General features: G+C 40.4%; 4 protein-coding genes and 2 long non-coding RNA genes across 11 annotated transcripts; 2 read left to right on the forward strand and 4 right to left on the reverse strand.

Moving 5' to 3' along the window:
• Nucleotides 1–9085: 9085 nt before the first annotated feature.
• On the reverse strand, nucleotides 9086–12021 carry LOC309503322. The gene is made up of 7 exons (XR_014207611.1): nucleotides 11981–12021; nucleotides 11799–11899; nucleotides 10484–11728; nucleotides 10341–10402; nucleotides 10050–10123; nucleotides 9651–9944; nucleotides 9086–9518 (listed from the first exon to the last, which is right to left on the reverse strand). It is a non-coding gene; the product is annotated as an uncharacterized lncRNA (long non-coding RNA).
• Nucleotides 12022–16589: 4568 nt separating this feature from the next.
• On the reverse strand, nucleotides 16590–62900 carry LOC309500245 (uncharacterized protein). 2 transcript variants are annotated; one of them, XM_082171807.1, is made up of 3 exons: nucleotides 62766–62900; nucleotides 30815–32120; nucleotides 16590–16982 (listed from the first exon to the last, which is right to left on the reverse strand). In XM_082171807.1, the coding sequence occupies exons 1-3, from the start codon at nucleotides 62821–62823 to the stop codon at nucleotides 16916–16918; spliced, it is 1431 nt and encodes a 476-aa protein (XP_082027933.1). In that variant the 5' UTR covers nucleotides 62824–62900; the 3' UTR covers nucleotides 16590–16915. The 2 variants fall into 2 exon arrangements, with proteins under 2 accessions (XP_082027933.1, XP_082027934.1); XM_082171808.1 differs by lacking the exon at nucleotides 16590–16982 and adding an exon at nucleotides 25567–25848.
• LOC309513486 lies at nucleotides 53487–53893 on the forward strand. Its single transcript, XR_014211454.1, has 2 exons — nucleotides 53487–53593; nucleotides 53639–53893. It is a non-coding gene; the product is annotated as an uncharacterized lncRNA (long non-coding RNA).
• Nucleotides 62901–84004: 21104 nt separating the features above from the next.
• On the reverse strand, nucleotides 84005–138624 carry LOC309502044 (uncharacterized protein). 2 transcript variants are annotated; one of them, XM_082174361.1, is made up of 9 exons: nucleotides 138316–138624; nucleotides 136700–136768; nucleotides 113313–113390; nucleotides 112536–112723; nucleotides 97675–97953; nucleotides 97231–97587; nucleotides 86069–86131; nucleotides 85906–85980; nucleotides 84005–84407 (listed from the first exon to the last, which is right to left on the reverse strand). In XM_082174361.1, the coding sequence occupies exons 4-9, from the start codon at nucleotides 112594–112596 to the stop codon at nucleotides 84334–84336; spliced, it is 909 nt and encodes a 302-aa protein (XP_082030487.1). In that variant the 5' UTR covers nucleotides 112597–112723; nucleotides 113313–113390; nucleotides 136700–136768; nucleotides 138316–138624; the 3' UTR covers nucleotides 84005–84333. The 2 variants fall into 2 exon arrangements, with proteins under 2 accessions (XP_082030487.1, XP_082030486.1); XM_082174360.1 differs by lacking the exons at nucleotides 112536–112723; nucleotides 113313–113390; nucleotides 136700–136768; nucleotides 138316–138624 and adding an exon at nucleotides 110696–111526.
• On the reverse strand, nucleotides 122481–136008 carry LOC309512736 (uncharacterized protein). 3 transcript variants are annotated; one of them, XM_082188462.1, is made up of 6 exons: nucleotides 135666–136008; nucleotides 125353–125380; nucleotides 125013–125217; nucleotides 124687–124854; nucleotides 124386–124481; nucleotides 122481–123109 (listed from the first exon to the last, which is right to left on the reverse strand). In XM_082188462.1, the coding sequence occupies exons 3-6, from the start codon at nucleotides 125142–125144 to the stop codon at nucleotides 122996–122998; spliced, it is 510 nt and encodes a 169-aa protein (XP_082044588.1). In that variant the 5' UTR covers nucleotides 125145–125217; nucleotides 125353–125380; nucleotides 135666–136008; the 3' UTR covers nucleotides 122481–122995. The 3 variants fall into 3 exon arrangements, with proteins under 3 accessions (XP_082044588.1, XP_082044586.1, XP_082044587.1); XM_082188460.1 differs by having other exon boundaries at nucleotides 125013–125380; XM_082188461.1 differs by lacking the exon at nucleotides 135666–136008 and having other exon boundaries at nucleotides 125013–125409.
• Nucleotides 125950–134285, forward strand: LOC309505289 (uncharacterized protein). 2 transcript variants are annotated; one of them, XR_014208386.1, is made up of 10 exons: nucleotides 125950–126884; nucleotides 129795–129984; nucleotides 130133–130223; nucleotides 130318–130406; nucleotides 130875–131000; nucleotides 131569–131768; nucleotides 131872–132031; nucleotides 132270–132383; nucleotides 133528–133567; nucleotides 133778–134285. XR_014208386.1 is itself a non-coding variant. In XM_082178666.1 (10 exons), the coding sequence occupies exons 1-5, from the start codon at nucleotides 126792–126794 to the stop codon at nucleotides 130898–130900; spliced, it is 489 nt and encodes a 162-aa protein (XP_082034792.1). In that variant the 5' UTR covers nucleotides 125950–126791; the 3' UTR covers nucleotides 130901–131000; nucleotides 131569–131768; nucleotides 131872–132031; nucleotides 132270–132383; nucleotides 133523–133567; nucleotides 133778–134285. The 2 variants fall into 2 exon arrangements, 1 of the variants encoding a protein (XP_082034792.1); XM_082178666.1 differs by having other exon boundaries at nucleotides 133523–133567.
• Nucleotides 138625–144179: the final 5555 nt, after the last annotated feature.

The following is a 144179-nucleotide window of genomic DNA, read 5'->3' on the forward strand; positions in this document are numbered from 1 at the left end:
TACTCTTAATTAATTTGTAATGTACTTGTAATACAAAAAAAGTATGCTTTAATATAATCAAGCATGAAAATACGCATGTACTTAAAGTGTGCTAAGTATACTTGAAATTGTCTCAATTTAGCATCAAAAAGTACACTAAATACACTTAAAGTTATACTTTAGTATAATTTAATTATAACTAAAATACACTTAGTACAAAAAAAATTTATCCAAAATAGCACACTTCAAGTTAACTAATCATTAACACACTTGAAGTATACTGACAATTAGTCTGGGTGAAAGTATACTTAGCATACTTTTTTTTCACTAGGGTCCACATGAAACTTTGGTCTTCCGACCTTTTACCACCGGTACGTGTCGATTTATTTTGATTAATATGTGCGAGGGAGAGAGCAACACAGCGCCTAGTTTGGAGACGGTGAAGTCGTTTACACAGACAGTGCGCACGCGCGACCGGCTCTCTCTCTCTTTGGTCGTTCTTTCAGTTAAACATACGCCCTGTCACAAACGCAGCCGTTCATCTACATTACTCACCGATCAAATAAGACTTTGGCGGGACAAAAATTCACTTTGGCGGGCGCTAAAACAAGTTCAATGCAGGAAAATTCATGCGTGAGTTTCCATTAGACTCGCACGGTAGCCAGGCGTCTCATCAAATGGCGAGCTCAGTTGACGCTGTGTGTGTGCTTCAAGATTATGACGCAAGTGCTAAGATTCCAAATGGCCAAGAGAAAAAGTGTTAAGATTCCGATTGTCCCAGAGAAATGTCAATTATAAGAATTATCCAATAATGTTTCGCAATTCTAGCCTGCATGGCAGTTATCTCATCAAATGGCGAGCTCAGTTGACGCTGTGTGTGTGCTTCAAGATTATGACGCAAGTGCTAAGATTCCAATTGGCCAAGAGAAAAAGTGTTAAGATTCCGATTGTCCCAGAGAAATGTCAATTATAAGAATTAGAATGTCAATTATATGCGACAAGTTTGCAGGTCTGATAACGTGCAGTGAATAATCAATAGCCTATGCGTTGCCCATGAACCACATTTGTGTCCCTTTAATGTTTAATTTATTTAAATGAAAACGAAAAGAGGCAGAGTAGTGTTTTATAACATATTTCGTTTTATTGTTGCTTAAAATGTACATACAGAGTAACAGAGATAACCGGAGCAGAGCGATCTGAGTGACGCTTTTAAGAACGCGCTGTACCATTTGCATGTAGGAGTCGCACATATGGCAAGTACAATGCGTACTTGATATTGAGAAAAGCCTAATGTCGGCGCTTGTCTTCTTGTGACAAACATGTCGAGGAGCAAGAACAAGATCTGCTGTATGTTATCCATTGTAGTTTACTATGTTCTTCTTCGCGCGAAAATGACATCGATCGAAACACCACGCCTATCAAGTAAGGGTACTGTTGGCAGTGGAAACGCTAGCCAGATCATGGTTAACAGACCCGAACCGTACCGAACTGTCCCGTACCGTACTGCTCAGTGGAAACGTGCCATAACGTTACGTGCCAGGATGTCACACAAAACAAAATCCTACCTGTAGCCTAGTGTTGTCACGATACTAGAATTTCTAACTTCGATACGATACCTTGAAAAATATCGATATTCGATACCATTTTCGATACCACGGAGAAAAAAACTGCCACAATATTACGTTTTTATTTTTTTATTTAAAGCTAAATATAACAAGTCTAGAACATGACAATGAGGTATATTTTACATGAACAAAAATGTCCTGAGGTAGTGCACTGGTTCAAAAGCATTAATGCTGGTTAATACATTAACGTTTTTTGATGAACAGATTTAAATGCAAACGTGTGTGCATTACACGCGAAAACAATGCTATTGGTGCTTTTAACAATACAGATTGTGTCAAAGCACTTAACAGTATCAAATTGGAGGATAGAGTGTCAGTTAGACATGTGCCGGTATTCGGTAATGCGATAAATCGCGGTAATGAATATGCACGATATTGTTATCGCGGGCACTTCAAAATACCGTGAAAAATAATAGATCCGAATTTTGACTTTAGAACGCGCATTATAGCTTATTTTCCATCAACCGCTTAAACAAACACTGCGTATGCTGCGCGAAACACGTGCGCACTCTGATGTAAACAATCGCCACGTGTAAGCATGCGGCCGGTGCGCACTTCTAGTCTAATGTAAACAGTCCTCACATGGAGAAGCAGCATGGTGGAAGGAGGAACGCCACCGCCTACAGTCTATGGCCGCCGCCGATCTATCCGGATCCATCCCGCTTCTAAAAGCAGAGCTGCCAACTCGATGCATTCAGCGCGAGACTCTTCACACGCGACACATCCGTTTTCTCACGCAGAGAAAAATCGCGGAGCAAAGAGGACACGAAGACCGTCAAACAAGACAGAGCAGGTTACTTTTGATATGAAACAGGAGAACAATTGTGTCACAGAACGTTACATTTAAACCATTTAATGACCAGCAGCATGTTAGATGACTAAAACATATAGATAAAGAGTATTTTGCTGAATATGTGCACTGCACTTTTTTACATATTTATTATATTTTTTACGTGTGTCATTACATAATTGTTATTATAATGAAAACCACATTATATTTGATTTAATTAGTTATTTGTAACCTTTAATAATACCAGCTGATAGGGCTCTATATGGTTACATAGCATTATGTGAGATATTTTTTTTTTCATGAGAAAAAAATAACATGTGGGCTATCTACTGTAGCCTTCCTAATATTTATCCAAAATTAGTCAATATTGAATCAAGATTTAAATCAAATCCCAAGTATTGAATTGAAATCGTTAAATTTGTGTTAAGCAATACAAACAGTAGCCTACCAGTCATTGTACCATGTAATCATTGTAACATGTTGTCACTAAACTTAATAAAATTCAGTTTATTTACCAAATGTTTTGACAATCACAATTACACCTTGTGATGCAAGTTTTATTTTATTTTTTGCATCCCCCCCCCCCCCAATCCATTTGTTTCTCATGTGCAATTAAAATATCGTGATAATACCGTATACCGTGATAAAAGATCACTCAATTAATCGCAGCATGAAAATGTGATACCGGCACATGCCTAGTGTCAGTAATGTATAATAATAAGATAAAACATTACATTTTCAGTTAAAGGCATTGCATTATTGAATGAATTGAAGGTTTAGTTTAATTAGTATCTGTGTAATCAAATTGATGATAAGATATGAAGGCAAATTGCAGAGTTAAATACAAATTTTTGAATAAGCACAAGTTAATTTACATTTGACCACAGTTAAAATATTTAACGTTACTTGTCTAAGATTTCTCAGTCCGATTATATTAACTTTAAGAATTACGGTGTAAAAACGAGACAACACACACTCATATCAACAACAATACTAGGCCATCTTGGTTAATGTTTCAGAAATGTTAAAATGAGAAGAGTTACCAACCTCTCGAAATTATTTATATAGATCCCGGTGTCGGTCTTTCAGGTGCTTTGCCATATTAGGCCCCGATCACACTAACGCGTTTTTCAGGTTCGAAAACGCGAGGCACACAGCACTCATCACACAGAACGAGCAGTGCGCTGCGTTTGTTATGTTGCTCGGCAACCACTGAAACAGCTGTCCTGTCAGTCAAGTACACGTCAAATCAGCCTTTTATTAACTTTATTTACTTTCTGTTAACATTGTGGTAGTTACGGTTCGTGAAGTCGTTAAGCTCCTGGTAACCCGCGAGAGCACCACAAGTTTATCCTCCATCATCGCACTCTCCGGGCGTTCAAGCAACTAGCTTTCATCATTAAAACGGAAGACCTGCGAGGCGCAGCAGGCGAATAAACAGCGCGCAGAACGCTCGCTGGAAACCAGTTTAAAATAGGCGCCTCTCACTGCAAAAAACGCGTCAGGTGTGATCGGCCCCATTCACTTCACTTTTGCTATTTAATCAGAGCAAATGAGACGAGTGCGTGTGTGGTGTTTGTCAACGCGCCTTTGGAGAGAAGTGAAAGTGACTGCTCGGCTAGTATCGATACTTCAGGAAATGAGTATTGGTACCGTTCAGATATTTCAGTATCGATATTTATCGAAATATCGATATTTTTGACAACACTACTGTAGCCTTTCACCATCCACTTATTTAGCTGCTGTCACATCAATTGACATGCCATCTCATTTCCCCTCTTTCTTTTTCTATGTTTAGCCTCCGACAGCTTTTTTGCGTTATCCATCTTTTTCGACGACAACTCATTAACTTAACTTGTTCCTGCTCGCTCAGCGCTCACGCCCGCTCGCGATATTATCCCGCCCTCTGGCAACAACGCTGTCTGTATCTGACAGGACAGTTAACATTGTAAGCTAACTTACCTCAGGTTTGCTTTCCGACGTGCGGTTCTTTGTTCGGCAGTGTGTCCAGCAGCATGAGAAGACGTGCTCCGTTGTAGTCAGCGCTTGGTCGGTTAATTTTGGCATTTTCTAAGTAAGTTACCCTAATAGGCTAGTAATAAATGAACACATATACAAAAATGTCTTTCGTCCTGTAGGCATCCTGGAGAATATTTCTGTTCGTCCTAAACACATTTTCTATCGTCCCCAGGATAGGACGCCGTTATTCTCGACCCCTGCCTGATGACAAAAGCCTATAAAACTGCTTTAATGAAAGATATCTCACAATATAACATAAATCATTAATAATAAAACAAATAATTAAATAACCTCTTTTTATGAATAGGGATGGGTACCAAAACCCGGTATTAAACGGGCCCCGGTGCTGAATTTTGAAAGACCGCTGGATTGATAAACTCGGACGTTATCGGTTCTGCTGTCGGTACTGGAGAAATTATGAAAGTACACGTGCTATTTATTAATGCTATTAAGAAATTATTATCTTGCGAATTTAATCTCGCCAGCCACTTCTATATAGGCTACAATAATATTGAACCATTTGTCTGTGATGCATTTTCGCTAAAGAGAGAGAGAGTGAGTGAGAGTGTGTGTGTGTGTGTGTGTGTGTGTGTGTGTGTGTGAGTGAGAGAGAGCGGTCTTTCACGCAAAGCCACGGCGCGCACAACACAACAGCCCTGCTTAACGAGTGACGATGAGGACAGAACATTCAAAAGGTTACACTTTAGATCTTTGATAATAAACTAATTTTATTTTAGATTTATTTAGATTTAGGCTTCCAATGATTATAAAAAAGAAGATATTTGAGGTGTAACCATTAAAAACTAAAGCCGCATTCTCTCCAGCGCAACTTCCTTCCCTTCACAGAGCGGTGCGCTGTCATTTCTCCCTAAAACCCAAACGTAACGTCAGAATCTGCACGATCGGTGATTGTTGTAAAATGTAGTCTATACTGTTGCTAAACTGCGGGACACGTTGGATAATAAAAGGCTATTAAAAGTACCAAAATTTACGCAATAGACGCTGTTACAAATGCGGCGCACGCTCCGAAACACACCGCAACAAGACAACCAATGTATATTTTGGGCTTCATGTGCGCATCTAAACGATCAAATATACACACAAATGTGTCAAAATGGCCGTCTTGGAGATTCACTTAAACAGTTTATTCACTTAAATACAGTTTATGTCTTAAATGGGCGTAAATAGTTGGGAGAAAATATGAGGCGTAATAATGATTAGATCTGCATTTGGTCTTAAAGAGGCAGCAGTCTAATAAACCTGCTGACGATTGCTCCATTAATGTGAATCAAACAACAAAAGGCAAAGAGAAAATCAGTCACAGCTCTTGAATGATATAAGCTTTAATCTATCTATGATAAACTATGCAGTGTTATTTATTTACATCTGACTTCATCAGATGTCTTTTTAGCCCAAATTACTCCTGAACAGTAATGTCAGTAGACATTACTGTAATTAAAGCACTGGGTATGTAATTTGTATATTTGTTTTATTGTATACTTTTTTTTGTTTGTTTGACCATATGTTTGTATTTTGTTTTTGGCGTCCTGTCTGTCTATATAAAACACAAACCCTTCTGCATAACATACATGTTTTATTTGTTTTGTTAAAGCATTGCTTTTTTTGCTATAGATATTTATTTTACATTTCAAAATATAAATCAATATTAATTATGTTCTAAATTATTTTTTTCCCTTTTTTTGATTTAACAAAAAGAACCGATAAGAATACCGTTAAAGTACCAGATCGATAAGGAGTATCGGTAAGAGTAGTAATACCGTTAAAACCTTAACGATACCCATCCCTATTTATGAACCTCTTCAGGCAAATAACTACAACACCATGTGAATCTAAATATAGTTTGACTTTATAATAACTATTAATTGCAATAAAGTTATTCCATTAACATGTTAGGCTACATATGCGCATACAGAAACTGACAATGATCATACAACTCTTAAAAAGAAAATGTAACGTTTCCTGTGTCAAACATCATATCTATATTCCCATGCATGTATAGATTTGATATTTCCCACGATCATTACTCATACAGGGGCAATATAAAGTGTCTACATCAATTTTAACAAGTAAATGTAATCTGCCAAAGATAAATGTTGACAGATAAATAAAGGTAAACATGAAAACGGCAACAGAAACACTTGAGATCGATTCCCATCAATTCCCCTCAGAGATCTCAAACTTTAACTTGACATTCAGTAACAGTTCTCACTCCAAACATCGAGACAATCACACAAACGAACACAAAATCGCTCAGGTCTGAATGAACTCAACATATTCTCCTCATGCTCGCTGCTGCTGCACTAAATGTTTATTTCAGTAGGAAGACGCCAGATAAGACGCACAAGTATCGCTGTGATCGATGAAAACAATACAGAAATGAGTCTGTCGCTTAATCAAACTGTATAAAGTGTGTGTGATGGTTGTGTGAATATGAGAAATACCGTGAACTGCTCTCCTCTCCTCAGAAGACTCGACGCCGAAACTCTCAATGAGGGAAGAGACGGCGCGATCGAGCAAGAAGTCCTCGCTGCACAGCCTGTAACACGATGACGTAGGTGGATCAGATCCAATACGTAGTGAATGGAGGTGTGTTTTGGCGACGTCATAGACGTCATAGTCTTGAGTGACATGTATGCTCAATATTGAATTGAGATGTTGTAACATATGATTCTAACCTTTGTAGTAGTAGTACTGATAAATAGTAATGCATAATTATTGATGAATAATTATTTACATAAATGTGATTGTTATCCTAGTTTCTCTCGACATACATGCAAAATAGTTAATTTTACAACATTTTAAATCACGATTTTAAACCTAAATTTGATGGATTAATAACATGTCGTCACCACAAGTATTTTTTTTTAATGCGTGTATATAGAACATTTTAAAATGATTGTCTCTGTAATTTTAATCCTAAGCAATTTTATTTTATTCAGGTCATATTTGCTGTTTAGTGGAAGCAAAAATTATTGTCTCTGTAATTTTAATCCTAAAGCTACAATACAATATGGTCTGTAAACAACTTAACATACCAGTACACATTCAAGGGAAAAATGCAAAAAAAATAACAGCATTAAGAATTCTTTAAAGGGGTGGTTTACTGCTTTTTTTCTTTGCATGATTGTGTTTATGGGGTGCAATATAACATGTCTTCTGGGTTTTTTTTTTTTTTTTGTCTTATTTTTCATAAATTTCACCTTTATTGTAAGCTGCTTTCTCCTCTGTCACTTGAACGACCGGTTGACTTCCTGATTCTATGAAACCACTCCCTCAGAAACAGGCAATGGGCTCAGATTGGTTAGTTGGGCCGGTGTGTTGTAATTGGCTAAACTGCGTAGTGCATGTTGTCCGGAAACTTCACGCCCATTACCTTTACGGGCGAAAGTTGCATGTGCTCCGGTCAAATGTAAATAATGGTGTCAATACTGCCGTATCAGTTTGAGCCAGAATCAGACCCAGAAAGCGGCAACGAAGAGAGTCAAGCAACCTCCCCAAACACGGCTCTTACAAAACGTTTCTGAATGGTACATTTTTTATTACTATTATTCTATTCTATTCTATTCTAATCTACTATTATTATTTCGATACGCTGTTACTTGAAAATGCTACTGCTGCTTGTTAGCTTTTGAGATACGGTTTTCTCCTGATTAAACATTTAATATAACTGAATAAATGACTGAGTAATACCGTTTTTTAAAGTTATTGTTTTAACTTTAGCAGCTGAAGTTTGCTGTTGCGATTACATATATTTTTTTGAACTTTATACACGTTTGTCTTATACACACAAAATAGCATCGAACTAACTGGCTATAAACAAACAGCGTTGGCATTGGTTTACGTTCTTGATCAAATCGAAAAATTACGTCATAAAATATACATGGAAAATACATTTACAAAATTAGTACATAATTACAAATTCAGGTCCAAAATGTTTGTACGCGTTTGTACGTGTAAGTGGCTACTAAAGCCAGCGCTGGCATTTGTTTACGTCCTTGATAAAACTAAAACATTAACTTACGTCTGAAATTATACATGCAAACAATATTAAGTCTTACTTACAGGTTGTGGCCCAACAACTGCTGCCTCTGGTTTTAAAGTTGGAACTGCTTCATGTTTTAGTAACAGTTTCTTGTTGAATCCGGCATTGAATTCGTGGAGATTCTGGAAGCTGTCTTCCGTAAAATGCGCAGCACATGAGCTATTACGATTGAAATTTTCAGGAACATAATCAAACATAAATTTTAGCCATTGTTGACGAACTACAGCGTCCGTATATGAAGCCCGAACACAGAAGACCTGGCAGCTGGGTGAAAATAACACACTTTCGACGGCATGGCTACAGCTCTCCACTATAACTCTTCCTCTTCGACAAAGCCGCAGAAATATGGCCATGCCCCCTTTTTTGCATGGGTTAGTTACGTATAAAACCCGGGAAGTATCTCGTTGTAGTCCCATTCGAGTCGTTTTTGTAGGCATTAAACTTCCTGATTTTTAAAAGACGATATCTCTGCTTACGTTGAACTTTCAGCGCAGCAACTTTGCAGATACTGTTCATGCACCAACAGCAACATTACACACCATTTAAAATGAAAAAAGTGAAATCACAATCAACCACCCCTTTAATGGCTTCTTTTATGACTCATTTTTCCATATTGATATGTACATAAGGTTCCCCTTATTTGCTCTTCAGTGTTTGCAGGACATGTACGTACATTTAAAAAAGAAAAAAGAAAGAAAAGAAAAAAAAAAGAAGAAAAGAATTTTACTAAAATGTTAGTATTTTAGTAGTTTAATATACAGTATAATATAACAGTCAGATCAAGTAGTTGTCACTCAAGTTGTCACTCATTTGTCCTTGGGGCTATAGTGATTCCCATCACAGATGAAGCAGTCTGCTGAGCAGTAACCTTCAAAGTCTTTGGTTGAGTAAAACGCAAGAAGGATTCCTTTCCTTCCATCTCCAACATAGCCTGGCGGGAAGTCTTTAAATAAGTCCCCACAGCAAAGGCAACTCGTCACTTTATATGGCACTCGAAACCTCTCCTTGTACTCACTGGAGAATGCACTCCAGTTGACAACACCTATTGTAAGAAAGAGATTTAAAGTAATAAAAAATTCTGAGCAAAGCTTAAAATGCATTTGCAGTTTAAACGTAATGTGTAGAACTGTCTACTGGTAAAAAAAATAAATAAAAATAAAATGAAATAACTTACTGTGAGCCTCTTTTCTGAATGATGCCTCACTAACAACATCATGGAAAAGCCTGCATGTCAGAGACAGCCTGAAGAAAGACACATCTCCATCTTCTTTGACCACATTCATGAGGATATATCTCAGGATCTCAGCTGGCATCGGCTCAGCAATTTGTTTAATATTATTCAATATAAAATACTAGTCAAATAATAGCATACATTTAACATGTTAAAAATAAAAACATTTGGAATAGGGAAAACTCCTACCTTACTTATGTCCACCTCATCTGGCACCAGCTTCCATTTCCAATTATCCTAAAGAAATAAATTATATTCACACCAATACAATAATCATGAAATATTTATGGAAAATGGAACTTGAACATTTTATCATCAGTTGTCAGATTAGTTGTTGCAAACCTATTCAAGTTGAAGTTATACCCGTCTTCATTTCTTTGCGCCTTTTTCTGAGTAGCTTCCTTTCAGCATCTGATCTTAAATTGTAAAAAAAAAAAAAAAAAAAAAAAAAAACAACAAACAAGAGAACTACAGTTTGCCTAGCAAGTACTTACTCCACACAGGAAAAAAAAAAACACCGTAAAATACTGTACAAATTAACATTATTAAAAAACTGCTACTTCTACTCCTCCTTCACCTACTACTACTAATAAATATGTTTTATTTATTGGAAGTACTTGCAAATAGGCTTACTTCACAGGATAATTTGTTAGCAGAAGCAAGCACCACCATCTCCTTACTGCAGCCATGTCAGACTGGAAAATATGCTTAATGTAAATCACAAATCACCCTTTGAGAATATACTTTTTCCAAAATTATTAGTTTTGATAGCTCACCTCAGCAAAATCAAAGAGACCTCCCATTACAACATAGAGTGCGTACTGTAACATTAATAGTAAGTTACATCAAAACAGACATAAACAATAGTAATGAACTTTAATTAAATTGTTTTAGGAGATGACAGACAGCAATCTGACAAAGTTATCAAAAAAAATGCTTCTACAAAGCATTAAACCACAACAATTACAACAAAAATGGATAAAAATTAATAATAAAATGCTAATTAACAAACAAACTGGGGTGGAACAACCCCAAACAAATTTTTGACTCATTTATCATTGTTTAAACAATTTTATCTATGAACTATAAAATATAATTCCAGCGATTAGATAGATGTAAATAGTTTAAGCATCAATGAAAAATGAGCCATAAAACAAAAAAACAAATGCATGCAAATGGATGTATGGCACAAAAACAGAACTACCATAATCCTGAACTCTTAATATTTTTCTGAAAAAACCTGTAGGGACCAACGACAATTGCTGAAGTCAGTGCCGGACAGTGAATCAAGCAAATACATCTCTCTGCTTTTTGGTTTCATGATCTGTAAAACTGGTTCTTGGAAGACACAATTGTTAGTTATGTCAAAATATCTCTGTGTTACTTGCATTGAGGAGAACTGATCATTTAAACATAAAATACTTACACATACTGTATCATCCAATGGTTTGTAGCCCAGGAAGGCAGTAAGATGAAGTCACATCTTGCTATATGGTCCTAATACAGACAACAAACATTTTTAAACACCACCTAAAATGACCCTAGTTTATTTCTATTAAAATTTCAGTCATACTTACAGGTAAGTTAGCTGAAGGGTCTGCACAGAATGGTGGCAACCATGTCACTGTCACATATGAGCTAAAACAATGGACCTTTATGTTCTGTTAGATACCATTTAAAATTACAGTTAATTTGATTGCATATAAAGAATCACTTATGCACACTTTCCTAATAAAAAAAAAACAAACAAACAAAAAAAAGGTTCCACACAGCAGACAGGAAAAAAATACCTTTCAGTCAGCAATATCCCTGACAACTGAAAGGCAGGCGTTCAATTTTTTTTTTTTTTATATTCGCTCATCACAAAACAAAAGCATGATTGTGCATGTGATAAAACTCACAGTCCCTTCAACATCATTTGGATGGCCCAAGGTAATAAAATCTGATCTGTCCAGAATTGTTGCTCCTACTTGAGCCAAAAATTGTTGTTGCGATTCCTTTTCATTTAAAGCATTTTTTATCTAGAAAAACAAAAACAATTGTAAGTATGATTATATACTTTGCATGAAAATGCTAAATAATTCAACATACCATCTTAATTTGGTCACTGCTTTGTGGATGCATCCAGCATGCCCTGTTTGGCTGCACATTTCGTAGGGCTGTCAAGTCCATCACTGAACCCCGGCTGGGGTCTGAAAAGAGACAAAATATTATGACCCAACTGTACTAAGTGAAGTGAGATTTTATGCAGTGTTTATCATGACATTACTTACAGTGTATTGGGCCTATTTGTGTAATATCACATGAGAGTCTCTCACTATCATTTAAGGACTGTGGAGGCGTACCTTCACATACAGCACAAGAAAAAGCGATTTTACAATATGTGACAAAATTACTGGTCATTGTAAGTGATTCCCCACTGCATGACATCAAACAGGGATATTTTACATCATGTTGTTTTTACATTCCAGACTATAGTGACAGTATAACCAATATCATTGAGCACAAGAGAATGGCCGTAAAAGAACCACCCAGAAGTGACAACTCATGGTTTGAATGGTTCAACAACCTCTGGGGAATCCACCCGAGTGGATTGAGCAGGACGTCACTGAGCAGAGGAGGCAGATGTCAGATCTCATGACCCTGCAAAAGCAAGCAAGCGAACGTAACGACTTACGAGCTTTCGAGAGAGCGTGACCAGTCACTGCTGAATTGTCTGAGTCAAATCGAGGGCAAGAATGTAGTCTCTGCAGTCTGCAAGTATGCGTTTCCCCCAGTGAGCCTTCTTGCACAGGTCCTGTGTAAGATCAGGGAAGACAAGGAGCAGGTCCTTTTGGTTGCGCCTCACTGGCTCAACCGGACTTGGTTCTCCAAATTGGTGCTCCTCACGACAGCCCCTCCCTGGCCAATTCCTCTGAGGAAGGACCTCCATTCTCAGAGATGGGGCACCCTCTGTCACCCACGTCCCGATCTATGGAACCTGCATGTGTGGGTACCCTACCACCTCAGGTAGTGGCTACCATCACTTCCACTAGGGCCCTGTCTACAAGACACGCCTATGCGTTGAAGTGGAACCTCTTCGTCACCTGATGTTCTTCTCGCCGAGAAAATGCCTGATCGGGTCCGTGTTCTCCTTCCTCCAAGAAGGGTTGGAACGAAGGCTGTCTCCTTCCACCCTGAAGTTTACGTGGTTGCCATCTCTGCGCACCACAACCTTTTGCAGTCAAAAACGGTGGGACAGCATGACCTGCACGACGAAGCGTGCCTGGGATTCAGGCTGTGAACGTGATCTTGAGACCCTGCCCTGGATACGTGCCCAAGGTTCCCACCACTCCTTTCAGGGATCAGGTGGTGAACTTGCAAGTGCTGCCCTCTGAGGAGGCAGACCCAGCCTTGGCACTGCTCTGTCCAGTATGCACCCTCAGTGCTTATGTAGACAGAACGCAGTGTTTCAGGACCTCAGACCAGCTCTTTGTCTCTTAGAGTGGGAAGCTGAAGGGAGAGGCTTCCTGCAAGCAAAGGTTTGCCTACTGAATAGTGGACGCCATTGTCTTGGCTTACCAGACGCAAAGTCGGCCATGCCCCCTAGGGGTGAAGGCAGACTCCACCCGGAGTGTAGCTTCTTCCTGGGCTTTAGCGCATGGCACCTCGCTAACAGACATTTGTAGAGCTGCAGGCTGGGTGACACACATCACTTTCGCGAGATTCTATAATCTCCGGGTAGAGCCAGTGTCCTCTCATCTACTCACTTCCACTAGCCAGTAAGTAGGATCTGCTCTGTGTCATTGCTTGCTGTGCCATTCCACTCCATGGACTGGATACGTGCATTATTTCACTCAAATGAGTTCTCATTAGAAGACTGAGTTCCTCCTGCACTGTTGATGTCATCACCAGAGCGCATGCCTGCTCGGTCAGCCCTCGTGATTGGCTAGGTGCTCCATGTGCATGGTAACCCCTGTTGGGCAACCCCCACATGTGTATTGCCACGGTAAGTCTCCTCCGAGCACGTTTTCCCTCGACAAGACCCTTCTTGCCATCTTGAGGTTGAAACATTCCACCCTGTGCGCTGGATACCTCTGAGTTTTCCATATGCATCCCGCTCTCGGGTCATATGTGTTTTCTAAGTCTTCCCTATTCCACCTGGGATATGCCACCCAGTGTACCTTGATATTCCAGCATTAAGCATAGCCCTTCATCTGTGCTAGTCTCACGACAGGGAGCTCAGACTTGCGCAGGGCACTGGAAGACAGCCGTTGTTGCGTGATTGAATTGGGACACACATTTCATCATTCACTGACGTAACTCGTAGTGACTGAACGAAAGGGAACGTCTTGGTTACGTATGTAAGCCTCGTACCCTGGGGAGGGAACAGAGACGTAACATCCCTCTACCACAACTGCTGTACCGCTAGAAAGGCCTGGAGTTCAGTCTCGCCTCCTCAGCGGAAAACATGATGCGAGATTGTCAGCGTCCTTTTATACCCATGCAGTGTTTTGCTCCCTCATGTATTGAGTGATTACATTATTTTATTTTTTTCAGGGTTTGGATGAAGAATTTCACTTGGCCCACCCTCCATCTCAAAGCCGGGCCCGGTGTTGTTTAAAGTTAATAGTAATTGACTTCATGAAGCCTCATTGTGTGTGAAAGAAAATTCCAAATGACTAGAACAAACTCTTTGAAATGTATATATGATAATGAATATCAAGGGTGAAACGGTTAATAATGTAGACCGAAAGCAACCTGATTCAATGTCAGTCATGTGTGCAGTGCAGTGGCGTAGCCTCAGATTTGGCCTCAGATTTCTGATTGCTTAAAATAAAATAATAAAAATAATAAATTGTTGATGTGTTAGTCTAATTGATAGATTGACCAATCAAAATACTGCGCGGTAAAATGCGGCTATTTTCAAACTTGATTTGACGTGTTGTGCGTAACCTACGCTGTCATCTTCGTGGGAGAGTTCATGCGGTGAAAATGGCAGCGTTGTGCAAAGTACAATATTACGCATGAAAAGATGAGCGAGAAGGAGAAAATAAGCCATTTACGTCTGAGTTTGCTTCAGCTTACTACAAGACGACAGCGAGTGAAGCGCTAGGAGACAGAAACGCACATATTTCATCACAGCAATAGCGGTGAGACTTCGACTCAGATCAGCACAATGCGTAATGACTTGTTTGCAATTGATGAACCGCCTTCACAACCAGTGATGACCACATTTCCTGTATAGCCTATATCTGTTGTAGGCTATATGAAGAGTTTGGTTTCAAAACGCGATAAATATGATTATTTTGAGTAATAGGCTAATGTGTTTTCTTTACCAAGAGAGTGGAAAGATGAAAACCACTATTGTTTGTTTCAAACTTTCACATAGCATATTTAGGTTATAATAACATAAAAATTTCAAATCCAGATTTTGATTTTCAAATATTTATTATAAAAAAGGATTAGTTTCCCCCCAAAAGGCAATTAATTCATGACACTTTTTTTCCAAAATGCAATTAATCCATTGAACCAATATAAAAGTTATTTTTCATATTTTAACTGTTGAAAATACACAACAAAGTAAGTTGATCCACATATGACAGCCTCTGAACTTGGTCAATACTAATCTTATATAGCTTACAGGCACTGGACTAAAAATAGCCGACATTAAATCACCATCGCTAAGAAATACCTCCTGAACTTTTTTTACGGCAATCAGCTGTAAAATGTCTTGGTCCTGCTCGGTTTTCGTTGACTTTGAGTAAAACAATTTTTTCAAAGTTTTTCAAAAGATCCCCTGGGGTGAAAGTGTCACAAGTTTGATGCTGTCGTCGTTTGAGAACAAGCAATTGGCATTTTTCCTCCTCCCGCGTGCCTCATCTTCTTAATCTCCACAAGTAGCCTAAATGATTAGATTTCGATGGTTTACGTTTCTTCCCCACCGCAGAAACCACCACAGGGTTACCAATGGCGTCAAAATTATTATAAAAAAATAAATAAATTGTGGATCACAAAGTAGAAGGAAAATATGCCGGGTGTATTCAAAGCGCGCGCCGTTACGGTTTACAAAGCGTGGAATGGTGCGCTCACTGCGCTGTGATTAGTTGAGCGGATGTATCGCATTCTGCAGAGAAAGGGAAAAGGAAAGGGAGAAAACATGACAGAATAACACGGCGGATATCGCATTTTACGTAAAATTAAAAATGGACTTTTCAAAACCGACCAGATACAACACAGATTTTTGCGGGAATATATATATATGTTTAACGTTTGTCACGTTTTGGAACCAAACTCTTCATGTATTTGCTGAGTAAGATGACATCATTGACACTTTTTATAATCGCCCTCGTAGACTCATGTAAAAGTTAATAATCGCCGAGCTATGTCGTAGGCTGCTATAGCCTAGGTTATATATATATATATATATATATATTAGTTGCCCCCTCATTTTAAGATTGGCCCCCCCAAAAATAAAATTCTGGCTACGCCCCTGGTGCAGTGAAATATAATTTATTAGGCATTTAAAAACTCTATTGAGAAAATGAAAACTCAAAAAGCAATCATATCAGGATACTTCATGACTTTCAGAACTAAAATTATTCCTAATTAAAGCAGAATCAGCAGAAAATAAGAAAATGGACAATAACAATGAGATGTTGATAGAACGAGTAAAGAGTTTAATCAATAATTACATGAAGCAAATACAAACATTAGAGTTGAAAGCGAATGAGACAGATCTCTCTTTACGGGCTTATAAGAGCCAAAGCATCTCAAGAGAAGTAGAGAAGAAAAGTGTCCAGTTTCAAAGATACATGAAATTATATCTTGTGTTTGCATGGAAGAGTAGAAGTGGAAGAGTAGAAGTGGAAGATAAACTAGATGTTCTGATGAACTATGAAGAACGAGTTAAACATTTAAATCAGATTCATGTCTCTCTTAAAAGTGTTATGGCCTCTTCTTCAGCTCCTGAACTTTGCCTTCAAAATGTTTTTTTTTTCCAGTGTGAATTTTCTGGTGCTCTTTAAGTTCATCTTCTGTAGTAAAGGACTTCAGCACTGAAACACACCGGCGTGTCTTTTCTGCTCTAATATTACTAATGAATCTTCTCCTTTGTGTGAATCTTCAGGTGTTTCTTCAGGACTGACGCCCAATGAAACTGTTTACCGCACTGATCAGTTAAATGGTCGTTCTTCAGAATGAGAAGCAGAAGTGATGTGAAGCGTTTTTTACACTGAGGGCAGGAGACAGATTTTTTGGCTTCTGTTTTTCTTTTCTTGTTCACGTCCATCACGTCTAAAAGAAAAATTAAATCAAGTGAGTTTTAATGTACTATTTTATGCAAACAACTTGCTAATCATGTCTTATGTAGTTAAAGAAGTGATGGGCGTTTTCGAAGCACTGCTTCATGAAGCTCAGACAACTCTGAATCTTTTGTTTCAAATCAGTGGTTCAGAGCGTGTATCAAACTGCGAAATTCACGTGTTTTCAGTAAATGAGGCTTCGTTGCCTCATAACCGTTTCAAAATGTCAATAATCTCTCTGAACCCATCATGCGGTGAACCATTGAACAAGTGTAAATGGTTTGCAAAAGGTGTTATGATGCCATGCATAATATTCTATGAATTTATTTTTAAAAAAGAATACAGAAAATAAATGCTTAGACAGTTAAATATGTTCTCAGAACTGTACACTGATTGTTTATGTATAGGTTATGGAGTCAGTCACTCCAAAGTTTGTGTTTACGTCGCTCAAATTGCTTTAACGTCGCTTAGCCAGCTACAGAGACACTGGTAACCAGGCAACAGACAAGTGACCAATCCGATGTCACACACACATTCAACCATCACGGTTCGGCACGGTCAGCCAACTGTGCTGAGAGTTCAGGGCCGAGAATGGTTTGTAATTGTGCCGTGCCGTACCAAGCTCAAGTGGAAACACAACTGGAACCTTTTCTGAAGGTGGAAAAGCAGCTTTTGTTTCTCAGCACATAAAGATGAATTACTTACCATGATCTCAGACTGCAGTGATGTGGTTTCTCCACTGCATGGATCTTCATGTGTTGCTTCAGGTGAGTTTTAACAGAGAAACTCTTTCCACAATGATCACACGTTTGCAGATTCTCTCCAGTGTGGTTCATCTCATGTATTTTCAGACTTCTTGACTGACTGAATCTCTTGTCACAGTGTGAACACTTGTAAGGTTTTTCTCCAGTGTGGATCCTCTCATGTCTTTTCAGATTTGCTGGCTGATTGAATCTCTTGTCACAGTGTGAACACTTGTAAGGTTTTTCTCCAGTGTGGATCATCTCATGTGTTTTCAGATGTTCTGATCGACTGAATCTCTTGTCACAGTGTGAACACATGTAAGGTTTTTCTCCAGTGTGGATCCTCTGGTGCATCTTTAAGCAGTACGCTGTAAAAAAAGTCTTCTCACACTCAAAGCACATGTACTCTCTCACACCAGTGTGAATTTTCTGATGTGCATGTAAATATAGCAGCAGTGAAAAACTCTTTCCACACTCAGAACATGAATGCGGCTTCTCCTTCATATGAACTGCCAGGTGTGTCTTCAGGTCTGATGCCTTAGGAAATGGTTTTCCACACTGATCACATGTGTACGGCTTCTCTCCGGTGTGGATCCTCATGTGAATCTTAAGGGATGATGATCGACCGAAACTCTTCCCACATTGATGGCATACATGTGGCTTCTCTCCTGTATGAACTCTCATGTGAATCTTAAGAGATTGTTTGCATGTGAAACTCTTTCCACATTGAGTGCAGGAGAACGGCTTCTCTCCAGTATGAACTCTCACGTGAATCTGAAGACTAAAATTGGTTGTAAAACTCTTTCCACACTGAGTGCAGGTGAAAGATTTCTTGGCTTTTCTTTTCTTTAAAAATGTCTTTTTAGTCTTTGAGCGACTCAAAGGTTTTTCTCCAGGTTGGACATGATGTTCCTCCTCCACTTCACTCAGTTCTTCACTGTCCTCCTCCACTTCACGCAGTTCTTCACTCTCCTCGCTCTCTTCCATCAGGTCTGAAATTAAAGAAAAACTCGAATTTTCTAAACTTTACTGGTGGGATTCTCTCTGAAATTTGTCTGAGATCCTCCGGCCGTGATTAAAGCTTCTTCTTGGGGGAGATTCTCTGAGAACTGGTCGAGTACTCTCCCGGCCGTGATTTAAGCATTTAAAAGACATTGTCTAAAGTGTGTCGGTTATTATTGCTGTGCAGAAAGTTAGTTAGGGGAACAAGTTAGAGATAGGGGACGTCGACTGTAGTCGCGACCCATAGAAACTTTTGCAGCCATTTCACAGTTTAACTGTTTATCTAAAAGTGATTATTTCGAACATGAATGTTCTTCAGCATCATGAATGAATGAATGAATGAAGAATAACCACCAACCTCTTTGTTCTTCAGGATCTTCAGTGTGTTTCATTCTGCAGGGTTCTGGATCACTCATGTTCTCACTGTCCTCTTTAATAAACTCAGTCTTTGCAGATTTCAGCTCTTCCTGATGCTCTGATGCCCGTCTTCACTTGCAGCTGATGGGAATTTACATTTATTGGAGAATTGCTGTGGGAGGAGCTTCACTGATGATGTGAATGATGTGTGAGGAGTTGATCTACCAAAATAAAAAAAATATATAAGTTACTGAGTTTGTTTTATGTTCATGGATTACAGAATATAATAATGTCAATTTTCCCAAATATAAATAATGGTAAGAAAAACAGTTGAAAGCATAAACTGTGGTGGCAAGCAAATTTCTATTACTGAATAAGAGACAATCATGTATCAAATGACCGTGAGAGGAGGGCATCCTTCCTTCATTATTGTCCTGACTCCCCCAAGGTTATTTTTCTAGGATAAATGAAGATATGTCTCAGTTATAGCTAACACATTGTTACATAATTTATCATACATGCTACCTTTGAGTGGAGACCCTCTGTCTCGGTCATACATTACTTACACATTTATTTGCACGTATACAAAAGTCATACACATACATACATGCATAAGGGTTAATAACAGTTCACTGTTATATCCATGTAGCAGAGAATCATGGGACTTCACATGCAATCCCTGTGCATTTTATTACCATCATGTTTTCTAAGTTTCTATGAATATAAGAAAATGCAAACACATAGAACATATACAATTTCTACCACAACAGAAATAAACATAGGCAACATATAATAACCATCAAATACCCTCAGTCTGTTGACACCAATGAAATGAGCTTTAAGTGTCAATTCACAGGAGATCTGAAGACATCAGCATAATAAATTAGGTGAAAACAGGAACTATTGTCATGAAATAAAGAGTGTTTTCAGCAGATCTGTTAATATTGATGAGCCTCAGACTATCAACACTCATTCAACAAGCCATTCAGGATCATCAGCAGATCATCTCACTTTATTCTGAGTGTTTGCTGTTAGAAACACATTATTTGAGTCAGGAAACATGACAAAAGCCTGTTAAACTGCTCTATTGAAAGACATTACTGTTATTCCTCACAATATAGCCTAACATGGATAAATCATCAATAATAGAACAAAATAATTAATTAAATAACCTATCTTTGTGAACCTCTACAGGCAAATAACTACAACACTATAATATGTAAATTTAAAACTAGCTCAACTTTATAATAACTATTATTTGCAATAAAGTAATTCAATCATTAACATGTTACAGATTTGTATGTACAGAAACTGACAATGATCATAATACTCTTAAAAAATAAAAGAAAATGTAAAGTTTCCGGTGTCAAACTTCATTAAAATGTATCTATATTCCCATGGACGTATAGATTTGAAATTTCCCTCGTTCGTTACTCATACAGGGGCAATATAAAGTAAATTTTAATAAGTAAATGTAATCTTCCAAAGATAAATGTCGACAAAGAAATAAAGGTAAACATGAAAATGGCAACAGCAACACTTGGGATCGATTCCTATCAATTCCCCTTACATATCTCAAACTTGGCTTGACATACAGTAACAGTTCTCACTGCAAACATCGAGACAATCACACAAACGAACACAAAATCGCTCAGGTGGGTCAGGGTTAGGGTTAGGCTCAGATCATGCTCGCTGCTGCTGCTCTAAATGTTTATTTCAGTAGGAAGACGCCAGAAAAAAACGCACAAGTATCGCTGTGATCGATGAAAACAATACAAAAATGAGTCTGTCGCTTAATCAAACTGTATAAAGTGTGTGTGTGATGGTTGAGTATATATGAGAAATACCGTGACCTGCTCTCCTCACCTCAGAAGACTTGACACTGAAACTCAATGAGGGAAGAGATCGCGATTGGCCTCCAAAGCATCACAGGCGCGCACTGTTGAAGATTTTATTATTTCGAAAATAAGTAATTTAGCTATATATTTGTACACTATTATTTCCTTTCTGTGTGTGTCTTTGGGTTTTACTTTGGAAGCCTGAACGGCCAGAATGTTGATGCAACAGAGAATTCTATTTCAGTAATTTCACATGGTACAAAATATTTCTCAAAATATCTATAGAATGTATTACCATTTTTGGAAGGGATGTAGGTATATATGTGAGAAGCTGCCACTGAGCTGGAGTGCCTTTCTGCAGGACCTGTTCGGCTTTGTTTGTGAAATAAAATCTAATATTTCTGGAATCAAAGATCTCTGAGAAGTGATTTCCCGAAAAGATTGAAACCACAACAGCAGCCAACTGAAGAAGCCAGGTGATGTAGACACTCTAGTGTGTAATATTGAAATTAATGACTATTTAACGTTTTTTGGGTTATATTGCACTTTGCAGACGGTGCCTTCAGACTCTCTCAACCGCCTGCTCATAGAGATCAATTTATATTATAAAGCTCATTTTTTAGGAAATTTAGGTTGTAGCTCATTGTCTATGTTACTGTGATTGTAAATAACTGTAATTTATGTTTTATGAGTTATTGATCCGGCAAGTTCGAATATGTGAATTGACAACTTCACTGAACTCCTTGAACTGGGCAAAAAGTTCAAGGCTGACCAAGGAGGAGCCGGCTTAGGGGAACCATAACCATGAAACACAGAGGGTGGGATGGGAGAAATGGGAACTTGATTGGAGGCACTCTTGCACACAGGAACTGACCTAACTGGTCTGCACTTCCAACTGGGCTTGACAGACTTGGGGGCAAAGACAGAACTGAATCTGCCTCCGGCTCCTGCACCACTGCATTTGCCTCCAGCTCCTGCACCACTGAATTTGCCTCTGGCTCCTGCACCACTGCATTTGCCGCCAGCTCCTGCACCACTGAAGTTGCCTCTGGCTCCTGCACCACTGAATTTGCCTCAAGCTCCTGCACCACTGAATTTGCCTCCAGCTTCTGCACCCTTGAATTTGCCTCCGGCTCCTGCACCCCTGAATTTGCCTCCAGCTCCTGCACCCCTGCATGTGCCTCCGGCTCCTGCACCACTGCATTTGCCTCCGGCTCCCGCACCACAGAATTTGCCTCCAGGTCCTGCACCACTGAATTTGCCTCCGGCTCCTGCACCACTGAATTTGCCTCTAGCTCCTTCACCACTGAATTTGCCTCTGGATCCTGCACCACAGTATTTGTCTCCGGCTCCTGCACCACTGAATTTGCCTCTGGCTCCTGCACCACTGAATTTGCCTCAGCCTCCTGCACCCCTGCACCACAGTATTTGCCTCTGGCTCCTGCACCACTGAATTTGCCTCCAGCTCCTGCACCACTGAAGTTGGCTCCTGCACCTCTGAATTTGCCTCCAGCTCCTGCACCACTGCATTTGCCTCCAGCTCCTGCACCACTGAATTTGCCTCCGGCTCCCACACCACAGAATTTGCCTCCAGGTCCTGCACCACTGAATTTGCCTCTGGCTCCTGCGCCACTGAATTTGCCTCCGGCTCCTGCACCCCTGTATATGAGCTCCCATTAATGGTGCTAGGCCTACATAAGGGCACGAGAGCACATATAAAGAACATTTAGTTAGTGTGTATGTGTTATGTACATTTGTATTTAATGTTTAAATTAGTATATTTAGTGCTGATTGCTTGATTCACGGGTTTGGAGTAATGTAAATGTTGAAATGTTTAGTTCGGAAATGCGCGTGCTCAGGACTCCATTATAAGCCTATATAATATAATGGCGCGAAGCTCGAGTATGTTCTATATTTGTATTTAAGTTGTAATTCTGTTTATTTAGTGCAGATTTGTTGATTTGCTGTACAAAGGTGAATGTATTGAGCAAGAAAAGAAGAATTGAGAATTTCAGATGCATTTGCAGCTAAAATAACTAGCTGAAATAGTAAATTTACGTGCTTATGACTGATTTGCCATATAGTTAATATGCATTTATGATTAAAAAGAAAAAAAAGATTTAAAAAGAGTTGATTCTCAGGTAACTGTAAAATGCTTTAAATTCTTTATTGTATTTTTTGTATACTTTATAGTGTTATGGTTTTCAAATAGCCTATTATAAAGAAGTGTACTCATGTAATTAAATGTGTACGGTACAAATTGTTGAATGTATGTAAAGAAAGATGTCAATGAGGCTAATTTGAAAAAGAACTGTTTAATGTCAATTGTTACAAAAATTATTACACATAAAGTTCGCAGTGGAGAAACATCAAGCAAGATTTGTGATTAATCTTCTCCCCCTCTATTCAGGGGTACAACATATATCGTTTAATTTCATTCAAATAAAGGAACATACAGGGCCGTGATGTGAGTCACCTAAACGAGTCTTGCGTCTATCTTTTCACATGATGCCATGCATACAATTCTATGAATTTATTTTTTAAAAAATACAGAAAATAAATGCTTAGAAAGTTTAAATGTTATCAGAACTGTATTTGTTCTCAATAGTATCAATAGTTCTAAGAACTCTCAATAGTATGAGAACATCAGTCAAGTACAAATAACATCACAAGGATGTTCTAAAAACTTTGTTCTAAGAACGTTTTTCTCTCAACGTTACGAGAATGTATTTTAACTCTAAAAACATCATAAGATCGTTCCAGAAACATTATTTCAGGAAAGTTTTTTACTAACATTTACATAACGTTAGTGAAAGTTATGGGAACGTTTCCTGTTAGCTCCAGTGTGGGTCCTTTCATGTGTTTTCAGATGTTCTGATCGACTGAATCCCTTGTCACAGTGTGAACACTTGTAAGGTTTTTCTCCAGTGTGGATCCTCTCATGTGATTTCAGAGATGATGACTGACTGAATCTCTTGTCACAGTGTGAACACTTGTAAGGTTTTTCTCCAGTGTGGATCCTCTCATGTGATTTCAGATGTGGTGACTGACTGAATCTCTTGTCACAGTGTGAACACTTGTAAGGTTTCTCTCCAGTGTGGATCCTCTCATGTGTTTTCAGATCTGATGACTGACTGAATCTCTTGTCACAGTGTGAACACTTGTAAGGTTTTTCTCCAGTGTGAATCCTCATGTGTAGCTTCAGGTGACGAGTCATAGTGAAACTCTTTCCACACTGATCACATGTGTGTGGCTTCTCTCCAGTGTGGATCCTCTCATGTGTTCTCAGAGATGATAACACACTGAATCTCTTGTCACAGTGTGAACACTTGTAAGGTTTTTCTCCAGTGTGGATCCTCTCATGTTTTTTCAGAGATGATGGCACACTGAATCTCATGTCACAGTGTGAACACTTGTAAGGTTTTTCTCCAGTGTGAATTCTCTGGTGCATCTTTAAGCAGTTCGCTGTAATAAAAGTCTTCTCACACTCAAAGCACATGTACTCTCTCACACCAGTGTGTCTTTTCTGATGTATTTGTAAATGTTGCAGCTGTGAAAAACTCTTTCCACACTCAGAACATGAATGCGGCTTCTCCTTCGTATGAACTGTCAGGTGTGTCTTCAGGTGTGATGCCTTAGGAAATGGTTTTCCACACTGATCACATGTGTACGGCTTCTCTCCGGTGTGGATCCTCATGTGAACATTAAGGTGTGATGATTGACCGAAACTCTTCCCACATTGATGGCATACATGTGGCTTCTCTCCTGTATGAATTCTCATGTGAATCTTAAGAGATTGTTTGCATGTGAAACTCTTTCCACACTGAGTGCAGGTGAAAGATTTCTTGTCTTTTCTTTTCTTTAAAAATGTCTGTTTAGTCTTTGAGCGACTCAAAGGTTTTCCTCCAGGTTTGACATGATGTTCCTCCTCCACTTCACTCAGTTCTTCACTCTCCTCGCTCTCTTCCATCAGGTCTGAAATGAAAGAAAAACTCTCATTTTCAAATTTTCTAAAGTTTACTGGTGGGATTCTCTCTGAAATTTGTCTGAGATCCTCCGGCCGTGATTAAAGCTTCTTCTTGGGGGAGATTCTCTGAGAACTGGTCGAGTACTCTCCCGGCCGTGATTAAAGCATTTAAAATACATTGTCCGAAGTGTGTCGGTTATTATTGCTGCGCAGAAAGTTAGTTAGGGGAACAAGTTAGAGATAGGGGACGTCAACTGTAGTCGGGACCCATAGAAACTAACGTCGACTGAAGAAGTTTGGGGACGTCGATTGAAGACAAGACCCAGGTAGACTTAGGTCAGGTGCGAAATAGGGAATAAATCTACCACAGTATGCATGATTTGTAAAAAATACGCACAAAATTCAGGTCAAAATTCTAGTAACATTGTTACAAATTGTAAACCATATATAAAATAAATGTAAAATAAAACTGTTAAAATATTTAAACTTAGTTTGACCTGATGTTGACAATCAAAATGAAACCTTTTACTGACCATTTGTTAAAAAAAATCCAGAAACTTTTGCAGCTATTTCACAGTTTAACTGTTTATCTAAATGTGATGAAGTGCTTGAATGTTTCTGACATGAATGTTCTTCAGCATCATGAATGAATGAAGAATAAACACCAACCTCTTTGTTCTTCAGGATCTTCAGTGTGTTTCATTCTGCAGGGTTCTGGATCACTCATGTTCTCACTGTCCTCTTTAATAAACTCAGTCTTTGCAGATTTCAGCTCTTCCTGATGCTCTGATGCTCGTCTTCACTTGTAGCTGATGGGAATTTACAGCATTTATTGGAGAATTGCTGTAGGAGGAGCTTCACTGATGATGTGACCGCTGTGGGAGGAGCTTCACTGATGATGAATTACAGTGGGAGGAGCTTCACTGATGATGAATTGTAGTGTGAGTTGATCTGCCAAAATCAAAAATATTTAAGTTATTGAGTTTGTTTTATGTTCATGGACTACAGAATATAATAATGTCAATTTTCCCAAATATAAATAATGGTAAGAAAAACAGTTGAAAGCATAAACAGTGGTGGCAAGCAATTTTCTATTACTGAATGAGAGACAAACATGTATCAAATGACCACGAGAGGAGGGCATCTTTCCTTCATTATTGTCCTGACTCCCACAAGGTTATTTTTCTAGGATAAATGAAGATATCTCTCAGTTATAACTTACACATTGTTACATAATTTATCACATGCTACCTTTGAGTGGAGACCCTCTGTCTCGGTCATACATTACTTACACATTTATTTGCATGTATACAAAATTCATACACATACATACAATCATAAGGGTTAATAACAGTTCACTGTTATATCCATGTAGCAGAGAATCATGGGACTTCACATGCAATCCAGTGCATTTTATTACCATCATGTTTTCTAAGTTTCTAGGAATATAAGAAAATGTAAACACATAGAACATATACAATTTCTACCACCACAGAAATAAACATAGGCAACATATAATAACCATCAAATACCATCAGTCTGTTGACACCAATGAAACAAGCTATACGTGTCAGTTTACAGGAGATCTGAAGACATCAGCATAATAAATGAGGAGAAAACAGGAACTATTGTCATGAAATAAAGAGTGTTTTCAGCAGATCTGTTAATATTGATGAGCCTCAGACTATCAACACTCATTCAACAAGCCATTCAGGATCATCAGCAGATCATCTCACTTTATTCTGAGTGTTTGCTGTTAGAAACACATTATCTGAGTCAGGATATATGATAAAAGCCTGTAAAACTGCCCTATTGAAAGACATTACTGTTATTCCTCACAATATAGCCTAACATGGATAAACCATCAATAATAGAACAAAATAATTAAATAAATAACCTATCTTTGTGAACCTCTACAGGCAAATAACTACAACACTATAATATGTTAATTTAAAACTAGTTTGACTTTATAATAACTATTAATTGCAATAAAGCAATTCAATCATTAACATGTTACAGATTTGTATGTACAGAAACTGACAATGATCATAATACTCTTAAAAATAAAAGAAAATGTAACGTTTCCGGTGTTAAACTTCATTAAAATGTATCTATATTCCCATGGATGTATAGATTTGAAAGTTCCCTCGTTCGTTACTCATACAGGGGAAATATAAAGTCAGTTTTAATAAGTAAATGTAATCTTCCAAAGATAAATGTCGACAAAGAAATAAACATGAAAATGGCAACAGCAACACTTGGGATCGATTCCTATCAATTCCCCTCACAGATCTCAAACTTTGACTTGACAATCAGTAACATTTTTCACTCCAAACATCGAGACAATCACACAAACAAACACAAAATCGCTCAGGTGGGTTAGGGTTAGGCTCAGATCATGCTTGCTGTTTCGATGTACTTTGCCTTACTGAAACCTGGCTTAAACCAAATGATTATTTCAGTCTTAATGAGTCTACTCCACCAGGATACTGTTATAAGCATGAGCCCCGTCTGATGTTGGCGGCGGTGTTGCAACAATCTATAGAGATATTCTTAATGTTACTCAGAAAACAGGTCACAGGTTTAATTTGTTTGAAGTACTTGTGCTTATGTACTATATTAATGTCTTTGGTCAAATTAAGCTGTACAATAAATAGTTTATCCCTTTAAATGCAATGGATTTTGAAAGATATCAACAAAAAACGGGCAAAAAACTTTAAAAGTGATTTTCTCAGGTTTTCAATTGGAAAAAGAGGACAGACGACCATAATTCAAAATGTGTATATCTTTACAACCATTCAAGGTATGACTTTGACTAGGATATCATTTGAAAGCTTATGGTCTCCTCTTTCCATTAATACCAAAATCTCAATTTTGAAATTTGGGTCACTGTGACTCATTTTGCTGGATCAGGTCACATATGTTGCCACTTGGTAATATTATAAGAAAACATGGAATTAGTTTCCACTGTTATGCTGATGCCACTCAATTATATATTTCTTCACGACCAGATGAAAACGCTAAATTATCTAAATTGACAGAGTGTGTTAAAGATAAAAAATACTGGATGACGTGTAATTTTCTGCTATTAAATTCAGATAAAACGAAGGTATTACTTATTGGTCCAAAAAACTGCCCACAAAACCTCTTGCAATACAACTTTAATTTAGAAGGATGTCCTGTTACTTTATCCACTACAGTAAAAGACCTGGGTGTTATACTAGACTGCAACTTGTCTTTCGAAAATCATATTTCATATGTTACAAGAACAGCCTTTTTCCACCTTAGAAACATTGCTAAGCTACGTAACATGCTATCTGTTTCTGATACAGAAAAGTTAGTTCATGCATTCATGACCTCGAGACTAGATAACTGTAATGCTTTATTAGCTGGTTGTCCTGCATCCTCAATAAACAAGCTACAGTTAGTCCAAAATGCAGCTGCTAGAGTTCTTGATGGAGTTTTTCGGTTCCTTCCCACTGTTGCCTTTGGCTTGCTCAGTTGGGGATATTTTGGGAATTGTTGGATTACATTTTTATTAAATGTTTAATTTAGTTTTTCCACTGCAATAGTATCTAAACTGATAAAATTTAGTAGACTGATTTCAGGTGATTATTGAGTCTCCAGCAAGAGTCTCCATTCCTGCCAGACCTGTTTTCTCTATTGTGTTTTAAATGAGTCAGATCACTTGATTCTCACCTTTCGGAGCCCAGACGTTGAATAGTTAGGTTGAATGACTTTCACTGAGAATCTCACCTTTTGTTCTGCAAATGGCTTTCGGACCCAAATGGCTCTTGGAGCCTTATGCTGATTGAATTAGGATTGGCCAGACCCTCACAGTCTAGGGTGTTACCTTAACCTGTATAATCATTTACATGCTTTGTTTGAATTTGTCTCCACCTCCAAAAGTCCCTCCCCCTTGGAAGGTATATAACTGTAAATGTATAATGTTTGAGTTAGATTATGTTGGAAGTTTCTACAGCCGCGTAAAGTGGAGTTCTCAATAAAGAATAACTTCTGTTGAACGCGATCCCGTCTCACTGGTCTCTGCTTCGAACAAGAAAAACTTTACAACAGAATATTTAATTAAATTTTATCAATCAATAAATTCCACTAGAAACAAACCTTTTGTATTATTTTAATTTAATACTGTGAAGCTGCTTTGATACAATCTGTATTGTGAAAAGCACTATACAAATATACTTGACTTGACTTGACTTACTAGGTCAAGAAAATATGATCATATAACACCAATTTTATCATCTCTACACTGGTTACCTATTAAGTTCCGTATCAATTACAAAGTATTACTATTGACCTATAAAGCCCTAAATGGTTTAGCTCCAGGGTATTTAATGGATCTTCTATCGCCCTATAAACCATCGCGCTCTTTAAGATCACTAAATTCAAGGCTTCTGGTCATTCCTAGGATATCTAAGTCCACTAAAGGAGGGAGGGCATTTTCACATTTAGCTCCTAAACTCTGGAATAGTCCTTCCTGCTATTGTTCGAGGCTCAGACTCACTCTCCCAGTTTAAAACTAGATTAAATATGCATCTCTTTAGCCAAGCATTCACATGTTTACCTTTTATACTACAGTTAAATCGGATCAAATGCATTAATATTGTGAACAGCAGCTATGCTAATTATTTCCCATCTGTTTTTCTGTTGTCATCTCGGGACGCTAGACGCCTGTGAAGAGACGACTCAACGCCAGCGATGTTATGCCCTAAATTAATACATGATTAACTAACTTTATTTTTCTATGTAATTTTTGGAGAAGCACTTTCTGTAAAGCTGCTTTGAAACTGTGTATTGTGAAAAGCGCTATAAAAATAAATTTGAATTGAAAATTTGAATTGAATACAGAATATAAATGTTTAGAAAGTTAAAATGTGTTCTCAGAACTGTACACTGATTGTTTATGGTTCATTACAGGTTATGGAGTCAGTCACAGCATATTTTGGCCAATAAACAACCCAAAATGGGTTGTTTTTAATCCAGTGTTTTCTAGTGTGTAGTTCAACATGTACATGAAATGCTAATATTTTATTTAAAGTACTTCCAATATTTAATGCTAGTTTCACTAGTGCCACCAAATGCTCTTAAATGTGTAGCAGCTAAGAGTTTACATCTGGTCAGCACATGTCTTTGAAGGGCAAAGCAAATAGTAGAAATATTATCTGAACAAAAAAAACATTGCTTTATTCAAAATCAGCTTGAACAAAACATTTGTGTTCAGTGTAAAAAGGCTTTCAGACTTCCCAAGTTCACCTGCTTTTTAGGCTTTTAATATAAAAGTACAAAATCAGGAAAGTTAAATGTCAAAATAATGAATTGAATGTATTTCATATTCTTGACCTGAAACGATGTGAATCTTAGTTCTGCAGTGTCATGATGTTTGATTTTCTTAAATTGTGTTTGATGATCAAAACAAACTTTAACTAGGGCTGCTAGACCTTATTGATGAAATCTATCATGAAAATAATCAACAACCAAGCTAATTATAGATTAATTGTGTATGCTCAATCATGTCAATTTACAGCAGTGAAAAACAATTCTATGGACAAAACACATCTGAAAAATAACATGGTTGGTGAGCACAGAAACCATGTAATTTCTATTAATTTTAAGTTTGTGTTTACATCGCTCAAATTGCTTTTACGTCGCTTAGCCAGCTACAGAGACACTGGTAACCAGGCAACAGACAAGTGACCAATCCTGAGTGGCGATGTCACTACACACACACTACCATCACAGTTCGGCACAGTTAGCCAAGTGTGCTGAGAGTTCAGGGCCGAGAACGGTTTATAATTGTGCTGTGCCGTACCAAGCTCAAGTGGAAACACAACTGGAACCTTTTCTGAAGGTGGAAAAGCAGCTTTTGTTTCTCAGCAAATAAAGATGAACTACTTACCGTGATCTCTGACTGTGATGATGTGGTTTCTCCACTGCATGGATCTTCATGTGTCGCTCCAGTTGCGTTTTAACAGAGAAACTTTTTCCACACTGATCACACTTGTGCAGATTCTCTCCAGTGTGGTTCATCTCATGTATTTTCAGACTTCTTGACTGACTGAATCTCTTGTCACAGTGTAGACACATGTAAGGTTTTTCTCCAGTGTGGATCCTCTCATGTGTTTTCACATGTATTGACTGACTGAATCTCTTGTCACAGTGTGAACACTTGTAAGGTTTTTCTCCAGTGTGAATTCTCTGGTGCCGTTTCAAACTGTTCGCTGAAGTAAAAGTCTTCTCACACTCAAAGCACACGTACTCTCTCACACCAGTGTGTCTTTTCTGATGTCTTCTTAAATATAGCAGCACTGAAAAACTCTTTCCACACTCAGAGCATGAATGTGGCTTCTCCTTCGTATGAATTGTCAGGTGTGTCTTCTGGTTTGATGCACTAAGAAATGTTTTTCCACACTGATCACATGTGAACGGCTTCACTCCGGTGTGGATCCTCATGTGTTGCTTTAGGGATGATGATCGCAAAAAACTATTCCCACATTGATGGCATACATGTGGCTTCTCTCCTGTATGAATTCTCATGTGAATCTTAAGAGATTGTTTGCATGTGAAACTCCATCCACACTGAGTGCAGGAGAACGGCTTTTCTCCAGTATGAACTCTCATGTGAATCTGAAGACTAAAATTGCTTGATAAACTCTTTCCACACTGAGTGCAGGTGAAAGATTTCTTGGCTCTTCTTTTCTTTAAAAATGTATTTTTGGTCTTTGAGCGACTCAAAGGTTTTTCTCCAGGTTTGACATTATGTTCTTCCTTCACTTCACTCAGTTCTTCACTCTCCTCCTCCACTTCACTCAGTTCTTCGCTCTCCTCCTCCACTTCACTCAGTTCTTCGCTCTCCTCCTCCACTTCACTCAGTTCTTCGCTCTCCTCCTTCTCTTCACTCAGTTCTTCTCTCTCCTCCTTCACTTCACTCAGTTCTTCGCTCTCCTCCTCCACTTCACTCAGTTCTTCACTCTCCTCCTCATCTTCACTCAGTTCTTCACTCTCCTTCTTCACTTCACTCAGTTCTTCACTCTCCTTCTTCACTTCACTCAGTTCTTCACTCTCCTTCTTCACTTCTCTCAGTTCTTCTCTCTCCTCCTTCACTTCACTCAGTTCTTCACTCTCCTTCTTCACTTCACTCAGTTCTTCACTCTCCTTCTTCACTTCCATTAGTTCTTCACTCTCCTCGCTCTCTTCCATCAGGTCTGAAATGAAAGAAAAACTCTCATTTTCAAATTTTCTAAACAATTAAAATAATTCAAAGAGAGAAATATGGAGTGAATAGAGATAAAATGATCCCAGATGTAAAAGACAGCTGCTATGAAATATTACAATAATTTAAGTATTTTAATAAATTGAGTATACGTCCCTTAAACTTTCCATGGATGAGGTACACTTATCTTCTAATTATTTAAAAAAATATATTGTAGGCACGAATCCCATGTTTCTGTAGTGAGAACTATTAAATATGTTTGATCAATAAATGGAAAAATGAAACTAGACAGATGTCTAGGTTTCAAAACTTGTGATTATGAAGTAATCACAAAAACAGTTTGCTTTTACCTAGAAACAAGAGGGTTTGCATATGGAGAACCAATCAAATTGTAGGGAAATTATGTAATGCATCATGTCATTTTCCCTATAGGCCTTTTCAGAATGTTTGTAAACAATAGGCAAGTTACCGAGTAACTTCCGGGTGGCAGAACGCGAGCGGCTTGCACTGACTTAACTGAAGAGATCCAGCCGACGACTGCAACAGTTACATAGTTAAAAACATTGTTGTTGGTCAAAGTTGAAACGATGATGAAAACGTGTTGTGTTTGGGGTTGCGCTGCCAGATATACAGCAAAAGGTGTAGGGGTTTCATCGATTTCCTGTGGGTGAGGAGGTTATAGCGAGTGGACGTCATGTAGTCAAAAGTAAGAAATCTTAACGATCCCCTAAATTATATGATTCATCCAACGTTTACATTTCTGCTGCCAACCCTGCTTGCCCTTCAACTCTGCTTTGTGTATTTTAAACGGTCCATCTACAAAATCACAGCAGAGCATTTATCTTCCGCCAAGGTAATTCGAGACTAATATTAGTAAACTTGTCTCTTTTGATGAAGAGACTCATTGCCAGTCACTGCCACTCTCACGCATTCACCGTGAGACTCACGCAATTGTCACTTTTCACACGCTCTCACGCCACACATCCATTTTCTCACGCAACTTACCGGAATGTATATTCCTCATATATAATATCGACCAATCAGTGTTTTTCAACTGCGCAAAGGTCAATATAACAGCTGGAGAACAATTGTCACATTACATTTACCTCAGGAAAGCAATTTAATGACCATGATAGGCTATATAGCACGTTATTTTGGCTAGAAAAAAGAGCTATAGAGAGTATTTTGCTAATTATGTGTAGGCCTACTATATTACATATTTATTATATTTTTTACTTATATCATTAAACACTGTTGTTATTATGATAAAAAAAATGCATTATCTTTTATTATTTTTTTTATTTTTATTACATTTTTACTGTCGACAGTTGGTCTCCCTTCCAAGCAATTTACTAGCATTGCCATAGGAACGCTTCGGCTTTTGCCACCCGGAAGAACGTCTATTACTGTTGTGACGTCATGGTGAATTGTCGTATGCTCCTATTCTATAAAAACTGTTGTATTCCTGTTTACTGGTGGGATTCTCTCTGAAATTTGTCTGAGATCCTCCAGCCGTGATTAAAGCTTCATCTTGGGGGAGATTCTCTGAGAACTGGTCGAGTTCTCTCCCGGCCGAGACTAAAGCATTTAAAAGACATTGTCTGAAGTGTGTCGGTTATTATTGCTGCGCAGAAAGTTAGTTAGGGGAAACGAAAGTAGTGAAGTTACTTTTCAAATGCAGTAACTAGTAAAGTAATCTCATTACAATTTACAGAAGTAACTAGTAACTAGTAACCAATTACTTTTCTTGAGTAACTACCCCAACACTGCAAATACCCTCAGTCTGTTGACACCAATGAAATGAGCTTTAAGTGTCAATTTACAGGAGATCTAAAGACATCAGCATAATAAATGAGGTGAAAACGGGAACTATTGTCATGAAATAAAGAGTGTTTTTAGCAGATCTGTTAATATTGATGAGCCTCAGACTATCAACACTCATTCAACAAGCCATTCAGGATCATCAGCAGATCATCTCACTTTATTATGAGTGTTTGCTGTTAGAAACACATTATTTGAGTCAGGATAGATGATAAAAGCCTATAAACTGCTCTATTGAAAGACAATACTGTTATTTCTCACAATATAGCCTAAAATGTAACGTTTCCGGTGTCCAACTTCATTAATATTTATCTATATTCCCATGGATGTATAGATTTGAAATTTCCCTTGTTCTTTACTCATACAGTAATCTTCCAAAGATAAATGTTGACAAAGAAATAAAGGTAAACATGAAAATGGCAACAGCAACACTTGGGATCGATTCCCATCAATTCCCCTCACAGATCTCAAACTTTGACTTGACAGTCAGTAACAGTTCTCACACAAACACAGAGACAATCACACAAGCGAACAAAATCGCTCAGGTCTGAATGAACTCAACATATTCTCCTCATGCTCGCTGCTGCTGCACTAAATGTTTTCAAAAATTTCAGAAGGAAGATGCCAGAAAAGACGCACAAGTATCGCTGTGATCGATGAAAACAATACAGAAATGAGCCTGTCACTTAATCAAACTGTATAAAGTGTGTGTGATGGTTGTGTAAATATATGAGAAATACTGTGAACTACTCTCCTCACCTCAGAAGACTTGAAGCTGAAACTCAGTGATGGAAGAGACGGCGCGATCGGACTCCAAAGCATCACGGGCGCGCACTGTTGAAGATTTTATTATTTCGAAAATAAGTAATTAAGCTATATATTTGTACACTATTATTTCCTTTGGGTTTGACTTTGAAAGCCTGAACGGCCAGAATGTTAATGCAACAGAGAAATCTATTTCAGTAATTTCACATGGTACAAAATATTTCTCAAAATATCTATAGAATGTATTACCATTTTTGGAAGGGGTGTAGGTATATATGTGAGAAGCTGTCACTGAGCTGGAGCGCCTTTCTGCAGGACCTGTTCGGCTTTGTTTGTGAAATAAATTCTAATATTTCTGGAAAAAAGATTGAAACCACAACAGCAGCCAACTGAAGAAGCCAGGTGACGTAGACACTCTAGTGTGTAATATTGAAATGTTGAATGTTTTTTGGGTTATATTGCACTTTGCAGACGGTGCCTTCAGACTCTCTCAACCGCCTGCTCATAGAGATCAATTTATATTATAAAGCTCATTTTTAGGAAATTTAGGTTGTAGCTCATTGTCTATGTTACTATGATTGTAAATAACTGTAATTTGTGTTTTATGAGTTATTGATCCGGGAAGTTCGAATATGTGAATTGCCAACTTCACTGAACTCCTTGAACCAGGCAAAAAGTTCAAGGCTGACCAAGGAGGTGTCGGCTTAGGGGAACCATAACCATGAAACACAGAGGGTGGGATGGGAGAAATGGGAACTTGATTGGAAGCACTACTGCACACAGGAACTGACCTAACTGGTCTGGACTTCCAACTGTGCTTGACAGACTTGGGGGCAAATACAGAACTGAATTTGCCTCCAGCTCCTGCACCACAGTATTTGCCTCTGGCTCTTGCACCCCAGAATTTGCCTCCAGCTCCTGCACCACAGTATTTGCCTCTGGCTCCTGCACCCCAGAATTTGCCTCCAGCTCCTGCACCACAGTATTTGCCTCCGGCTCCTGCACCCCAGAATTTGCCTCTGGCTCCTGCACCACAGTATTTGCATCCGGCTCCTGCACCACAGTATTTGCCTCCGGCTCCTGCACCACAGTATTTGCCTCCGGCTCCTGCACCACAGAATTTGCCTCCGGTTCCTGCACCACAGTATTTGCCTCCGGCTCCTGCACCACAGAATTTGCCTCCGGCTCCTGCACCACAGAATTTGCCTCCGGCTCCTGCACCACAGAATTTGCCTCCGGCTCCTGCAACACAGTATTTGCACCACAGAATTTGCCTCCGGCTCCTGCACCCCAGAATTTGCCTCCAGCACCACAGAATTTGCCTCCGACTCCTGCAACACAGTATTTGCCTCCGGCTCCTGCACCCCAGAATTTGCCTCCAGCACCACAGAATTTGCCTCCGGCTCCTGCAACACAGTATTTGCCTCCGGCTCCTGCACCTCAGAATTTGCCTCCGGGTCCTGCACCACAGTATTTGCCTCCAGCTCCTGCACCACAGTATTTGCCTCTGGCTCCTGCACCTCTGCACCACAGTATTTGCCTCTGGCTCCTGCACCTCTGCACCACAGTATTTGCCTCCGGCTCCTGCACCACTGAATTTGCCTCCGGCTCCTGCACCACAGAATTTGCCTCCGGCTCCTGCACCACAGAATTTGCCTCCGGCTCCTGCACCACAGTATTTGCCTCCGTCTCCTGCACCACAGAATTTGCCTCCGGTTCCTGCACCACAGTATTTGCCTCCGGCTCCTGCACCACAGTATTTGCCTCCGGCTCCTGCACCACAGTATTTGCCTCCGGCTCCTGCACCACAATATTTGCCTCCGGCTCCTGCACCACAGTATTTGCCTCTGGCTCCTGCACCACAGTATTTGCCTCTGGCTCCTGCACCACAGAATTTGCCTCCAGCTCCTGCACCACAGTATTTGCCTCTGGCTCCTGCACCCCAGAATTTGCCTCCAGCACCACAGAATTTGCATCCGGCTCCTGCAACACAGTATTTGCCTCCGGCTCCTGCACCCCAGTATTTGCCTCCGGCTCCTGCACCCCAGTATTTGCCTCCGGCTCCTGCACCACTGACTTATCTGTTTAAATATGTGTTATAGATAGTTATATATAGCAAACATACATTTGCTATTTCTGGGTTTCTATTATTAGATACAAAACAATAGTGGACAGTAAGAAGACGACTGGGAGTGGTGCCTGCAGCTGGGTCTTTTTCTCATCAATGGAGGACCTCCTGGCTGATGATCCCAGTGTGGAGCCGGTCCTGATCGTGTCATCTTTTGCTGGTTAGGGCCACATCAACATTAATTAGCACATCAGATGAGTTGAGTGCAGTTTAATCAGGAAATGTTATATTCATGCTTTTATAAAAATCGTATACATTATTGGATCTTATTAGTACATTTTAATTCAATCACACAGTGATGTCAAAAAAACATTAGCATCCATGTTGGATACAAAGTACCTCCAATGTTGTCATATACGTGTTGCTAACAGCTTTATTTGAAGGATGTCTATTGTGTGGCTCAGGTAATTAGAATCTGGGTTAACTGGATGTTTAAAGTAGCTTTGTTGGCACATGACTCTAATTTACAGTAGATGCAGAACCGCAAAATGTATTTGTCGGAGGAAAGTGATGTTTACTGCCTTGATCATTACCGTTTTGAGGCCACCAAGTTTAAACTTTTTTTCCACTCAGGATCTTCATCAGATCCAGTTGGCCAAGGACCATCATCTTCACAACCTTCATCTTTACAACCTAAGCCATCAGCAGAACATGGCAAAAAGAGAAGGTGCAAGTCTGAAGCACCCGAGGGGATTGAGCAGTACGTCACTGAGCAGAGGAGGCAGATGTCAGATCTCATGGTCCTGCAAAAGGAAGCAGTGGAAGTGGCAAGCGTACATAACGTAATCTTAAAAGAATCTGTTTCTATTTTGACGAAGAAATAGCAACTTGTGTTTTCTTCTTTTGCCACATTCTGCTGATGGTTAGGTTCTATTTTGTTTGTTTAATGCCATGAAGTACAGTATATATGCTAAAGAAAATACATGCGATCTTGGTCACCTCACCTTTGTGGCTTAAATACATATTAATTAGTTGATTATAAATTTTATTTTCATGAAATAATTAAAGGTCCCATTGCATGGATTATTTTATTATTTTATAATGTTTCCTGGGGTGCCCTTATATTGTTAGTATGTTTTTTAGATCAAAACTTGTTATAATTTAGAAATAAAAGGCATATTTCCTAGCCTGATTTTAGCCTCTGATTTGAACGCTGTTTGAAGGGGCATGTCTGCTGTGAGACTTCAGTGTAAACACCCACTGCTGTGATTGGCTGCTGTAAGACTTCAGTGTAAACACCCACTACTGTGATTGGCTGCTGTGAGACTTCAGTGTAAACGCCCACTGCTGTGATTGGCTGACATGCTTGCATATGAAATATCTAGTATTACAAGTGGAACTCTCTCGAATACTTTTACTCATACAGCTATTATATGTTTTTACTATTAGAGCTGTCGGGATTAACAAATCGTGAGAAGTTTTTAAAGTATTTAGATCTATTCCCTTCACATAAAAGGTTGCAGTGATGAGCATTGAGCAGATGGCAGCCTGTTGATGGCGTGAATTAAGATCTTATCATTGCAACGCAGTTTCTGCTCTCTCACTAATGATTTCACCAACGCAAACATGAGATAAGTACAGTAAGAGCTTTGTTGTGCAGCGCGTAACAGCGTAATTGATTTCATTACGAGTTTTGGCAAGTGTCCAGATAAACTCGCGCTGTGTGATTGGCAGCTTGGGAGATTGGAAAGAGATTGTTCTTTGATCGCTTTCAGTATATTAAAATCACAGTTTAAGTAAGATGTGAAGTTGATCGTTTAGTCACTGGCTTGATTTACTGATGCATAAACAGTATTGAACAACTTTGAGAGAAAGATTATCTGTCTGAACTTGAACAATTACACATCAGACATTCACATAACCCACTGGTTCTGCAGAGGATTGGATGAACGAACTAAAAAAATACCTTTGTGTTCATTTGTACGTCCAAACACTGAGCAACTGCCATGTTTCGCTCGTTTGCAAGCCATGATGTCTCTCGAGTTAAAACCATATCGCACTTGCGCAGCTCATTCTCTCATGGGCGGGCCAAATTCTTTTTGCAGGCAAAGAAGAGAAAGGGGAGGTGACCTTTCCCCTTATGACGACATAAGGGGAAGATTTCTAGATTCGCCCGTCTGAGCTTTCATTTTCTCAAAAATACCCAGGGCTTGGTTTACACCCATCAAAATGTCTAGCCACTGGGGGACTATAGGCAGGCTACTAAAATAAGGAAACTCATATTAAGGTTAAAAAAACTCAAAGTGAAATTTCATGCAATGGGACCTTTAACCCTCTGGGGACCAAGGTGTTTTTTGGGCCCTTGAGATGTTCTGACATGCCTTGACATTTGTGCTTTTTTCAGTTATTTATAAACATGTTAATGGCAAAGGTGTAAATTCACTCTATATAGCACAAACAGGGCTACCATAATATGCGAGCAACTTGTATGTAGATGTTTGTATTTTTAAGAGAATAATGTTTATGCGTGGTTATTGGAAAAAAATAAAATGAAAGTTGCTGAATTAAGACCACAAAACACATATTAAATATGTGTCCACAAGACTTTTGACTAATGGATGTTGTCCCTTGTGTGAAAATAGTCTTGCTTTATCGTTCACAAAAAAAAATACATTGATTTAAATGGTGTAAAACAGGTTTTGCTTGGAAAGCCAATATGCGAGGGGGAGGAGTAGTTTACACCCACTCTGCATAATGACTCTGCCTAATGAGCCATTCTTTCAGGTGTGACACTGACTGAGCCACAATGCAAGGACAGAAGATGTATTTAGAAGAAGACTTATATTGACCATTTAAGATTTCGCTTACATCTCTCTTGTAAATATGTTTTGCTATTTTATTAAAAATGTTACAATTACAACAATAATTACAATTTCAACAATATTTCAAGTGTACTCTTTCTTTATAAAAAAGAAAAAGAAAAAAGATTATAGGCCTACATTTTATCATATGTATTCATTAGTTTGAATATAGCCAACATTGGAACATCTAACATCTTAGTCTATGACTTTATTTTTGACAAATATATATATATATATATATATATATATATATATATATATATATATATATAACGTTAGATATGAGCAGAAATTGCTAAACAAAAGCTTATTTGATGTGGCAGTATATTCTACAGTAGCCTAAAAACTGTACCCAAATCTAGTCAACAAGTGACTGACTGTAACGTTGTTTTTATGAAATATTAGGGCATATAAATGCTAATTTGCAGTTTAATACGTTGCTTATACAAATACATTTTATTTCAACATATTCCAGTCGATTTTTACTCATCTCAGTAGGCTATAGCAAAGCAGTTTATTCTTTCACACACAGACGCGCGATTTATATTTAGGCTAAACAGTCTTTACAAATATGTACCCTTCATTCATCTCACAGAAAGGCGAGTCATATTATAGAAATGCGATTCATCTTTTTGCGGTTTGCATAGGCCTACACTAACGTTATTCCATAACGTTATTCCACACTTGAGAAAAGAAAACAGCCTACCTCACTCCTCAGCGGGATCTGCTCCTCATATCAGGAGATATTGCTCCTCATCAGCACTGTTCTGAGGAATCTTTTCTCCATAAGGTAGGCTATATTATGCCTCACTCGATCGCGACGCGCTTTGTTTACAGCTGATGTGGGCGTTTCACAGATCTTCAATAGTTCTCAGAATTTGCGTTTGAATAGCACGCGCTCTCCGGGGAGTGGTCACATTACTGTGAATTAGCTCGTAATGAGCTCGACTGGAGTCGCTCTCTTTTTATACAGATTACAGAAGCTGAGAATATTTGTTTTTTATATAAGTTACTTCATTTAACAGATGCGATCTCAAGCTTTATGCCTGTGGGTCTGTTTGCCTGTTTGACTGAATTTTCGCGGAGTTATAGATCATTTGCGAACGCGTTTCAAATGGGAGTTTACTGACAGAGAGAAGGCAGAAATCGCATCATGTTAATTTTTCTTTATTTGTCAAAAAGCAAAACACTTTATTTTTATTGTGAGTATACAGAAAAAAAATAGAAACTGAACAGGATCGATTGATGTATTACACGAAAATGAAAGATCAAAATTAACAGAGCATTTAGTGTTTATTTTCATTGCTAAAAAAAAAAAACGAGCAAAACGCGCGGGCGCGTTTTTGGTCCCCAGAGGGTTAAAAAGTATCAGCCTATTAGCTCAACACAATGATAGTGTTATATTAATACAATTAACTCAAACTCATGTTTGTTTTTAGTTTTTGGCCAAGTTCATCTAATTTTCTTTTCTGGCACGGTATCCGGTAAGAGTTGTATGACATCACTGCCATCTTGTGATTTGTGGCTCATAGAGGTTTGCAATGATAGATGATAAAAAAAAATCGCCAAATACTGTTCACAATGACAATGAAAATGTCTATAAACATCAACATAATCACAGACAAAAAATAAGGATTACACACCACTTCTCAGTATTCCAGCTGCACTCTTTCTGCTGGTTGAGTAAAGCAGTGGTGAGATGGAGACAGAAATCATTTCAGATTATTTTGTGAATACTGTGTGTTGTTTAAAGTTCATAGTAATTGTTCTGACTTCATGAAGCCTCATGGTGTGAATAAAACATCAAACTGACTAGAACAAACTCTTTGAAATGTATATATGATACTGGATATCAAGGGTGAAACTGTTAATAATATAGACAGACAGCAATCTCATTCAATGTCAGTCATGTGTGCAGTGAAATATAATTTATTATAATTTATATAAATTTTCTAATGAGAAATTAACAACATGGAGAGATCTAAAAGCAAATAATATTTCATGGCTTTCAGAAATGGAAGCTTTAGCTAAGTTCTGCCAGGAAGACTCAATCACTACGTCACTTATTACCTTCATCTCTATCCAATCACGTCTTCATACTTTCTGTATAAAAGATGGTACTTACTCATGTTTGAGTTCGCAGATGCCGACGGGACATCAATTGATTGCGTTCACTGCTAACCAACAATGTCCAACGATACCCCAATCGTCTGCGACTACTCAGACTCTGATGACGAGTTTGTTCCGCCCTCTCCTCTTCCAACACGGCGCAGCACGCGCCTCCAATTCCGTGACTCGCTATGGGCAGCGTGGTCTACGGAGGACATGTACAGTACTCTGGAATCAGCCGGCATTCCCATCAGCCAAGGTCTGTCCAGAGAGGATCTTCTTCTTCTCGCCCAAAATACTCTGGGTAATCCACCGGAGTCCGTCACTAATATCGCGACTCCTTCAGCGCCCGGCCATTCAAAGCAAGCCGGCAGAAAGAGAACAGCCAAATCATCGTCACCTCATCCCGGTAAAAGAATTACGCCGCACGTTCGGGCAACTGTTCATCCGGATATCACCGAGCCTGACGGATTTAACTCTCAACTTCTCCAAGCGGTCCAAAGCCTCTCTCGAACTGTCAAAGGGCTCGAATCGAGGATGTCAAAGTTCGAACACTCCACTGCTATCTCCAATGATCCGAATCCGGCTATCAACTTCGCAGTAACTCCCCAATTTCGTCCTTCTGCCAGCGGATTAAGCGATCCTTCGAGTTTCGCTTCTACCTCTTCAGCCCCGTCAACTTTTCTTCAACCTGCTCAAACTCCATTTCAGGATGTTTCCGCTCCACCTGAAACTTCATCATTTAACCTTTCGACAGCAGCCCCTGCCCAGCTATTCGGTAGGCGTTTTGTTTCTCCAGCCGCTGCTACGGTGTCTCCTCACATCAGAACAAACATCATCCAAGGTAAAGATTTAAACCTTGCTTCACTTTTGCTTCCTTCGCCTGCGGCTGACAGGAAGGTGGTTGACTGCGGTGACGTGGCAGTCTTGCTTAAAACTTCCGATCCCAGATTACAACGGAATCTTACATTCGCAGAATTCGTTATCGCTTTCAGCATATTCAGAGACGTTCTGTGTCAGGTTTTTCCAGATCGAAGGGAAGAGCTGGATTTGTATTTAGCTATGATGGCAGACTTCAATCAACGTTACGGCGGTACATTATTCTACGAGTACCATAAATCATTCTCCGCCAAATCAGCTTCCTTCATTTCGCTTTTTAACTCCAGACTGGATTGGTCCGTGACTGACACCGAACTGCTCGTCCGTCATTTTGGCGGCGCAAAAACGCTGGCTTGTAACATTTGTAGCGCTCATGGACACTCGGCGTCTTTCTGCCCCAAAGCTCTCGCCAGCCAAGAACCGCGCGCTGTCCAAGGTGCTGATCACGTAAGGCCTGCATATGACAGAAAGAATCGCTTAATCTCAGAACACAACGGCACCTTTATTTGTAACAATTTTAATGAATCTGTCTGTTCTTTCTCTCAATGTAAATATGAACACATCTGCAGTTTCTGCAAGGATCCGCACCCGAAATCGGTCTGCCCACGCCGGTACAAACCTCCAATCCGAGGAAAAGCCCCAATTCGGAAAAAATTCTGAAAAGCCACCCTTCTACTCCAGTTAATGTTCCTAAACTCTCTAGCTACCTTTCTTCTCACCCCGATCCGACTTTTGTCGACTATCTAATCACCGGTCTGTCTCAAGGGTTTCGGGTGGGCATCCTTTCCAATCTCACCACCTCTTTCATAGGAAAAAATTTGCAATCTGCTATTACTGAACCAGAAGTGGTTTCTAATCTGCTAGAGAAAGAGATAAATAAAGGTTATATCATTGGCCCTTTTGCTTCCCCTCCTTTTTCGCCTTTTCGCATTAATTCCATCGGCGTCGCAACACGGAAATACTCCGGTAAAAAACGTCTTATCTTCGACATGTCATCCCCTCATTCTGATTACACAGCGAGTGTAAACGAATGCATACCTTTAGCACCTTTCTCTCTACATTACGCCTCGGTCGACAATGCCATCCATCTAATTAAGATAGCCGGTCAAGGAGCTTGGCTAGCTAAAGCAGATATCACTGATGCTTTTAAAACCATGCCAATCCACCCCTCTGACTGGCCACTCTTCGGCGTTAAATGGAATTCCAAATTGTATTTTGCCGTAAGACTAACTTTCGGGTGCAGAAGTAGCCCTCACATTTTTAATAGCCTTTCTGAAGCGATGTGCTGGATCCTGCTGAATGTCAGCAAGCTCCCTTTCGTTCTCCATTTGCTCGATGACTTTCTGTTAATCGATTTTCCATCTCCGCAATCTTCAATTTTGGACATTCTTAAAATTATCTTTAGTGACGTCGGCATTCCTCTTTCTGCGGAAAAAACTTCGGGACCCTCTACCTCATTAGAATTTCTAGGGATTACTCTGGATTCAAATCTAATGCAAGCATCTCTTCCCCCCGAAAAACTTTCAAGAATCAGGTCTTTCTTGGAATCTTTTCCCTCCCTGCATTCCATATCAAAGCGCGATTTGCTTTCGCTACTCGGACACCTAAATTTCGCCATGAGAATCATACCGCAAGGCAGGGCTTTCATCTCACGTCTGTTAACTCTGGCCCATTCCGCAGAAAAACTAAGCGATCAGATTCAACTAGACGAAGGTTGTTTGTCTGACATTAAATTCTGGAAAAGATTGCTTAACGATTGGAACGGCATTTCTTTCTTCTACAACGACGATTTTGAATCATCGCTTCAACTTCAATTATTCACTGACGCGGCCCCTTCCATCGGGTTCGGGGGGTTCTTTCAAGGACAATGGTTCGCAGAAAAATGGCCTAACGACTTTCCTAAAACAGCATCCGACTTCATTTCATCCGCGCTTTACGAGTTATATCCTATAGCCGTTGCCAGTGTCATCTGGGGCCCATAGTGGTCACGCAAACGTATCACGATGCTCTGCGATAACGAAGCCACAGTCGCCATCATTAATAAAGGTAGATCATCTTGCAATACGATCATGCCTTTTTTGAGACGGTTAATTTGGCAATCTGTCGTTTTTAATTTCATCATTAAAGCTGAACACATTCCCGGCCGCTGCAATGTTATTGCTGATTCTCTCTCTCGATTTCGATTTCAGACTTTCAGACAGCTGTGCCCATCAGCCAGCCCGGATCCTGCAACCTTCCCTCCCTTAGCAGACATGATACTAAACTAAACGACCTGCTTACGTCAGTGAAACATTACATTTCTAAAGGCGTCGCTCCCTCTACACTTAAAGCCTATACGTCTGCATGGTCTGCTTTTCTTATGTTTTGCTTCTCCTTCCAAATTTCCGTTTTTCCTATTCTTATTTCGACCGTTTGCTCCTTTCTCGTTTTTAACTTTGAAAATCGCAATCTTAAAATCTCTTCTATTCGCAGACTCCTCGCTGGCATCCAATTCTACGCGAAATATTATAATCCTAATTTCCAAAGCCTTTTTTCTGAACCATCCGTTCGTTTACTGCTTAAGGGGTTAGCTAAATCTTCCAACAAAATAACAGACAAACGCCTGCCAATTACCCTGCCTTTATTGCATAGACTAATCATTTCTGTCCGCAATGGCCTTTTTTCTGCATACCTTAACATCCTTCTAGAGGCAGTGTTTCTATCTGCCTTTTATGGGTTTATGCGTCCAGGGGAATTTACTTCAGAATCTAATAAATTCGATCCAGCCCGCGGCATTTCCTTTTCTGATCTACGCTTTGGACCTAAATTCTTCACACTATTTCTTAAGCACTCTAAAACTGATGCTCAAGGTTCCGGCGTCACTTTAACACTGTCAAAACTCGATAATAATTTCTGTCCCTTCACAGCTATGGTTAAATTTCTTAAAATCCGGCCTAGAACTTCTAAATACGCACCGCTATTTATATTACTGAACGGAGCACCCCTTTCCAAAGCTTGTTTCAGAACTCACTTAACCACTGTTATCAAAAGCTGCAGCCTATCCCCCTCCCTCTATACCGGTCATTCATTCAGGATCGGGGCAGCTACCGCAGCAGCTGAACGAGGAATCTCAACGTCAGCTATTAAGATCATGGGCAGATGGTCTTCTTCAGCATTTGAATCATACATCAGACCTGATTCAAAAACCATCCTCGAAGCCCAGCAAGCACTCCAATAACAAATCAGGTAAATTTCATACAATACTGGTGGTGGTGTTACGATAATGGCCTTGCGTGGCCTCGTCTCCATGTCTAAAAAAAAAAAAAAAAATATATATATATATATATATATATATATATATATATATATATATATATATATATAGCTACAGCCATATGGTATCGTCCGCGCGGTCTATCAAGGCCTTTATGCTAGGTCTAACGTTATATCTGTGTGGTCTATCGAGGCCGTGTACGTCTGGCCTATCGTGGCTATTATCTGTGCGGTCCACCGAGGCCTGTATATGTCTGGCCTATCGTGGCTATATCTGCGTGGCCTACCGAGGCCTGTATATGTCTGGCCTATCGTGGCTATATCTGTGTGGTCTATCGAGGCCCGTATATGTCTGGCCTATCGTGGCTATATCTGTGTGGTCTACAGAGGCCTGTATGTGTCTGGTCTAATGCGGCTATACCTGCGTGGTCTATCGAGGCCTGTATATGTCTGGCCTATCGTGGCTATATCTGTGCGGTCTACCGAGGCCTGTGTACGTCTGGCCTATCGTGGCTATATCTGTGCGGTCTACCGAGGCCTGTGTACGTCTGGCCTATCGTGGCTATATCTGTGTGGTCTACCGAGGCCTGTATATGTCTGGTCTAACGTGGCTATATCTGCGTGGTCTAACAAGGCCGTTTAGGTTCGGTTATAAAAAAAAAACATAAAAAATAAATAAAAAATAAAAAACATAATCAAACATAGGTACATAAAATCCATCTTACGTTCATCATACTGACTATGTTAACTCCTTTTCTATCTTTCAGAAAATCAGGATTCACGACCGGTGCGTATGCTTTTCATCTATCAATTTTTGGGGGGAGGCTGGCCCCGTCCCGGTGGTTCTTAATCCACCTTCTTTTGGGGGTCGGCTGCGCCCCTGCCTTCGTCTCCAGGCAGGAGATGCAGATCCGCTACCCTCGGATTACGAGCTATGGACGGGGCCTACGCCAAAGAACTTTACAATGCTTGCCGGGCTGCCAATAAATATATGCTTTGTTACATCACTTTATCTTCCGAGTCTTTCTGGTAGAAATGGAAGCTTTAGCTAAGTTCTGCCAGGAAGACTCAATCACTACGTCACTTATTACCTTCATCTCTATCCAATCACGTCTTCATACTTTCTGTATAAAAGATGGTACTTACTCATGTTTGAGTTCGCAGATGCCGACGCGACATCAACCTCCATCCTCCCCACCACCACCAGGATGGTCCTGTCCATACCTTCTAGGGGGGTCGGCTGCGCCCCTGCCTTCGTCTCCAGGCAGGAGATGCAGATCCGCTACCCTCGGATTACGAGCTATGGACGGGGCCTACGCCAAAGAACTTTACAATGCTTGCCGGGCTGCCAATAAATATATGCTTTGTTACATCACTTTATCTTCCGAGTCTTTCTGGTAGAACTAAAATTATTCCTGATTCAAGCAGAATGAGCATAAAATAAAAACGGACAATAACAATGAGATGCTGATAAAATGAGTAGAGTTTAATCAATAATTACATGAAGTAAATACAAACATTAAGTAAAAGTGAAAGCGAATGAGACCGATCTCTCTCTTTACTGACTGAGCCAAAGCATCTCAAGAGAAGAAGAGAAGGAAAGCGTCCAGTTTCAAAGATACATGTATATCTTGCATTTGCATGGAAGAGTAGAAGTGGAAGAGAAACTAGATGTTCTGATGAAAAAAAAAAAAAAAAAACGAAGAATTAGTTAAAAATTATTGTCCGATTCATGTCTCTCTTAAAAGTGTTATGGCCTCTTCTTCGGCTCCCTGAACTTAGCCTTGAAATGTTTTTTTGTTTTTTTTCTCAGTGTGAATATTCTGGCACTTTTTCAGTTCATCTTCTGTAGTAAAGGACTTCCAGCAATGGTCTTTATTCAGAATGAAAAGCAGAAGTGATTTCAGAGCGAAAGCCTGAGCCGCTTCTTCCCAGTGTGATCTCTAATGTGAATCTTCAGACTTGATTTACAGATTTGGATTTACAGACAGCATTTTTAGCTTCTGTTTTTCCTTTCTCATTCACTTCCATCAGATCTAAAAGAAACATTAAATCAAGTGAGATTTCAAATGAGAGACAAACGTGAAATGAAAAGTGAAGCCTAAAGTCAAGATCACTGATGAGTTCAATAGTCATTTGCATTAAATCTGGTCACATTGGAATAGAGGATTATGAATAAAAAGAAATTTTAAAAAAGTGTCATAACTGCCTGTTATTGTGTCATGGCTGGTAAAAGATTATTTGGCATGTACATTTTTTAAGTCACCGGCCATTGGCAGGTGTGACAAAAAGTTAGTTTTAGGGCCCTGCTTGCACCTCATAATGAGATGCTTATAATAATGAAAATCTTTCCAAGCAGATACCAATCAAAACAACAAAATGTCCTAACGCTCACCGTGGCTGTAAGGAAACTACTTTGTTGCTCAGCACATAAAGATGAACTACTTACCGTGATCTCAGACTGTGTTTAAGTGGTTTCTCCACTGTATGGATCTTCATGTGTAACTCGTCCCGCACTGATCACACGTGTGCGGCTTCTCTCTGCTGTGGATCCTCTCATGTTTTTTCAGAGTTGTTGACGCACTGAATCTCGTCACAGTGTGAACACTCTTAAGGTTTTTCTCCAGTGTGGATCCTCATGTGTAGCTTTAGTTGAGCTTTAACAGAGAAACTCTTTCCACACTGAGCACACGTGTGCGGCTTCTCTCCACTGTGGATCATCTCATGTTTCTTCAGAGTTGATGGCTGACTGAATCTCTTGTCACAGTGTGAACACTTGTAAGGTTTTTCTCCAGTGTGAATTCTCTGGTGCAGTTTTAAAAAGGCCACTGAAGTAAAAGTCTTCCCATACTCAAAGCACACATGATCTCTCACACCAGTGTGAATTTTCTCATGTCTATGTAAATATGGCAGCAGTGAAAAACTCTTTCCACACACAGAACATGAATGTGGCTTCTCCTTCGTATGAACCGTCAGGTGTGTCTTCAGGGCTAATGCCCAGATAAACGTTTTCCCGCACTGATTACATGTGTAAGGCTTCTCTCCGGTGTGGATATTCCTGTGCCCTTTAAGTTGTACCAATTGTGTGAAACTCTTCCCGCATTGATCACATGTGAACGGTCTTTCTCCATTGTGGATCCTCATGTGAACTTTAAGATTTTCTCTGTGTGTGAAACTCTTCCCACACTGAGTGCATGTGAACGGTTTCTCTCCAGTATTAACTCTCATGTGAACCTCTAGTTGTTGTTTGCTTGAGAATCTCTTTTCACAGCAATTACAAGTGAACAGCTTCTCTCCAGTGTGTCTCCTCATTTAAACAATAAGACCTTCTCTGTATGGAAACCTCTTCCCGCATTGATCACATGTGAACGGCTTTTCTCCAGTGTGAACTCTCATGTGTTTCTTAAGTAGAGATGATCGCAAGAAACTCTTCCCACATTGATCGCATGCATGTGGCTTCTCTCCAGTGTGAACACTCATGTGAAGCTCAAGACTTTGTTTGTATGCAAAGCTCTTCTGAACCGTCCACACCGTCATTTTTGGTAAATCTTCCAGTTATTGAACATTATTGCCAGAGTTCTGTCACTTCTGTTTGGGTTACATCTTGGGTTGGTGACAGAGCTCTGGCATTCCCGGTCTGTCATGCTTTGGGTATAGTCTGGTTTGTTGTGAGCACATGGCTTGTCATGTTTTTCTTTGTGCCATGTGTTCTCCTGTCAATTGTCTAGCCCCTCCCATCTCGTTACCTGATTATTGATTAATTTGCCCCACCTGCCTTTCTCGTTACCCTCTTTTGTTTGCTTCCTATTTAGTCTCCCTGTGTGTACAGTCCTGTGCTGGATCGCTGTCTAAGTTCCCTTGTGTTTCCTGTTCCTGCCGATGTCTGTCCTGTTTTCCCCCACGGGGAGTTTTTGTTTGTAGTGTTGTTTTATTTATTTTGTTAATAAATACCCACTTGTTTTCTGCACTTGAGTCCTTGCTCCTTTCAACCCAGTCCGTGACAATTATAGGCACATATCCAATATTTCTGTAGTGAGAACTACAATTTTAATTGAACAACGACACAATTACCTAATGTAATATTAACATTAAAGAATAGAGAATACTGCCATAATTATGGCACCAGTCACCTCTGCTGCTGAGGATAAGTTTATCCGAGTCACCAGCCTCAGAAATTGCAAGTTAACAGCAGCTCAGATTAGAGACCAGATGAATGCCACACAGAGTTCTAGCAGCAGACACATCTCTAGAACAACTGTTAAGAGGAGACTGCGCGAATCAGGCCTTCATGGTCAAATAGCTGCTATGAAACCACTGCTAAGGAGAGGCAACAAGCAGAAGAGATTTGTTTGGGCCAAGAAACACAAGGAATGGGCATTAGACCAGTGGAAATCTGTGCTTTGGTCTGATGAGTCCAAATTTGAGATCTTTGGTTCCAACCGCCGTGTCTTTGTGCAACGCAGAAAAGGTGAACGGATGGATTCTACATGCCTGGTTCCCACCGTGAAGCATGGAGGAGGAGGTGTGATGGTGTGGGGGTGCTTTGCTGGTGACACTGTTGGGGATTTATTCAAAATTGAAGGCATACTGAACCAGCATGGCTACCACAGCATCCTGCAGCGACTTGCCATCCCATTCGGTTTGTGTTTAGTTGGACCATCATTTATTTTTCAACAGGACAATGACCCCAAACACACCTCCAGGCTGTGTAAAGGCTATTTGACCAAGAAGGAGAGTGATGGAGTGCTGCGCCAGATGACCTGGCCTCCACAGTCACCGGACCTGAACCCAATCGAGATGGTTTGGGGAGAGCTGGACCGCAGAGTGAAGGCAAAAGGGCCAACAAGTGCTAAGCATCTCTTGGAACTCCTTCAAGACTGTTGGAAAACCATTTCAGGTGACTACCTCTTGAAGCTCATCAAGAGAATGCCAAGAGTGTGCAAAGCAGTAATCAGAGCAAAGGGTGGCTACTTTGAAGAAACTAGAATATAAGACATGTTTTCAGTTATTTCACACTTTTTTGTTAAGTACATAATTCCACGTGTTCATTCATAGTTTTGATGCCTTCAGTGAGAATCTACAATGTAAATAGTCATGAAAATAAAGGAAACGCATTAAATGAGAAGGTGTGTCCAAACTTTTGGCCTGTACTGTATATATATATATATACATATACATACACGAGACGAGAGGTATGTATCAACTCGTCTTAGTTAAGGGAATAACAGTTTAATATGAAAAAACGGTGGAGTGTTCCTTTAATAGCAAGTAAGTATACATATAATTTTTAGGGCTGGGAATCGATGAAAAAAAATTTACGAATTAATCGCACAATTTGCTGTGATTAATCGCAATTAATCGCATTTCCCCCAAACTTGTAATCATCAATAGTTAAACGTAGAATCACTAATTAAATTACACAACACACAAAAAAGGGAGGAAAAAAAGAGTTCAGTTCTATGCAACATACTCAGATTTAACAGATTTTTTTTTTTTTGACTAATTATACAGTCATACAAAGCTATTATTAACAGAGCATGTGATCAGCAGGTAATTTTACTATTGTTGCCCAGCATGGCTATACCAGACTATATATACAGTGAGGAAAATAAGTATTTGAACACCCTGCTATTTTGCAAGTTCTCCCACTTAGAAATCATGGAGGGGTCTGAAATTGTCATCGTAGGTGCATGTCCACTGTGAGAGACATCATCTAAAAAAAAAAAACCCAGAAATCACAATGTATGATTTTTTAACTATTTATTTGTATGATACAGCTGCAAATAAGTATTTGAACACCTGAGAAAATCAATGTTAATATTTGGTACAGTAGCCTTTGTTTGCAATTACAGAGGTCAAACGTTTCCTGTAGTTTTTCACCAGGTTTGCACACACTGTAGGAGGGATTTTGGCCCACTCCTCCACACAGATCTTCTCTAGATCAGTCAGGTTTCTGGGCTGTCGCTGAGAAACACGGAGTTTGAGCTCCCTCCAAAGATTCTCTGTTGGGTTTAGGTCTGGAGACTGGCTAGGCCACGCCAGAACCTTGATATGCTTCTTACAGAGCCACTCCTTGGTTATCCTGGCTGTGTGCTTCGGGTCATTGTCATGTTGGAAGACCCAGCCTCGACCCATCTTCAATGCTCTAACTGAGGGAAGGAGGTTGTTCCCCAAAACCTCGCAATACATGGCCCCGGTCATCCTCTCCTTAATACAGTGCAGTCGCCCTGTCCCATGTGCAGAAAAACACCCCCAAAGCATGATGCTACCACCCCCATGCGGGGGGGGGGGGGGGGGGGGGGGGGTGCTCGGGGGGTGCGAGAAGACCACCATTCAACCCGAAAACAGTCATATAACCATTCCAATGACTCCGAAGCTGTTCAGTTAAGGTAAAATTTTTCACTTAGTTCACCTTTAATGTTAATACAACAACACTTACTTTTTTTATTTGCTCATTTAATTTCTTTCTTGAATGCTACTGTTCAATACCCTGCAGCTGATAAAAATAAAGCACTGTTTATTTAATTTGTAAATTATGTTATTTATATGTAATGTGTATCTTATTTTTTAATAGAGAAAATAATGACAAAGATTTTTATCTTCGCCACTTTGATATAAATGGCTGCCATTCTTTTCTTTTTTATTTAATATTTTGTTACCTTGTACGCCTTTGTTTTTAAAATAGGGACATTCATTTGGCTGTAATGCTCAGTCACTTTCAAAATAGTAAAAGCAACATTAAAAAGAATTGATAAAACCATGAATCGTGAATTTCCTGAAAAATGACGTCTCGTGCGCCTCTTGACACACACAAAATTTGAGTGCACAGTTTTGGCATTCGAATGTGCAATTATTTATTTTTATTTTTTGGGAATTCGAGGAATATTCAAAATTCAAATTTTTATTTGACAGCCCTAATATACATGACACGATTTTCCTAAATACCCACTTTGCCATCCCGGGGAAATTGATTGCCATATCAGAGTTGACCAGCATAAGATCAACTCAACAGACTTAGATGCTGGATCCACATTTGCTCCCTAAGGTCTGTTATGGACCATCACAGAGCTGAAGTGAGCGGGAACCTACGCATGAAGTGAGCGGGAACCTACGCAAAAATACTCTCAGAATGAGAAGAGACCAAACCAAACTCAACCTTACAGATAGAGTAGGGCTGCACAATTAATCGAATTTCTAATCGCGATTACGATTATGGATGCCACGATTACGTAATCGTTCAAAGCCGCGATTACAAAAAAAAAAAAATCCACTCTGCATGCATTTAGAGCATGTTATGAGAGGCAAATCACAACTACTTCAGAAAACCCAGCACAATAGGAAGGAACTACCAGGCAGCGACGTATGTGTACGCTGAAATAAAAAGTCTTTCACCTCAGAAAAACGGACGTTCCTGTCATGTCAACCGTTATAGGCTACTGTGTTCGTAGCGCACACTCTTCAATTGCACGCGCAAATGCGGCGGCGCGCGCTGTGTATAAAGTGCAAAGGAAACTATGAGCATGCAACATTGTTACGTTGTAAATTGGTAAGTCACAAAAGTAAAATAGCAATAAATCACATTACTGGTACGTCGTGTGTTAGCTGAGAAGGATTTGCATGCAGGGATGATTTTCATTCTATTCACCAGGAGCAGTTTCCATGTTTCATTAACAGTTCTTGTTAGTATTGTGTATCACCATGGTAACTGTCGTTTTAATATTAACCCACTGATCTATATAATGACATTCTATATAGATCAGTGTATTAACCCCAAAATGCCACTTTATTTTCACTTTGTGTTATTTTTTATATTTTAAATGACTGTGGTGGCTCATACCAACATTGTATTAACAAAAGCTAGTTTGGGACTGATATTTAATAGCTTTAGCATAGGCCTAATGTTTATTTCTTAGTAGTCTTTACTATTAGTCATATTCTTACAATTTATGTGTATGTTAAGTAAAGGGGGACAGTGTGTGTGTTCACAATTTTGAAGTAAACATGTATAATAATATGCCTATATATATATTCAATGTAAATTGTGATAATCGTAATTAATAATCGCAATTACAATTTCAAGGGAATAATCGACAATTATGATTTTTGTCATAATCGTGCAGCCCTAAGATAGAGCTTAACATAGCGGCCCAAAAAGAGCCAAAAAACTTGATAACACTGTCCACACAGAGCCACGGCCTACATCCCAATGTCCATACTATCCATCCACAATGGAAGGCTTTGTATTTTTTTGTATTTTTTAGGGCTGTCAAACGATTAATCGCATCCAAAATAAAAGTTTGTTTTTACATAATATATGTGTGTGTACGGTATATAATTATTTTTTATATATAAATACACACACATTCATATATATATATATATATATATATATATATATATATATATATATATATATATATATTTAAGAAAAATGTGTTATTTATATATAAAATATTTATATATAATATAAATTATATATAATATAATATATACATGCAAATATTTCTTAAATATATACATGCATGTGTGTGTATTTATATATAGAAAATAATTATATACCGTACACACACATATATTATGTAAAAAACTTTTATTTTGGATGCGATTAATCACGATTAATCGTTTGACAGCCCTAGTATTTTTATGTCATACTCTGTGTGTTTTTATTGTGTTATGGATCCCCCCTGGAGGCCCCAGTCTCTGTCGCCGACCAATGACATTGTTGCGTTTGAATCATGTGCTACAGACATCAATACAATACAGCATAATCAATACAATAATACATCGAGGTCACGCGGCATGTGTTCCCCACAAACTTCTGTTATTAATAACAAACACAACGTTACTAGAAACTACAAATCTGGGGCCCGTTCTTCGTACGTCGCTAACTCAGTTAGCTGGATTTGATTGTTGGCGATTTGGCATGATCTTGGATTGTTTGGTTCTTCGAAGCTCATCCTGGACTTGCTGTCATAGCAACAGGTGCGCAAACTTAAACCTGCTCGGGAGCAGGCTTATTTCATGTAAACAGGATTAGATCGCGGCTTCTTAAGCGCAGCTGATACGGGAAGTCCAGCGCAGCGCGATAGTGCACTTTCTGAGATGTATATTTTTTCTCGTGACTCGTGAGATTGTCGTTTACATTATTAAATTGTTGGAAACGCACATTTATTTTCGACTTGACAGAGTCGGGATTTAACTACAGCACAAACTGTTTGCATTGCCCTAAGATTATTTGCGAGTGGCTCTTTCCTTTACACTATTGGAGATGCAGAGAACTTGATGGAAAGTGCTGTCTGTTGTGTCATTCGGAGTTTACCTGACGCTTTTAGGTTTAAAGAACAGTTTTAGGTTTTTTGTGGCATTTCCAAGCCACTTAAGACCCAATGTTGTAAAGCAGTTTTTTTAAAGCAGTTTTTTTTTTGGCTATCATAATTTTTTATGAAGATCATGCAATCATGACCATGCCGATTACAGTATGTGTCACTCAGGCTTCACTAACGTGATTGGTACCATATTACATACACTTATGCTGATCCTAACAGAACTGCATTTTTTTCATAGGTGATTATGACATGTTCCTGCCTGCAGACAGGTGTTTTATGACCCCATTCCCTGACCCAAACCAGTTACAATGCAGCTCTAGCCAGGACAAGGGCACACAATGAAATGAACTTTGGCTAACTAAAGGGAAGATTTCAGTGTCTGAAAAGTATGAGGGTTGCACACCTGACAGGGCCTGTGACATTGTTGCATGTGCCATTTTACACAACATTGCCAAAAAAAAAAAACCTTTTCATTAAATGTTTAATAAAAGACAAATATGCTTAGTTCCTTGAGTTTTATTTCGATTGTTCTTTGTAAAGAAAAGCCAGTGGTCAAGTGCCTGCAACAAGAGATATTAGACACATGCCTCATGCAACAAATAAAAAGGAAAAGTTGTCTATACACTGCCCACCTGTAGGCCTATGTCTCCTCTGTCTGTGCAGACTCTTCTGTAGGCCTTTCTGTAGATGTGGAATCCTGCAACTTATATTGCAGCCATAAAGCATACAAGTATAAATTAAGTAAAGTTATTTATGCACTTGCAGGGCTAGTTCCTCCATATGACAGTTATCTGAGAGGGTTTATTCACTGTCCAGTGCAATGGAAACAAATGGACATTACAAAGTCTTATACTTTCTTTCCTTTGGAAAGATAGAAAATGTCCACTTACTGCACATATTTCAGCCACCACTTTCTTTGGAACAGATACAAGTGTTGGTGTATTTTGTAAAAGTGCACAAAAGAGGAAAACACAATGTCATTACAATGAACTACACTCGGGAAAAATGTGATCAATAACTCATGGCAAAATATTTTTACATTAACATAAGTTTATCAGTTTTCACTTTCACAAGTCAAAGCAATTCATCATTACTCAAGATTTAACAGTTGAAATGACTATACAGCCTTAATTTAATGCAGCAACAATTATTTTACAGTGTAGGCTACTAAGATCCCCTCCTTGAACTGCCACCTTACCGTGGTGGAGGGGTTTGAGTACCCGAATGAACCTAGGAGCTATGTTGTCTGGGGCTATATGCCCCTGGTAGGGTCTCCCAAGGCAAACAGGTCCTAGGCGACGGGTCAGACTAAGAGCGGTTCAAAACCCCTTATGATGCCCAAAAAAAGGAGGACCGTGACGTCGCCCGGTATGGCGCAGCCGGGGCCCCACCCTGGAGCCAGGCCCGGGGTTGGGGCTCGTATGCGAGCGCCTGGTGGTCGGGCCTCCCCCCATGGGGTCCGGCCGGGCTCAGCCCGAAGGAGTGACGTGGGGCCACCCTCCCGTGGACCCACCACCTGCAGGAGGGACCGTAAGGGGCCGGTGCTAAGTGGATCGGGCGGCAGTCGAAGGCGGGAGCCTAGACAACCCGATCCCTGGACGCGGAATCTAGCTCTAGGGACATGGAATGTCACCTCTCTGGCGGGGAAGGAGCCTGAGCTTGTGCGTGAGGTTCAGAGATTCCGACTAGAGATAGTTGGGATCACCTCTACGCACGGCTTGGGCTCTGGAACCACACTCCTCGAGAGAGGATGGACTCTTCACCACTCTGGAGTTGCCCATGGTGAGAGGCGGCGGGCTGGTGTGGGTTTGCTTATAGCCCCCCAGCTCAGCCGCCATGTGTTGGAGTTCACCCCGGTGAACGAGAGGGTCGCTTCCCTACGCCTTCGGGTCGGGGATAGGTCTCTCACTGTCGTTTGTGCTTACGGGCCGAACGGCAGTGCAGAGTACCCGGCCTTCTTGGAGTCTCTGGGAGGGGTGCTGGAAAGTGCTCCGACTGGGGACTCCATCGTTTTACTGGGGGACTTCAACGCCCACGTGGGCAGCGACAGTGACACCTGGAGGGGCGTGATTGGGAGGAACGGCCCCCCTGATCTGAACCCGAGTGGTGTTCTGTTATTGGACTTCTGTGCTAGTTACAGCTTGTCCATAACGAACACCATGTTCAAGCATAAGGGTGTCCATCAGTGCACATGGCACCAGGACACCCTAGGCCGGAGGTCGATGATCGACTTTGTGGTCGTTTCATCCGACCTCCGGCCGTATGTCTTGGACACTCGGGCGAAGAGAGGGGCGGAGCTGTCAACTGATCACCACCTGGTGGTGAGTTGGATCCGATGGCGGGGGAGGAAGCTGGACAGACTCGGCAGACCCAAACGTACTGTGAGGGTCTGTTGGGAACGTTTGGCCGAATCTCCTGTCAGAGAGATCTTCAACTCCCACCTCCGGCAGAGCTTCGACCAGATCCCGAGGGAGTCTGGAGATATTGAGTCCGAGTGGACCATGTTCTCCACCTCCATTGTCAACGCGGCCACTCGGAGCTGTGGCCGTAAGGTCTCCGGTGCCTGTCGAGGCGGCAATCCCCGAACCCGGTGGTGGACACCGGAAGTAAGGGATGCCGTCAAGCTGAAGAAGGAGTCCTATCGGGCCTGGCTGGCTTGTGGGACTCCTGAGGCAGCTGATGGGTACCGACGGGCCAAGCGGACTGCAGCCCGGGTGGTTGTGGAGGCAAAAACTCGGGCCTGGGAGGAGTTCGGTGAGGCCATGGAGAAGGACTATCGGTCGGCCTCGAAGAGATTCTGGCAAACCGTCCGGCGCCTCAGGAGGGGGAAGCAGTGCCCTACCAACGCTGTTTACAGTGGAGGTGGGCAGCTGTTGACCTCGACTGGGGATATCACCGGACGGTGGAAGGAATACTTCGAGGATCTCCTCAATCCCGCCGTCACGTCTTCCATTGAGGAAGCAGAGGCTGAGGGCTCGGAGGCGGACTCGTCCATCACCCAAGCTGAAGTCACCGAGGTAGTCAAGAAACTCCTCGGTGGCAGGGCACCGGGGGTGGATGAGATCCGCCCTGAGTACCTCAAGTCTCTGGATGTTGTGGGGCTGTCTTGGCTGACACGCCTCTGCAACATCGCGTGGCGGTTGGGGACAGTACCTTTGGACTGGCAGACCGGGGTGGTGGTCCCTCTTTTCAAGAAGGGGGATCGGAGGGTGTGCTCCAACTATAGGGGGATCACACTTCTCAGCCTCCCTGGGAAAGTCTATGCCAGGGTACTGGAGAGGAGAATCCGGCCGATAGTAGAACCTCGGATTCAGGAGGAACAGTGTGGTTTTCGTCCCGGTCGTGGAACACTGGACCAGCTCTATACCCTCTACAGGGTGCTGGAGGGCTCATGGGAGTTTGCCCAACCAATCTACATGTGCTTTGTGGATTTGGAGAAGGCATTCGACTGTGTCCCTCGCGGCGGCCTGTGGAGGGTGCTCCGGGAGTATGGGGTCCGGGGCCCTTTGCTAAGGGCTATCCGGTCCCTGTACGACCGGAGCAGGAGCTTGGTTCGTATTGCCAGCAGTAAGTCAGACTTGTTCCCGGTGCGTGTTGGACTCCGGCAGGGCTGCCCTTTGTCGCCGGTTCTGTTCATAATTTTTATGGACAGAATTTCTAGGCGCAGCCAGGGGCCGGAGGGGGTCGGGTTTGGGGACCACACGATTTCATCTCTGCTCTTTGCGGATGATGTTGTCGTGTTGGCCTCATCAGACCAGGACCTCCAGCATGCACTGGGACGGTTTGCAGCCGAGTGTGAAGCGGCTGGGATGAAAATCAGCACCTCCAAGTCCGAGGCCATGGTTCTCAGTCGGAAAAGGGTGGCTTGCTCGCTTCAGGTTGGTGGAGAGCTCCTGCCTCAAGTGGAGGAGTTCAAGTATCTTGGGGTCTTGTTCACGAGTGAGGGAAGGATGGAACGGGAGATTGACAGGCGGATCGGTGCAGCTTCTGCAGTAATGCGGTCCCTGTACCGGTCTGTCGTGGTAAAGAAGGAGCTGAGCCGCAAGGCGAAGCTCTCGATTTACCAGTCAATCTACGTTCCTACTCTCACCTATGGTCATGAGCTGTGGGTCATGACCGAAAGGACAAGATCCCGGATACAAGCGGCCGAAATGAGCTTTCTCCGCAGGGTGGCTGGGCGATCCCTTAGAGATAGGGTGAGAAGCTCGGTCACTCGGGAGGAGCTCAGAGTAGAGCCGCTGCTCCTCCACATCGAGAGGGGTCAGTTGAGGTGGCTCGGGCATCTTTTCCGGATGCCTCCTGGACGCCTTCCCGGGAAGGTGTTCCGGGCATGTCCCACCGGGAGGAGACCCCGGGGAAGACCTAGGACACGCTGGAGAGACTATGTCTCCCGGCTGGCCTGGGAACGCCTCGGTGTCCCCCCGGAAGAGCTGGAGGAAGTGTCTAGGGAGAGGGAAGTCTGGGCATCCCTGCTTAGACTGCTGCCCCCGCGACCCGGCCCCGGATAAGCGGTAGAAGATGGATGGATGGATGGGCTACTAAGATCTTTTCTATTTCTCAGCCTTTTTCTTGATTGCTTTTATAAACAGACAACCATTTATTTAACAGCGCCTTTTATAAAAGAGACTATAATATTGTCACAGGTCGGGGTGGGCCAAACCAGACTGCACCCACCCCTGGAAACCGGGTACCACCTCGAGGAACGTGTCAAGGACCAGACAGACAAGGAAATAAAGGAATAACAAATTTCTTTATTAAGTTAAGAGCAGTAATTTGAAAATCCTAATTAAAATCTTCTTTCTTGTCGCCAGAGGGGATTCGATGGCCCCCTGGACCGTAGAGGGGAGAACGATCGTGGCGGCCCTGCAGCTCGTTGGAGAGGGATCAGAGGGGAGACTCACACCGTCTAGGTAGGTCACTGGGTAAGTACTCTTTACAGGACTCAAGAGGAAGTCGTGGTTATACGGACCCCATTCGAACTGGAACCAGGTAAGTACTCAAGGAGCGGTTGCCTCAGCCTCGGACGAAGCACAGGGACACAGATGGCGAGCGGACCGGGTCAGGAGGGGAAACAGGTAAGTATATCCCGGTAGGTGTCCTTTATGCCAGACCAGCCAGGACGGGGGCCTTTAGCCGGGACGTGAGGAAACCTTGGACAACAGGAAGACACTTCGATCGAGGCACGTGCCGCAGCTATTCCTTTTCCTTCTCAACAGGGGCAGCGGCTTGTAACGTAGTCGTGGAGAGCCACCAGGCAGAAGAACACTTTAAGCAAGATGCTCCCCTTCAGCTGTGTACTGCAACAATACAACAGGGTTCAACGGTTCAGCAGTATACAAGTGCTCGACAGTGATACCTTCTCTCTTTCTGAACAGGGCGGAGGCCTTCAATGGGGCATGTGGAGACCACCAGGCGGGGAGGACACTTTGAGCGAGACGCTCCACTTCGGCTGGGCGCTGTAACCAGGTAGCAGGGTTTAACTCTTCACCAGCATATGAAACATTCAATTGAAATACCTTCTCTCTTTCTGAACAGGGCAGAAGCTTTCAATGGGGCGTGTGAAGACCACCAGGCGGGGGGGACACTTTGAGCGAGACACTCCACTTCGGCTGTGCACTGTAACAATGCGACAGGATTTAACCATTCAACAGTAGATGAAACATTCAGCTGCAATACCTTCTCTCTTTCTGAACAGGGCAGAAGCTTTCGATGGCGCGTGTGAAGACCACCAGGCGGGGAGGGTGCTTTAAGCGAGACACTCCACTTCAGCTGTACACTGTAACAATGTAACAGGATTTAACCATTCAACAGTAGATGAAACATTCAGCTGCAATACCTTCTCTCGTTCTGAACAGGGCAGCGGCTTTCGTTAGGAGCGTGTGGAGACCACCAGGCGAGGAGGATGCTTTAAGCGAGACACTCCACTTCAGCTGTACACTGTAACAATGTAACAGGGTTTAACAGTTCAACAGCATATAAAACATTCAGCATTAACAGAGCCGGGCTGTCTCAAAATGGTAAGTTGGGCGCTTGATATATCAAAACCTTCCTTGGAGACAGCGGGTGAAAGACTGTAAGGAGAGAGTGCACAGCAGACTACTATTACTTCTCCACACGATGAACTTCACTCCATAACACAAACCGTGTGAATCGTCACTTCAGGCACTGCATTCCACTCGCACACCGTGCATTCGGGCCAGCACTCACCCACCGGTCTTTCTCCCACCAGATCAACTCTCGTCTCTCACAAGGGCTCAACTTCTCTCCAGAGACAGCAGACGACGGGTGCAGCAATAGTCACATTCAGCGAGGAGCGGACAAAAGTTGGAGACAGATCAACAATTCACTCGGTGTACTAGTTCACTCGTGCCACACACTTTCCAAACTCTCAACCCCACTTCAGTGTTAGTGCATATAAACAACGGATCCGATACTCATCACTTACGTCTTTCCCACTGCTGACGATATTCCTTGGGTTTTCGTTGACAAAATACTTCACTCTCTTCTTTCCACTTCTCAGCTTCAATCTTCACCCGCTTCACAGCCCAGCCTCAAATACAAAACAACCCACCGACAAACACAGTATCTCACGGGAGGAGAACCACCCAGCAGTCTGCTTCCTCTCTCTTTTTAAAGCCCCATCTGAATACGTGTTCCTCTCACACCGCTCTCTGTAATTACTCCACACCTGCTGTCAATCGGGTAATTGGCCTCGCTGCCATGGCAACAGATTCGCAGTGCAATGAGACGGGTGTCCACAGGAGGTCTCCAAATAACACTGCATTCACAAGGGCTTTAATCTCTTTTCTAATTGTTATTTGTCACACCGTGACAATATAACTAAAAATTACCATTATGTAGAATATTTTTGTACTTCACTTTTATTTGTTCCCATTTTCTAGTGTGGTGACTGACATTACAATGCACAAAGTAATTATGCAATTATTAAAATACAAAAATATAGGCTAATAAGTGATAAAAACATCTAACATGGCCACTTCTAACGGATTTAAATTGTCTGCTACTTTTTGCCAGCCCTCTCTCCTGGCTTTTGCAGACTTTGAGGTGTTCCCTGGCGTTTTGATTAAACATTAAAATTCCGAATAAACTTCGACTATTAGTTCTTGCTCTGCTGAGGAGAAAAACTGAGCGCGCTCTTTGGCCACGCTGAGCAGCCAATAGCAGCGTTGCTGATCAGTGTTTCTACTATCGATACATATCCCCTTTTAAACCAGCGCATGAACGCGCAGTTATCTCAGATAACTCAATCCAGCGATACTAATCATATCCGGCAAGTGTGTTCGAAGAACCGAGTTAGCCAGATCATGATTCGCACGATGATATCATCTTGGATGTGTCATTTGATCTCGGATGTAATAAGCAACATACGAAGAACGGGCCCCTGGTTTTGCTTAAGTTTCTCAAACCTCCCTTTACTGACCATTTGTTGAAAACAAACAAAAAACATTAGGCCTATGTACTGTTTATTTAAATGTGCTTGAATGTTTCTAACATGAATGTTCTTCAGCATGAATGAATGAAGAATAAACACCAACCTCTTTGTTCTTCAGGATCTTCAGTGTGTTTCATTCTGCAGGGTTCTGGATCACTCATGTTCTCACCGTCCTCTTTAATAAACTCAGTCTTTGCAGATTTCAGCTCTTCCTGATGCTCTGATGCTCATCTTCACTTGTAGCTGATGGGAATTTAAGCATTTATGTCTGTCTGTCTGTCTGAAGTAAAGTAACTGATGCGAATGTATACTTATTTTATGGCTAACCTTAAAGCTCATTTCATTGGTGTCAACAGACTGTATTTGTGTCAATTTACAGGAGATCTGAAGACATCAGCATTAGGGATGCACCGAATATTCGGCCACCGAAAATTTTTCGGCCAAAAATGGCCCAATGGTCGGGTTTAATTTATCACCTGAAATCCAAACATTCCGATTGCTACGCTGAATATGAGAGGAAAGCGGCACAGAAAAGGAAAACACCTCCGAGCACGCCCACTCCGTCTGTGGAGGACGATTTTGAAAAGGCAAGGAACATACAGTTAACATATGGGCTATGGCAGTCTTTGTTTTGCTACACTTATGTTGAAGGCCTACAGAGAAAATATTGTTGTATCTTTAAGCAGTTGCACTTGTTCTGAATAGGGTCCATCACGAAAAGAGAGAGAGAATGCACATAGTACTTACATCTACTGTGTTTACGGGAATACTCGACTTGGCATTTTGATATATTTCTGTGTTTATTTGGCCGTTTAGGCGCGCAACCGAAGACAAATGCTACTATAGTAGAGCATATGCTTGTCCGTGTTGCGCTCGGAGCGTGCGCACAGCATCCTGCTGTCAGTAGAATTCAGTTCTCTTTCGCCACTTATCGCGCTTTTAATATTTATTTTCAATATAAATAAATGCTAAATAAATATTTGTATAATTATTCTTTTAAACTTTAATATTAATTTATGCAATTGCAATGCCTTGATTTTATTAAAGTTGGTAGGCTACACAGTCATAGCCATAAATGCAATGGTAGGCTAATAATTGACATAATTTCTTTCGGTGTTTCGGTTTTCGGCCTTGGTTTCCTCTTTTTCGGTTTTCGGTTTCGGCCAAGAATTTTCATTTCGGTGCATCCCTAATCAGCATAATAAATGAAGTGAAAACAGGAACTATTGTCATGAAATAAAGAGTGTTTTCAGCAGATCTGTTAATATTGATGAGCCTCAGACTATCAACACTCATTCAACAAGCCATTCAGGATCATCAGCAGATCATCTCACTTTATTCTGAGTGTTTGCTGTTAGAAACACATTATTTGAGTCAGGATACATGATAAAAGCCTGTAAAACTGCTCTAGTGAAAGACAATACTGTTGCTTCTCACAACCTGACACAAATAAAACATACAAAAATATATAAAAACAAACCAAACTTAATTAACCACCTCATCTAAATAACTACAACAGCATAATGTCAATATCTAAAATATATTTTGATTTTCTAGTAACTACAATCATTGCAATAATGTAACGATAATTCAAAACTGACAATGATCCTAAAAAACTCATTATAAGCTCATCAATTCTCCTCCTCACAGATCTCAAATTTTAACTCTTGACTTGACACTCAGTAACAGTTCTCACACAAACATCGAGACAATCACACAAACGAACACAAAATCGCTCAGGTCTGAATGAACTCAACATATTCTCCTCATGCTCGCTGCTGCTGCACTAAATGTTTATTTCAGAAGGAAGATGCCAGAAAAGACGCACAAGTATCGCTGTGATCGATGAAAACAATACAGAAATGAGTCTGTCGCTTAATCAAACTGTATAAAGTGTGTGTGATGGTTGTGTAAATATGAGAAATACCGTGAACTGCTCTCCTCACCTCAGAAGATTCTTCTTCTTCTTCTTCTTCTTCTTCTTCTTCTTCTTCTTCTTCTTCTTCTTCTTCTTCTTCTTTTTGTTCCATGGCCGTTGACTCCTTAGGAGTATTACCGCCACCTACTGTTTACTTAGTACATATGGTTGATGGATCTGATTTGCGAAGAAAAAAAAAAAAAAAAAAAAAAAAATCCCTTAGGATCAGAGCCCACTTTCAGCTGGCGCTGCGTGTTCAGCTCCTCCAGCTTACACATTAAGCTCTTCACCTCCAAGATGATCAGATCTATACTTTCTCCTCTTATAGTCTAAATCCGGTGATCTAGTCCTGTAACCTCTAAAAAAGTGATTACTTCCTTAATCCTCTGACTATTACTCAAAACCTTTCCCAATATATCTATAATGCCCACTGGTCTGTTCTTTATATTAATAAAAAGGTCTCTACGCTGTTCTTCATATTTACTACATTTTAAAAACACATGTTCTACTGTTTCAACAACACCACATTCATCACACATACCATTCCCATGCTTTCCCATTAATGCCAGAGTTGAATTTAACCCTGTATGACCCATCCTTAGTCTAGAAATCATTACCTCTTCCTTTCTATGCCTTCCATAATACAATTCTTTTCCCGCTACAGATTTTACAATACTATAGTACCACCTACCTGTACTGCTACTTTCCCATCTTTGTTGCCACTTTCCTATTATTTCTCTATTAATTATTGATCTAACTTCATTTCTTCCTAAAAGTATCTTTACTTCTATCAAGTCTTTTTTTAACGCTTCTTTTGCTAATTTATCCGCTATTTCGTTTCCTACAATCCCAATATGTGCCGGCACCCAACAAAAGTATACAATTATACCCTCAGTATTCAGCCTATATAATAATGTATAAATTTCTAGTAGCAGGTCATCTCTATCGGTTTTTGTTGATATTATACTTTTAAGTGCTGATGCAGAATCTGAGCAAATTACAGTCGGCACCAGGTTTGGCTTAGTTTGCTCTAGCCACTGCAATCCTATTATTATAGCAGTTAGTTCTGCTGAATATACGGATAATTTGTCACTCAATCTTAAACTTATTTTTGTCTCAAATTTTGGAATATACACTCCTACTCCTACTTTTTGTTCTCCTGGATCTTTAGAACCATCTGTATAGATCTGTATACAAGAGAAAAAACGTTCTCTAATAAAAACATTAATTTCATATCTATTAGAATATTTTCCTTCTGCCTTCTCTCGATCCTCCAGCAGTCTCATCTCAACATTAGGTTCGGGAATATTCCAAACCGCTACCCCTTTTAATGGCATATTAGGACAAATATCTATATTTTCCATACCGCATTCCTTAACCCATTGTTTATGCTTCCACCCAAAACTATTTCCGTTATCCTTTTTATATTCCCAACAATCATTTAAAATTTCTCGTGTACGATGACTCTTTGTACAACCCTGTAAATTAACCCAGTACATCATTGTAAGCTTTTTCCTTCTTAAGTCTAGTGGCATCTCCCCCATTTCAACCCTGATGGCATCTAAAGGTGTTGATCTTATTGCTCCACAGCAAATTCTAAGTGCCCTAGCTTGTACACTGTCCAACCTCTGTAGCTCTGACTTTGCTGCATCACCATACACCGCACACCCATAATCTAAACTAGACCGTATTAAGGCTTGATACACATTTAATAGTGCACTTTTCCTTGCTCCCCATTCATATTTGGCTATAGCTCGCATGCAATTTATGATTCCTTTACATTTGTTCTCAACTTTCCTAATATGTTTATTCCATGTTAATTTGTCATCAAATATTAACCCAAGGTATTTAAATTCTGTCACTCTCTCTAATATCTGATCATATAATTTCAACTTCACTTGTTCCACTTTCCTTTTCCTTGTAAAAATCAAATATTGGGTCTTTAATACTGAAAACTTTAGTCCCCACTCCACTGACCACCTTTCAACTTCGTTTATTGATTCTTGTATTCCTTTTACTACATACCTTAAGTTCCTACCTCTTTTCCAAACTGCACCATCATCTGCATATAGTGCTTTCCCTATACTTGGTTTCACTCTTTCAAAAATATCGTTAATCATTATATTAAACAATATGGGACTGATTACACTCCCTTGTGGAGTCCCATTCAGAATATCTTGCAATGTTGACATTTCTTCCCCTATTCTTACCTGAAATGTCCGTTTAAACAAGAAATCCAATATCCAGTTATACATTCTCCCCCCCACTCCGATTGTGTCTAACTTAATTAATAGTCCCTCCCTCCATAAAGTGTCGTATGCCTTTTCAATATCAAAGAAAACAGTAACAAGATATTCTTTCATTAATAAAGCTTTTTTAACCTCATTTTCAAATAATATCAAGGCATCCATTGTAGATCTTTTCCTCCTGAATCCACTTTGAGCTGATGTTAAAATCTCATTTTTCTCAAGAAAATTATTTAATCTTCTAACTATCATTTTTTCCATCACTTTACATAATGTAGATGTAAGAGCAATTGGCCTATAGCTACTTGATTTTGTTGCATCTTTACCTGGTTTTGTTACTGGTATCACTATTGCATTTTTCCACTCTTTTGGTAATGTTCCTTCACTCCATATCTGATTATATACATCCATTATTACTTTAAGAGCTACATCCGGTAAATTCTTTTAACATACTATAACTTATACTATCTCTCCCTGGTGTTGTATCCTTTGATGTGCTAATCGCGATTTTAAGCTCAAAAATATTAAAATCATCATTCATATTACTATAGTCATCTTGTTTTTTCATACACACATTCTCATACATTTTATTTAACTCTTGCCTTCTCTTTAAAAACTCATCACTCAAATTGTTTATACTGTGGACTTTAGCAAATGTTTTGGCCAATATTTCTGCTTTTTCTTTATCTGTTCTGGCCACCTTTCCATCTTCCTCAATTACAGGGACTTGTTTGTGTATATTAATACCATTCATTTTCCTTATCATTCTCCACACTACATGGCATGCATTCCAGTCTCTCTCCCAATTGTGTTGCAAAACTCCTGCCACGCTTTCCTCTTTGCACTTTTAATTACTCTTCTTGCAGCTGCCCTTTTTATCTGATAATCAATTATTGTATCTTGAGTTATTATCCTTTTTAAAACCCGGAATGCCTTATTCCTTTCTTTAATCGCTATTGTGCATTCTTCAGACCACCATGGAACATTTTTTTTTCTTTTTCCATTACCTCTTATTAATGGTATAGATAGATTCGCTGCTAGAATGATTTCATGTACTACTCTTTTATATCTCTCATCAATATTCCCTTCTAACTTTATGTTTTTGAAATTTTCTTCACACAACATACAAAACTCTTCCCATCTTGCCTGTTTAAATCCCCACCTTGCACACTGACTGTAGCTTTGTTTTTGTATCGCACTCCGAATCTCACATACTACAGGCCAGTGATCGCTGCCCCAATTTTCCTCTTGAACGCACCAATTGCACTTACCTGCTAATGCAGCTGATGTTATTGTGAGATCCAAACACGAGAAGCTGCCTTTACCTATATCCATTCTTGTTGGTGTTCCATCATTCAAACATACTAATGAGTGTTCTTCCATAAATTCTTCTACAATTAACCCATTATTGTCTGTATTCTTACTACCCCATAGACCATTATGTGCATTAAAATCCCCACATATAATAACTTTACCCTGTGAGTCACCTAACACATCCTCTAGAATACTATTATTTATTTCTTTGCATGGATTATAAAAGTTTGAAATTCTAATTTCTTCATACCTTCCCATTACTTCAATACATACACATTCTAATGTATTATTTATATTAATTCTCTTATACCCTATACCTTCTTTAATAAATGTTGCACACCCGCCCCCTCTATTTACTCTGTCTTTCCTTTCTACTACATACCCATTGATCTTAAAGTCCAACAAATTATTTAGCCACGTCTCTTGAATGCACATGATGTCTGGTGTCTTTTCCATTTCTGAAATATGTTTTTTAAATTCTTGACCATTTGCTATTAAACTCCTAGCATTCCAATGTAGTAGTAGGAAAGACATCGTACAGCTAAGTACAATTACTCTGAGTCATATCCATGGCAACATTTCCTTCCTCCGCTTTCAGAATGCCATGCACCTCCTCTGCTGAGACTCCTGTTAACTTGAGAAATTTATTAGCACATTCTACAATAATCCTTAACTTGTCAGATTTCTTTTCCACTTGTGAGGTGCCATTCACCACTGCACAAATAAATGCCACAAAGTCAATTTTGTTTACTGAGATATGCAGTTCTGATTTACTCCTCTCTTTATTTACTTCTCTCTGGGAACAGGATTCTATCCTATTTCCTCGCACATTTACCTCCGGTTCAGTTTTACCTTTGTCTTTTATCTTCCGCACAGCTTCTGCATATGTCAAATTTTGCACAGTTTTAATTTTTTGAGCTTTGCGGGCTTCTTGTTGTGCAGGACATCCTGCGTATGCTGCGCTATGTCCACCGCCACAATTACAGCATTTAATCCCTACACCATCCTCACACTTGCCATATTCGTGTTCCCCTCCACATTTTGCACACCTCATTTTCCCTTTACAAAAATTTGCAGTATGTCCCATCCGTTGGCACTTGAAGCATCTCAAAGGTGGAGGTATGAACTCTCGTACCAAGAAGCTGACAAATCCCAGCTTCACTCTTGTAGGTAGATTATTCCCTTCAAACTGAATCATTACACTCATACTCTCACATCTTTGGTTGTCTTTCCACATCTGCAATCTTCTAGTAGAGACAACTGTTCCTCCACTTAGATTTTCTTTGATATCACCATCACTTACATTTAGAGGCACTCCTGAGATAACCCCTCTGATTCCATTCCCTATTTCTGTGCATGATAATTTTCCTCCTGCCAGTGATTTAATTTTCAAAAATTTTTGTTTTTGTTTTTCATCCTTACATTTAATCATTATTCTTCCATTGTTTAGATACTCTACAGCTTTTACTACTCCGATCTCTTTCTCAATTGCCTTCGATAGCTTAACAGGATGAATTTGTTGTTCTGACTGCTTAGCAAAAGTAATTAGTACCTTGATTTGTCTTTCTTCCTCTTTATCATATACACCTCTTGTTTGCTTTGTTTTATTACTTGTTTGTTCACAATCAGATCCATCACCCATGCTATTCTTTTTCTTCCTTTTAAATCTTACTTCTTGAAAATCCATTTCTTGTTCATTATCATTATCTGATATTTCTTCCCACGTTTTCCTTCCTTCCGCCGCCATTTCCGGCCCGTTTCTCTGGCTGGAGCTCCCGCTCTCTTCTTCTTCTTCTTCTTCTTTATTGGCGACTCGAATTAGCGCCATCTGTTGTGGGTTTTGGATCAGAGAATCATTTTACTCCTTTTTCTTCATGTGATGCATGATAATGAGGAAGCAAGCACTTTTTTAATTTCAAAAAGTACAGAGATTGCATGTTTATGATATACAACTTTGTATACAAAATGTATTAACAACGTGTTCAATGTCATCAGAATACAAATGAGAAAATAAGAGTTAACAGTGATTGGCTGAAAACTGAAAAATTAAAGACAAAAAAAGAAGATGAAGAGAAGAACACGAGGGTAAGATTTTAAACTATACATCAATTACATTGTACTTTATTTTTTTGATAATGGTAAACTTACATTTATGTATATTTTATGTTGTATAAAATTTGCCAAGAAGATAAATTAAATTTAACAAATTAAGTCAAATATTTCTGAGCTGAAGTCACAAGATTATCCGAAACAACAGTCGAATATGAAATGTAAATATTAAACCTCTGGCATATCTGAAATAAAAGACAAAATAAAAGATGAACTTTAATCTTACTGAAAATGTCCTCATAGCAATATCAATGACTGAAGCATCAGATCTGCTCTTCAATACTTGATTTACACATGCAGCTGTAAACGCACAAACTTTATTTTATTATTTTAGTATAAGCAACTGTTTCCAGCTGAACTCCTATATCTAGTCTTTTGCTTTTAAACACAGAAACATGTTTAATTGTTCAAGAACAGAACAACTCATGTCAATACAAACACATAATTCTGAACCTCATCAACAAGAGATTCATCAGTTAGACAAACCTGTCAATTATAATCAAATATTAATTTGTATCAATAACAATGACAAAAACAATGATTAATACATTTATTACAATATTTGTTAATCTTTGTTAATGTTAGTTAATAAAAAATATAGCTGTTCATTGTTTGTTCATGTTAGTTCACAGTGCATTAACTAATGTTACCAAATACAACCTTTAATTTTAATAATGTATTAGCAAATGTTGAAATTAATATTAAAGCTGCAGTCAGCAAGTCTGGCAGATTGAGTCGACTTAGCCAAAATTTTGAATGTTTACATCTCTCATGCCCCTCCCCCACTACCACCAGCACCCTCCCATCGAGTTCGTGCTCGTCAGTGTGTGTGCACCAGATTTTCTGTGAACGCACCGTCTCTTCAGCATCGAAGCATCATTTTCTTTTCCTTGGTTGTTTTGGACCTCCTAGCTCTGGTTTTTAACCGAGGAATTGGAAGCTTGTTAGTAGATTTTCTCTCCGCCATCACGCTTCGTCCAATCCAACACAGCTGCGAACTTCAGGCATGTGCATGTGATATTGTAACGTGCGCGGGGGAGGGGGATCTGTGGTGTGTGCACGAACTGTGATTGACAGATCTCACACAGCCCTGTGCTGATTGGACCAGATGAACCAGGAGCGGTGGATTTTTGCAAAACAAATAACAGGCTCCAGGTGGAGGTAGAAGCGCGGGGTTTTCTCTAAAACCGGCTGATTTATGTTGTTCTGTCAGAGCATAGTGTCGGTTTAAGTGAATATGATCAAAAATATCTTGCCGACGGCAGCTTTAACTAAAATTGATAAATGCTGTTCATTCTTATGTTAACTTATTGTAAACCGGGAACCGCACTCCAATGGTTCAAGTCTTATCCCTCAGGTAGGTCGTTCAGGGTGTCGTGGAGGGGTGAGGCGTCTAAGACTCAACATCTAGCTACTGGAGTGCCTCAGGGCTCAGTGTTTGGACCACTTCTCTTCTCCATCTACATGTCATCACATGAGGATCTGTCATTCAGAAACATGTTTTTTTTTTTTTCTATCACTGCTATCATCTAGCTACTGGAGTGCCTCATGGCTCAGTACTGGGACTGCTTCTCTTCTCCCTCTACATGACATCACTAGGATCTGTGATTCAGAAACATGTTTTTTTCCTTTCACTGCAAAGCTGACGACACACAACTCTACCTTTCATTCCAGCCGGACAATCAGCCTGCCTGACAGACATGTCTGGCTGGATGAAGGACCACCACCTTCAACTAAACCTTGCAAAGACAGAGCTACTCGCGGTCCCGGCCAACAATTCATCACAACTTCACCATTCAGCTAGACTCGTAATCCATAACTCCATCAAGGTCAGCCAGGAACCTTGGAGTAGTAATTGATGATCAATTGAACTTCACAGACCACTTTGCTAGAACTGCCCGGTCATGTAGATTTGTCTTGTACAACATCTATTGTTGGCCACCAGCTAAAGGGCCTTGCAGCATCACTGTCAAACCTCTGTGACTGATCCAGATGCTGCAGCTAGAGTGGTCTTTAATGAGCTGAAAACACTCTTAAATTGATGGTGCTCATGCCCTAAATCATCAATGTCTGCATTAAACAAACGGCCAAATGAAAAAAACATCGCTCTCCTTTAAAAAGGCATCAGTCTGGGGGCTGAGAGACTGTATGCTTCTCATGAGCTCACAGTTGGTATTGGAGAAACGTCTGTTCAGCTCATTGAGCATGCTGTCAATTACAGGATAGAAAAATGACGTACGAAACATATCTTTGTCGCGTTCTACCTCCCTCTGACCAACAGTGCTTAATGTGCAGTAGCCACTGAGTCTAGAGCTCAGCATTTTCTGACGTTTCGCCTCTGACGGTGTTGCAGAATCACACTGCTCACAAATATGCAATGCTTCATCCCACAACTTATCAAAGAAAGACTCCTGCCTGTGGTCTTTCAATGTCTGGACTAAAGCAATTACTAAGTCGACAGCTCTCGACAGATCAACAGTTTGTGACTGTAACATGTCAGACAGTAGCTTTGTCTCCCCAAACAACTTACGCAGAATAACAAGATGCACAACAAATTCTAGGTCAGTTTGAGCCAGAAGACCTCGGGCCTCAACAGTTCTTTTACCATGACGTTCTTGAGCAATCTCTTGCAGTAGTCGTTTAAGGGCAGGTAGAGTGTCCATAATATTATGTATGGCTAGAAATCAGCATGCCCAACGTGTGTCGCTTAAACGTTGCAGCTCTCTTGTTCTGACATACATTTCTCTTTGGAGAGACAGCCATTTTGGGTGCACATATGAGGCAGAGGTAAAAATATAAAGACTCTGCAACAAAGAAAAAAACTCCTCTGTTTCTGGGACACTTTTGACTACATCAACTAACATTAAATTGAGACAATGACTACGTTTACAAGCTGTCAATATTCGGGATATGGTCGGGTTAAGGTCACGCGGACATTATATTCATTATATTCATGACATTATATTCATGGTTTTCACCACACTAATAAAGAAATTGGTTTCCTCCTCGCTCCAAAAGTGTGGTGCTGTGCTGCGTCTCGCCATGTTTACCTCTACTTCTTGTTTACTTCCGGTATACTGCATGCAGGTTTTTGGCGCATACAAGAAGTTCCTCTACTCAAAAGACCAAGATTCCTTGCGAATTGAACATGCGCAGAACACAAATCAATGTTCCTTTTGATGGGGATATGCCGATACGCGTTTACATGGCCAAATATTCAGGTTAGAAAAGGGGTAACCCAGGGATCATATTCAGGTTTTTAAAAACCGGAATATGAGCATATTCGGGTTTTGCCGGTGTTTACATGGCCATGCGCGACCGGGTTATTGCTATATTTGAAAGGGTTATTGTCTGCTTGTAAACGTAGTCAATGTGTACTATAATGGATGTAGAAGGCCAATTTAGCCTGTTCTTTGATCCTTACCTGAACCCCTGAATGCTTACCGCTCATGACGGCAGCGCCATCATACGCTTGGCCTACAAAGTTATTTTTGTAGTTCAGGCCATAACGTTCCAGTAAGTGCACTATTTCTTAATGGCCCCATTGTAATAGTACCTGAGTGTGAAAGAAATCTGTTCCCTTTTTGAAATATCCTTTGTTTCATCTGCCATGATGCTAAAAACCTCACTGTTCTTCACTTCTTCTATGATTTCAGACCAAACCATTTCTGCCAAACAACCCAAAACCTGGATCTGGATCATCTTGCTTGTGTACTTTGCATTGTGAATGGAAGTTAATCTTCTCTTAACAAGTGGGTCATGGTTAGCAACTGTTTTAAGAATTTAAACTTCCCTAAAGTTTCCTTTGTTATTGAACTCTTCAGATTCATTGTGTCCTCTTTGTGCTATGTTTTGTTTAGCTGTAAGTAACAGCACTTCCCAAATTGTTTTAATGTATGCCCTATTTTCTTGTACTTGTTTAGTGTGTTCTTTGTCAAGAAGATTTGCATCAGTTTTAACAGCTCTTTGATAATCCCTCCATGCTATCATTGCACACTTGTGTCGTTGAGACTTTGCATGCACTGAAAACCCTGCATCTCTCATAGTTGCTTTTTTCCAGTTTCTAAAACCAGGTGTTGGAACAGAAACAGTGTCTGGGGCATTTGGTGTGCTAAAATGTCTACATGCATAGCAATATGTAGAGTCCATCATCATCATCATCATCATCATCATCATCATCATCAATTGGCTGCGAACAAAACGGGTTTGCAGTCGGTCACAAGTTTTCTCCATTCTGTTCAATTACTAGCAGCTCTTTGCATCTTGTCAGCAGTTGGTGGCATGTCGTTGTTGATTAGTTTGCCGATGTATGTGTGATATAATGTGCGTGGCTTTCCTCGGCTTCGTTTGCCATGTCGTTCTTCGGGCGCATATAACACATATTTGTTAATTTGGTCGTTTGGATCTCTTCTAAGTGAGTGGCAGATGAAGCGTTGCTGTCTTTGTTGGATTTGAAGGATAAGCTGGTTCTTTTCGACTGCTTCGTATACAGCTTGGTTACTTATTCGATCCATTTTCTTGATGCCGAGCATGATTCTGTAGCAACTGGTGGCGAAGCTGTTGAGTGAGTTTTGCATTTTCTGGTTGATGATCCAACTTTCGCAGCCGTACAGGAGGATGGAGATGCACGCTCTCCAACCTCCACCAAGTCGGCTCTCCCTCTGGCTCTCCCTCTTCCTGCTCCTCAACTCTCTCAATACATTAAATTGTTTCTCTCACTTTTTTGTTTACTGGGGCAAAAAAATTACGCAATGTCCCTTCCTCGTTTCATGATAACTATTATTAGAAAAAAAAAAAAAAACGTTGGGGCATGCATTACATTTAGTTGCCTAACCATCCCTCCCTACTTAACATGGGCAGATAGCCTGTTGATTACTGTACTCAAATGTATTTGTTATCGCAATGCAACAGCCAAGACGGATGAAGTTACGTGGTTAACATCACAACATTGTGTAGACCTAGCAAGGACACTGACATTTAGATATCCGCTTCTGCTTCGATGAGTTTGCTTAGATATGATTAAGTCTACATATGCATTGTGCATATTAAGACATGTCTACTGAGGCACGGGCCTCCCTAGGCCTCCATGTAGAACCGCCACTGAGCTCAAACCCGAAGACTCAAGAGGTGAACTAATTATCCAGCTATCCAATCTAGCTATCCAGCCTGTACAGGTTAAAACGACAACACATCAAAACACAACAACACAGCAAACACAAATAAGGGTTACTAATGTAGACAAACAGCCGTCTCATTCTATCTCATTCATGTGCTGAGTAAAGTATAGTTTATTAGGCATTTAAAAGCATTGGGAAATTCAAAACAGAGAACCCAAAAAGCAATTCTGTCAGGTCCATTAAGTCAAGAACACACATGACAATAAAAATTTAGGAAAATTTTTATTGAATAAATTGCAATTCAAGTTGATAAATTCTGAATTAAATTTTTGGCAGTATGTCTCTGTTCAGGGAGTCCTCTGACCTTTCATGAGCACCATGAAAAAAACACGCAGTGTTTTGCTCCCTCATGTTTCACGAGTTCACACTTACATATAATTTTGAGGGAGTAAGATTTAATGCGTATTTGGCGTGCTGTCCGGAGGGAGGGCTCCGAGCTCGGAATTCAGCCCAAACCCAGAGTACTCCCCCCACATGTAAGTGTTTAGAACTAGAAGTGTGGAGAAGGGGTGGTGGGGGGATGCTGCAAACTGTAAATAGATCGAGGTAAGACTGCCGAGTCTATATATAGTTTCCTTCTAGTTTCCTGTGGGGAAAAGAATGGGCCGCTAGTAGTGTTTTAGTGCATTGCGACAATGACGCAACAGTGCATTGCATTAACAAAGGCCGTTCCCATTCACCCGCTCTGATGTCACTCTTAAGGCGTCTCACCTGGATTTCAGCTTGCGACCAATTCATTATCATTGCTAAACACATCCCTGGGTCAAAAAACCAAATCGCTGACTCTCTGTCTCGTTTTCTGTTTCAGAAATTCAGGATGCTGGCTCCAGAGGCGGATCAATTCCCAACTCCAGTTCCCCGCTATTCAGAACTAATATTCCCGTAACCCATCCGTTAAAACCCCTGCTTGATGCATCACTCGACACTATCCTCCAAGCAGTATCTCCCAGGACCCTTCAATCCTACGTTACTGCTTGGAGATGTTTTAAAACATTCCATGTCTCTTATAACTTGCCTTTCCCTGATTTTTCTCTTCTTTCAATCACCTCTTTTATCTCCTACCTTAATATCATTAAGGGCCTACAAGTCGGGTCCATTAAAGGTTATTTGAGCGGCATCCAGTTTTTCCATAAATTGATGTATGGCGCTCCTTCCACTGAGATAAACAATTCACAAACCTCCCTCCTGATTAAAGGGATTCAAAGATCCCAGCCCACCCGCCCCGACACCAGACAACCCATAACGCTAGACATTCTCACCAAATGTATTCAGGCCCTCCGCACAGGCTACCAGCCCCTCGGTTCCGCTCGCATACTCGATGGCATGTTTATCCTAGCCTTTTTTGGTTTTCTTAGATGCTCGGAACTCACCATCACTTCCAAATTCGACCCAAAAATCCACCGCACCATCTCAGACTTATCAGTACTAGACGGCGAAACCATTTCATATTTGATTAAACAAAGTAAGACTGACCAAACCAAAAAAGGTCATTTCATCTACATTTTTAACTCGCGTCCTCTGTCCACTCGCTAGAAGACCGCATTTCTATAACTCAAGCATGTCGCGACGAACTCAGGCTATGGTTAACATTTCTAAAACAGTGGAACGGCCTATCCTTTTTCTACAACAACCTTGTTTCATCCCCCACCGACATCCAATTGTTCACAGACGCCACCCCCTCAATCGGGTTCGGGGGATTTTATCAAGGTCGTTGGTTCGCGGTTCCGTGGCCACCACAGCTCCAAGACATATCTCAATCCTCAGCTCTATTCGAGCTTTACCCTCTCGTAGTAGCAGTATGCACCACTGAATTTGCCTCTGGCTCCTGCACCACTGAATTTGCCTCTGGCTCCTGCACCACTGAATTTGCCTCTGGCTCCTGCACCCCTCAATTTGCCTCCATCTCCTGCACCCCTGAATTTGCCTCCTGTTCCTGCACCACTGAAGTTTGTTCCTGCACCACTGAATTTGCCTCCGGCTCCTGCACCACTGCATTTGCCTCTGGCTCGTGCACCACTGAATTTGCCTCCATCTCCTGCACCCCTGAATTTGCCTCAAGCTCCTGCACCACTACATTTGTCTGTTGCTGGACCATCACCTGCCTGTGCTCCAAAGTGGGCACCAGTCTCAAACCCCCAACAAATGCATAGGGGTACATTAAGTTCATTCCTAGCACAATATTTCCGTTGATATATTTTCTGTGACTTGTCTGTTTAAATGTATGCTATAGATTCAAAGCCATGAATGCACAATGTAACTTTGCTTGTAATTTCTCTGACAAAGCAAATGGCTGAAGACTTTCAATCTCCTGTATTAAAGAAAGTATTAGTGTGGAAAAAGGTAGCTGCACAAATGCTGGCAAAAGGATATGACTTTGGAGCAGAGGCATGTCACAAGTTCAGGCAGTTAAAACACAGGTTTGTTTTGATACTGGCATTTGCATTATTTTGGGAGTATGGCCACTTGAAGACATTTGCTATTTCTGGGTTTCTATTATTAGATACAAAACAATAGTGGACAGTAAGAAGACGACTGGGAGTGGTGCCTGCAGCTTGGGTCTTTTTCTCATCAATGGAGGACCTCATTGCTGATGATGTCATGATTCTGCCTTCTTGTCTCTGATTTTCCTTGGTCTTGAGGCAGGATCATGACAGGCCCATGTTTTATGTGTAAGCACATGGCCATTTGTTTTGGCTGTGTGCTTTCGTTGTCTTGTCACCTTACCCCGCCCCCTTGTTATCTCATCTTGTAATTATTAGATTGTTGCTTTCACCTGTTCCTGATTAGTTTGCTCCCTATTTAATCCCCTCATGTTCTCTGTCCTGTGTCGGTACATTGTCTAACATTGCTTGTTATTCATTGTGAAACCTTGTGAGTATCCTGTCAAGAGTATTGTCTAGAGAAAGTTCTGTTTTTGCTGTTTGTTTATAGTCTAGTTAATTGTCAGAGTCATAGTCTAGTTTAGTCATTCGTAGTCCTGTCTTGTCTTGTTTTGCCCCCTCGTGGGCTTTGTTTTTCCTGTTATTTGTACAATAAACTGTGTTGCTGTGACTGCTGTCTGCAATTGGGTTTATCTCCACCCACCCACATAACAGATGATCCAAGTGTGGAGCCGGTCCTGATCGTGTCAGCTTTTGCTGGTGACAATCTTTTCCATGTATTTTTTTTTGTGTGCCACATCAACATTAATTAGCACATCAGATGAGTTGAGTGCAGTTTAATCAGAAAATGTTCTATTCATGCTTTTATAAATATATTATACATTATTGTGTAAGAACTGATTTTCCTGCTAAGACAAAACTCACCCTGCAATAAAGCCATAAAACGCACCCTGGACAGAAGATAGCAGAGCACAGGATATTGTCCTGTCCAATCTTTTCTCATTCCTTATCTCTGCATCCCCCTCTCCCTCCTCCCTTCCTCTCCCCCTGAGTCAAGTCACCAAAAGTTCACTAAGAATGTCTATATATCACATAAGATGTATCTTGTGAATCTATTGTTTTTCCTTTTCATGTTTGGAATCATTTTAAATGTCTCAGTGCGATTGGTAAAATGGTCTTAATTTCATTGCAGTCATTGGTATTATGAGAAAGATTGAAACCTTGGGAGAATTCTGTTCTCCTCTTTGGGTGATGTCTCTTCAAGATATCTGATAATTATCCCCTCTCCCCCGAAACCAGGTGTTACCCCCTGGGGTACATGAATTGACCCAAAACAACTCTAAACAATATTTGTATAACCCTTTTGTTCTAGTCTGTGTATTTAAGGGTAGGTGACAGAGCAGTCTTTGGTAACTCAGAAAATCAGCAAATTCTTTGATAAAGTCTTTATGGTGCCCTGGTGGCCTGTATACAGTAGCCACTGCCAGCACAAATGTCAAGCGTGATTTATCATTTACACTAGATGTTTGCACCAACACTTCAAAATAATTTAATCCCTTGCATTTTGATTAAACATTCAAATTTCTGCATCTTCGACAACTAGCTCTTACTGTGGAGAAAAACTGTGTGCGTTCATTGGCCATGGTTCATTGGCCATCTATCGATACATATCCCCTTTAAAACCAACGAATGAATGCGCAGTTATCTCAGATAACTCAGTCCAGTGATACTAATCATAAACAACAGGTGTGTTCGAAGAACCCAGTTATCCAGATCATGATTAGCCCGATGATATCATCTTGGATGTGTCATTTGATCTTGGATGTTTTAAGCAACATACGAATAATGGACCCCTGGTCTGAAGTCTGAGCTGGGCTGGAGACAAACTGAAAAATGAGCAAAGAAGAAAGACTGCATTTAAAGACACGATGACATTTCAAGATGTGCATGTTTGAGTCAGGGTCCCCGCAGGTCCTTAAAAAGTCTTAAATTCAGTTTTATCAAATTAAATCCATAAAATGTCTTAAATGGAATGAGAAAAGAGGTCTTTTCAAGAGTTCTTAACCTTGGGGATGAAAAAAAAAACATAGAATCGCAAAGTGGCCTGTGATTGATAAACTTAAATAGGTGAGTCAAAACCCAATGCTGTTGTGTGTTCTACAGGCTCACTTTCAGATTTATATTGATCAATATTTTAATTTTTCATTTACTAAAAACATTATAATAATTTGTTGTCTGATAACAAAACAAGGAAAATGTCACATCCATAGAAGGAGACAAGGCAGATGTAACAAATAACAAGTTTGAGTGCAGAGTGATTGATGTAGGAATACTTCAATGCGATGACTGATATGGTGAACACTTAGCTGACTGTGAATGAGGACGAAGGGACGAATTTTCAGGTCAGTATACAGGTAAGGTGAGTCTGTAGCGTCCAGACACTGAGGTGCGGGAGACTGTGACTGAAGTAGTGAGTGCAATCATGACGTGCAGGTGCCGGTGATCAGAAATCAGGTGACTGTGATCTGGTGTAATGATCGGGTGCAGTGATGGCGTAGAAGGCTCCGTGACAGAACAATCCTCAAGCAAATCATGAAAAATATTCCACATTAAACACAATCAAATTGAATGAATATTTTAAAATAATGCCACTCAAAATTATTTTGTTGGCCATAAAGAAGGCAAATCTCACAAAAACATGTCTGTGTAACGGTCACCAGCTGGAGAGCCCTTGAGAGCCACCAGAGGGCACTCCACACCAGACTCTCACGTTCACTCACAGACTACATCTCCCATCATTCTCTGCCTGGACTCATCAGCACTCATTATCACATTCACCTGTATCTCATCTTCTTGTTTAGTTCACCCCATATAAGCCTGGTTCACCCCTTCACTCACTGTGAAGTTTTGTATGTTGTTGCACTGCACTTCTGAGTGTTTTCTTGGTTCTCTTGGTCTTCTTGCCTGTCCCGTGGATTACTCTTGTGCCTCTGACCCCTGCCTGTTTTCTTTTGTTTGTTTGTTTGTTGATTTGTTTGGACTAGTGATGGCAAAATGAGGCTTCCTGAACCACTGAGACCTCGCAGCCCATTGCTTCAGCTAAAGGTTCATTACTCAAAGCTTCATTGAGCATTGCTCACTAGTGACACCTAGCTCCTGTGCAAAGAAATACATGGTATTCCCCCCCCCCCCCCCCCTCCCCCCTTTATTTATTTTGTACTCACTGTTGATGTCTGTAACCTTTCATTTGCATTAATAAAAAGACCTGAGCAGACATTTGTCCATTACTGTGTATAATATAAAATATGTATCTTTCTCTGTCTGAATTTACTTGTGCAGAGTCACACACACAGTTAATTAATTATTCATAAATTGTTTGGATAGTGACAGTATGAACAACAACAGTGACACTGTGTTGAGTGCAGTGCTTATGTTGGAGGGAGTGTAATAAAGTAAACTGTAACAGAATAGTCTGGAAGGAAGGATTACAATAGATTTTTATTGAGAAACAGAATTATTTCAAGTGTGTTGGGGTTTAGATGATTCCTCTTCTTGGACAAAATCTATCCAGCCTTGGAAAAGATCCTTTCAAAGGAACAGAGGATGCAGGGGAACATAAAAATGCCAGTGTCAGCTGGTATAAATGAGGATACTGATGCTTATGTTGAGGCCCAGATAGGGGAGGATCTCCTCTTTCTTGCTGGAAAGGAAGAGGTCACAAAAAGCAAACAAATCCAAAAGGGAAATCCAAATCAAAAAGCAGTCCAGTCCAGATCCAAAAATCCAGAGTAATCCAAATAATCTTATCTAACAAGACTATAATATAGCTACTATAATTAATAATAACAATATACTATAACTATTCTAACCTGATAATGTATTAATATACAGTATTAATACATTAATATACAGTTAATATATAATATATATATTAATACACATATAATACATATATGACACAATAACGACAATGACAATGATAGTTATCTAACTTTCTGACTCTCTGACACTACTACAACTGCTTCTACTACTCCTGCAACACCCACAAGGAGGCGCGAGTTTCGAACCGCCTTTTATCCGGAAGTGACACTCAGACCGAACCGATGACGTATCCACACAAACCGAGGCCTCGTTTGTCATTAGTCACGTGATTTTCACATTAACAACACAAGCCTGGAATCGCGGCTTCATCTGGCACGCCCACTTTTTCTCGACACAAGCTCCGACGCCTCGGTTCAAATGTCACATCACTAGTTTGGACTGTCTTCCTGTGCTTGACCCTCTGCTTGTTGGATTACGATTCTGGATACCCCCTTTTATAAAAGCTGCATTTGGATCCTCTTCCCTCGTGTCTCAGAGTGGTTCGTAACAGTCTGTGTGAAAATGGTCTTTTACTATTGAGGTTATTTTGTCATTGTCATTTGTTTAATGATGATTCGCATTAGATTGTCATTACTGTTGTGTGTGTCTATATATATATATATATATATATATATATATATATATATACATATAATTAAAACTAGTAGTACGACAAATATTACAACAATTACATTTGAAGTCGAAAAGTGCCCTTTTTGTATGGAGATTATAATATGACAAAATGATTTGAATTTGAATTGTGTAAATTTGAATTATTTGCAAGTGTAATCTAACAAAATTGAATTTTAGGTGGTAGTTTAAGTAGTTCTGAATTTGATTTTTTTTAAACGAATATTGAACATTTGAAATTTAACAAATTGAAATGTTTTTATGGCTGAATTTTATAGACATGTATTTTCAAACAGCTAGTTTTTTTGTTCTGAATTCTTATACTGCAAATATTCAGTTTAAAAAAATACAGATTCAAGTTTTCAAGATGAAGAAATTCGGAACTTCAAAATCAGTTTTCTAAAATTCAATCTCAAAAATTCAAACTCAAAAATTCAGATCTTACAGAAAGTAGGTCACAGGTCATCCACAGGGAAGAGTAAAGGATCTCAGATAAGTCGAACAAAGCATTTTGGCTGCACTGCAGTAGTTTTCTGCCGCAAACGTTTGCGGCAGAAAAAAAACTTGAAAAAAAACTTCAATTTGTTAAATTTCAAATGTTCAATATTCGTTTTAAAAAAATCAAATTCAGAACTATTTAATCTACCACCTAAAATTAAATTTTGTTAGATTACACTTGCAAATAATTCAAATTTACACAATTCAAATTCAAATCATTTTGTCATATTATAAGCTCCATATTTTTGTCCTTAAAATAATGTCACAATGGAATAAGAACCTGAATGGTTCTAAAAAGAGTTTCTGCTTATATATATATAAAAAAAAAATGTTTGATTTTATTTTGAGTAGTGTTAGAAATTCTTGTATGATAGTCTCAGCATGCAGTATATAACAGAGGATGATTTCTTTGTTCTGTAGGAAGGTACTGGCTACATCTGTTTTTCATTATGTGGAACTCTAGGCTAGGATGGGGAATGGTCTCCTATTCTCTCTATTCTAAAGCAGTATAAAGGTCCTTTTGGATCCAAAAGTATATGTGGTGATCTAGCCAGAAACTGACTATATATGGACTTGTTATTCAATGTATCATGTTCCTATATGATGTAAGCTATATCTTATTAGTTAACTCTGTTATACTCCCCTCATATTTTTACCCAAGTACCTTGATAAGATGGACCAATTTTTAAGTTACAAAAATAGCATTTCTCAACCACATAAGGCCTCGAGGAGGAATCAGAAAGGCACTGAGTTGTGAAGATTATAGTGTTAGATAAAACTGCATATCAGAACAAAGTCAACAATCACAGAGACTGTGCTGGTGAAAGTATTGAATGACATATTTTTGGCACTGGATAATGGTGAAAATGCTCTTCTGATTTTACTTGACCTCAGCGCGGCCTTCGATATAGTGGATCATGATATATTGATTGACCGTCTGGAACACTGGGTTGGTCTTAAGGTAAATGTGCTTGAGTGGTTCAAATCATATCTCTCTGGTATGTCTTGCTCTGTCAGCACAGGGGAAGGAGGTTCATCCAGATCGCTTCTTCTTTGGGGGGCAGGGGGGACCTCAAGGTTTGATTCTTGCACCAATATTATTCTATCTTTACATGTTGCCTTTAGGATCCATCTTCTATATATGAAATGAAATGATCAATGCAGAAGAACACCAGATCTGGGGACCAAGAATGGCACACACACAGAAGTGTAGTTCATTCAATAGTCAGCTTTATTGTGCTCGTGCCATAGATTATATAGCAAGTGTAGGGCATAGGCTGAAACCAACAAATAGAATAAAAAGTCAATATAGAAAAGAAAGGAGACAAATAATCCATAGAGAGACAAACAACTCCATTCATGATTATACCATATGCAACATTGCTTCTTATGGATAATAAACAGCACATCTCTTATGAGCGTGTGACTAAACAGCTTGTAAAAGAAATGATTAGAAAGGAGATGCAAACATATTTATCCTACAGTATAAAGTACAGTATAAAGCTAAAGGTTTCAGAAACAGGCAGAGGCATAGTTGTTAAATTGATTCTTTCAGTCCAGCGTTTAATAAAGTCTGTGGTTGAACTGAGTCTTCCACTTCATCATTACTCACTACAGCAGAGAGAGAGAGAGAGAGAGAGAGAGAGAATGAATATATATCATACTGATAATGAGAAGTCATTTAGACCAGACAAACATTCAGTAGTCATGATTTGAGTTTGTGCAGTGGTGCATGTGTCTGTTTGTTTGGTTGGTTGGTTATATACAGCACCTTACAGGCTACTACTGTATTCCAAAGTGCTGTACATTACAATAAAAAGCAACAAAAACAATAAGACAAAACATAAAAACATCCATGTACTAATGTACTAAAATGCCAAAGAGTACAGATTAGATTTTAAGCGATCCTTAAAAACATTAAGCGTCAATGACGTTGTTCTAGCATCCAATGGCAGATTATTCCACAATCTAGGACCAGCGACAGAGAAAGCACGATCACCCTTCAATTTGAGACGTGCAAGAGGAATAGTTAGAAGACACTTGTTTGATAATCTTAGTCTTACGCCTGAACTGTAGGGCTTAATAAACTCAGCTGGCGCCATTCCATGAGGTGCTTAAAAAAGATATATCAGAATATTATACTGTATCTTAAAGTGTATTGGTAGACAACCTATAAAAGATAACAAGGGAGTAACATGCTCCGTTTTCCCAGCATTCGTTAACAACCTTGAAGCATATTTTGTACCAGCTGCAGGTGGGCAACGTGTGTTTGACAGGTCCCAACATAAAGTGCACTACAATAATCTAGACAGGGAAAAATATAAGCGTGGACAATTTTTCCAGGTCGCTGACTGAGAGAATTGATTTCAATTTGGCTATTGCTCTTAAATAGTAGAAGCAATTACGGACTACCGTCTTCATCTGTCGATCAAATAAGATGAGGTAAAAATAACTCTAAGTTATTAACTCTAACTTTAGTTGATCCATGTGATTTGTGCACAATTTGTACATAATTATAAGGTGTATTTTGTCATATATTTACAAAAACTGCATTTGGAAAGTTTTTGACTGTTTTAACAATTCTTCTTTTGTTCCACAGCAGGAACTATTTCTTTAAAGACCAACTCTGCAGCATACCAATGTTTGCATGACTCAAACGACCCAGCAGCATGACATTGCAAATTCAACCTTGATAATTTATAAAACATACAAATAAAAATGCTAAATGGAAATGCTATAATTCACTTTGCATTAATTACTAATATTATTTTCACAGAGCATTCAGTGCTACTGAAAATGATATTAAAATGTTACTATATTTAGACTCCCTTACTTTCAAGCACTAGTGCTATAATTAAAAGAAATAGTTCAGAATAGAGACTCACTCTGGACACTATTGAGCGTCACCTTGCAAAGACCTCCAAAAAGCAAATTACAAGCATCAGTCTATATTTTTTCTTTAACCAGTAATGGCAGCTGTGAAGACAGCCCAAGCTTTACAAGTGGGCCAAAAGCTGTTTAAGCAGATTTTCAAAAAAAAAAAAAATATTGTTGAAGCATTAAAATGAAAAATAAAAATGATTGTTGACTTGATAACTCGAAAACTCACCAGCTCTTTTTCTGCAGATCAGCCAGAGAAGAGTAAGAAGGAGAACAGTGACTGCAGCGACAGAAATCACTATGACTGAAGAAGAGATCGAGCACAGAGTCAGAGACGGACAAGGCAGATTGGGGACAATTATAGACAAAGACAAAAGACTGTGATTATGTACCTTGTGTGATTGTAGTCGAATGATCCTGAGAGTCTGTGCCTGGTGCTGTCATATCAGCTTGATCTGAAAAGGATGAATGTTAGTTGAGATGCATCATAATAATATCCAGAATGAGAAGAAGAAGAGGTGAGGCGTAGCAAACATAGCAGCTTAAACTTTATTTTACCAAACTAAAGAGAGAAATCCAACATGAAAACACACACAGCAAAATTCCCAGATTTAATTTAATTCTGCTGAGAGTACATATGGTCCCACTCTGAAGAGTGTTAAAGTTAAGCCGGGTTCACACTTTGCGATTTTGGCCACGATTTGGCCGCCTGAGACAAATTTTCCAAATCTTAAAAGATTCCTCTGAACCTAGACTAAAATCTGAAGTCTTTGATCGTTAGTTTGACATGTTTACCGACAGCCGATTAATGACTGTTACGGTAATATTTTACCTTAGACGAAATTCTGTCAGTGTTAGAAGATTTGACTCTCAGTCCTGCAGTGACTTTTGCTACGACAACCATCCAATTGTCTTTGTTTTTTCAAGAAAAGCCATGACCAAAATTAACATAAGAGATTTCTTTGGAGCCACCATTTCAATCCTGCGTGTAATCGAGATCACTGTGAACGTATGTGCCATTGATTGACTCGTCTTGACTTGATTTGACGATAATGACGACTGAAATCTTACCGTATGACATGACTTACAGCAAGGATCAGGTTTGTACAGTCTGGCAAGCAACAATCTAAAGGATTATTATAAATCACAGAGTATGAACCCTGTCTTTACTCTAAATCAGAGTTAAAGTTAATGAGATAATAGTGATTAAAGGATTAATTGGCCTCAAAATGAAAATTTCCTGATAATTTACTCACCCCAACATGCCAAGATGTTCATGTCTTTCTTTCTTCAGTAGAAAAGAAAATAAGTTTTTTGAGGAAAATATTTCAGGTTTTTTCTCCACAAAATTGGCTTCAACGGCAACCAGAATGTTGAAGTTAAGATCAATGCCGTGATCTCTGTTCCACCATGATGACGCAATGCGTAGCGCGTCACAGACCAGCACAAGACGAACAATTGTGGTTAAAAAGTATATACATTTTTTATTTTTATTTTAAAAAAGACCGATCGTTTCTCTAGACAAGACCCTTATTTCTCGACTGGGATCATGCAGAACCCTTTGAAGCACTTCAGAGCCCTCTGAAACTGCATTGATTTGAACTCAACATTCTGGTTGCCGTTGAAGCCAATTGTGTGGAGAAAAACCTTGAAATGTTTTCCACAAAAAACTTTAATTTCTTTTCCACTGAAGAAAGAAAGACATGGACATCTTGGATGGCATTATGGTGAGTAAATTATCAGGAAATTTTCATTTTAAGGTGAGCTAATCATTTAATTAAGTAATGATTGATCATTAGTGATGAACCCCTGCTGTTAACAAGCAGAATCACTGAAGAAAATAGAAACACAAGAACTACAACTGACTTCAGCCACAGCTTTAGATTAAATCAACTGAAGATAAAAAAAAGACATTAAGGCCCTGTCCACACGAACACAGGTATTTTCAAAATTACAGCTTTTTTAATGCCCTTCATCCACACGCAAACGCAGTATCCGGTCTCTGAAACCAAACCTTTATGAAAACTCCTGGCCAGGGTGAAGATTTTCAGAAACTCCGGTTGCAGTACTTGTTGTGTAGGCCTAGATGGTGAAACCGTAGATTCTGGCTTGTGACATCGGAATTGGTAATAACATTTTTTCCAGGCTTCTGATTGGCCAACAGGGCTTTAGGGTTAGGGTTATATCGCCACCTGCTGGTTTGGCATGCTCTTGACAGTGCTTCATATGGTGTTTTTGTGTTTTCATGTGGACGTGATTTTTTTTTAATGGAGGTGGAAAAACGGTTTAAAATACTAAAAATACTGCGTACGTGTGGACTAGGCCTCAATCTCTTAAAATTAGTGATGGGAAGTTCAGATCATTTTACTGACTCTCTCGTTCGATTTCCTTCATCAAAATGACTAAATCTTTTTGTTCATTTAAGTAACTTTAAATGTTATACTTTTAACCCTTTTGGATGTTAGTTTAAAATATTCTAACTGACCACCAGCCTGAGTTTTTCAAGGCAACTGTTATTTAGAACCTGTCACTTTATTCTTTCCATGGTAACACGTCATTGCACAGAGCACCAGCCAACGCGCGAAAGCACATTTGAGAATTTAGCAGTTGATCACGTGATGCACTGACCATTCTAAGGGATCAGCCAAGACTGATCACACCAGTGTGATTGTACGTGCAAAAGGTTTAACAGGTAAATTCCCTGAAAACATCCTGCTACGCAATCTTAATCATATTTTGAATTAATAAATCGAAGAAACGTGGAAACGTGGAAACAGGTTGTATCAAAATGGCATACTAACGTCCGTGAAACTCAATCCCAATTGATAAATTATAAAATTCTTAATAGATATTACTGGACTCCAAGCAGATTGGCCAGAATTAAATTAAGAGATACTGCATTGTGCTGGCGGTGTAAAAAAGATATAGGAACTATGGTTTATATGTTATATGAATGTGACATGGTGGAGGAAATGTGGGAGAAAATTGTACAATTTGTTAATAATATTTTTTGCCTGTCATTATATAAAAACCCTGCCTTGTGTATGTTGGGTATTATACCGGAGGATATGCCTATATCTCGACAACAGATGCTATGGTGCCGTTTAGCTGGATGCAGAGTCATTCTTAGACATTGGAAGTCAGACACACCTTCCTCATATGATGAATGGTTGGACCTTATGTCAAATATTGCTAGCTATGAACGTGTGATATTTAGAGCCTCAGCCCGTCATGATTTGTTTATGAAAATGTGGGGTCCCTTTCTCTCCCTAACTGAAAATGTATTATAAAAAGAGAGAGAGAGAAAAAAAAAAAAAAAAAAAATATATATATATATATATATATATATATATATATATATATATTCCAAATATGTCTTATCTGTGTTGTAACCTGCTATAGTCCTGTAAAGTCTAAACATCATTTATTTTCTTCTCAGAGACCTAACTCTTTATTGATCTGTATAATTGTTATTTATTTTCCCTTTTATCTGTTTTATTCTGTAATTTTTTTTATTTTTATTTTTATTTTTATTTTTTTTTTTTGAGGAGGGGGCATTAAGCTGGGTTAAGGGGTAAGAAAAAAAAACTAAAACATGTCATTGTTAACACTTAATTTCTGACTGATGTTCATGTTCAAAAAAAGTAAAAAAAAGCAAAAAAAGCAACAAAAAAAAAGAATTAAGAAATCATTATAATGCAGCCAAAGATAATTTACAACATAAATATTTAATTTACCTTCCGAGTCTTTGGTTAATTTTTCATGTGACAGACGCAATGAACGGATCGTCCCATCACTACAGCAGAGAAGGATTGTACAACTCCACAAACATCATTACCAGCTTCACTTATTAGTAACCAGACTGACTTTATTTCTGATATCTATTTACAGAAGCTCTTATTGAAAATTAACGGAGGTTTAGATGTTTTATTGAAAATGTCTAGTCACCATTATGGCAGTTTGACTCTTGGCTTTTTATGTGAGTTTGTGGTCTCTATAACAGTGTTTACTAAAACATTTTTTTCCAAAGAAAAGCAGGGAAAAAGATGATATACAACAATAATTTCTTGCCACAGATCAGAGATTCAGATTCAGAAATACATTACAGGATTTTTAGACACAAACAGACATCAAGATTCAACATATGAATCTCAACAATGGTGACATGCTTCATGGCGCAATGCATGCTGGGAGCCACCCAAAGAATTTTATACTCATGGCTCCCTGCATGCATTGCGGTATGAAGCATGTCACACCACACAACTCTATATGAGTATGATATTAGACTTATTTTGATACTTTTTAAATACATTTTCTCCAACAGCCCAATCATACATACAGGCCTATATAATGGTGTGTAAAATAAATGTATAATTTATAATTAGCACCATATTGGATACCAAGTGATCAAGGGCTTAGAGCAATTCATTCAAACATATTTCAAGAGTTCACCAGTAGTTGACACTTGTGCAACATTAGCGAGGGATGGGCATAAAAAGTGGACTTAAACACAGCTTTGCCGTGATAGGCTGAAGCAAGTCAATCAGAGGCATGTTGGGAGTATGCCAGGGTGATGCAGCGTCTCGTTCCCACTTCAGGGAACTAGGGTTACATACATAACCGAGATGTTCCCTTTCAAGGGAACTCAAGCAGCGTTGAAATGCTGCGGGAACACTAATACCCACGTCGCCATGCGAGCAAATGTCAGTCCGTGTGAAATCAGAGCGCACATTTGGACGAAAGCACTAGAGCCTGACCGATATCCAAAATGCACGCTGCATTTTTAAAAATATTAATTTATCGGCCATTATAAATGCCGATACCGATAGTTAGGAAAATGCCTAATATCGGCCGATAATATCGGCCCGCCGATATATCGGTCGGGCTCTAGAAAGCACCTACGCCCCAGGAGTGGAGCTGAGGTCAAGATCATAGAACCTGATAAATGTGTGCAGTGAGGACCAGCCTGCCTAACACAGTCTCACCCCAAAACGTCACGTACTGACGGGTCTTGACCATACGGCAACATACGACGAAAAGGGTACCCCTAAAACGTCCATATGTGACGATTCGGGTTATGGGTAGGTTTAGGTATGTGTTAGGGTACCGCTAGGAAGCGCTGCTGGTGCGCTTATGTCTTCGTCTCATATGGACGTTTTAGGGGTACCCTTTTCGTCGTATGTTGCCGTATGGTCAAGACCCGTCAGTACATGACGTTTTGGGGTGAGACCGGGTTGGCCTGCCGCATCACAGACATCGTGTAGTGAGACTCCTGACAATAAAGCTTTATAAGCTTTATCGGTACCCTTGTGTGGACTGCTGGCCTCAGCCTCAAAGTGTGTTATAAGAGGGTGTCTCCCCAAAGAGACTTCATTTAAAGGGACGTGGTAAGCTGCTAGTGCCGCCACGCAAGGGGACAGCCCTGCAAAGAATCGCTCCTGCACGAACTCCAGCACTGCACTCACCGGGTGGTTAACCAGGTCCAACTGGTGTTCTCTGCACCAAGAAGTAAATAATCTCTTATTGATTATAAATAATCACTTCAAGGCATATAACTTCCTTGTGGACATAGCTCTGGAGTGGAGAATTATGAGTTGGGCCCCCTCAGAGGCCAAGTCCACAGTTTCCACAGTTTTGGGCGAGGGTGAAAGATCGTCCCACTTGCCTGAGAGAGTAGGTCCCTCCTGATCGGAATCTCCAGAGGAGAGCCGTCGAGGAGAGACACTAGGTCCACAAACCATACTCGGGCCGGCCAGAATCGGGGCTACCAACAGTAGACTGACCCCGTCTCGGCGAACCCTTTCCAGAACTCCGGGGAGCAGAGCAATCAGGGGAAATGAGCACAGACGTGACCTCGGCCCCGCCTGCACCATGGCGTCCAACCCCAGAGGGGCTGGATGGCTCAGAGAGAACCACATAGGACAGTGTGATGTCTCCCTGGAAGCGAACAGGTCTACCTCAGCACGACCGAAATTCTCCCACAGGAGCTCCACCACCTCGGGGTGGAGTCTCCATTCCCCGGGCCTCGGCCCCTGCCTCGACAGGATGTCTGCCCCCTAATTTAAATACCCCTGGATATAAATAGCTCTCAGTCAATGAAGTTTCCCTTGGGTCCACAGGAGGATCTGGCGAGACAGCTTGTACAAGGGGCACAAATGCAGACCCCCCTGATGGTTTATTTCAGAGCCTGAAACACCACCAAGATTTCTAGACAATTTATGTGCCAAGAGAGGTGATGGTCCTGCCACAGACCTCAGGCTGGGTGACCACCCATGATCGCTCCCCCCAGCCCATGAGTGAGGCATCTGTCGTTAGCGTGACACGACGACAAAGAGCTCCAAACACGGGCCCTTGGAACAGAAACCAAGGTTCTTTCCACATAATTAGGGCACAAAGATATCGTCACGTGACCCTGACCCTGATCGTGTGGAGCGGGTTTCCCCTCGGGGAGAACCCCTTGGTCCTGAGCCACCATTGCAACGGATCGTTGATCTCGATGTTGAACCGCTTGTTGCTCCGATAGGGCTAAGATGAACCAGTCGTCGATATAATTCAGAATGCGGATGCCCTGGAGTCTCAGCGGAGCTAGAGCTGCATCCATACATTTCGTGAATGTGCGGGGAGACAGGGCTAGGCCGAACGGAAGAACCCGATAGTGGGCCCTTGGAACAGAAACCAAGGTTCTTTCCACATAATTAGGGCACAAAGATATCGTCACGTGACCCTGACCCTGATCGTGTGGAGCGGGTTTCCCCTCGGGGAGAACCCCTTGGTCCTGAGCCACCATTGCAACGGATCGTTGATCTCGATGTTGAACCGCTTGTTGCTCCGATAGGGCTAAGATGAACCAGTCGTCGATATAATTCAGAATGCGGATGCCCTGGAGTCTCAGCGGAGCTAGAGCTGCATCCATACATTTCGTGAATGTGCGGGGAGACAGGGCTAGGCCGAACGGAAGAACCCGATAGTGGTATGCTTCGCCCCTGAAAGCAAACCTCAGGAACTTCCTGTGTTGTAGAAGGATGGAAACATGGAAGTAAACATCCTTTAGATATATCGGTTTAACAGGCGCAGATCTGAAATTGGACCCAACCCCCATCCCAAGCGTTCTTTTGGTTCTTCCGAGCGCGGATTGCTTGCAGGAAGTTCAAACTGTTTGCTTGTAAGCAGAGTTGCCAGAAATTCAGTCTAATTCCGTAAGTAGAAAGGAATAAGCACGAGATTAAAACAAGGTGAGAAGCCGGAGATACGACTAATACAAAAAGCTAAGAAAACAAAAGTAAAACAAACTTGGAGAGGATAAACTTGAAGAAGAAACACATAAGAAGAGATGAGCACTGTCATCTTCTTTTAAGGGAATTCTAGTCCACACCTTTACTGGGTGAACTGACCAATAGAATTCAGAAACTTTGAGTGGGAGAAAGTTCCTTTGTGTTATGATGCAGAGCAGGAAGCAGGATCCAGATGCAGCAGTGTTTTTATTAAATAAACTTGAATTATGACAAAGACTAAGAATAAACTTGAACTAAGACAAAGACTAAGACTCCGGGACAGAACAGGCAACATAACAACATCGAGAACTCACAAAGACTGAACTAGACACAGGGCTTAAATACAAAGGCAAACAAGCTAAACAAGATAACAAAGGGGGCGTGGCTAATCAGAGACACCTGAGAAGACTAATCAACATAACGGGAGACAGCTAAACATGAAAAGACAGGGGAACACATGACAGACAAGAACAAGACACAAACCCGCACCGTGACACTTTGTCTCCTCTTGCATAGTTTATGATGGTGTTAGAATTTGTAATTTCTACTCCAAAAGATGGTAAACATAGTATAATACATTCTATGGTAACCTATATGGTAAATATATTTAGCTTAGGCAAACCGAGAGGTTTAATTTGGTACCAAGATTGATATGTCCGGAAGATACAAAAGTAGAGATACATTCTTATTCTTTAAAATAAGCACTTAGAGTTCAACTACCACAACTAGAAAGTCATAATTAGGCTAATATGAGGGGGGGAACATTCATGCATACAGGAATATATCATATACAAATGTATCATTTTGGAATTATTTATATTCATTTATATTCAATTATTTATATTTATATAATATATTCATATTATTTATATTATTTATATTCATATTAGTTAGATGCAAAGAATGCTTGTGTATGAGTATTGGGCATCTCGGAGAGGGCTTTTCCTGCCTCCTGGATTTCTTGCTTCCCGAGAAAGAGGAGTTAAACTGATTGCGATCTGTTTGAAGCTCATGATGGAGCTTGGAGGTGTTTCTGTTAAATTTCGACCCTGTCACAAACGTGTCAAAAGGAGCAGTTTGATCCAGACTCATTGGCGCTTGCCTGTGATTTACATGATATGAATCAATAGGTTAAAAGCTTTCTGAATTTTAGAATGAGCAAATCATCATGATTTTGTCCATGCTACAGGCACAGTGCCCTGTAACTGCGCAAGCAGGGAACAACTGGTCTAACTGTCCTGACCCCGCCTCGGAGGAAGAGAGCGAGCTACCCTCGAGGAAAAACTCGCTGGGACCGTCTACTCCCCAGCTAAAAGACAGAGTTGGTAGAACGGGCCCCTGAGGGCGCCGAGAGGAAACGGGCACCGTGTGATGCGGTGAGATCGGTGAGTCAGTGGCGTCAGGACTTCTTCTTAGACAAAGCCTTCTTGGCGAGATCTGAAATTGAACCCCCATCCCCAAGCGTTCTTTCAGTTCTTTCGAGCGCGGATCGCTCGCGGGAAGTTCAAACAGTTTACAGGACTTACCCCTCGTAAAACAGTTAAACCCCTCGAAGGCTTCGCCTGAGAGCGTCGTGTTCCAGTCTTTTTGTGGGGGAGCACGAAACGCGACACTCTTCTTTTGTTGCGCCCGGTGTGAGGAGCTAGACGACGGCTGGGACTGCTCTTTTTGCCCAGCAGTCCCAGGGACATGGACTCTAAATGGGAGTAATTTCTGGTTCTCACGCTGACGCTTGCTTTTTCTCCTCTTGGAACCTATCGATCATGGTGTTAACTGAGTCACCAAATAGGCCCAAAGTGGTAAGCGGGGCGTCCAGGAGAAATGACTTTTCTCTCTCTTTCATACCAGAAAAGTTTAGCCGAAGATGCCTCTCCGTGGCGACCAGGGCTGCCATAGAAAGGCCCACTGACTTGGCCGTCTCCTTGGTGGCACAGAGAGAAAGATCTTCTGCCTGACAGATCCATTTGCGAACCCCACGACTGAAGTCGCCGCTCTGCCTCGGTGAGCGCAAACCGATCCACCCTCCTTGAAGAGTGATCGGCGAGAGCGCAGCGTTCTTAGTGGAAAACGCTTGCCATGCTCGCAATCAGCCCCCTCAAGAGCTGACTGGGCATGCTGCACTCCCAGAAAAACAACACATAGTTGGTGTGTATCCCCACCCGTAATATAGTGAGTGCAGGGATGAACACACTTCCTATACTGTTGTTTACTCGCCATTCTATATAGTTTTTTTATATATATATATATATATATATATATATATATAAAAACTACTGCCTAGTGAAACTAAGGACAGACAAAAACACTTTGAGACAATATTCAAAAATGATTCACACACAGAGCGCTTGCTGAAGGCACAGAAACTAGCGCTGTTGTGATTCAGGGGTGCTTTATAGTTTCCTGGTCAGTGACGTCACCCGTCTATGGCGTTCCGTCTCACCATGGGACTGATGCTTCATGATGCACTCATGCAGGGGCGTTCCTGCAGTGTTTTGATGCAGCTCGAGTTCCCTTGAAAGGGAACTACAAACAGGAGTAAAAAGTGTTAAAAAAAAATTACAAAATGGTGGATATGCGTGACCGACGGTAAGAGGTTTAGATAAAGGTTTGAGTGACTAATCAAAGTTTAACCTGATAGAAAAATATTTATTTAATATTATCTGTGGTGCAGTGTGGAGAAATAATCTCTGGTAGCCGAGGCACTCCTTAATTAAAATGTCTTTATTGAAAAGATGACATGTCCTAACTGGACAACTTTAAAATGCCCACGCGTAGCGGCAGCCCCATGCCGCTACGCGTGGGCATTTTAAAGTTGTCCAGTTAGGACATGTCATCTTTTCAATAAAGACATTTTAATTAAGGAGTGCCTCGGCTACCAGAGATTATTTCTCCACACTGCACCTTAGATGTTCTACCTTGGACCGAAGAGCACCCAAATCAAACTCAAAAGGAATTGAGCACGCCATCTATCCTGAATCAAAACGTTAATATTATCTGTGTTATATTACATCTGCAATAACCATGTGGACTTTTATAACGATCCATTAGGCCAATAACTTTTAAATCCATCATATTTCATTAATCTGAGGAGAGTCTCCGCATGAAAGACCTGTGACTGCAGATCAACGTGCTTCTGCATTTCTCTCTGATACGGTAGGAAATTAAATTAAATGTGGAGGATTTTATAAGATGATTGACAGGTCAGTTTGAGTGTCAGGATGTGTTTAAATAAGCGACAGAGAGCAACTGTTAAAGACACAATTGTATGACGTGATAGTTTGTCCCAAATCATGTCTACTCTTCTGCTACACACTCAAAAGTATGCACCTTTTCTTCCCAAAAAGAGTACCTACTTTTAGGGCGTAGTATAAGTAGGTGAATTGAGAATTAGAAGTAAAAAATAAGTGAAGTCGGCCATTTTCTCTTCAGTTTCACCTGAGCTGTTGAGGTGAATGGCAGGACAAACTTTCTCCTGTCAGAGAAACTAAATGTAGGCAGAGATAACATTTTTTTCTTTAATGTCAAAAAAATTATTTAAAAAAAGCTATTTAAATCGGTTTATTTTATATTGGGGTCATAAGACACCCAGACTTGATGAATAACTGAAGTTTTATATGTTAAACTTGTTGCCGAGCATTACGAGTGTACGGCTTATTTTGTGTTTCTCTCTTTTTTGTATATTTGTTTTGTTTACTTTTACATGTATGTTTTTTGATAATTTTGTGAGTGGATGAGCAGTATTTTATGTCTGTTTGGTGTTTTTCATGGATCTACAGTGAATGCGCTACATGGATGAGCTCAACATATCGTCTTCATGTGACGCTTTCTGGGAGAATCGAGTGAAAGAACCAGAGTGTTATATGAACACACTACTCTCACTGTTTATACTAAACATGTCATAGAATATGCATAAGTACGCTAATTGGGACACACCATAAAAGTCACGAAATGAAACTAAAACAACAACTCAATGTGACAATCATACTGAATATGACAGTCATATTTTGATTAGTTAACACTCAAGATATCATATTTTAACTTTGATCATCACATTACATAAAAAGTTAATATTTTTGCTATTAAGTTTCAATTCCTTTATTATTTCCAGCATCACGTTTTGGACTGTTACTTCACTGCAGTTCATTAGTTTGAAGCAATGCTTCGAGTTACTCTTCTGTGAGAGTCAAAGAAGCTTTTGTTCCCTCAGTTTGTTCTGGTTCAGTGATACTGATAGACCTTAGTGTTACTGACATTATGAGGCTCTTCTAACACTGTTTTCTCACCTGAATACTTGACAGTGTATCTGACTGAAGTCTTGACTTGATTTTTGTGAGCAAGAAGACATCTCCACTCTCTGTTGTTATCTTCATTCAGGAGTGTTGTAGTCAGAGTGATTTTACAGTGATATCGATCTGATGATGATGATATCTGATATCTGGAGTCTGTCTTCAGATCAACACCAGCCTGATTCACCCACAACAGCTCGATTCCCACAGAACGAACCAAAAAATTACAGGAGAATCCAGTATCTGAATACAACTGACAGGAGAGAGTCACAGAGTGGCCTGGACTGATCTCAGTCTGTGAGGATGATAATGATGTTGTTGATGATGATGATGATGATGATGGAGATACTGAAACTGAACACAAGACAAATCACAGACTCTCCAATCATCATCTGAGTTTAAATGGAGAATTTTAAATTGAGCACATAATCATAAACTTACCATGAAGAACATGCAGAAAAACATAAGCACCAGTTCCTTGTTCCTGTCCATTTACATATTGTCTGCAGGTGTAAAATCCATAATCTTCTTCTGTGATGTTCTTGATGTTGAGAGAGCAGTCAGACTCCAGACTCAGTCTCTGTGTGTCTATGTCCTTTATCTCTAAATTTCTGAATGTCCATGTAGTTGATTTGCAGTCAGAAAGAGTTTTATTACAGGACAGATGCACATTTTCACCAGAACTGATGAACACATGATCATGATCCACTCCACTGGTTCCTGAAACACAGTATATTTCAGTGATCATTATGTTAATAAATGAAAACACAAAACATACCAGCATTAAAAGCAGAAGACTAAAATACACACTGTAAAAAACTGTGCTGATAAAATACATTAGACAATAAATGAGATCCGTGCCACTAGATGATGATTGTGACCATTAACAAACAGCCATTGTCATCTGATCCTGTCTTTCAGCTTTTTTTGCAATAGCAAATGTATTTAAAGACAAAGCTATCGCAGCCAAAGCTAATGTTCAAAAGTCAAGGGTCCAGAGCCCAACTAAGTCAAGTCAAGTCATCTTCATTTATACAGCGCTTTTAACAATGTAGATTGTTTCAAAGCAGCTTTACAGAGATAAACGTATAATTTAAGGTAACAGAGATTGTTTTGGCTTTATAGCGGTTCTTTAATAAAGTTATTTTCCAGCTAAAGTTAGTTTTGATTGATTCACTTCCGTCGTAACAATCATTTGTTATTAAATTAGGGGCCGCCAAGATGACACCATAGATGCCATTCTTCTTAACGAAATGCAGTTTGGGTTTAGACCAAAACATTCAACAGAGACAGCTCTCTGCTACTTTGTGGAACAGTTAAAAGGCATGTTAGATAAATGAGGGGTGGTAGGAGCCATCTTTATAGATTTAAAAAAGGCATTTGACACAGTCAATCATAATGTGCTGTTATCTAAATTATCAACTCATAATGTCTCAGCAAATGCTATTGAATGGATGGCTTCATATTTGCGTAATAGACAACATTGTACAAGAATTAAAGGGACATCCTTCTCATCCTTAGATTGTCCTACTGGTGATCCACAAGGCTCAGTTTTAGGCCCTCTTTTATTCAGTATTTATATAAATGATCTACCATCTATTTGTCCAGAAGTTAAAATTTAAATGTATGCAGACGACACGGTTATTTATGTTCATGCTAAATCTAAACATCATGCTGCATCTCTACTCACAGGAGCTATGGAGAAAATCGTAGATTGGATGACATATTCCTGTTTGATATTAAATTATTCCAAGACGGTTAGTATGTATTTCTCCATTAGAGGAAGTAGTTGCACTCCTCCTGTGATTAGTATTAAAGGACAAAAGGTACAGGATGTTCAGCAAGTTAAATATTTGGGTGTGTTTATTGATAGTGGTTTAACCTTCAAGAAACATATTACAAACATTTCTAAAACATTAAAATTTAATCTGGCTCATTTCAGATTTATAAGAAATCAAATGAGTACAGATGCAGCAAAACTGTTCATGCATGCCATGATACTGTCAGATTTTTCATATTGTAGCACAACCTGGTCTCAAACAAGTCTTACATTAATGCAACCACTTCAAAGTCTGTACAAACAAACATTGAAAGTCATGGATAAAAAAAACTAATTTCCATCATTATTGTAATATAATTAAAAAGCATAAACTGTTGACTTTTGAAAACTTTCTGTTTATGTCAAATGTTGGTTTAGCATATAAGATCATTCATGACTTAGCACCACAATCTCTTAAACAGTTTGTAACAATAAACAGACCAGGCTCAAGGTTTACAAGAGCTTCCTCTAGAGGGGATTGTTGTGTCTTTGGATTTGGATAATTGATGTTGTTTAATATGGCTTTGGGAGGTTTTTTATATTTTGTAATATTTTGCATGCTATTGGCACCTGCCCAGGGACTGCAGATGTGAATTAGCTTTTAGCTAAATCGTGTACAATACATATATTGTGCATTGTCCCTGTTAAATAAATAAATAGATAGATAGATAGATAGATAGATAGATAGATAGATAGATAGATAGATAGATAGATAGATATGATGTAACGACTACATCAGGATTTATGGGAAGTGTTCCCAGTTCCGGCTGACCTAATTTTCTGAATTTTTATCTGGAATTTTCTTTGCCAGTAACTTACTGTAGATTTAAATTGATATTATTTGAACATTAAACATTAACAAGTCTTTGTCTTTACAGAATAAAACTATAAAATAACAATCTAATGCAAAGCATTCTGGGAACCAGAAATCTTCATCAACCTGTTTCTGTTTTTGTTTTTTTCTTCAGATTTTGGTTCCCAGAATGAGGCTGTTAATGAGGCTGCATGAGGCTGTTATTTTAGTTTTATTCTGTAAAGATAAAGACTTGTTAATGTTTAATGTTCATTTAACTTTGAACAAACTGTTGCCAGTAAATAACATAAATTTAAATCTACAGTAAGTTACTGGCAAGCAGCTGCCAGTAATACTGTAATTTCTACAGATTTTTTTTACAGTGTACCTCTGTAACCTGTCCTATTATGTGTCGGTATGTTTCTGTGTGAGAGTATGATGTGAGTGAAAGTATGAATATATTATTCTATGCACCAGGAGTAGCACTTTAAATTTCATTGTGACAATATTTTACAATGTTTTTACAATGACAAATAAAATGATTCTGATTCTGATTATTTTTAGTTCTAACTATACGATACAGAATTCAATACAAAGCATTGTTGTATGCTTTTAAGTCTCTGCATGGCCTAGCACCTGAGTATGTTACTGATTTAATCAGTCGCTGTCAATCCAGTAGATCTCTGCGATCAAATGATCAATTGCTCCTCATGGTTCCACGATATGCAAAGGTGAAAATGCAAAGGTGATTGGGCATTCTCTGTTGCAGCTCCTAGGCTCTGGAATGACCGTCCTCAGTCTGTAAAATCTTCTTCTTCTTTGGGTGTTTTTCAGAGTGCGCTTAAAACGTATTTGTTTTCTTTAGCATTTAAATATGCTTTGTAACCTGTGTATGTCATATGTTTACATTGTTTTATGTTTTTATTTTTATTTTTCTCTTTTTATATTTTCTGTACAGCACTTTGGTTCCAGTTGTGGTGTTGAAAGTGCTCTATAAATAAAGTTGAGTTGTGTTTAGAAAACGGTTACATACGTAACCTCGGTTCCCTGAGCGATAAGGGAATGATTTCTGCATTGTAAAAGCTATGGGAAAACTCCTTTTCTCGAGAATATTGAAGCCTTTATTTTAAAACGCTGTGTATTCGCCGGTGACTACTCTGGAGATGTCCAGGGAGCCCCGGGACTTATGACAAAGTAGTCTGAGCCATCGCGGACCAGAAGTGTCAGGTCCTAGGATGTTACTGCAAGTAGTGATAAGTGCAGAGGGCCACTGTGGGCGAGCCTCAGATATATAGGTCTGGGCCCAAAGGGCCAGGGTCCTAAATACAGAGGACTTGTGCCTGTAAGGCAGGAACCTCTAAATTATAGAATTTTGCAAATGTGGACGGAGCAGACCAGCCGGCCGCCGCACAAATGTCTTTTATAGGATCTCCACTGGACCACGCCCAGGAGGAAGCCATGCCTCTTGTGGAGTGGGCTCTCACACCTATGGGACACGGGAGGCCCATAGAAGTGTAGGCCAGAGAGCATCCACTATCCATCTGGACAGTCTGTGTTTCGTGACCGGAAACCCTTTGGTGCGGCCCCCGAAACAGACAAAGAGCTTTTCTGACTGCCTAAACGGGGCAGGATGCTCCAGGTAAACTTTTAGAGCCAAGAACGGGGCAGAGCATGTATGAGTCACTATCGTCTTCTGATGGGGAAGAGCCAATAGAGAGATAACCTGGGCTCTGAATGGAGTTGAGAGCACCTTAGGTACATATCCATGTCTTGGTTTAAGGACGACTTTGGAGTCATTAGTAGTAGTAGTAGCCTTTATTGTCACTTAGTCACAAGTACCAGTGAAATTAGCCATCAACCTGTCCATACAAACATACATACAATATGACAAGGGGGTAGACAGGACAGGAAGACAGAGGATTGAGGAGAAAAATACAGCATGACATGAAGAGAGGTGAGGAGAAAAAAAGGCATCCCCCCAGACTATGCTCCTGTAAGGAGTACAGTTTGGGAACAGTAAAAAAACACCTCAGCAACATTAGCACATAATCAGTACACTCTACAACATGAACACACAAGACTTGCAACAGGGGAGGGGAGTGGGGGATGGAGGTAACCCAGCACAGACAAGCAGCCATCCGGTCCTGCAGACATTCTCGGCACTGGTCACAGACCCGCCTGTCAGACTGGTGGTACAAAGCGTTGAAGGCGAGGGGGGGTGATTGCATATCTGTATATATGTAAGAGTTCGTGTATGTGTAGGTCTGGAGGATCGCTACGCCTGGCATCATAATCTAGGTGCCTCAATCCGCAGGATTGTCATAGCGATACACAGCAAGTGCCATAGAGTCAACCTTGATCAGGTCCCAGACAGAGTCAACAATCAGCAGGTGTCAGTGGGGAGTGGGTGAAGGAACGCAAGAGCGTCTCGCTGCAGTGCTCTTCCAAGGGAGTTGTTGTTCCACCAGCGGCCTCGGCCAAGGCCAGGGCTGGTGAGGGGGGCCGAAAGCAGATAAGATTGGGATTGTTTGGTCTTTGGGCGAGTAGCCGCATTCCAATTTACACGGCTATACTCCTGGTCCATTTGGGTCTCCGAAACGATCAATTTGCCTTTGCAAAGCTGTAAGCTTCTCCAAGATGTTATCCATATTATGGTTCATAGACACAGTCTGAGTGCTGACAGCTCTGCCCACTGCTTCAATCATGACGGGCAGGCTTGTGGGGCTTTGAACATCTGTCACCGTCTTCTTAATTCCTCGATAAACCAGGGCAATGCCTAATCCAATCAGCAGAAGACCTGTTATCATGGTTCCGAATAGGTAGATATCTTCTATGTCCTCCATGGAAAGAGCCGCCAGACACACGACCCGCCACCTCTCCCACCCGTCCATCGTGTAGCCAGCTGCAAACGTTACGGCAGGGCAGTCAGGTTCCCCCGAACCCAAGCTTCTCGTCAAGAAGATGGTGTCAATTGCGTTGAGAGACCAGTTGATCAAATCCATAATTTCTTAGTTTGGAGAGCAGTGTGGAGAGAGTCTCTCAAAGTACAAGACACTAGACTAGACTAGACAAGACGAGAGGAGCAAAGCAGGGGAGGTAAGGGAGAGGAGGGGAAGAAAATGCGACTGCCTTCGTTGAGAGCCAAAGAGAAGGCCCAAACCCGATTAGGCCCGAACTCAAGACAGGAAGCGCTCGTAGAGAGAGCTTGTAAGTCCCCAAATCTTTTGACTGACGCTAGTGCTAACAGCAGAGCAGTATTAAGAGAGAGGGGCTTCAGATCGGCCGACTGGAGTGGCTCAAAGGGAGGTCTCTTAAGGCCCCGAAGGACCATGGACAGAACCAAGGCTGGCACCGAAGGTGGCCGAGGTGGGTTAAGCCTTCTGTCTCCTCATAGGAAGTGAACAATCAGGTCACTTTTACCTAAGGGGACGGCAGCCACTGGTGAGTGGAAAGCTGCCATAGCTGCCATGTACACTTTGAGCGTGAAGGGGGAGCGGCCCGTGTCCAACAGCTCTTGGAGAAAGGAAAGTATCATGGGTTCTTTGCCATTGTGTGGGTCCAGGTTCCGAGCTTAACACCAGCTGGAGAACACTGACCATTTGAGGTGGTAGAGACATCTAGTAGACAGTGCTCTAGTCTCCATTATGGTGTTCAGGACTCCCACTGGGAGGTCCTGGGGTACCCATTGAGAGGCCATGCATGGAGGGCCCACAAGTCGGGATGTGGGTGCCAGATAGTCCTGTTGGTCTGCGTGAGGAGATCGCTCCTCATCGGATAGGCCATGGAGCTGTCGCTGACAGCTGCATCAGCTCTGGGAACCAGATCTGGGTTCGCCAGAGGGGGGCCACAAGAAGGACTGCGCACTTGGTGTCCCTGATCCGTTCGATGATCTGAGGGAGCATCGAGACTGGGGGGAATGCATAAAGGGGAAGGCTGGGCCAGTCGTGGGCTAGCGCATCCCTGTTCTTCGAAAAGAAGATTGGGCAGTGAGAGTTGTCTTCTGAGGCAAAGAGGTCAACCTCTGCCCTGCTGAAGACTTCCCACAATAGGAGAACCACCTGGGGGTAGAGAGTCTATTCCTCTGGGGGAATGTTGCCCCGAGATAACATGTCTGCCCCTTGGTTCAGCGTGCCCAGCATGTGAGCTGCCCTGAGTGAGGTTGGCGTAAGCCCTAATCCAATCAGCAGAAGACCTGTTATCATGGTTATCCCATAACAGGAGCTGTTCGGCCATGGTGAACAGGTTGCGGGACCTGAGGCCACCCTGGCGATTTATGTAGGACACCACTGCCATATTGTCTGTTCGGACCAAGACGTGGTGTCCCGCCAGATGCGGAAGGAAGGTTTTTATGGCTAGAAAAAACGCTCTCAATTCGAGGCAGTTGATGTGTAGGCGTTTCTCTGAGCTCGACCTCATACAGGGCTCTCCAACCGAGGTTGGAAGCATCTGTTGAGATAGCCTTCCGTTTCCAAACCAGACCCATGCTCACACACTGCTGGTACCAGCTGGAGTCTTTCCAGGAAGCCAGGGCTTTGATACAGCGCTGGTTTACCCTGATGCGTAAGTGGCCCGAACTACACACATGGGCTAGAACTTGAGGCTTCAGCCACAGCTGAAGGGGATGCATACGCAGTAGGCCTAGCTGGAGTACTGACGATGCAGAGGCCATAAGGCCCAGAGCCCTTTGAAACGTTCTGGGGGGCGTGAGAGAGCCCACTTTGAATGATGCAGCAAGACGCTGGATTGAGAGAGCCCAATCTGGTGAGGGCCATGCTCTCATATGCACAGAATCGAGAACTGTTCCCAGGAACGTGGTCCATTGGCTGGGGGACAGCATACTCTTGGAAAAGTTTACTCTGAGCCCAAGGCGGTCTAGGTGGCCGAGGAGCCAGGCTTTGTGAGTAAGGGACTCCCCCTCTGACTGGGCCAGTATGAGCCAGTTGTTGAGGTAGTTTAGGATACACAATCCCCGCTGTCTCAGGGGGGAGAGAGCCGCATCCATGCATTTCGTGAATGTACAAGGCGCTAGAGACAGACCGAATGGTAGGACTGTGTATTGATATGCTTGCCCCTCGAATGCGAATCTCAAGAATGGCCTGTGATGGGGGTTCACCTGGATGTGAAAGTAAGCATCTTTCAGATCTACTGAGAAGAAACAGTCTCCTGGGCGAATCTGAAATGGGTCTCAGGCCGCCGACTTTCTTCGGAACGAGAAAATAACGGCTGTAGAGGCCCGACTCGCTTTATGATATTCATCACACAGTCGGGACACTTCGGGGATGGCCCGCTAGGCCTCGGCACAAAATGCCAGCGGTTGGATTGCATCTGGAGGCGGAGCACCAAGACTCTGGCCGACCTGCCAGATGTTTTTGTGTAGAAATTTACTCGATTTGTGCTCTGTATGGGTCACTGTTAAAACAGCGTTTGGGTGCAGGGGTGCGTGACGAAAGACTGGCCCATTTTATGCAGTTAACACACCTCCAGCCACCTGAACTGAAGAGGGGGCTGTGAGAGGCACTTGAGCGATTTTCAGGGGTGGTCCGGCCGCAGTGGGACATGGCCCCCTCTTTCTGCCGGCTAGGATGGTTTCTTAGGCTCACAATCCAGCGTGAGCTTTGGCCGCGGGCCCTGGCGTTTGGGGAGCGGGTAACGTTTTGCTGGTCTAAAGCGCTGGTTGGTCTCAGCTGCTGGGCGGGGCTGGGGAACCTGAAGCGCTGGCTTCTCTGGCTGTGGCGTGCTCTTAGGGCGCCGTGAAGCAGAGCTGGAGCGCTTTTGAAGGAAGTGCTTCATAGCAGTAGATGCCATCTGGGCTCCAGTAAAACGTTCAGCGAATCCCTTAACAGAGGGCCGAAGAGACCTGAAGTGGAGACTGTGGCGGCCCTGTCCGCGTCCCTGATCTCGGTCAGGTTAAGCCACAAGTGGCGCTCCAGCACCATTAGGCTGGCCATGTTACGGCCGATGGCCTGGGCAGTGGTCTTTGTAGCCCGCAGGGCCAGGGCTGTGGCGCTGCGGAGGTCTCTAAAGGCAACAGGGTCCGGTCCCGACTCATCCATAGTACGGAGGAGTTTAGCTTGGAACACCTGAAGAACAGCCATGGTGTGTAAAGCAGAAGCGGCCTGGCCAGCGGCGGCGTATGCACAATCCGCGAGTGCTAAAGACGTTCTGCATGGCTTGGATGGGCGCGGCCTTTGCTCTACAACTGCCCGCAGTGGGAGGACACAAATGGGCGGCGACCGCTTCTTCCAGAGGCGAGAGCTTCACATAACCCTTCTGCAGAGCGTGAAAGAGGCAGAAGAGCGTGTGCGCGCTGAAAAGGGCGCACACCATGATTTAGTGAGCTCTTCGTGAACTTCTGGAAAGAATGGAGCGGATCGCTGGCGAGGGGCCTGTTGGCGCCCCGGCAGGAACCAGTTGTCAAGGTGGCTTCTAGTGGGCTTTTCTGGTGGTAGCCAGTCAAGACCCAGCTTGTCGACAGCGCGAGTGATGGCACGGAGAAGCTCAGCATCAATACTCGCTCTGGTGTCGACTCGTTCAGTCTGAGAGAGAGGGGCGGGGTCCGGGAAGCCCGACCCATCCTCACCCTCAGATGCCACTACAGAAACTGCGTCATCAAATTCCTCCATGATCCGCCAAAAGAGACGAGGCCAGCCGCTTCAAGGGAGGGGCGTTGATCGCTCTTTACAAACAGCACCGATGAAGTGTCAGAATCTGGTGTGGGCGAGGCATTCGGGGAAGGGCCTGCCGTGCACGCGCTCAAATCACTGTGCTCGTTCGCGCCGTTTCTTCCTTCATGCTCGAGGGGCGCCGAAGACGGAAGATGGGCGGGCTCGCCTTCTGACGTAGCGAGAGCGAGTCTGGAACGAAGCGCTGAGATGGGCATGCTGTCATAGGAGGGACAGCCGCCTTTAGTGAGTGCTGCCTTGGCGTGCTCAGGACAGAGGCAGACGGCACACCGAGTGTGTCTGTCAGACACATGCAGGGGAATCCCGCAGGTCTCGCAGATGGGGAGCGGCATTTGAAACAATTCGCTCTGCTCTTTTAGAAAGCATGTAAAGGATATTCTCGTCGGATGCCACAGGGAAATGGTTGTCAGCTGAAGGCGTGGAATCTGCCAGGCGCTGAAGCGGTTCCGCTGAAGGGCTGCTTAACGGCGAGAGGCTTCTTGATCTGGAGAAGGTCAGCGACGAGACGAGGTGAGTTCTCTTCGCTGAAGGAGGTAAAATCTGTCCTTTGGCGATGTTTCTCTGAATTTGTACCCTTCAGCCATGCCCATTTTGGCGCTCTCAAGGCAAGCAAGGCTGCAAGCGCTCTGATTGGACTGCGCATCCTTGCTGAATCACCATAGGTTCATGCAGTTGCCACAGCACAGCCAATCAGCTAGCTTCAGTCAGCTATGATGTGCTCGCTGTGCAGCTGCACTGCGTTTTAAAATAAAGGCTTCAATATTCTGGAGAAAATAAGTCTTTGCAACGCAATACGAGAGAACTGTTCTCAAAAGGGAACAGCATGTTACTGTCAAAATGTGGCCATTTGTTACAGTGCACACTGTAAAAGATTGCTGTAAAAAAACTGCCAAATTTTGACAGTAACAAAATCGGGGCTAAAACCGTGCAGTGTGAACTCAGCATTAGATTAAATTAACTGAAGATAAAAGACACTAAATCTCTGAGGATCTCAGCAGAGGAGGATTAAACAACTCCACAAACAGCATTACCCTCTCTTAAAAGCAAACAACACACTCTCCAGAATAAACTATTAGTCTTTATCAGAGAGCTGTTCAAATCACTGACACACTCTTAATATGAAGATAATTCTTCATCATCAGATGTTTGAGTGACACTATGTCCAGTATCAGGAATAATACAGTATGATCTGTGTGTATCAATACACAACTCTGAGATCACAGCTCTGAGATCACAACACAACAAGACATTTATTGTCTATTCCACCCACTGCTACTTATACTAACGACGGAAATAACCACAGTTACAATAAATTAATATGTGGGAGAGCGTTGCTATAGAGAGTGACAATATTGTATTGCAATAGATAGCACTATTAAAGGCACAATATGTTTTTTTTTTTGCTTTAAAAATATAATGTTATCTATGTCTATGTTATATATTTTTTTAAAGTTGAGTATTTACATTATCCCGACAGTTCCAATTAACTTCTAAATCTAGAGAATTTAATATTTTAATTCGAAGACACGGACCGTGTCTTTATTTCCGTTATGTCGCAGTCAATGGCGTCATATCCGCGTTGTCCCTGGTTTCAGCTCGTGCTGCCATGGTAACCAGAGCTATGAACCAGAGCCCTCTGAGTAACCAAGACGACAGACGTGGACCACTGTAGTTCGCAATGTCTATATGCACGCTGTTGTTGTTTCGTTCAAACATTATGGACCATGGCAAGCAGACTTTGGATAAAAAAGGAGAACTAAAACGAGAATCAATATCAGCGCGGTGTTTTCGAGATGCCGAGAGCTCCCATAGACAGTATATAAACGAGAGCTCCACGTCCGAGACTTCGACCGCTCCTACATGTACTTTATTAAACAGGTGAGCACATTTACATAAAACTAATTAATGTTTTATAGTTCAACAATGATAAAATGTCAGAATATGATCTGTATGTTATTCTAATGTTGATCTAGCTTTACTGCTAACGTTACTGCTAACGTTAGTCTCATACAGACAAACTAACACATAAGTTACATTTCAACACATTCAAATGCAGTTTAGTGTGCTAGTGTAATGTTAGACCAAGTGAAACAGCGCTGCGTTACCTCACAAGTTTAATTTGTCTAATAAACTGACCTGTGAGAAGTGATTCTGCGTGTAGTTCGGTAGAATGAAATGTCCGTATTCTTTTATATCCGCGGGACTCGCGTCGCGTGTGGAGCTGATAGCTGTCTCTTAGCAATCCCGAACTGCTTCATATCATAGTCATGACAAAAACATCGATGTATTCAGTAATCCATATACATTATTAGATCGGTCGGCTAGACGTTGACGACAAGATCCATAATTCTTAGCAAATGTTGCGTCATCAAACTACGCCTTTGTTATTGTAAATAGGTTAGCGACCCCTAGTGGAGAAAAAAATCCCATACTGTACATTTAAATTATATAGCAATTCAATACCAAATCAAAACTAGTTAGCACATTATTTGTAATTGAAAGGGTTTATTGACAACATGGTTATAGTTATACTTAAAATAGTTACAAAATAGATGTATGAGATGATAACTTCTACCATTAATTGTACCCAGCATATATGTAAAATGTTACCTGATAGATACAGATAGATAGAAATGTTACCTGATAGATACAGATAGATAGAAATGTTACCTGATAGATACAGATAGATAGAAATGTTACCTGATAGATACAGATAGATAGAAATGTTACCTGATAGATACAGATAGATAGAAATGTTACCAGATAGATAGATAGATAGAGAGATAGAGATTTTTTTTATTTTTCAAAATAACTTATTACAATAAAAAAAATACCAACCATAAAAAAAACGTTTTAACAATTAATTACTTCCTTACAAACTTACAGCAAAACACATCTCTCCGTTCACAACTGAGCATAAGGCTTCTCTGTAACACCATATAGATTCAAACTTCATTAAGTTATTCATTACTTTATAAAATCGAAAATCAACAACAATTCTGGATTTCACCATTACTTTAAACACCTGTACCACATCACTATCATTCCTTTGTTCTACATGATTTCTCCTACTAATGTATATAGCCATTTTCACCTTTCCAAGTACAAAATTCAACAGCTGACATTCACCACTTCTACTTCTCATATATTTAAAACCACAAATTAAAATCTGTACAGAAAATACTTCATTAAAACAATTGAAAATTGCTTTTAACATTTCAAACAAAGGCTTTAGCCTGAAACAATAAGTAAAACCATGGAAAACAGTCTCTCTTTCAGAACAAAAAGGGCAATCTTGACTTTGCTCGGAATTTAAAATAGAGACGAAAGCATTAACTGCGATTATTCCATGTAAAACCCTCCAATGAATGTCAGCTGTTTTTTTAGTTAATGGTGGCTTCTATAACACTCTCCACTCTGGTCTTACGTTTTCATTCAATCTCGAAACATCACGCCAAGGTGTATAGACTTTTTGATGTAAACCTTTTTTGTTTAAAAAACTTTACACATGCCTTATACAACTGTTTTCCATTAACATCATTAAAATCTAAACACAAACTTTTTTAGTTGTAGGAAAATTCCAGAATAATCATTTAAATTGGGAGATAAAAACATTTTAGGAAAGGGATCCAAATCATTAGGACAAATAAGTCCTTCACAATAGTCTTTGAGCATATTAGATTCCTCTGATGTAAGAGCAGATCGCATCCTCTGTAATATTCGAGTCATTGTTCGAACAGATTTCATCTTCAGACAAGCAGTCACTTCTTCAGCATTTGCAAGTTCAGCCCCCACCAAAGTTACAAGTTTTTTTTAAAGTTGTGATTTCAGCTTGAATCAAAAGTTCAGTAAATGTGCTGCTTGTGCTCATTACATCCAGTCTCGCACCATTTATCAGGGGTTCTTCCAGCAACCAAAATAAGGAGTTTGTATTTTCAGACTTCACATTAAAACAACTCCAAACCTTAAAAAACCAAACCTACCAGATAGATAGATAGATAGATAGATAGATAGATAGATAGATAGATAGATAGATAGATAGAGACCCTATGTGCCTTTATGAACTCCAAATGGTCATTTTGGTAGAAAGAGGGGGTGGAAAACAGTAAAGCAAACGTCTTATTTTCAATCCTACAATGTCTTTAGAGAAAATACAGATTTCTTTACCTGTGAGAAGTGAAGAGAGAATGATCAGTCCCAGCAGACACAGATCACACTTATCAAACATTTTGTGTTTCTGTCAGTCTTTCTCTTCATTATAGTTACAGCTCTTTCTCTTCATTATATATAGTTACAGCTCCTCCTTTAAACACTATCAGCTCCTCCTCTGGTTGGTAACTTTGTCTCATCTTATCGAATGAGTGTTGAAATCCTGCTAGAGTTGTTATAGTGACACTAAAGTGTTTAAAGGAGGAGCTACTAAAGTGTTGCTTTAAGTGTGTGTGAAACATGAGAAGTGCATATACTGTGGATCATACTGTCTCAAATTAGTGAAACAATTGTTTTGTTACTGAAAAGGTTTCTATTATCCATGACTCACTTGTAGATAAGGTATTTTGAAATGATTTAACATCTGCTCCAGTTTGGTGAAACAGAAAGTATTTGCAAACACTTCATTAGCGTCTGTAAAGCAGATATTAAATGTCTTCAGGAAGAGTTTCTACACATGGATTATAATGTTCTGCTTTACTCTCTCCAGCCATGAGAAAATAGATCAGATCCGCCACTATATTTCGCATACACACTCTATCTATCTATCTATCTATCTATCTATCTATCTATCTATCTATAGGAATAATGCGTGTTTGTCTTTTCAGCACTAAAGTGAAGTTCACTTAATTTATTGGAATTTAGTTTCAATATTACTTTAGCTCTATGCTCAATCTGACTCCAGTTTCAAATGATAAACAAATTTAGATTGTGTTTCTTATTAGAAAATAGTCATAAATATTGATTATGGATTAAGGAGTTTGTATTTTCAGACTTCACATTAAAACAACTCCAAACCTTAAAAAGATTTTGATAGAAAAGAGATCTTTGGATCGTTCGTGCAACCTGATGTCCCCTTTTTGAAGATCACGAAGGTGGTTTGGCCGGCCCCGACGAGATGGAGTGAAGGTATACTTTTCACTGTGAAGTGGTGTGTCATTGCAGTGTCTGAAGATTGAAGTGAGCACGTGTGAAGATTTACAGTGGTTTGATGCATGCACGAGTATGGGAGAATTAAACGTTACCAGCACTCTCAAATCTTTGTCGGGGATCGTCTAGCCCGGTGGGGCATCAGGAAATAATTTGAACTGCTGTGGGTAAAGCTTTGTATAGGTGTCCCAGTTCATGCCGCTGTGGTAAAGAAAGGAGAAGTTCAGCTCTGTGTGTCATTGTGAAGATCTGTATTCTGCCATTGCTGTCCTGTGGTAAGAGAAGACTCAGTTATTAACTACTGGATTCTGTACTCACTATTGCTGTTCTATGAACAGAGAGATCCTGTTATCCGCCGCTGCATTTTGCCATTGCTGTCCTGTGGTAAGAGAAGACTCAGTTATTAACTGCTGGACTCTGTACTCACCATTGCTGTTCTGGGAACAGAGAGATCCTGTTATCCGCCGCTGCATTCTGCCATTGCTGCTGCCCAGTGAAAGAAAGGTGACACTCAGTTATCTGATGCTGTCCTGTGAAAAGAGAAAGCCCACTGTCTGCCGCTATCTACCTGTAGTCCCTTGTGTCCTGCCCACCACCTACTGTCGTCTGCTGCGCCTTATCTGACGGTCATTGCTCTCTGCCCACCACATACTGTTGTCTGCTGCTCTTCATTGGAAGGTCCTGGACCTCGGTCCTTACATTCAATAAAGAGAACCAAGCTTTTATATCACGTCGTTGTCTTGCCTTGTTGGTGTACTTTGGTGTAGCTCCTCTGGAGTGGTGGTAGTTCTCGGCCCTAGCGGTGACAAAAGCAAACGTCTTATTTTCAATCCTACAATGTCTTTAGAGAAAATACAGATTTCTTTACCTGTGAGAAGTGAAGAGAGAATGATCAGTCCCAGCAGACACAGATCACACTTATCAGCCATTTTGTGTTTCTGTCAGTCTTTCTCTTCATTATATATAGTTACAGCTCTTCCTTTAAACACTATCAGCTCCTCCTCTGGTTGGTAACTTCCGCTCATCTGATCAAATGAGTGTTGAAATCCTGCTACACTGTAAAAAAAAAAAGAAGAAAAATCGTAAAATAACGGTAAAAAGTCTGGCAGCAAAGTTGCCAACCACTTACTGTAAAATTAAAGTAAAATATCTTAATTCCAATAAAGTGCAAAAACTATAATTTTACAGAATTTTTCATTAAAAGTTTTAGAAAAAACTGTTATTTTACAGGTTTTTCCTTGTTTGAATTAAGATATTTTACCTTAATTTTACGGTTTTTGTTTGGCAGCCGTAGCTGCCAGTCATTTGATCGTTTTTTTAAGATTTATTTTTTACAGTGTAAAACTTTTATTTTATGGATTTTTTCCAATATTATAATGACCAAACACCTTTAATAAAGTTATGGCACTAAAGTTCTACTGAGAAAACTGTATAAAACTGATTAAAATCATCTCAAACTTTAATTTGCAGCACTTGTGTTTACATATAATTTAATAGTATTTGAACAATGTAAACTTGTAATCTAAATAAAATGGAATTATTCAGACCCCTGAGGGTCACATAGTTCTGATATTAAATATTATATGGTCTTTACATTCAGAATACTTACTATACAAGTTTATTAATAAGTTAAATCAAAACATACAACAAAAGTGTACCAGAAGTGACAGATACAGCAAATAAACAGCAATCCAGCAAACGGCCAGTAATCAGATTGGTGCATCTGGGAAGAAGAAAAAAAAAGGACACACTATGATTCTCACAAAATGATTTCAATTATTTTTATTTCCTTTAAACAAGCTTAATGCATTTTTATTTAAATTGTCTGTTTGTCTTCTGATTTGTCTGGTATCTAAAACTAATGTCTGATTGAAAAATGTGCATCACCAAAAGAAGGAACATGTAGATTCACAACAATGGACATTCTTTTCCAGAGGTATCATTGCAAGGTAAACGCCTAAAAAAAAGGTATATTCTCATTGTGTGAGATTATTAAAGTACTTGATATAGTTCACCCAAAAATGAAAATTCTGTCATCATTTACTCACCATCATGTCTAAATATTTTTGAAGAATGTTGGCAACCAAAAAATGCATAAAGGTTTGGAACAACATGAGGGTGAGTAAATTATTTGGGAGAATTTTCTTGTTTGCCTGACTGTGAACTATCCCTTCAGTTCATGTGTGCCAAACTCCTGGAGGGCCAGTGTCCTGCAGAGTGTAGCTCCAAACTGTTTCTGGTTATCCTGGGGATCTTGATTAGCTGGTTCAGGTCAGTTTAATTAGGGTTTGAGCTAAAATCTGCATGACAGTGGGCAAATTCCAATCAAAAGTGAGCATCCCTTTGCCCTGGGTTTTTTAATATATGCTTAGTAAGGGGCCGTTTACACGACTTAGTTTCCAACTAAAATCATCTCGGTCTAAACTACTGAAATGTGAATCTGTGAAAACGGTAAAGGCATGCATATGCGTATTATGTGTTTAGTCTATAGGCATGCGTGTGTGAATGCGAATGTGCACAGGCGTAGTCTTTCTTTACAGAGTGACATCACCAGTTACTTTGTGGCATGGATAAAACAGCGATTTAGACGTTTTCGCCGATCTGTGCGAACAGGAATCGTTTTAATAACGTTGTCATCTGTACAAAGAAAAAACTTTTCTGTTTTTAGTACATCGTTGTTGTGTAAAGGTCCTAAGTTTGTGTGTTCTTGACGTCTTTTCTTTGAACCCTGCAGGTAGTTACATTTAACGTATCTATTAATAGTTTTACCTATGGAACTTTATATGAAATGTTTGATGAAAATGTGTGTAATATAGCAAACCCAAACAAACAACTCAAATTATTCTGTTAAATTTAACACTTCCATCACATCTAGTTTTAAAATGAATCACTGGGACTTGCCATCCTGGGTCACTGTTACGGCCCTTAGGCCGTGTGTGTATGTATGCCAGGTGTACTGCTGCTTGTCTGTCCTTTGCAGGTCCTGTGTGCACACCTGTCTCCAGTTGGCAATCAATTACTGTGCACACCTGTTGGCAATCAGCAGGAGAGCGGGAGCTTGTAAAAAGGGAAGAGAACTGGCAGACTGATGTTGAGGCGTGTGGAGAGCAGACGTCTATACGGCTTACCAGAGCAGGGTGATACTGCAGTGGAGTTCCTGCAGTATAGTGTGTATCAAGTCTGTCCCTTGTGCTGGGGGTTTACTCTCTCGGTGGAGAGAGGGTGGTAAATACTAATGTGTTTGTTTTCCTGTTGTAGTCGTTTTGTAGTTGTAGTTGTTTAATTGTTTTGAGGTTGGCTTTGTTGTATCTGTTGTACCTTTTGGTTAATTAATGTTGTAAATAAACATCATACTTACTGATCAATCGGTCTCCTTTGTTCCTTCAACCCGAAGTGGTTTTATTATTTGTCACTAACCTCCTACTCCCCTGGACTTTCACTGGAGGTTCGTAACAAATTGGGGGCTCGTCCGCGATTAATGTTTTCCCAAACACTTCGGGTTGTATGGAATAAAGCTGTAAGCAGTTATCGTTTCTATTGGTGTTGAAATTGTTTTGTGTAGGTTTTCACTGTCCAGTCTTTCCAGAGAAGACCTTTTCCCCAGCTAGTTAGAAGTGTCTAGCTAGGCTGTTCTGCAGTCTTTCCATCGGACACTTGGTTGTTATTTTTCCTTTATTATTTTCGGGGCAAATCCTGGGTGGGGACGAGATCCCTGTAGGGGGTAGGTTTTCGGGGCCCCGGCCACCGAAGTTTGCCTTTAAAGTTGCCTCGAGCCCGGCAAGCCCCAGAAGACAGTTTAGGCTAAGTTTTGGGTAGGCAGGTCCTGGGGAAGTGGTTATTCTTTGAGGAAGCTGGTGTGTGATTGCTTTATTGTGTAACCTACGTGACCTTGTTGTTGCGTGTCTGCGTACACTTGTTGTTTGCTGCACTGTTGGTTTGTGTTAGCCAGGTAGCTATTGTGGTGAGGATGACTGCGTTTAGTTTAGAAGAGTTTGTAGCAAACCCTACGTTAGAGCGGCTGGGTGTATGTAAGAAAACTGACCTGTTTGCTATTGCTAAACATTATGGTTTTTCTGCGTCTAGTTCCCTGGTTAAAGCAGAGTTGCGGGCAGTTGTGACTGATGGGTTAGTGCAGCGCGGTGTTGTTAGTTCATTTGATTTGCCCGCCGGGGCAGCAGCGAAACAATCTGGTCCGGTGGTAGAGGAAGTGGCCACGCCACATGATGTGACAGATACACCTGGTGTGAAGCGGGGCGAGGGTAAGCATTTCACTCTGCCGAGGTATAATCCATTGTCCGTGGAGTCCTCTTCTACTTCTGGAGGGGATGCGCGGCTGAAGGTTCGTTTGGCTCGGCTCCATTTGGAGAAGGAGGAGCGCGAACGAGAGTACCAGTTCAGGAGGGAGTTAGAGCTTAAAAAGATAGAAGTTGAGTCCACCAGGGTGTTGGAGCTAAAGAAGTTGGAGGCAGAAACAGCCATAAGAATGCGTGAGTTGGAGTTGCAGTCAGCACAGTTTCCAGCCGCTGTTGCTGATACAGTGTCATCAGGATCTAACGCTGCTGGTAATTTTGATGTAAGTAAATATATTTCTCTGGTTCCTGTTTTCCGTGAAACTGACATTGAGAGCTATTTTACTGCATTTGAGCGCATTGCTGTTGCCCTGAGTTGGCCAAAAGATGTGTGGGTCATCCTGTTACAGTGTAAACTGTCAGGGAAGGCTCAGGAGGCGTGCTCATCGTTGTCTGTGCAAGATAGCCTCTCCTATAAAAAAGTTAAGAACGCCATCTTGCAGGTGTATGAGCTAGTGCCAGAGGCGTACAGGCAACGTTTCAGGGCTCTCAGAAAGGGGGTAGGCCAGACTTACATTAATTTTGCTAGAGAACAAGGGATTTTGTTTGATAGGTGGTGTGCTGCGTGTAAAGCCGATGATTTCTCCTCAGTTCGCGAGCTGATGCTGTTGGAAGCGTTTAAGAACTGTGTGTCTGAAAAGATTGTCGTTTATCTCAACGAACAGAATGTAACCACGCTGCAGCAGGCTGCCACGCTTGCTGATGAGTTCGCTTTGACACGCAAGAATACATCTGTCAGACAGTACTCGTTCTCTTATGATGATACTGGAAAGAAGCCTAGTAACACTCAGAGCATTCGTGTTAGTTCAGGGGCACAGGGGGACAAACGTTGTTTTTTTTGTCATAAACCCGACCATCTTATTGCAGATTGTGCTCTGTACAAACGAAAGTCCCAATCTCCAGTGTTTAAACCACCAAAAGGAGTTGGGTTGATTAAGACTGTATCTCCCTATGGTAGTCAGTTGGTTTTGAAAGAACCTGATGAATGCTTAAGGCCATTTATTTCCAAGGGACTGGTATCCCTCACAGGTAAACCTGAGGATCAGCGTCCGGTCACAGTTTTGAGAGACACAGGTGGCTCACGCTCATTCATCCTGGCTAGTGTACTACCATTGACTTCTCAGTCTGCCTGTGACGTGAGCACTGTAGTTCGGGGTATCGGGATGAGCTTTGTGCCTGCTCCTTTACATTCCATTCATGTGCAGTCCAAGCTAGCATCTGGTTTCTTTCCCGTGGCTGTTCGGTCTCGTTTTCCTGTTGATGGTGTAGATTTTATCATGGGAAATGACATTGCTGGCGGAAAAGTTTATCCGGACCTAGAGGTAGTGTATACTCCTATCTCTGAAACTGAACCTGACGAGTTGGTTCAGAAGCACCCTGAAGTTTTTTCGGCCAGTGTGTTGACTAGGGCGCAAGTTCGTAAGCAGGCCCAAGGGGTGGATCTCGCGGATTCACTGTTTTCATCTGTGTTAAGGGAGAACCAGCTGCCCTCTAGTGGAGAGGCAGAGAACGGTCTTGAGAAGGGTCCTGTAAAGGGTCCTGTAAGTGTCACCCCCCCTGTCACTGTCTCTAAGAAAACATTGCCGTTAACCCGTGAAGTCCTTGTCGAGGCTCAAAAGAGTGATCTCACTCTGGCAAAATGTTTTGCGACAGCTGAGTGTGATGTTAGTGGGTGTTCAAGTAAGCAGCGTTTTTTTATTGAGGATGGGGTGTTGATGCGTAAGTGGGTTCCTCGGGGTGGGACGGCAGATGATCTGACTGAGGGTTGTGACATTGTTTATCAGGTTGTAGTTCCAGTGGGATGGCGTCCGTACGTGCTAGGGTTAGCGCATGAACATTTGTGGTCGGGTCATCTAGGTGTCACCAAAACTTACCATCGTGTGCTCGAGCATTTCTTCTGGCCAGGTATTAAGGCAGATGTAACACGCTATTGTAAAACTTGTAGTACATGCCAAATCATTGGTAAACCTAACCAGGTCGTGCCTCCTGCCCCGCTGCATCCAATTCCTGCTGTTGGAGAACCCTTCGAGCATGTTATTGTGGATTGCATTGGTCCCTTACCTAGGACTAAGTTAGGGAACCAGTTTTTGTTAACCGCAATGTGCGTGTCCACCCGTTTTCCGGAAGCTGTGCCATTAAGGAACATCACCGCTCCCGCTGTCACGAAATCTTTAATTAAATTCTTTACCACTTTTGGATTACCAAAAGTTGTACAGACCGACCAAGGTACTAATTTCCTGTCCAAGATTTTCCGTCAGACGATGCAAGAGCTGGGAATTTCACATTCCGTGTCTAGTGCTTATCACCCTGAATCACAAGGTGCGCTTGAGCGTTGGCACCAGACGCTTAAGTCCATGTTAAAGAAATTCTGCTATGATACAGAAAGAGACTGGGATGAAGGTGTGCCGTACGTGCTTTTTGCTGTTCGCAATGCTAAGCAAGAGTCTTTGGGGTTCAGTCCGACTGAACTTGTGTTTGGTCATAGCGTGCGAGGTCCACTTAAGGTATTGAAGGAGCAGTTGGTGTCTAGATCCTTGCCGAAGGTTAATGTATTGGATTTTGTATCCCGGAACAGGGAGCGGTTGCACCGTGCCACCTCCTTGGCAAAGAAGGCTCTGGCTCTGTCACAAGAAGGCATGAAGCAGCGGTTCGACAGAAAAACGGTTGAGCGGCAATTTAAACCAGGTGAACAAGTGTTGGTTTTACTGCCTGTGCTCGGCGCTGCCCTTACTGCTCGTTTTTCAGGACCCTATGTGGTGGAAAACAAAGTGTCGGAAACTGATTACATCATTCACACACCTGACCGTAAAAGAAAGAAACGCTTATGTCACGTTAATATGTTGAAGTCTTATCATTCCAGAGAAGTGGCTCAGGGGAAGCAGGAAGAAACTCCAGAGACTACTGCTCCAGGCGAAAACGTTGCTTCCTTGGTTTGTGACAGGGCGGAACCTGACGATGGGTTAGCAGGGCTCGGTGAAGGTCACCAGGGTGGTAGGTTGCCCAATTCGGAGCTCTTGTCTGATCTAGAGGCACATTTGTCATACCTCTCCCCAGATCAGCGTGATGATGTAATGTTGTTAATAACTTCTCATCTCTCTCTGTTTAGCGATGTGCCGTCCCAGACCACTGTAATGTGTCACGATATCAACATTGGGACAGCGGCCCCAATAAAGCAGCATGCCTATCGTTGTCCGCTGGCTAAGAGAGAGATGATGAAAGAGGAAGTTGACTACCTAATACGAAATGGGTTAGCCAGGCCCAGCTGTAGCCCGTGGAGTTCCCCATGTTTACTTACCCCTAAGTCTGACGGTACACTACGTTTTTGCACAGATTTTCGAAAGGTAAATGCAGTGACAGTCCCAGACTCGTTCCCTTTGCCCAGGATGGAGGACTGCATTGATAGTATTGGTCCCGCGGAGTATATCACTAAGTTAGATCTGCTGAAGGGGTACTGGCAGGTGCCATTAACCCCTCGGGCCTCTGATATCTCTGCGTTTGTTACCCCTGACCACTTCATGCAGTATACGGTTATGGCCTTCGGGCTGAGAAATGCACCGGCAACGTTTCAGCGCATGATGCATATAGTATTAGGGACTGTATCAAACTGCAATGTCTACCTAGATGACGTGGTAGTGTACACAGACGATTGGACTAACCACATGTCGATTTTGACCGAGGTGTTCCAGAGGTTAGCGGCAGCGTCACTGACACTGAACCTAGCGAAGTGCGAGTTTGGAAAGGCCACTGTGACGTACTTGGGTAAGCAGGTGGGCCATGGCCAGGTCTGTCCTGTTGACGCCAAGGTTACTGCTGTGGTAGCCTACCCAGCCCCCACGACTAGACGTGAGCTCCGTCGTTTTCTTGGTATGGCTGGGTATTACAGGTGTTTTTGCAAAAACTTCTCAGTAGTCGTCGCCCCCCTGACTAGTTTGTGTAGTCCCACTGTTCCGTTTGTGTGGACGGATGAGTGTCAACATGCTTTTGAAGCAGTGAAATCTCTCCTCTGTTGTGCCCCTGTCCTGGCTGCGCCAAACTTCTCGCTCCCCTTTAAGCTCGAGGTTGACGCGAGTGCCACCGGCGCTGGTGCTGTGCTGTTGCATGATGAAGGAGATGTGTGTCATCCAGTTAGCTACTTCTCTGTCAAGTTTAAGAAACACCAACTAAATTACTCCACTATAGAGAAAGAGACCCTCGCATTGCTGCTTGCTTTGCAGCATTTTGAAGTCTATGTTGGTTATAACCCTTCTCCAGTTGTTGTATTTACAGATCATAACCCTCTGGTTTTCCTGTCCCAAATGTATAACCACAACCAACGCCTGATGAGGTGGGCTCTGTTGGTGCAAGGTTACAACTTGGAGATCCGTCATAAGAAGGGAGCTGACAATGTGATAGCTGACGCATTGTCTCGCGGGTGAGAGGTTTCCCTATTTTTCCGCTATCTGCGATTAGGTGGGAGTGTTTGTTTTGTTTTTGTCTCTAGTTGGATTTTATGGGGGGGAGTGTTACGGCCCTTAGGCCGTGTGTGTATGTATGCCAGGTGTACTGCTGCTTGTCTGTCCTTTGCAGGTCCTGTGTGCACACCTGTCTCCAGTTGGCAATCAATTACTGTGCACACCTGTTGGCAATCAGCAGGAGAGCGGGAGCTTGTAAAAAGGGAAGAGAACTGGCAGACTGATGTTGAGGCGTGTGGAGAGCAGACGTCTATACGGCTTACCAGAGCTGGGTGATACTGCAGTGGCGTTCGTGGAGTTCCTGCAGTATAGTGTGTATCAAGTCTGTCCCTTGTGCTGGGGGTTTACTCTCTCGGTGGAGAGAGGGTGGTAAATACTAATGTGTTTGTTTTCCTGTTGTAGTCGTTTTGTAGTTGTTTAATTGTTTTGAGGTTGGCTTTGTTGTATCTGTTGTACCTTTTGGTTAATTAATGTTGTAAATAAACATCATACTTACTGATCAATCGGTCTCCTTTGTTCCTTCAACCCGAAGTGGTTTTATTATTTGTCACTAACCTCCTCCTCCCCTGGACTTTCACTGGAGGTTCGTAACAAATTGTCCATCCTTTGTTCCTTCAACCTGAAGTGGTTTTATTATTTGTCACTAACCTCCTCCCCTGGACTTTTCACTGGAGGTTCGTAACAAATTGGGGGCTCGTCCGCGATTAATGTTTTCCCAAACACTTCGGGTTGTATGGAATAAAGCTGTAAGCAGTTATCGTTTCTATTGGTGTTGAAATTGTTTTGTGTAGGTTTTCACTGTCCAGTCTTTCCAGAGAAGACCTTTTCCCCAGCTAGTTAGAAGTGTCTAGCTAGGCTGTTCTGCAGTCTTTCCATCGGACACTTGGTTGTTATTTTTCCTTTATTATTTTCGGGGCAAATCCTGGGTGGGGACGAGATCCCTGTAGGGGGTAGGTTTTCGGGGCCCCGGCCCCATTAATTAACCAAAGGGTACAACAGATACAACAAAGCCAACCTCAAAACAATTAAACAACTACAACTACAAAACGACTACAACAGGAAAACAAACACATTAGTATTTACCACCCTCTCTCCACCGAGAGAGTAAACCCCCAGCACAAGGGACAGACTTGATACACACTATACTGCAGGAACTCCACGAACGCCACTGCAGTATCACCCAGCTCTGGTAAGCCGTATAGATGTCTGCTCTCCACACGCCTCAACATCAGTCTGCCAGTTCTCTTCCCTTTTTACAAGCTCCCGCTCTCCTGCTGATTGCCAACAGGTGTGCACAGTAATTGATTGCCAACTGGAGACAGGTGTGCACACAGGACCTGCAAAGGACAGACAAGCAGCAGTACACCTGGCATACATACACACACGGCCTAAGGGCCGTAACAAACAGTTACATTTAACGTATCTATTAATAGTTTTACCTATGGAACTTTATATGAAATGTTTGATGAAAATGTGTGTAATATAGCAAACCCAAACAAACAACTCAAATTATTCTGTTAAATTTAACACTTCCATCACATCTAGTTTTAAAATGAATCACTGGGACTTGCCATCCTGGGTCACATTACCATAAATATAAAATAAAATTACTATAAGATAAAATTACTTCAGTTAATTTACCATCGCATGTACCCTTTGCTAACGCATTTGTGGAAGGGGATTCTCCCCTCATTTACTCTCCCTTATGCCGTCCGAAAGGTATATGATTTTCTTTCTTCAGATGAACACAAATTTTAGAAAAAATAAACTAGACTTTTAGAAAAATTATCCATCTCTTGTGTTTGTGTGCACTGTAAAACCAAATTAGTAAGCAGAACTAAAAAAAATTGATGTAACTCGTTGCCTCAATTTTTTTAAGTTCATGAACTTAAAAAAAAATATTTCAAAGGTTAAATATTTGGATTACATGCTACATAAACATTTTAATTACAGTTAAATTAAAACTTGTTATTAAATCAACTTAAATATTTTCAGTTATAGTGACTCAAAAAATGTCCTTAACCATTCCAATGGTATTAAGTTTACATTACAAAAAAAAATAAGTACACAAACATTTTTTTTTAAGTAGCATCAACTCAATATTTATTAGTCTTTGTGATTTGTTTTACAAGTACAAATAACTCAAAACATTTGACACACAAGACTCAAAATCGTATGCCTCAAAACTTAAATTTTTTGTGGTAACTCGTTGCCTCAAATATTTTGAGTTCAAACAACTTCAACAGTTTAATTTACAGTGAGTTACAATGAATTCTTGCCATCTTTTATTTAACACTGCAGTGTTCATTTAATTTTAACTGATACATTTCTACATGCGCATCAAGTCATTTTTGAGACTCTGTAACTTGGGTGACAGTTTACCATCGTCAAGACCAAGTAAAATCTTCTGAACGAATTCAAAAGTGTTGGTCAGTCCCCTGGGATAGCTGAGGTGTAGTGCATAGATCAGTCCAAACATTACCAGGAAAGCATCAGCAAATCTGGGGAGGTTGCCCACAATCTCGCTTTCAATGACAACAGATTTTCACAGGCTGGAAGTGAACTGGACTTGTGTCATTATCTTTGACAACTGTGAGGAGGGCCACTGAAACATCTAAAAGCTCTGGCTCATCAGATGTGTCCTGTAAGATATAAAAGTATTAAAGATTTTTTTATTAAGATTTTTGTCAAAAATATTTACAGCAGGTTTAGTGCAAAGATAAAGGCATTTAGTTAGTCGTGAGATTTAATAAACAATATTGCTTCAGACCAACTGACAGAAAGTTGTGTGAACAAACTACAATATGAAGATTTTAAACAGAAGATCAGTGTTCTACAGGACCCAGCTAAGCTACCAGTAAACAAGAAATTGATACTATACAAAAAAAAAAAAAAACTATAAAAACGCTTCATTTTGTTTAACCCTTTAGCATGTACGATCAAACCGTTGTGATTTGTCTTGGCTGATCCCTGAAGCGTACAATCACACCGGTGTGATTCGAACGTTCCCCGCATCACGTCATCAGCTGCTGAATTCAAATCGGTTTTGGCGCTTTGGCTGGCGCTGAGCCAGATCGGACGCACTGAGTGCTTGTCATATTATCACAACTATTGTGTTTTCAACCATATAATGCTTATTTTAGGTTTCAGACATTTAAATACACAAGTACTAACAAAACCATACATTTATGTCTATGGAAGCGGCAATAATGTTCCTACAAATATATTCTGACAACATATTTTATTGATATCATATACAGATTATGTAGGTAACTATAAAGTTCACTCTCCTCTTCTCCCAGCTCACCAGAGACTTAATTTAATGGCTTTCGGGAGGAGAGGATGAATTTGAGTGTTGTAAATCCCACAGCTCGGATTCAGCGCGAACAAACATGGCGGTGCCCATCACCCGGTATAGATTAACTAACGCGGTCATAATAAAAGTGTTTGGACTTTTAAATATATTTACTTGCACATATTTCGAAATCGGAATATCAGATTTATTTTTATTTACATAATATAGAGAGCATGCTTGTGAATATTAATAATAAAAAAGGAAAAACTAAATAAAAGCGATCCATGTGTCTTACAGTGCTGTTGTGGCTGCGGTGTGTCACATGACGCGTCGCCATGGAAACAGTAATGCGAAACATTCTAAAATAACGGTCGCCTAAAAAACTCTCACCCTTTGGGGTAAGATAGAATATTTTAAACTCACGTGTGAAAAGGTTAAAGCAATCTAGTACCAAAGTTTTTTTTTTTTTTTACAGTGAGGTCAAAGAAAACAAATCGCTTCAAATCACACAAACTATGTGATTTGAAAGACTGAGCAAGGGTAAGCGTGTATGTATGTCTGTATTCATATGAACCGTTTACTTATGGTTGTGAGATAAAAAAATTAAATAATAAAAAACTCACTATGCAGGTCTTGAAAAACTCTGAGACGTCCTCACGTAGATACACAGGAAGGGCATGAAGAACAGTAACACGCTTGGTGTGTATGTCATGAAACTCCTATAACGATAAAAACAGAATTGTAAATAACTTATTTAATGTTAAACAATACAATCAGATATACAAACATCAGACAAATACCCAAAAAGTGGACAAGTTGTTGTATTCAAAGCTCATTTGAATCATCAAACTTTTCAAATGTTTTCCAATGTTCCTCTTTTAATTAAGAATTAGACCTATAAAATAGGTATAACAATATTTGTACCTGTGCATCATGGATTTTTAGGATTTCAGTCAAAGCATCTGATGTCTTCCCGGTTCTGCCTGCCTTCTGTCTGAACAGGGTCATCAGTCTAGGAAGATGTCGGTCAAGCTCAGAGTAGAATGTGTTGTGCAGGTTCTGGTTTGTAATCCGTTGGAACTCTGCATACACCTACATTTTAAAACAAAGACAGACAGAAAGACAACACAGCCATATTAACTATGTGAATCTGGTAAATCTACTACCCTTCCATAAGGCAGAAAACAGCCCCTGAATGTGGTATATGTTGTCAAAAAAAGAAACAACAGGAAAAAGTGCTACTACATTACCTCAGATTCCATTTTGAGTGCAGGCCAGAGTTCCATGAGCTCTGTGTTTTTAAACAACTCCTGAATCATTTGAAGGATAGGAACATACATTATGGTATGTCCACGTAGCTCCAGCTGATACTCGACTGGCATTACACACGGAAAGTTGTGCTCGAAAAAGACTTTTCTGCGCTTGGATGTGGATAACTCTGCACCTTTAGAAGTACTAGTAAATATAACATTGGAATCCATTACAGCACTTACAACTTCATCCAGTGCAGATTCTGCCACATTGCAACCATTTTTCTGCAATATCTCTCTAATTGCAATCTGTCAGTAAAAGAAGCTGAGCACAACTTACATTGCCAAATCATACTGTAGCCAACAACCTGAAAGAAAAACAAAATTAATGTTAGAAAGTGTATAGCTCCATCAAAATAGTTTAATTATTAAGTACAAGTCAACTAACAGGTTACATGATCATGACCAGAGAATACAACTAACACTGTTCTCGTTATAATGTGTTTTTTCATGTGTACAGATAGAAAAATGTATGTTAATGTTACACCGAACATAGAGGGGAGTACTATATAATAGACAAGGCTGTTTAAAGATTAAGCAGGAAAATTATAAATGTGGACCTCTTCATATACCCAGGTAGCAAACAGACGTTGGGCCAACGTCAATATTGGTTGGTTACGTTGGCCCAATCTATCTGACAGAAATACAACGTTGGGCCAACGTTGGTGTGGTCAGCTGCAATGGCCCACCACTTCCCTCAAATATATGCATGCAGCATTTCATGTTTTACCATTCTTCCGAGTAAACATGGGGAAAAGAGTGTCTGGCTCCTTTTTATGACGTTGTTTCCAAGCAATACAATGCATCAAATGTGTGAAATCAGAACAATGTATTTATTAAAGATTAAAAAAATAAAAAATAAAAAAAAGACAGGACATCGTATGACAAAAGATGGTTACATAAAGTAAAAATGGATAACGTTACCTCTACATTCACATGTTGCGTTAAACTGAATATGTAGCATAAGTGGGTAAAATTAGTTAACAGGTTCAATCTCTCCTAAAAAGTACTTTATTTATTATTAAAGTTTATGCTAAACAAGTTTACTGTATAAATGCAGTATAAGTAATAACATACAAAACCAAGACAAAATATGTGCAAACCATTGCATAATGTGCAAAATATAATATGCATAATTGAATGTGTAAAGTCCAGGATCTTTCATAAAGTGCTGTGACACACAGTCTGCTGTAAACGTTACATCTGGTCTTAAATCAATTTTCCCTTAGGCATAAAAAAAATGTTTTGTTTGGTTCCGGTTTCCGACCGACCCTGTCAATATATGTGCGACCGAAATTTATTTTATGAGCTTGGGGAAGAAATAATACAAATTAAATAAATACACAAATTAAAAACTTTGAGGCGAACTATAATTTACGTTTTGGTACACGGTGCTGCGTGACGTAAGCGGTACTAAAAAGTGACGTTAGCTGGTTCCAGCTCACCACGCCCTCCCTTGGTACGAGCTAGTACCACCATAGACTGTAAAAAAATAGGCTACCACGCATAGTATTGCATCAGTTAGGATAGCTTCAAGTTAGCGTAGATTAATCTGTATTTAGTACAGTGGTCAGGAGGGTACGTAGGTGTAGTGTTGCTGGTTGCAACAGCACTGCTGGACGGCATAGCTTTCAGACTAGGAAATTAGGCGTCAGTGGAGCTCAAGTGTGCAACCTGAGTTTTACGCGGGACTGCTTCTCCAACGCAATAGAGGTGGAAATGGGCTTCTCCACACAGCTCGCGCTGAGAAGCGACGCAGTGCCAAACGCTGCTCCTCCTGCATGGACTCCACCACCGCCGCGGCGTCTTGAGGTGAGTGATCATATATATCATCACAATTTATGGTTAGGCTAAAGTTAATCCTCTGGGGTCGACAAACGCGCCGGTGCATTTTGCTGGATTTTTTCCACATAGCGGCAAAATATGAATATGCCTACAGCGCGCGCTGACATCAACTCGATAAAACTCATCAGATGCGTCCACGTAATGGAAATGGGCTAATATAAATAGGATATTTTATGAAAAAATAGAGTATTCATCGCTACTGTAAAGTAAAAGTAAAATAAAAAAAATAATACTAATTTACGAATAATTTAATCTACGAGCAGAGAGCGCCGGCCGCGCGCGCGCACTCACGTCAGAAGAGCTGAGGTGCGAGCTCATTCTCGTGATTTAGAATTACCGTTATCTTCTAACCGTTAGCCTTCTTCTAGACGTCACTTCAGTCATTAATCCAGCCAGTCCAAGGTAAACTGCTCGATTCAATATATTGTTTTAATATATAATCAATCTGTTATCTTGTAAGGCATTGTTATGGCTTCACGTTAGCTATCAGATGTAAATGTAGCCTTATAATTTAGCCAGCATAATTTACATTCAATGTAACGACAGCTAGCATCTAACTTACCGTTAGCCTGCTAGATTCTAACAACAGTTAACGTTAGCTAGCTAGCATTGTAGCTTTCGTAGTCTAGATTAAACAGAATCGAAATCAGATGTAGTAACTGTAATTAACGTTAGTTATTTGTTTGGCAGCATACTAACTATGTCTGCAAACAACATTTATTCAGACAGAACACTTAAACGTCAGGCAAAGCGGAGGGCTTACAATATCCTTAACGTTAGTGAGGTTTACGTCAATGCTGAATCTGACGCAGCCGATGTAAACATATGCCTGGAAAAAAACGCCCCAGCTGATGATGTGTGGTCAGATGCTGCATCTGATTGGCCCATGTCCTATGAATCAGACGAGTTAGAGACTGAGTTTAATGTTGACGATAACGTGATTGATGGATTTTGGTCAGATGCTCTGACAGAAACAGACTCAAGTGATGATGAATTTGTTGAGTCTGCAGAGTGTCTTGGGGAGGAGCTCAGAGGTTGGGCAATAGACAGCCAAATTCCACAATGCCATCTAAATGGGCTGTTGGGCATCCTGAGAAAATATCATCCATATCTCCCAAAGGATGCCCGCACTCTTTTAGGCACTCCAACTAATTATGAGGTCCAGCAGATTGCTGGTGGCACCATGCATTATTTTGGAATTGAGAAAGGCATTAGGCATGTGTTAAACCAGATAGACCCTCTCCCACAGGCCATTCATTTACAAGTGAATATTGATGGACTACCTTTGTTCAAAAGCAGCAATAAGCAGTTCTGGCCCATTCTAGGCTTGGTAGAGGAAGACAAAACAAAACAACCATTCGTCATTGCTTTATATCTTGGATCTAAAAAACCAGAGAATGTCAATCTGTTCCTAGAATCATTTGTGAATGAATATGGAAAGCTTAAATTAGAGGGTGTGGATGTAATTGGCAAATGTGTAGATATAAAAATTTCAAATTTTGTTTGCGATGCAAGTGCGAGGGCTTTCGTAAAAAACATTAAAGCCCACAATGCATACCACGGCTGTGAAAAATGCACACAGGAGGGAACATGGGCGGAAAATCGCATGACTTTTCCTGAAGTCGATTCACCTTTACGGACAGATACGTCTTTTAATAATAAAGACGATGAGTTTCACCATAAAGGGACCAGTGTGTTGACAAGGGTTGGAATTGGTATGGTCTCCCAATTTCCATTAGATGTTATGCACCTGGTTTTTCTTGGCGTTGTGAGAAAGTTGATAGGGTTTTGGATGAGGGGACCACTTCCAACTCGTTTAGGTGCTCATCAGATAGGCCTAATTTCTGCAGTGCTTATGTCCTTTGCCATGAGACTCCCCAGAGAGTTTGCACGGAAAGGGAGATCCCTTGTTGAGGTAGATAGGTGGAAAGCAACAGAGTTCAGAACTTTTCTCCTGTACACTGGTCCAGTAGCACTGAAAGACCATCTGCCGAATGCTCTATACCACAATTTTATGCTTCTGCATGTAGCCATTCGAATATTATGCTGCCCCTCACTGTGTCTCCAGTACTGTGATTTTGCTGAAAAGTTACTGATCACATTTGTCGAGCATTTTCAATCTGTTTATGGTAATTACGTTGTGTATAACATACACGGGCTGACACATCTTGCCAATGATGCAAGGCAGTTTGGTGTGCTGCATAATTTCGCAGCTTTCCCATTTGAGAACTTCCTCTACACATTAAAAAAATTGATAAGGACCCCTACCCAGCCCCTTCAACAGATCATCAGGAGATTGTCAGAAAAAGCAAGTGTCAGAACTAAAATAAGGGTGTGCAAGGATGGTTTTTACCAGGAACATAAGAATGGGCCTTTTCCATACAATGTGACATCTCAGTTTACACAGTATAAGAAATATGTAAATGGTGGAACTTTAATTAGTTTATCAGAGGGAGACAATTATATTCTGTTCAATGGAGATATTTATATTGTGAAAAACATTTTAAAAGACAAGGAAGCATCGCATCTAGTCTGTCTTAAATTCCAAAACAAGTCATCTTTTTTCACCTATCCCATTGATTCATCAAGTCTTGATATATCCTTTGTGAAACAACCCGGGCAGTCATTGACTATTGTTCCTACACAGACTGTTTCAAAAGTCCTTCTTTTACAGTATAAGGATGGGTTTGTGGCATATCCTTTACTGCATACTGCTTGATTCCCCCCCGGCATCTGACAAATGTATCATAAAAGAATAGTAATAATAAGACTAGGAAATATTTTAGTTTAGATAGATTTCCACTGGGTAATTAATAGAGCTTCAATAAATGTATATAGTTTTTAACACTAGATATATTGTTTTTTTGTTTTTTATAGATGTATTCTATAGTTGTTTTTACTGAAAAGAATGAGACAGAGGTGATACCAAGTGACTGGCTGAGCATCGACAAAAAAATTTCCTTTTGGCCCCCATATAACGGTACAAAATGTAGAAAAGCGGTTGAAAAAAATGAAACTCCTGATGAAGAATGGGACGAATATATAACTGAATGGGTGGCTGAGTATGGTAAGTCTTTGAGGAATTCATTATTATTGAGAAATATAGAGAAATAACTATTCAAAAATTAAAAGATGCTCCTTGTGAGTTATGCCAAGTAGTTATTTTCAAATGTTCAGATAATAGGCTTAGTGATGATGTTTGTTTCTATGTTTAGATTCCTATGAAAAAGCCAGAAGAAAGCTGGTGAAGTTTTGTAAAGGCAACAGTTTGGAGTCTACTGATGAGGACAGTGTACGGAAAAGAGTGTATGTTTCCTCTGTTCTCTGTTCTCCTTTTATAGCCTACTGCTTATTTGCACTGCGCTTTTAAAAAATTGATTACACTTAATGTGTCCAACAGACCATCATCAAAATATGTAAATGGATTTACATCTGATACAGCCTCAGGAAGACCTCCAGTGCAGGCCTCAACAAGCTGGCTCCACACAGGTACACTACAGACCAAAACATACAGTGGTCATTGCATCATTTCCCAACATATCTGGTCACCACAGATTCCTTAAATCCAAGACTTGGGAATATGGTCCCCTTAGAATTAATTAAAGTAATTTCCTGTGTATAAGCCACAGGAGAGTGTTTTATGCAAGTTAAAAAAAAACATTAATATCATATTAACTGCTCTCGTGTATTAACCTGAAGAAATTGAGCAAATAAATGTATAAACTGCGGCTAATAGTTAGGAAATCACAGTACAAGGTTATATCTGACATTTCTGTCAAAATTGAGTTGTAGTAAACTATATTTCATTTCAAGGGGACGATATGTTGAAAGGAACTTTTGAACATTGGTCACTTTCCTGTTGTATAAGATCGCAGCTCTGGATGGAAGTAAATGTTGTGATGTTTGGCAATGTATTGTACATTGTACTTATTCTGTTTCTTACAGTTCCATATGCAGAGACAATGGAAAGACCAAAAAAATAAAAATTCTGCAGTAATGGAGCCAAAAGCCTGAACTTGCCAGCCATACCACCATTTGCACCATCAGCACCTGCTGTGACAGTCCCTGAACCAAGACAAGATGGTACGTAGAATTATTCCAAACCTTTTACAATAGTTTTTTTTTTTTTTTTTAAGGAGTTTTTAGTAATTACCTTTTTAGTCTCTAACATGGATTAGAAACTGTTCAAGGAACAAAATAAAATGTATTTAACTAAAAAGGAGAATAAAACCATCTTCGCCTGGCTAAGTTGTACTATTTTCAAATGATACACCTTTTAAGCCCTGCTTTTAACAATTAGCCTTAATATCAATGTGCTTTGATTTACAACCACAATAAAAAAATTATTTGATTTACAACCAAAATAAAAACAAAATTCCAAATCTTGGAAAATCATATTTAGCTGAAAAAAGGACATGGACAACATATCAAATGTTGAAAATGTCAAATTTGACTATTTTATGGTAAATGTAAGCACATTTTGAATTTAATGCCAGCAACACGTCTCAAATAAAAGCTTGGATGGATTCAACAAAAGGCTGGAAAAGTTATGTTATGATAAAGACAACAAAAGAAGAGATGCAGTCTCTCTCTCTTTATATGTTCAATTCTGTGTAGTTATAATGTTTCATCGTATGTTTGTCTGATTCAGAAAGAGAACTCCGGCTCTACCAGATGCTGGAAGAGATAAAGGGTCAAGTCAGGCAGAATACGCTCCTCCTTCAGGCCATTATGCGAAGAGAGAATGCAGCTGAAGTTGTAAATGAGGAGTTTCAGTTTCCATTAAGGAGCATGACAGGCATAAAAGATCTGGAGGATAGGCTGTCAAACAGAGACACACAACGTTCTCTGGTAAATTCTAATGATGTTCTGTTACTTCACTTAAAAGAATACTAACATATGTAGAGATCTAGACCTGATTTACTGCTGCTTAACACATGATTTTTTTTCATAGACAAGATATCTTACCAGCTTGGGTGGAACATCTGCCAAAGACATTGTCCACAGAATCATGAGGGAAATAATAACCAATGAGTTGGCCAACAATTTTAATTGGCAAGGGAGAGGACAGAAGAGCCCATTTTCTACACTCTTACTAGCAAAAGTTGTCATAGGTGATATGTTTTAAAAAACATTCAAACATTCAAACCTTATACATAACTTTGAAATGGCAAAAGAGGAAACAACCCCTTACAGTCTCACATAATGTGTCATTGAATGAAATACAATGCAAGTCAAAGAAAGAATGCCAATTAATCCACTAATCATACAGAACTCAACAAAATACACCTCAGATATGATCTGTCTGCTAACCCTTTCTCTGTTTAATTTTCTTTAATTTCATGCTGACAGATGCAGCCAAAAAACAAGGAACAAAAGTGGTGGAAGCCGAGGAAAAAATAAAAACCTGGCTGAAGTATAGTGGAGACAGAAATGGAGGAAGAAAAAAAAGAGCAACAGAAAAAGGTACACAAGCCCTTTAGGGTTAAGGCTGATCAAATATGTTATTAATTATTATATATATATTCATATATAAGTTTTAAGTAATTTACATTTTGATAATTACTATATTTTTTCTTTAAAGGGGTCATATAATGCCATTTTTGTACAAGCTAATATGATTCTTTAGGGTCTAAATTAAAAGTTTGTAATATACTTTAATTAAAAATTCTCATTAGTATTGTAAGAAAACACTAATTTTACCTGGTCAACAACAGCTGTTTTCAGCACGCCGTTTAAGTGCATGTGTCTTTAAATGATAATGAGCTTTGCTGACCCCGCCCCTCTGTTCTGCGTGTACACCGTTTTTAATAATAACACAATAACCATAACGCGTTGTTCATTATAAACGTGGGATTATGAATTATATTGAGAACGTCGTACATAGAAAACATGCCGTAATGTACCCTGAGTGTAAACAGCCACATTCATTGTGAAGCGTGCAAGCAATTTGCAAAGATTAATATAAAGATTAATATAAAGGTTAATAAAACGTTACACTCACTTCTTCTTCTGGAGGTGCAGCAGGAACACGAATAGTTGGTACCGATCCTTTTTTCAGGATCAGCTTCTTAGCAAAACCAGCTTTATAACGTCACTGACCCTCGTTTGTAAAGCAGTCTCTGGTGTGTGAAATGATTCGCGCAAACATGACAGCATTGACGTTGATCGTGGGGAATATTCCCTTTGAAAACAAAACTCAGCCACTGCGTCTTCAGCTGTACGGATTTAGGAACATCAAAATGATGCTGTGTTCCTTATTACACCCAAGAACAGAACACCACAATCGCTTAGAAGCCATTCTGCTCATAGACAGTGCTCCAGTATCAACAATGACGCGCGGACTATGATGACAGACAGCTCGCTCACGAGCGAGGTCGGGTCTGTGTTGAAACGCTGCTGTCAATCAACAATCGTGGGAGGGGCGTCCGACCTTGTGACGGCTTGATTTGAGATGGGAAAACATATAAGAAGATAAAAAAAAAAAAAACACTGGATGGATTTTTATAATTTTATGATGGTTGTGTACAGGCACTGCCAACACACATTTCAGTACAACCAACTTGTAAAAGTGCATGTACCATTATATGACCCCTTTAACACAGAAAAGCAGATGCCTCAAGCAGATTCCAGCAGCTGTGAAAGTGAATGTAAGTGTCTTCCAATGATTGTTTTTTCTTCCTCTGTCTAACCCCCACCACTAAACAGAGGTGTATTTCATCTTTACTAGGCATACACTGCATTAAGATGTATAAAAAATTTGCTACCCAAACATGATGAAAATTTCTTGCAGAAAACTTTTAAATTTTTAACACATCTTAAATGTTCTAAAAAGTTGTTTGTATGTTTGTTTTTTACAGGAGTATATGCTGCTACTTCTCCTCCTCCGCTCTGTCTTCATCATCAGAGCCACACACAATCTCTAATTCGCTTCAAATCTGCAAAAAAACTCTGCAGAATACGGAAGAGAATCTGCACATTTTCTCAGTTTTCAGCTGGGTTTTTTTTTGGCCTTCTTCCGCATTTTCTTTGCCTCCTTTTTTTGTCACTTTTTGGTTCCTTGTTGATTTCTTTGACTTTGTTTTACTTTTCTTTGCATTTTTTCCGCTGCCTTTGTGTAGTTTGTTTCTACTTTTTTGTCGATCGACTCATCGTTGCAAATCCAGAATGAAAATCTGCAGAATGTATCTGTATATAATGTCTATATAATGGACTGTGGAGATGTTTTAACATTTTTGTTTTCTGAGTGTTATTTATCTATTAACTGCTGTAGTTTTTCCAACAACAGCACCACAACACGTTGTTAACTGCATTAAACTGCAATAAGTAAGTTCATTTTGTTACCAATAAATAGGTTCTATAACCAATTCAGTTTGTCTGTTGTGCCGTCTCTTAATGCAATTCAACAATGAATAGGCCATGTCACAATCTAACATTTTTGTGTAAGGTAGGTAAAGCCTATTTATTTATAAGTTTGCAGATTTACTATTTATGAAGTTGGCAGATGGTTAAAATAGGCTATATTTTTTAATTTGTTAGAAGGTCTGCTGGCTGTCCAATGACATGGTTGGCCTAATGTTGTTTTAGTGGTTTTTAAGTTGGCAGAAGGTTGGTAAGGTATTTTTAGGTTGGCAGAAGGTCTGCTGGCTGTCCAATGACATGGTTGGCCCAACGTTGGCCCAATGTTGTTTTAGTGGTTTTTAAGTTGGCACAAGGTTGGTAAGGTATTTTTAGGTTGGCAAGGTATTTTTAGGTTGGCAGAAGGTCTGCTGGCCGTCCAATAACATGGTTGGCCCAACGTTGGCCCAACGGACAAAATTACGTTGGGCCAACGTCAGCACCCAACGTTGGCCCAACACAACAACAGACGTCGGGCCAACGTTGGGCCAACGTCTGTTTGCTACCTGGGTAGACATCTCAGCGCTGTTTTATATTTAGAAACAGACGTCATAAGTCAATACTTTAACACATAACGGCTCTATATTTTGCAAAAAGTATAGAGCCGGGAATAGACTCCAGTTCCCTAGTTTGCGTATCATTGGCAGTTTGGCACGCCAACACATTGGGAAAAGTATATTAGTTAGCCTATCTAGTTTTGTGCACACCAGCCAAAATAAGCAATGGATGTTTTTTTAATTGCGTGTCACGCATGGACATAATCTAATCTCAGCGCCTAACGTTAATGTCTTTAAAACACATGTAGCAGTAACGTTAGGCTAAATCGTACACGCTAGAGATGCGCGGTTGGCGGTTACAGCCGCGGACTCCACGGATAAACCGCGGATTGGGCGGATGACGTGACGAAAAATAATATTTTAATTAAATTCGGACGGGTGGCGGGCGGTTGAACCAATCAAATGAAAAATATATGTATACATTCAGTGGATGGCGGGCGGGTGCGGTTTTGAAAAATGGTCAAAAACGTGGTGCAGATGGATGGCGGACGGATGATGAGTTTTGTGATGCGGTTGCGGATGAAATAATAGCCCATCCGCGCATCTCTAGTACACGCAGAATTAAAGACTATGGTCCGTTTAAAAAATGATAAAAGTTAGATGATGTGTAACATATGCTTCGTCGTTCATTGTTTTTATTAGGCCTATTTCATCAGTTATTCCTTGCTAGACATCCATGACTTTTGAATGTAATATACGTAACTGACGAACGCTGTTTAAAGTTTTGTCTTGATTAAACTGCTGCAACTGTTCACTAGATAAACCCCTGTTTAAAAACACATTTAACACTTACCGTGACACCGAAGTTGCTGATAACTGCCGACAGCTTGAAGCTTACATTCTCCTCACTGCAGTCACTTGTGGCGCCAACCTAACTTAAAAACTATCCACGTGTTCGTGTTGCGCGTTCCCACAACGTCGCAAGTCTCACGTTGACCTTGGGGCACGTGAGCCTCTCAAGCCAATAAAATGATGATCCTTACGTCAACCGAGTCGTAACTTTTTAATCAAACATTTTTAATTGCTTACGTTATTATCTTAAGCAGTGATTCCTTAATATTCTTTGTGCTCACATTAAACCAGCTGTAAATATATGTACAATTAGTGCTTAGAGTGAATTGAATATTTTTTCTTGCTAAAATCTTTTACAGCTGAATCTAAGAAGACCCAACCATTATTAGGAAAATTAAGTTTTTTTTTTTTATATTAACTTATTTAAATACATATAATTTAATTAAAAATATCAAACAATTTGTTACACACACAAACACACACACATGCAAGCACACACACAATGTTGAAACAACAAGAAATAAGTACAGTTAAATTATACACCTAAGTGGCACTTACTTAATAAGCAAATTGTTTAAGTTAATTAAAAATAATCAGTTTAACTCACTCAAAACTATAAAAAAGTCACATAAACTCAAAATGTTTAGGTTAGTAGAACTGTTTCAGAAAATTAAGTTTATGCTACTCAATTTTAATTATTTTGAGCATTTGGGTTTACAGTGTGTCGAATAATGCAAGTGAATAGACAACAAAATGCTGAAGGTCAAAAAAGTCCAAACACATCCTGACAATAATCCAAGAGCATTGTAAAGCTCATATGATAAGTGCAGAAAACTTCCTGTGTGAACACAGCAGGCTGTTTGTAGGCTGTATGTAGTTTCTGGAGCATGCACTTGCATTATATTGGCTTACAATAAATGGATCATTTTTCAAAAAATCTCTGTGGAAAGAAAGTCAGATATACATCTGGGATGGCACAAGGGAGAAAAAAAGAGATTTTTTTTTTTTTTTTTATATACTGCAGTGGATACTTACTACTGAATGATGGGCTTGTTTCTCTGTTGGTGCTTGTTCTGCTCCATAAAAATTGTTCCAATGCTTGATCTAAAAAATATTAAGAGACAATTGTTGGTCAGGACGACACCACGCGACAGTTGTGTCGCAAAAATGGATCAGATACGTGAGAGGGAGTGACGCGGTCGGTTGATATTCGGAGTGGCGGTGCATGGCGGCCAATTCAAATAAGTAAAAAAATATGAATAAGAGGGATCGAGGAAATCAAACTGGGAATGGATCAGAGACTCTAAGAATGGAAGATACAGGTGAAGAGGAGGATGATATGGAGGTAGGATGGACAAATAATAAGCAGTAAGCAATGGAGCAAACACTGGTAAGGAATTCACACAGCGGTTTCTCTTCGGGCAGACGGAGGTAAGTAATGGTGCAGACACTGATACAGGGTTCACACAACGGTTCCTCGTCGGACAGCCAGAGGTGAGTGATGGAACAGACACTGGTATGGAGTTCACACAGCGATTCCCCTTTGGACAACCAGAGGTAAGTAATGGAGCAAACACTGGTAATGAATTCACACAGCAGTTTCTCTTCAGGCAGACGGAGGTAAGTGATGGAACAGACACTGGTATGGAGTTCACACAGCAATTCCCATTCAGACAGCCAGAGGTAAGTAATGGAGCGAACACTTCGGACAGCCAGCGGGGAGATCGCCGAGCCGAGGGCCCTTACCAACAGAAACAGCTCAGTCGCCTGGTAGCAAATCTTGCCAGGGAATCAAACAGTGTATGGGTGTGCAACAAATCCTCTTTAAGTCAGACAGTAATCAGGTACTCACGCCAGGGATCCTCTTCAGTGTGAACAGTTCAATAGACGGATGATGCTTCCTCTTTGAGTCAGGAAGTCGAACAGCAATGCATGAATATTCAACAAGTCCTCTTCAAATCAAACAGGTAATCAGGTACTCACGCCAGGGATCCTCTTCCTTATGAACAGTTCAATAGACGGATGATGCTTCCTCTTCGAGTCAGGAAGTCGAACAGCAATGCATGAATATTCAACAAATCCTCTTCAAATCAAACAGTAATCAAGTACTCACGCCAGGAATCCTCTTCAGTGTGAACAGTTCAATAGACAGATGATGCTTCCTCTTCGAGTCAAGGAGTCGAACAGCAATGCATGAATATTCAATAAATCCTCTTCAAATCAGACAGGATGGAACTGCAATCCTGTACAGCATACACTCTACACACAGCAGATAGTTAATTTCAATTCGGCACTCGAGACCAACGAGTATGCCAACTGGGAACACGGGCAGACCCACACCTATAATGTCCACACATGTGCATGCATCAATCACTTCAAATGGTCACACGTATTCACTTCACACTAAGCACTGCAACTCACAACAACTCATAGTGAATAAGGTCTCCACTCGCGGTCCGAGCCGACTCCCTCCTCTCAATTGACGAAACTGTACATCCAAAACTGTGTGGGAAGTGTACTATGAACACAACTGGCATTAGAGGCTTCAAACCAGATTTCACTAAACTCCGGGGCAGTTTCACCAAACTGTGATATACAGCGGGTACTGAAGGCATTAGGTTTCCTAGTAAGAATTACAGATGACACTTAACTGTTTGACGAAGTGACATAGATCCGCTGCCCCTCTTCCTCTGTTAGTGTTATCTCCCTTTATAATCCAGATCCATCAAACCGCTGATTTAAGGCTCCTTCTTTCTAACATGCAGTCTCTCCCCGCTCTGTGTGATCCCCTCTCTCCACACCAACAAGTGCTTTTATAATCCCCCTCGCGAATACATGTTTCTCTCGCGGCCCAATCTCACAGAAGGACCCGGAACCGGCCTGGTGTTACGTCAAAATCGCTCCCACAGGGAAACAACATTGGGCAACAATAGTTCCACTTCACTTCACACCATGACATAGGAGTTTCAGGAGTTAATCCGTTGACGTTGACATATGAACTGAAAAAGCTGGTAGGAGAGATAGCTTTCGCAAAAGTTCTACAAGATGGAGCTTTAATGATAGCATGTAGGAATGAAGAGCAAAAAAATAAAGCCATAAAAATAAAGACAGCTGGGAAACAGATGGTAATGAATTACAAGATTGTAGGACAGGAGTCATGGGTGTATGGAGTAATAAATGGAAATCCGTTTGGAGTTACTATGGAGGAATTAAAAAATAATCTAGAGGGGGCAAAGGTCATAGATGCAGTCCGATTACAAATGAACAGAGAAGGTAGAAGAATGGATAGTTTGTCAGTACGTCTAAAATTGGAAGGAAAAGAAGTGCCAGATCGGATTAAGATGGGTTATATTAGTTATCCGATTAGGAAGTATATAGCCCCTCCTTTGAGGTGTTATAATTGTCAGCGATATGGACGTACTGCGTCAGTGTGTAAGTCTAAAATGAGGTGTGTGCGAGGGGAGCACGAATTTGGGAAGTGCGGAGAAGGAGTAGGATTGAAGTGTTGCAACTGTGGAGGTAGTCACAATGCGGCATATGGAGGTTGTGAGGTGAGGAAAAAGGCTGTGGAAGTACAACAGGAAAAGTAAAAAAATAATCGAACCTATGCTGAAGCTGTGAAAGTAGTAAATGATAGAAATAGGCAAAGTGAGACTGAGAGAATGGAGTATGGAAAAAGAAATGAAGGTACAGGAAGAATTGATGAAGGTAGAGTACCAGAAGATTTAATGATAGTAAGCAAGATAAATTTTGTGCTATTCATGGTGGAGGTAATTAATTGTACAGCACAAACAGAAAGGAGAACAGAAAAGTTACAAATAATAGTAAAGGCAGCAGAGAGAGTTCTAGATATTAAGGGATTGAAATGTGAAGATATAATGAAAAACCTTAATACAGATTCTCAGTCAAGTCAGGAGTTAGGTGTTGGCTAGTATGTTAAAGGGGCATTCCACCCATTTGAACATTGTTTTTTATTTAAAGTGGGTCATATATGCAGTCGAAATGTAAAATAAATGTTGAATTTGGTGCCTTCGTGACCGAGGAAAGACAAAAAATAACTTCAGGACGCATTTGAATGAAAGACAACAACTCCCACAATGCACCACATTGCACAGCTCCGCAAGCCACTCCCACTAATCCAGAAAGCACATATCTGCATATAAGAGAAATCACTCTTCCATCTACAAGGCTAGCAACCACCAGAGCTTGAAATTCATTTCACATTCACACAAAATGTCTAGTTAGTTGGCGAACTCATTAGTGAATTACTCCTCGTTTGTATTTCTTTCGAAAAGGTGAATTATTGCATGGTACCTGGATGTTCAGTCAGAACATATGCGGTGCGAAACTAGGATAGTTCTCAACACAAACGTCCGTGTCCTCGTCTGATTCAGAGATTTCGTCCAGGAGAAATTGTCATCGTTGAAATTCTTTGCCGCAGACGGACTCTATCTCTGTGTTCGTAGTTGCATAGTGAGATCACCGGCGCCACCAGTCCGCCCTAACTCGAGCCAGTCCGGGCTCCTCGTCCGCGGCAGGCAGGTCTTCTGCCTCGGCTGCTCTTCGCTATAATGCGGCTTGTAAAGGTAGCTGCTAGCCACAAACACCTGATTCAAGCATCAGACTTCCGAAATCCTCTTCTTCTATATCATATTGAGCACTCTCCTCCGCTATTGTCATTACTTTACATCTGTCTCCACAGTGCCTGTTAGCTTAGCTTCAAACAAGATGGAGGATATTGCTTTCAGTTTCAGAGAGTAAAGTCCCACCCACTGATCTGTAATAGGTCTGTAGCGTGAGCGGGTCCCGCCCCCTGGGAAAGATGAGGAACTAGTGGTTGTAGTCTCAACAGAAATCCCCCCCTCTTACACTTCCTCCTACAATGACACAAAATGACGATTTTTGCGTCATTGTAGGAGGAAGTGTAAAAGGTAAATAACGGATTTCTCCCGTCTCAGGGGAAAATGAGAGAGTGTTGCACGACCTGAAGGATTCAAATTTAAGAATATGTTTTAGATCTGCTGATCCTACTTCCTTACATAACATCACATGAAAAACTAAGGTAAATTACACTGTATTGGGCATTCAAAGTGAACATGATGGCATCAATTTACTGATCAGAAGTCAGCTGTAAGTCAGCTGTCTAAACATTGTAATAGTCAGGGGTTTTGTTAGTCTTTGTTCTTCCAACTAAGAGTTGAACTGTGTGTGAATGTTACATAGTCTTAGGTCTCGTGACCATTTGTTGTTTATACCATTTGTGTGTGTGTGGGGGGGGGGGGGGGGGGGGTACCATTATCTCAGTTGGGGGCAATTGCCTATATTGTCTTTAGATGATTAGATTTAGTGGTCATCCCTAACTAAGGCTGTGTGCATGGTCAGCACCATTAAGGACAGCCCACTGAAATGCCTATAAGAAACCATGTAAAGTTAAGTTAGTCAGACTGATATTGGAAGACCTGCAGCCAAGTCCTCAATAAAGAATAACTTCTTGAACGTGATCCAAACGTCTCCTGGTTTCTTGCTTCGACGAAGAAAAAGTTTTCAACAACGACCATTCAATAGTATGACTGGGTTTCTAACAATGCAAAGCTTAATGCAAATGGGTGGAGTGTCCCTTTAACTATTTTACAATGCAATGCCAGGAGCCTTTGTGCTAATGGTCAAGAATTTAAAGGATAGGCTATATAAACCAAATGAAAGATAAGCCAGATGTAATATGTATTCAAGAATCATGGTTGAATCCTAGACTAGAATTTGTTTTAAAAGGATACATAAGTGTGAGAAGAGATCGGGAAGAAGAAAAAGGAGGAGGATGTGTCAATTTTGTAAAAGAGGGAATGCCTTATAGAGTTTTGGAAAAAGAAGAAACGATGGAATATATAGTTGTAGAAATATGGTTTGAAAATAAAGTTATGTTATAATAAACTTTTATAATCCGTGTAAAAGATTAACACAAGAAAGTATGGAAGCAATAAAAGGATTAAGAGGAAGTAGAGTAATATGGTGTGGGGATTTTAATGCCCATAATACTTTATGGGGAGGTTTATCGACAGATGTATTGTATGGTCATTGAAGAGTTGATAGAAAAGGAAAATTTGGTTTGTATAAATGATGGAACAAAAACACGTATGGATGTAAATTCAGGGAGGGAATCCCCAATAGATCTAACAATTGTTTCTAATGAATTAGGGGGAATAATAAATTGGGAGGTAATAAATTGTACAGCGGGTAGTGATCATTTCCTAATATTAAGTTCAATTGTAAATAATGAGATATGAGATATAAAGAAAGGAAATACAGGAAAGTGGAAGTATGAGAAAGCAGATTGGGAAAAATTCGAAAGAATATGTGAGGAAGGATTGAAAATTATCAAGATGAATGAAAGAATAATAATTGAAAGAATATATACAGAATTAATATCAGTGATACAGAATGCTGCTAGAGAATGCATTCCGAAATGCAATGGAAAGAGGGTGGGGAAAATAGTCCCATGGTGGAATGAGGACTGTGCAATAGCAGTTAAAAGGAAAAGGAAAGCATTTAAAATTCTAAGGAAAACTCACAATTGGGAAAACATGATAATATAAAAAAAAGGCTCAAGCAGAAACTAGAAGAACAATAAGGGAAGTGAAGAAAGAGTATTGGAGATCATATTGTGAAGAAATTGGGAAAAATACTCCAATTGAGGAAGTGTGGAGAATGATTAAAAAGATGAGTGGCATTCAAAGAGAATATGAGTATCCTGTGTTATGTATTGGGGAAGAAATAGCAATAAATGATGAGGAAAAAGCAGAAATGTTTAGAAAAGAATTCTCAAAAATAAATAGTTCGGATAATTTGATGAAGGAGTGTAAGGAAATTAGGGAGAAGTTGTTAAAAGAGCATCCATTTATTTTAGAAAAAAAGAGTAACAAATAGTTTTCTAGATGTGCCTTTTTCATATTCAGAATTAAAGAGGGAATTAAAAAAACAATAAAGCTTCAACTCCTGGACAGGATGGAATTAGTTAGTAATTAGTAATGTTAAAAAAGTTAAGTGATGAATCTCTTAAAATTATTCTAGAGTTTTATAACAGGGTATGGGACGAAGGGATTTTACCTAAGAGATGGAAATAAGCAGCAATAATTCCCATTAAAAAACAGGTAAAGATCCAAGTATCCCTTTAAACTACAGACCGATAGCATTAACATCACATCTAGGTAAAGTTAAATATAATTGGATTAAAGAGTTTTTAATTGAAAGAAATATTAAAGTACAGATTGGAGAATATATATCAAGGAAAGGAATAATTGAGAATGGAACTCCTCAGGGTAGTGTTATAAGTCATTTGTTGTTTATTATTATGATTAATGATGTATTTGCAACAATAGATGTAAATAAATCATTGTTCGCGGATGATGGAGCTCTGTGGCTTAGTGGTAGGAATGTAGAGTATATTGTTAATAAAATGCAAGCAGTTTTAAAAAATGTTGAGGAATGGTCTTACAAATGGGGTTTTAAATTCTCAGTGGAGAAAAACAAATATATATATTTTTACAAATAAAAGGTCAAGTATTGATTTAAAGATTCATTTATACAACAAAGAGATTGAACAAGTTAAAGTGATACAATTTTTAGGTATGTGGTTTGATACAAAGGTTACATGGAATGTACACATAAATAAGATGGAGGATAAATGTAAGAAGATTTTAAATGAATGAGATGTATTTCAGGATGAGAATGGGGAGCTGATAGAGTTGCATTAAAAACAATTTATTCGACAATGATAAGAGCAGTATTAGATTATGGTTGTATCGCATATGGAACAGCAGCTAAGTCACAGTTAGGAAAATTAGAATGAATTCAATCACAAGCTTTGAGAATATGTTGTGGAGCTTATCCTTCCTCTCCTGTTTCAGCTTTATAGGTGGAGATGGGGAGATGCCAATTCACTTAAGAAGGAAGCAATTGATACTGGCATACTGGGTAAACCTAAAAGGGCAGAAGGATAGTCATCCAACAAAAGCTATACTTGAAGCATGTTGGGAATATGGGAAAGGGAAAGTTAACAGTTTTGGTTGGATTATTAAGGATTTAGTTCAGGATATGAAATTAAATGAGTATAGAGTTATTCCAGCAGTAATATTACCAACAACACCATTATGGATTTTACCTCAACCAAATGTAGATCTATTCTTATTGGAATCAAGACAAGATAAAGATCAGAGGATTGTTGGAAGCAGAGATGACAAAAGAATATATTGGTAATAAAGGGATAGTTCGGCCAAAAATTATATTAAACCCATGATTTACTCACCCTCAAGCCGTTAGAGATGCATATGGGGGTGGTGGTGGCGCAATGGATAAGACACATGCCTTTGGTGTGAGAGACCCGGGTTCGAATCCACTGTGAGACACTAATGTGTCCCTGAGCAAGACACTTAACCCCTAGTTGCTCCAGAGGCGTGCGACCTCTGACATATATAGCAATTGTAAGTCGCTTTGGATAAAAAGCGTCAGCTAAATGAATAAA

This window comes from Leuciscus leuciscus (genome assembly GCF_965113295.1).
Source record: "Leuciscus leuciscus genome assembly, chromosome: 1".
Classification (NCBI taxonomy): Eukaryota; Metazoa; Chordata; class Actinopteri; order Cypriniformes; family Leuciscidae; genus Leuciscus; species Leuciscus leuciscus.

Bases quoted from the DNA above. Each gene is read 5' to 3' on its own strand.
- LOC309512736 (XM_082188460.1), bottom strand. From the start codon at position 125,243: ATGGATTCCAATGTTATATTTACTAGTACTTCTAAAGGTGCAGAGTTA. The intron at 124,855-125,012 runs GTAATGTAGTAG...TTTAAAATGTAG, and splicing joins CACTCAAAATGGAATCTGAG to GTGTATGCAGAGTTCCAACG. The intron at 123,110-124,385 runs GTGAGTTTTTTA...TATATCTTACAG, and splicing joins AGTTTTTCAAGACCTGCATA to GACACATCTGATGAGCCAGA.
- LOC309505289 (XM_082178666.1), top strand. From the start codon at position 126,792: ATGGGCTTCTCCACACAGCTCGCGCTGAGAAGCGACGCAGTGCCAAAC. The intron at 126,885-129,794 runs GTGAGTGATCAT...TGTTTTTTATAG, and splicing joins CACCGCCGCGGCGTCTTGAG to ATGTATTCTATAGTTGTTTT. The intron at 130,224-130,317 runs GTATGTTTCCTC...TGTGTCCAACAG, and splicing joins GACAGTGTACGGAAAAGAGT to ACCATCATCAAAATATGTAA.
- LOC309502044 (XM_082174361.1), bottom strand. From the start codon at position 112,596: ATGGCTGATAAGTGTGATCTGTGTCTGCTGGGACTGATCATTCTCTCT. The intron at 97,954-112,535 runs GTAAAGAAATCT...ACTGTGTTTCAG, and splicing joins TCTCTCTTCACTTCTCACAG to GAACCAGTGGAGTGGATCAT. The intron at 84,408-85,905 runs GTGAGTTTTCGA...TCTCTGCTGTAG, and splicing joins GATCTGCAGAAAAAGAGCTG to TGAGTAATGATGAAGTGGAA.
- LOC309500245 (XM_082171807.1), bottom strand. From the start codon at position 62,823: ATGAGTGATCCAGAACCCTGCAGAATGAAACACACTGAAGATCCTGAA. The intron at 32,121-62,765 runs GTTGGTGTTTAT...CTTTCATTTCAG, and splicing joins AGATCCTGAAGAACAAAGAG to ACCTGATGGAAGAGAGCGAG. The intron at 16,983-30,814 runs GTAAGTAGTTCA...TTTTTCTTTTAG, and splicing joins CATCACAGTCAGAGATCACG to ACGTGATGGACGTGAACAAG.